This window comes from Crinia signifera, chromosome 5 (assembly GCF_055691185.1).
Source record: "Crinia signifera chromosome 5, ASM5569118v1, whole genome shotgun sequence".
Classification (NCBI taxonomy): Eukaryota; Metazoa; Chordata; class Amphibia; order Anura; family Myobatrachidae; genus Crinia; species Crinia signifera.
In genome coordinates this window covers 320,237,926-320,360,070 of record NC_139221.1, presented here as the reverse complement: position 1 = coordinate 320,360,070, position 122,145 = coordinate 320,237,926, and the positions used below count along the sequence as shown (strand labels likewise).

At 41.6% G+C, this 122,145-nt stretch overlaps 1 protein-coding gene across 4 annotated transcripts; it reads right to left on the bottom strand.

Annotated features, from left to right (window-relative positions):
- Positions 1 to 13,383: 13,383 nt before the first annotated feature.
- Positions 13,384 to 113,916, bottom strand: KHDRBS3 (KH RNA binding domain containing, signal transduction associated 3). 4 transcript variants are annotated; one of them, XR_014444037.1, is made up of 11 exons: positions 113,569 to 113,916; positions 84,863 to 85,036; positions 63,803 to 63,930; positions 60,215 to 60,331; positions 59,316 to 59,462; positions 52,617 to 52,756; positions 49,359 to 49,545; positions 38,297 to 38,379; positions 21,579 to 21,637; positions 14,786 to 14,932; positions 13,384 to 13,450 (listed from the first exon to the last, which is right to left on the bottom strand). XR_014444037.1 is itself a non-coding variant. In XM_083144888.1 (10 exons), exons 1-10 carry the CDS (start codon positions 113,765 to 113,767, stop codon positions 14,841 to 14,843), a joined length of 1,326 nt encoding a protein of 441 aa, XP_083001014.1. In that variant the 5' UTR covers positions 113,768 to 113,916; the 3' UTR covers positions 13,650 to 14,840. The 4 variants fall into 4 exon arrangements, 2 of the variants coding, with proteins under 2 accessions (XP_083001014.1, XP_083001015.1); XR_014444036.1 differs by having other exon boundaries at positions 13,390 to 13,450; positions 13,825 to 14,932; XM_083144888.1 differs by lacking the exon at positions 13,384 to 13,450 and having other exon boundaries at positions 13,650 to 14,932.
- Between the last annotated feature and the right edge of the window lie 8,229 nt (positions 113,917 to 122,145).

Below are 122,145 nucleotides of genomic sequence, written 5' to 3'. Positions count from 1 at the left end.
GTCTCGTACTTGCCGGCTTTTAAATATTCGCATTTGCACACTTACAGTATACAATTTATTGTATTGGGCATTTGGCTCATATCATAAAACACTTGGACTGCCAACATCACTGGGAATAAGGGCAGAATTAGGGAGACTCATATGCTCTCTTAGTGATGGAAGAGCACTCCATGAAATTTGGGAGACTTAAACATTCTCAGAAGAGTATGCAAGAGTGTTCAAGCATGGGGCTATGGGTTCAAATGTGGCCAGGGCATTATCTGTGTGGATTTGAATGTTCTGTGCATGTTTCCATGGGCACTGTGGTTCCCATATCTCTGCAACCAGGACTGATCCAAGAGCCTGGGGCTGGTTTCTTAAATACTGGGGGGACCCCAACAATTTTTTCCCATATTTGGGAAACCGGGACTGGTCCAAAGAGCCTGCTACTGGTTATGCTCTGGGTGGGGTGTGTGTGTGTGGGGGATAGTGAGGACCGCACATCATTTATTTATTTAAGATTTTACCACTCATGTTACTAAACAATTGCTTGTTCTAAAAAAAAAAATTACAATTAGGTGCGATTTTTTTAACGGTTGTAAAAAATCCTACCCTATTACATCTCACCCATCTCAGATCATTTTTTGAAGACTATTTCTGTGAGTGTCACGCGCTTCCCATTCACCTGTTTACCATGAGCAGAACCACTGTGAAAACTAAATGACATGAAAATATCCTGCTTGCTCATCTTTCATAATTGGTAGTGCACAAGACCATATTTATAAGCCGAAATCCATAACTAACTATATTAGGAATTTGGTTGCTCTCAACTTTCCCAAATCAACACAAGATGAAGAAACTATAGAGTACATGATAGCACAAATAAATACCAAGATAAAGACCTTATGAAACTTGTTTGGTGTAGCAATGTCAATCACTTTAATAAGGGACTTACTGTATATGAATTTGGTACTTATATGTTAGTACCAAACAGTTGGGCGCCCACTATAGTTACTACGCTCATACCCCCACTATCCATGTAGGCTTGGAGTTGATTATATATAGTGTGGCGATCGCAGCAAACCACCGAGCCCGAAGCGTGGCGAGCATAGCGAGCCCCGCGAGAGGACATGGAAAACTAAGCAAATAGCTTAGTGGGTGCCCAACTAACATAAGTACCATGAATTTTAAAGATGACAACAAAAATAGGTATATTGTATAGCTGTAGTAGGTACAGGGTATTAGGGCCAACCTACAGATGGAGCCCCTTTCATTCAATGTCGGCACTCGCCAGAATGTCCTTGCTGGGAGGCTGAGAGGGACTCCATTAGACTGGGATGCACGAGCGTCTCACAGGCACGCGGGTCCCAGTCACTCAGCCGCTGGATGGTGGGACCCTACCGGTCTCTGCTTCAGGGAGATGGGCAGGATTAGGGAAGGGTGCGGCGGGGGGTGGACCGACGGGGACCAGCGGCTAGGCGGCAGGGACCAACGGGGAGCTCCGTTGGAACGTGGTTCGCGAGCGTCACACGCGCGCGCTCCCTTCTGGCAGATGGCAGGGCCTGACGGCTGGTGATTCTATCGCAAGTATGAGGCTGGCTCCATCTGTAGACCATGGAAAGCACTTAGACCACGGAAACACTGAAAGGACCACAACCTTTTGGCCAGCAAGCATGGACTGATACGTTTTGGAATAATGTCTGAAAACCAAAACCTAAAGCAGTAAAACATTTTAATTATAAAACATCCGCAAACAAAAAGGCAACAAGGCGATGATGATGAAAGGTCTAACATTCACGCAGATAATTTAGTTGGCATTCTGATAATATATGCACACTTTCCTGGAGTCTCAATGAAGATATATGTCAAGGTTACTTTCATGATACATCAAAAGCAGGAAAGAGCCTAACCCTACCATAGAAAGATCTGCTTTCATGACTTCTCATTAAACCAGATAATAGCGTAGAACACTAAATTAGGCAAGCAAATATGTACATGTCGATTTTAAAGAAAGACGCTAAAAAGCTTTTCCAGTTTTTCAATTTTGGGACTTCTTAATTTTATATATAAGAAATATTATATATAAAGAAAAAAAATCTGAGTAGTAGAAAGTTCCAAAATATATGTACAGTACAAGTGAATCTATCACGAAAACTTAGTGAGAAGAAAATGGATATTTCCTTACACCTTGGGGGGGGTATTCTGATTAAATCGTCCCCCACGCGTTGGCACAGGGGACGATTGTTTGCAACTGTGCATGCACATAGGTTTTTATGTGCATGTGCAGCTGCTGTGTGCGAGCACCCACAGCACGAGCACACAGTAATCCGGGCGGGGGGGTGGAGGGGTGCGGGGTGGCCCGGCCGGGCAATTTGCATATGGAAATGCCAATTGTTTCATGGGTGTTCCCATGAGAATGCTGAGCGTTCCCATGCAAATTGATGCGGATGTGGGGGTGAGCAGCTGACGTCAGTGGATGTCGGCTGCCCACCCCTGTCCTCGCACAGGGCGCCCGCAGGTCTGAGACACCATAGAGGTGTCTCAGATCTGCAATCGCTGAAGAAATCATTCAATCATCCAATGTTTTCTCCCCTGCACCCAAGGCCAATTGTTTCTTAAATTGCATTATTGTTCTTTCATGCCAATTTAAGTGCCAATAACACACACAGCCAATGATTATTGAACAAATGTCATTCATAGGGCCGGATGCAATAACGCCCCAGTTGGCCGGAGATTCAGGTTCCTGGACAAACTTTTTTTGTCTTCTGTTGGAGGGGCCCGAGTCCCGCTGCCTACCCATCGTTGCAGGGAGAGAGAACTAACTGCGGCTGCAGCCTATCTTCTCCTCCCTGCCTGCAGGTCTGACACTCAATAGGTCAACATTGACAAAAGGTCGACTCAAGTAAAAAGGTGTACATTAAAATGGTTGACACATGAAAAGGTCAATACAAGTTTCACAATTTTTTACATTAGGACATTACCATCCGCATGGACTACAACTGGTAACAGTAAAGTCTACCAGGCAAAGCACTGTTGGAGCGAGGCGCCATTCCCGAACCATGGGGAAGCAAGCCATGGATGGATAGGTGTCAACAAAAATTTAAAAACCGCATTTCGACCTTTTCATATGTCAACCTTTTCTATGTTGACCATTTGATCATGTCAACATATTGCAAGTTGACTTTGTCGACCTTTTTTTGTCAACCTACTGACTGTCTACCTAGAAAGAGTCGACCTTTCAATCCACACCCCATATTCAGGCTAGATGTATGAGGACACCAGAAGTGTATGGTTCTAAAGTGCAGTTTTACTTTTGTGTTTGCACTCAAGTTCCATCGCAGGGTCTACACTTGGTGGAGAAGTTCACAGTGTCTTTTCCCCTAAACCCCTAAAAGACAAAGGCCGGCTGATATTACTACTAGCCTTAGTTGCATGCAAGCTAAAGTATGTGTATGACAGCAGTGAGCTCTGTATTGTACATATTAACCATTAAATGGGTGATAGAGAATAATGGTTTAATAGGCCTGTTTTCCATACTTATTAAGTATGAGTTAAGGTCCATACACACTGGACGTTTTTGCCCTGCGTGTATGCAGCTCTCATCGCTGGGCCGTACGTATTTTGAGATGGCAAAATTGAGCTGCTTTTAGTTCAAAATCACCCAGTGTGTATGGGCCTTTATACAAGACATTAGGGTATTAAGCATTGTAAAGGCTCAGAGCAACTGTGAGCAGGGCCGGCAATTGGCACCAGAGTGCCCAAGCACTCACACGCTCCACGCAGGTGATGCAGCCGCCTCCACTGCACTCCACAGGGGGGGGGGGGAGACTTGGTGATGGGAGATGTAGTGGGGGGACGGGGTTTGGTGATGCGGCTCCGGGTGGGCTCCGGGGGTCACTCACCTGCTCCCAGCTCCTTTCTTCCTGCTCTCCTCGGAGGGAGCGCTGCTGCTTCCTGCTGCTCACCACCGCCCACCGGCAAATGCCTAATCCTGCCTAGTGGTGGCGCCGGCCCTGACTGTGAGCCAGTACCATCTATGGTGGGTGACCTCATGCTACGTAGGAGACACTTTCCAGTGAGGGTACACCTATTTGGGTGATTTAAAGTGTATTTTATTCTGTATATATAAAAAAATGAACGCTGTTCAAGTTTACAGACGGTATTGCAATATTTGCGTTTGGTTGAGTTTTTGTACAGAAGAACCCTGTTTAGCTGGAGAACAATTGCCCATGTGAGGGATTACTAAAGGGCTTTATACGCTGTTTTTTCACCTCCACATGAAGGCAATTCAGGTAATCGTCAATACATTTTTGCAGACAGGTCTGCGCTATGGTTTGATGTTTTTAAGCTTTTAGGACGGATTCATCAGTTGTAATCCAGTAGATCTAAAGAAGTTATCATCTTTTATCTGAGGACTCTATTATATTCCCATTGTGGTGTGTGTGTAGTTTGTGTGATATCGCCTTTATGTGACACCTTCTGGTGTTTTGTGCAGCTATTTTTAGAGATCCTGGCCAGCATCCCATACGGCTGCCAAACTCGAGCGCTATGACATCTGACCCCTGTGTTTTTGCTTGATCACAGGTCCATTTTCGCTGCTAAAAATAGTTACTTATCACGATATCCAACCATTTTTATCGTCCAAAACGGCATTTAGCACACTTAGGGGACTGATTCAGACCTGTTTGCTAAGCTGCGTATACTCTTGGCCTAGCAAACAGGTAAACACCGTCCACCGCCCGACCGAATGCTCGCCCCACCCGCCGCACAAATCCCCGCATGCGAGCGGATGTGTAAGCTTACCCACCTCCACGCATTGGACCGCACAGGGAGGAAAGATCACTCGATGGTCGCTCACCATTGAATTAATTTTTTCTTCCATTCATGGATAAAAGCAACTCTATACTTGCTTTTATCCTGGGCAGAGATGGCCGAAAGGGGGGAGGGTGCTGACATCATGTGACATCAGCTGCCCACCCCCAGCAGGCATTGCCACATCCCCCAGAGGGCATCACCACAGCAGGCATCACCACTTCTGCATCTGTAGGGGAATGCCCAGCGTTTTTACGAGGATGCCCTCCCTTCCCTGAGCCAACTGCTCACCAAAGCCATTCGTTCCTGGGGTGTCCGCTTGGGCGTATTTGCGCATGGATATTAGGGATAAATGAATTGTTTGGTCAGTTTGGTCAGTGCCATTCCAAAAAAGTAAAAAAAAAAACTAAAAAAGGGATTTATAAAATAAACAGTGTCTTCACATACAATTGCTTTAAAGAAAGTATTTTACTTTTGTGTTATCCATAAACATAATGATTTATTGTTGGATGTACTGTAGTAAATAATCTATACAGATGTAGCGCTTCTCATCCTTGGCCGGCGCTCGCCAGATCCCTTTCACTGGCGAGTGCCGGCGATAGAGACTGGGACCCACTTCAGGGAGATGCTGCACAGTTTGGGGGAGGGGGGGGGGTTGGGTCGGCGATGGGGGCCGCTAGCGATGGCGGGGGAAGCAGCAGGGACCCTCGCCAAGGTCCGTTGCCACGGGGTGCGCAAGCGTCTCATGCGCGAGCGCCCCTGTCGGTAGCCGGGCGCTGGCGGGGGATGGCGGTAGAATCGACCATCCCCTGCAAAAATGAGCCCGGCTACATCTGTATCACAGATGCAAATTTACTCCTGGTTTCAAAGTAATGCCTAGTCAATCTAACAACCGACTGACTAGGAGAGAATTCAATTACTGTGTCATTAATTTAACAATGACAGCAGTAGAGAGATATTTTGGGAGATGTAAACGAGGAACTTTATATTCCTACAATCTACATAATGGAGCATCGTTACTCAATAAGTAAGCTATACTCTTGTACGTTGGCCCAACACAAGTCTATGGTGCCCATTGTGGAATATAATAAGAACATAAATCAAATGTAATTGTTAAATACTCATGAGACCTACCGGTAAATACAGTATGTTATAAGTTGAATAGCATCTTATAAGAGATTCAATGTAACAGATCATTTGTTCTGTTTTAAAGCTAAAAAATTAGCTTATTAGCTTGTAATAAGAGAGAAGTAGAGTATAGCTTGTATACTATAAACATTTTATTTATAAGGTACCACAAGTGGTTGGCAGCGCCTAACATAGGGCACATATTAGTACAACACAGAACGAAACAAAACAGTAACAGAAGACCTAAAACAGAGCACAGGTAAAAATTAGGCACAATTCTTAGTACACAATACAGCGGAGATGTAGGGAAGCAGAAGAGGTGTCCACTTACTACCAGGGACAGGTTGTTTTCCAAGATGAATGAACACAGGTGAGGAAAAAAGAGGGTATGGATGGTAGGTGAATACGAGAGCTTTCATTGAAATGCACGAAGAGGGTTGCGAGAACAGGAGGGAAAATGGTCCTGCTCCAAGGAGCTTACAGTCTAGAACAGGGGTGGCCAAACCGGTCCTCGAGATCTACCAACGGTCCACGTTTTCCAGGTTACCAACCTTTAAAACATGCTGGATTCATTCCTACTATAGATCCACAGGTTGCCTGGAAAACATGCACCGTTGGTAGATCTTGAGGACAGGTTTGGCCACCCCTGGTCTAGAGGGAGGGGGAGACAGACAGACAGGTGCAGGCAAATATGCCTGAAGGCAAGAAGTGAGCATTTCAGAGATGACCAGGACATAAAGGAGTAGGTAGGGAGAGAGGCACTAGGTTATACAGAAGAATAAGCTTTGATGGACAGATGGGTTTTGGAGCATTTTCAGATCATTCCAGTAAAGGGGCAGCACGGGCAAAATCTTGGAAACATGCATTGGATGCAGTAACCAGGTTAGAGGAGAAGCGATGGTCATTCACTGAATGGTGTACAATATAAGGAAAGAAGGAGGCTGTGTTATAAAGGCTATTTCTACACATTGCAATGCCCCAACACCAATCCACTGATCAGCAAAGTAAACCAGTGGACACCAACAATTGGTGGTCCATTGGGGAACCAGGAAACTTCAGCATGTTAAAAATCCTTGATTTGCCGATTGGGATTATTTTTTGATCGGATTCAGGGAATCATTGGATTCTAACATGTTTGATTTCCCTGATTCCCCAAACCCGGAATTAGCAGAATGGTGAACTGAGGCAAATATATGGGTGCCCAAAGTCACAATTATCACTATAAGAATTGATTTCTAGGTCTATTCCAAGGCTGTTATGAAAACCATTGACGTGGACTGATTCAGCTATATGGAGGTTATTCAGGTTTACATGAAAAGCTGGGAGATTCGCAGCTTTGCGTGTGGTTTAAACGCCGCCTGCATGAAAACCAGCCCCCCCTTTTGCATGCCGAGGCCCAGGTGTCATCCATGGGAATGCCCAGCATTTCATGGGCATCCCCATGAAAATGCTTGGCATTCCCATGGGAATTCGGGTGGGAGGTGTTCAAGGACATGCGAAGGGATGCAGTGGCAGCAGGGGGGGGGGGGGCGATTCGGCAGGGCAAGCTGAATTATGGCAAAGTTGCTTTAAATAAAGGTAGAGGACATTGATTTGGTTCAGATTAGGATCACAGCTACTAACATGCCCAATCCCAACAGCGCCAGGGGCCAAAGAGGGGTCCGGAGACTACAAAAAGGGTCAATGATTAGAAATATGGCAGAGTTGCATAACATAAAGGGGGTAGAGAAAAAAAAAAACTGCTCAGAGCATTATGACGCCAAAGTTTAAATGTTTACCACATTTTCGTCAGGGTAGCGAAAATGTGGTAAACATTGAAACGTTGGCGTCATCTGGTGTTCTGTGCGTTTCTTTTGGTAACTGAGTCCTGTCGAATAGCTGCTATGTTGGTTACACTTGCCCTGACAAGTGTCCCCATGGAAGGCAATGGGACTTTTCTCATTCTGTATGCAGTGAGTGCCGGGATTGTTACACATATATATATATATATATATATATATATATATATATATATATATATATATATATTCAAAAGTATAGAATAATGAATGAATACATTAATAAATAGAGAAGAAAATTAATAAATTTCTAAATGAGATAACTAACAGCTTGGAAAATAGATGCTGGTTTGGGGAAAATAGTTCCTCTTTGTCGGAGTTAAAGCTTTTAAGCGAAGACCCCAAGAACTCTGCTAGGATTATTACTATGATGCTAATGGAAAATATAATAGCAATGTAATAGCCATATTACACAATAATGAACCAGCCAGAGTGCTTCGTGGGAAATTTCTAGACATTGAAGTTTAATTCTTAAGCAGCTATTTTTTTTAGATTACACATGTAATATATGCTTCCAGTGGATCCTGTGAGTTCTCTGCACATGAACAAGTCAAACATCGTATTTTGCATTAACATATGTAGGTAGCTTTTGTTTCACAACATAGGTACCGAATCTACTGCAAAAACTAAGTTCTGTCCAATACAAAATACTGTGCAATATTTGGTACCTCGTGCTAGAGGTGGACATGAGAAATAACTTTGAAATCTCTATTCTAGAAGTTGATGTACACTAGTCAACATTATTGCATTAAATGTTAGAAGCATTTACCGTTCCTAATAGCCTAAGGCAGGGGTGGCCAAACCGGTCCTTGAGATCTAGCAACGGTCCACGTTTTCCAGATCACCTAGCTGGTGCACAGCTATAGTCATTACTAATTGTCACATTTTCAAACCTGACGCATTCATTCCTACTTTAGATCCATAGGTTACCTGGAAAACATGCACCGTTGGTAGATCTTGAGGACAGGTTTGGCCACCCCTGTCCTAAGGCTTCCGAACTATATGCCAAAATAAGAAGCCATCGAAGTCAAAATAACACATGGGATTGGGATTTATTCCAGATGTGTTATTGCACAATCGTGTGTCCTTTTTAGGCTGAGAAAAATAACCCCTAATTGGATACCGTGATAAAGGCCATTGGTCATAAATTGTGATATCAGGCTTAAAATGATTTGCTTCTAATTGGATACCCCCCCACCCCCACCCAATGTATTAAATCAGGCTCTATGTGGGAACCAGAGACAGAAGTGCATGGTTAAGTGATGGGTGGTGGAGAACCTATAACTTTTTTGTTTTACTTCCCCTCTGCTAAACATGGGAACATTAAACTCAGGGTAAAGGATACATGAGGAGAAAAGTATGTGCTCCCTCTCAGCTACAACTGTCTTTATAAAGGGAGGCCGGAATAAATGCTCATACAACTCCAATAACATAAAATCTTTATAGAGAGATCTAATGGTGAGGGGGTGCGTGATGCCACATCATAGGCATGCAAGATTGTCTATTGCCACATCAGGGGCATGCAGTCATGTCTGATACCAGGTCAAGGGAATGTGGGGATATCTGCGGACCATATTGATCAACAATCCTTCTTATTATTCACTAGTTCCTATAACTTCCTTAGAATCTTGGTACATCTTGACACAGTAGAGAGCCAAGAGCTGTGATGATCATTATAGCAACCAATTCTGCAGTATCGTAACTTGCCAAGTTGATGAAAGAACCCTGACAATGTAAGGATTGGCTTTTCTGAATGATACATTTTCAGAAACTGCTTACAGAATGTCCAACCAAGTTTGATAGGATGAGTTCCACATAAGGGGTCAGATATATGAAGAGTCGATATGGGGGAGAAGGGGTATCATTGCACGTTATGTGCACTGATACCGCTTCTCCCCCATGTACGAATGAGCTGGTGAGCGCTAAATTACTATGTGCCCCTGTCCATATCGATACTGCTATCTAAGTGATAGCAGGCCGATATGCAAGGCGAATGTATGAATGATCAGCAGCACTAACCGTTCTGCCTGCTGCTGCTATCAGATTCACCAGCAACAGGCTAGCGAAGTCCCATCTCCACAGCAGGGACAGCGTTGTCCCTGCTGCTGGCTGTGGGCTGCGCTGGAGATCTCGCATGATTAGCGGGGTCCCACATATGCCCAGTCCAGCCGGCCAGGGGGGGAAAGAGGGGGGATTTTTAAAAATGCGCATGAGCAGGCCTGAGGGGACACCGATAAGGAGAGCCATTAACACCGGGCAGAGCGGCTCTCCTAATCGGGACGTGGGGGGTTAATACATTCGGCATCTATGGGTGCCCGCTTCTCCTCGTTATGCAATAACCAATAGTTAACAAACGAAAAGGGCAAGATAATACATCTGTCCCATGATGAGATGCAGAGAATTAGAGGAATATTTAATTAAGGTCAATTTAGATTTTTTAATCAATCTTAAATAACTGATAGTCTACTGTAGTATGGTATTGAGTTTCAAGGGTTATAAGGCACGTGAACTAACCAATGATTTTTCAGTATTTATTTTCAAATGTTAGTATGTGTGTTTTACTGCCATAAGTTAAACATCAGTTTACATAGATTTCTAATCAATGAAAATCAGTTTTTAGTAAACACACCGTTAGCATAAGTGACATTAGTAGGTCACAGCAGAAGTACAATTTTGAAACTAAGGGGCCGATTCAGGATCACTCGTAGCGATCAGAACTCGGCCACAGCCTTGATGGTCGGGGTTTAAACCCCAACAGCAAATGGCTTCTGCGAGGTACACACTCGCCGGGCTGTTAAATGCGGGGGGAGGTCCAGGGGCAAAAATGGGGCTCACCCATGGGGATGCAGGCAGGCCAATGCCTGTGGGGAGCGGGGAGCTAATGTCACAGGATGAGAGGCCCCCGCCCCGTCTTTGTCCTAGCGCTCACAAATAAAAGTCAATTGAAACTGACTAATTTGTGAAGGCAGGAGAAATTATTTGATTGGTTGGCGACCATCAAATGGCCATCAAATGATTTCTCCTGCTAGTGGACGCATGGGAGGGGATGTGTTCTCGTACACATTCCCTCACATGGTACTGAGGGTATTCGGCGCGGGGGGGGGGTTATTAGGCAAGGCGGCAGTTGGCGCCTCAGGCGTACGGTAAACAGTGATGTTCGCTGCTTAATGAGCCAACATGAATTAGGGCTAAGACAGAAGCTGTGCATACACTTTGACTTTTCTTCTGAAGTTCATAAGAATACAATGAAGATCTTTGAAGAAAGGAAATAGAAGAGAAATAATGGCAACTGTAAAGGAGTCTTACAGTACCATTCAGGATGGATGCTGATCATTATTTAAAACATTTTTTCGCAGACCAGAAAGAAAAAGATTGTAATCTACAGAACATTAGAAAGTCTTTGAATAGGAGATTTGTGTCATTTTGTTTAAGAGAAGGATATATTTTGGATATAATTTACAGGTAGAAGTGGCATGATTTGAAGATTGAAAGAAAATAAGCATTATATAAAGTAGTAGGGGGTCTCAATCCTGCAGCTAAAGAGATTCAAAAGCTATTCCACTCCTGTGGACAATTGATAATATAATTTAACTTCGGTGTTGATAAAAAAACGGTAAACAAAAACCTGTATAACTTTCCAAACAATGCGTCCCAATGAATAAAGTTCAGTAAGTATGCATTAGTCTCCAAATGTCTACAATTAAGTGAATGAAGATGTCCATCGCAATTTTCATGAGTTGTCACATGCATGGAAAAAAAGAAAGTTTATCATAGTATATCATTATCAATATTAGAATCACAATCCCCGTGAGTCAGGATATTATGGGTGTGTTTTCTGGGTAATCCATTTTCCCCACATTTGATTTGAGGGCACTACACACATGACAAAAGCGGTAATGTGGTGCTCACACCTATGCTTACATATAAGAAGCAGATATCAAACACGTAAAGGTTTCTTTCATCCACCTTGCCTCCAGAATGATGGTGAATAATCAAAATGTATAACGAAAAACAAATATATAGGCTCCAATGAGTGTAAATATAACTTAATTAAAAAAAGACATAAAAACTATGAGGCTCTGACAAAGTGTGAAGTTGCACCAACGCCAACCATACCAGATGTAACCCAGGTGATAAGTATGGTGTCCAAATGTGCATAATTAAAAATCAACACGTTTCAGCACACTACGATGCCTTTATCAAGATAAGTGTTGAAAAGACCTGTACGGGTACACATTGACACATGGACAAAAACATCTTAATGGACTTCCACACAAGCTCCTGATTAGTATCGTCATAGGTTCAAAGGTAAAGCATTTATGGTCTGCTTCCATTACTTAAAATATAATCTTTAAAAAAAAAAAAATTGCCAATATTGGAATAATGAAAATGTTATAGTATTCCTATAGCAGATTTTTTTTGTAAAAAAAAGCAAGAAACCAGGCAATATACTCTGTACTAGCCTTTACTTTCTCACTGCATTATCCATCACTTAATGTCCAAACTCTTACTGACACAGGACTTGTTATTTTCTACTATTACTTTTCCTTTATCAAGTCCATATTTTCAGCTCTCCTATGACTCAAAATAATTACATCACAATATCATCTCTATATCTACCTCTCACTTATGATCCAACAGCCTTATAAAGCAACACACACCATGAAACACATTGCGGAAAATCCTTTTGAGTCTTTTTTTTTATCTTTTTAATTTTTTGTTTCTAAGGATAATACAAATAAAAAGATAGAAAAGTGGAATAAAAAAAATTTTGAATTCTCAAAAAAAAAAAAAAAATACTGTTGGCAGTTAACGATACAAAGATTAAAATTATGACTTCAATCCAAGTTTGTGAAAAATGGACTTCTCTCAAACCCTTCACAGAATAATCAGAGAGAACTGTAAATTGGTACTATAGGTAACTCAGGAAACTAAGGCCATATTTTATGCCTAGGTATTAATTTTGTAACCTATTATGTATTGTACCCCTTTTACACCGCCGCAAAAACCCGGGTCATCGGCTGGTCAGACCCAGGTCAGCGGCGGTGTAGGGTCATGCCGTGTCCCTTTACAGGGACTTCTACCCAGGTCCTGACGTCATCTCCAAGCGGCGGTGTAAAATGGAGCAAACGCCGGGGCGCACCCGGCTTGAAGCGGGGATGAAAAACCCGGGTGCAACACGGATTTTTTGTTGTAAAAGGGGTATTACATAGTGCAAGCTAAAACAAACAAAAAAAAACCCATAGTGAACATCATTTAAAAAGTGTGAAGACATATAATGGTGGAATATACTGCACCTTTATCTTTTTAGCAAAGCACTGTTGTAGCTTTGAAGTTAGGACCAATTGGAAGGACATCAAAGGACCAATGTGTCTAATATGAGTTCCATTGTTGCTGACAATAGGAAACAACCATAGGCTCATTTAATATAATAGATAAAATAATTTTGATTGAATTTCAGCATGTTATTTATGCAAATAATGATGCAAGAAAGAATGTTCGATGACAGACATCCTAGTAGATAATAATTGGCACCTTTGTCATTCAGAAAACAAGGATATCATAAAATATGCTTAACCCATAAATGTTCTTTACAAGCACATTAACACCACTGGAAGTTACAACCTCTTACCTAACATTAAGAAGGCCAATTGGTTTCAGTCCTGTTCTCCAGTGAGTGTTTTACCTGCTTCCTGGCAAAAAAAGATATTGATTACAAAATTAAAAGAAAGTAAAAAAAAAATTAGACAATGTTTTTAATTTTATTAAAATTCTATGAACAGTTTCCAATTAGAAAAGTTAACTGTTAACTTTAATTCTGTTGATTACTAAAGTTTATGGACAACATAATTGTCAAACAGCTAGTTATGAAATTTTACAGATTGTTTTATAATATAATACTGAGGCTTTTTATGAGATTAAAGAAAAATTAAAAGTTTAAAATGGGAATTTAGGGGCCTTAAAGTCACAAAAAAATGAAACTTTCTAGTTGGTATTCCACCTGCTTTTTTATTAGTTATGTTAAAGAGAAATTAATGAATATTAAAATCTTATTTGATTTATTTACCTTTGCATATGAAGATCGTTTTAAGGGTTACACATCCTCTGCCACGGATGAAAGCGATCTCAATTAGTCATGTCAGAAAGTCTTTAAAAGCTTTGTGCTAATTGCTCCCATCACGGTACGAAGTTCTCATTAAGGAATCAAAATTCTTATAAATTCCAAAGTTGCACTAGTGAAAAAATGCTCAACAAAATGAAAACTAGTCACATTTTTATCTTCAGAAAACTCAATCTAATTTAAAACCAATTTAAATACATTATTTTGTTTGCATAGTTTTATTGTGGTACTTAAGCAGATCAATACCATTTATACAGCATTTATTCTTAGAGTGATAATGTGAATGTGTTTAATTTTATACCAAATTTAAGACAAACTGCACAGTGTTTAATGTCAACCTTTTATAATAATCAGTGTTATAAATATTTTTCCTGTTTACTACTATTTATTTTAGTTTTTTTTAAAGGATACATAAAATTACTGTTTCACACACATTTTTTTTTCAAAAGTTTATTAGTATTAAGCAACAGTAAACTTTGCTCAACACTACAGTACATTTCAAGACTTGTTACAAAAAGATACCACATTATTTGCATTTGTGATTTTTTTTCTTTTCATTTATGCAGTTTTACATGTGAAAAGTAGCAAATTGTTAAAGTAAAGCTGAAAACTAAAGTTTGTCAAAAACCCTTTAAAATAAGAGGTTACGCTTATGTTAAAGAATGGATTAACATATTTAGTCAATCTAACTGGTTTAACACTAGTTAAAAGTTAAATTCATCCTTTTGACCACCTATTTTCAAATACAGACTATCGTATATAACAAGGTTGGTTTACAATGTTTTGTTCATTTGGTTTTTTCAAAGATAAATTTAAAAAAAAAATGTTTAGATTCAGTCCATCCTTTCATTCGGGTTTAGAAGGATTTTAATGGAAAGGGAATGAGCGTTCATAGAAAAAAAATTACTTTGAACAGTAAACAGGACTGGAGGAGAGGGTATAATTCACATCAGACTGTACAATCAGTATCTTGTATATGGTTGATCTCTGTAGGTGCCTTTTGTAGCTCTTGAGGAAGCAGCCTTGTGTCTGGAGTTTGCCCAATCTTCTTGTCCTGATGAATACAATTAATTATTTTACCATGTATTCTTTATTTCAATTAAACATTGTATCTCAAACTTTGGAAGATTGTAACCATAAAAGTGGCAATGGTTATATGTTTGACATTTCATAATATTTTTTGATGCAGAGTTCAAAAAAATTATCAAACTGTGAATTCTGTACCCTAAATTATGTGAAATGTGTCAGTACAAATCAAGAATTAGTTAGTGTTTATTGACACTAATTTTCTGTGGAAAAAAATAGTATTTATTTATATTTTTATTAAAAAACAAAACCTGTTAACTATTGCTCTGGGTACTGATAGTACTCCATTTTGTTTTATGAACCAAACTTCAATGTGCAGGTACTGTACTACTACCAATATGCCAATTCTGACTTTCCAAAACCTCAGAACCCCCATATCAGGTGATATGGGGGTGGCGTCTTATAAGTTCAACACCTCCCATTTACAGTAGGTTAAGCAAAGATGCCTCTCAGAGTAATCTTTAATTTTGTGATAGACTTAGTTATGTAACCCCTGGGCAGCTCCCTAAAGCTGTCACCTGAAAAAGCCGGGCCTGCATATATAGCACTATTATTACTTTAAAAAATCTACAAGTTTAAGGAGAATTCCCTGCTTGATGCTCATACATAAAACTCAGTTTGAATGCCCTATTCAGTTCATATGCAAAGAGAATATATAAAGTATATAAAAATTGGCATTTGTTTATATATTTTTTTCTTAGATCATGAAATAAAAATATATTATTTATTAATTCATCAATGCAATAGTAAACAAATAAAACTCTAACATATAATAATAATACTAATACTAATACTAATACTAATAATAATAATAATAATAATAATAATTTGTAAATTACTTAACCATTTTACTTAGAAATGCATTTGTTTATATTTTATTTTCTTAGATCATGAAATAAAAATGTAATATTTATTGGTTAATTCATCAACGCAATAATAAACAAATAAAAAAACTCTAAAATTTTATCATAATAATAATATTAATAATTTGTAAATCACTTCACCATTTTTCTTAATAATGCCTTAGACAACCAGTTGTCTTAAGTGGTCACAATTGATAAATTGTAGTGCACAAAGTGTTTTAATTTATTTAAAATTAAATGTACCATTTGTAAGAGGTCACACATATGGCTAGTTTATTTCAAAACAAAAACTTTAACATGATAAACAAGAAACATTCAAAGCAAATGTTACATTAAGGTTATAGAGAAGAGCACAAGTAACTGTATAAGAAAATATTAAATCACCTGAAGCACGGTGAAGTCAATTATAATAAAGAATGGTGATGATAATGATGATAAGATTGTCTAGAACAATCCATCTCCCCAAACTAAACATGCATGAATGAAGTACAGTATTCGTGTAAAGGAGGACAACAAAGGGCCGATGGCAAATCTGACAAGTATTCAATTTTATATTTCAAGTGGTAAAAATGGTACTTGTTTCCTAGCAGGGCGCCCAGTACACTGCAAGCGTACAGGGCTATTCTCCGTAGCAAAATCGCATCACATTGCATCTCATGGGCCATTATAGTGCCATGCGATGCGGTGCAATTTTTTTACGTAATTTATTCACTGCTCTGTTGGCCCTAGGGGATTGCATTGCATTGCATTGCACCTCCCGAAAAATTGCATGAGATTTTATAGGGTGCGATGCCATGCCATTAGCTATACAGTTGTATGACATACAATGAGGTTTCACTGACTCCCCCACTATCCACGCCACCCCGAAGAATGGCGAATGGCGGCGGAACGAATTCTCCTGACCTTTTTATACCCCCACTATCCACGTCAAGCCTGAAGCGTGGCGAGCGGACGCGGATTACTTTACATGTATTTCGCGTCCCCTGCTGGCAATGCAATGCAATCCCCTAGGGCCAACAGAGCAGTGAATAAATTACATAAAAAAATCGCATCGCATGGCACTATAATGGCCCATGAGATGCAATGCAATGCGATTTTGCTACGGTAGCGTACGTAAGAAAACTGCTAGGAAACAAGTACTCTAAAAAATGCTCTTTATTGGAACATGGCAAAATAAATAATATACCTTTGAAAGAAATTACATGATATCTCAACTATAATATGTTGGATGACATGTCAGAACCATATAAACCATGTTGAGTAATAATCTATTTGGGGGGGGGGGTATACAATTACCCCAGCAAAAACATCGGGAGCAAAAAAAAAATTCCAATGTTTTTGCAGATTTATTTTTGCATCATGCTATTCTGATAAAAAGACACATTTAGCATAAAGACACAGGAGTTCGCCCAGCCACAGCTTGCTTTCACTGAAAATGGTGCTGCCTTTGGGAATTATGCTTTGTCTGCCTGAGGCCGGTGAAAAAAATCCCATATACTGTAAGCAGCTGCGTCCTGTCCAGTCACTGCCCCACTACTGCTGCAGCAACCAGGATAGACAGGGAGGGTGGCTGGGAGCTAACGCTCAGAACCATGACCCACATACACCCACAGCTATCAATGGGAGCCAGAGATGGTGCCGGCAGTGAAAGCCAGACCGGTGGCCATCAGCAGCATCAAGGGCCATCAGTGGGAGCAATCAGTGGGAGATGGTGCTGGAGCTGAGGCAGCTGACACAATCACCAATAAGCTGCAGCTTGTGCTGGCTTATCGTGGTGAACAGGATAACTCCAGGTGATATCATTACCTGTGATTAGTGATCATGGGTACTAGGATATCACTCTGTATGCACGGTCCTATGTTTTGCACAACTCCAACACATAACTCCACTATGAAGATGGCAAAAAGAGTATAATGTTATTGGGATGATTTTCTGCTTTCGGAATAGGTCAACGTGACAAACTACTGTAGAAAGCACAAAATACAATTCCTTTTGGAAAACGGAGATCTACCAGAAACCTAGGACTTGGGGGGAGTTCTATAACTGTAAGACGACAAAGCCCACATCAATGTATCTTGAGTGGACCATGATCCTATTACAAATCATGCTGTTCAGCCTCCACCCAATCTAATGAACATGGAGAATGGGCAAAAATGCATTGTCTATGGATCCGATTCAGACCTGCTCACTAAGCTGCGTATTTTTGCAACCAAGCAAGCAGGTAAACACCGCCGTGCCACAGTCTTTCCCGCCACCGAAATCCCAGCGCTGCCATGCAAAGGGATGTGGACACTTACACATCTGCTCGCATATGGCTGCACAGAGGAAAAATCATCCGTCGGCTGCTCATCATGTGACATCAGCCATCCAACCCGAGCAGGCATGGGCATACCTGTATTTGCAGGAACATGCCCAGTGTTTCTATGCGCACGCCCACCTTTTTTGGGCATGCCCGTAAAATGCTGGGCGGTCTTGGGGGTTGCACATGTGCATGAGCAACTATGCACTCCACCATCAAGAACGGGCCGGATTTGGATCTTTGCAAACAGGCCTGAATTGGCCCCAATGTGTAAAACTAAACACTGAATAGAACCTAAAGTAAGGTTTAATTACAGCTACTGTACCTGATTAAGGGCCAGATGTATCAAGCTTCAAAAAGTGATACAATTAAGACTGATAAACAACTGGCCAATCAGCTCCTAACTGTCATGTCACCAATGGTGTTTAAAAACTGTCAGTTAGGAGCTGATTGGCTGTATATTTCTCTCCATTTTATCACTTTTTGAAGTTTGATACATCTGTCCCTTAGTATTTTTTCTAATAACAATTCTAACTACTGTATATGTAATCATTTATTGTATACATTTATGTTCATTGATATTTATAGATTGATATTTATATGTTCATTGATATTTAGATAAACATACAGTATCCCAAAAATTAATATTTGAGGACAGCAGAATATCATTACAAGAAAAAGCTTGTAGACAGCCAGAGAAATCACTATTTACTAAGATGGGAGTTCTACTGAAGATGGGGTGTGGAGCAGATGGTGTCACAATTGTTCTGTGTTTTTTGTGTGTGTATTTGTGTAGGAAGGCAGGACAACTTAAAGTGCAACTCAAATGTATTATGATCATGACCTGAACAGTACATTATAGTACATGTTGGGAGTGTACTGTCCTATGTCTGTAAAGGGTGTAATAAATGTATTATGGTCATGGCCAGTGGTCATGTCATCTTGGGGTGTAGTGTCCTACAGTATGTCTGTAGAAGGTGTAATAGATGTATTATGGCCAGTGGTCAGGACATGTTGGGGTGTAGTGTCCTATGTCCGTATAGGGTGTAATAGATGTATTATGGTCAGTGGTCAGTACATGTTGGGGTGTAGTGTCCTGTGTCTGTATAAGGTGTAATAGATGTATTATGGTCAGTGGTGAGGACATGTTGGGGGTGTAGTGTCCTATGTCTGTATAGGGTGTAATAGATGTATTATGGCCAGTGGACAGGACATGTTGGGGGTGTAGTGTCCTATGTCTATATAGGGTGTAATAGATGTATTATGGCCAGTGTTCAGGACATGTTGGGGCGTAGTGTCCTATGTCTGTATAAGGTGTAATAGATGTATTATGGGCAGCGGTCAGGACATGTTGGGGTGCAGTGTCCTATGTCTGTATAGTGTGTAATAGATGTATTATGGCCAGTGGTCAGGACATGTTGGGGTGTAGTGTCCTATGTCTGTATAGGGTGTAATAGATGTATTATGGCCAGTGGTCAGGACATGTTGGGGTGTAGTGTCCTATGTCTGTATAGGGTGTAATATGTATTATGGTCAGCGGTCAGGACATGTTGGGGGTGTAGTGTCCTGTGTCTGTATAGGGTGTAATGGATGTATTATGGCCAGTGGTCAGGACATGTTGGAGGTGTAGTCTCCTGTGTCTGTATAGGATGTAATAGATGTATTATGGCCTGTGGTCAGGACATGTTGGAGTGTAGTGTCCTATATCTGTATAGGGTGTAATAGATGTATTATGGCAGGTGGTCAGGACGTGTTGGGGTGTAGTGTCCTATGTCTGTATAGGGTGTAATAGATGTATTATGGTCAGTAGTCAGGTCATGTTGGGGTGTAGTGTCCTGTGTCTGTATAGGGTGTAATAGATGTATTATGGCCAGCCGTCAGGACATGTTGGGGGTGTAGTGTCCTATGTCTGTATAGGGTGCAATAGATGTATTATGGCTGGCGGTCAGGTCATGTTGGGGTGTAGTGTCCTATGTCTGTATAGGGTGTAATATATGTATTATGGCCAGCGGTCAGGACATGTTGGGGTGAAGTGTCCTGTTTCTGTATAGGGTGTAATAGATGTATTATGGCCAGTGGTCAGGACATGTTGGGGGTGTAGTGTCCTATGTCTGTGTAGGGTGTAATAGATGTATTATGGCCAGCAGTCAGGACATGTTGGGGTGTAGTGTCCTATGTCTGTATAGGGTGTAATAGATGTATTATGGTCAGTGGTCAGGACATGTTGGGGGTGTAGTGTCCTATGTCTGTATAGGGTGTAATAGATGTATTATGGTCAGCGGTCAGGACATGTTGGGGTGTAGTGTCCTATGTCTGTATAGGGTGTAATAGATGTATTATGGCCAGCGGTCAGGACATGTTGGGGTGTAGTGTCCTATGTCTGTATAGGGTGTAATAGATGTATTATGGCCAGCGGTCAGGACATGTTGGGGTGTAGTGTCCTATGTCTGTATAGGGTGTAATAGATGTATTATGGCCAGTGGTCAGGACATGTTGGGGTGTAGTGTCCTATGTCTGTATAGGGTGTAATAGATGTATTATGGTCAGTGGTCAGGACATGTTGGGGGTGTAGTGTCCAATGTCTGTATAGGGTGTAATAGATGTATTATGGTCAGCGGTCAGGACATGTTGGGGTGTAGTGTCCTATGTCTGTATAGGGTGTAATAGATGTATTATGGCCAGCGGTCAGGACATGTTGGGGTGTAGTGTCCTGTGTCTGTATAGGGTGTAATAGATGTATTATGGCCAGTGGTCAGGACATGTTGGGGTGTAGTGTCCTGTGTCTGTATAGGGTGTAATAGATGTATTATGGCCAGTGGTCAGGGCATGTTGGGGTGTAGTGTCCTGTGTCTGTATAGGGTGTTATAGATGTATTATGGCCAGTGGTCAGGACATGTTGGGGTGTAGTGCCCTATGTCTGTATAGGATGTAATAGATGTACTGTATTATGGCCAGTGGTCAGGACATGTTGGGGTGTAGTGTACTATGTCTGTATAGGGTGTAGTGTCCTATGTCTGTATAGGGTGTAGTAGATGTATTATGGTTACGTTTAGTGGTCAGGTCATATTGTGGGTTTAGTGTCATAAGTCTGTATAGGGTGTAATAAATGTATTATGGTCACGCCCAGTGGTCAGTACATGCTTGGTATCTAAATGTAATGGATCTGGGGCTTACCAGCAACATGTTCCAAAATTTGATATAATTTGTTTGGAATTCTTTTAGGTTTCAATAAAAATATAGCATTTGTTTGTTTACAATAAAAACAAAAATACTTTTCAGACTTCACAGAAAACGTTTAAAGCCATGTTATGAAATACACGTGTACTTTATACATCCAAAGCAATCTGGGACATCGGCCAATAGTATAAGTAAACATAGAGAATATCTATATTATTCACACATGAATGCACGTTTGGAACACCGATTGTTTACTAACGAAACTGTGGACTTACCGTATGAATCATATGAATCTTCGCCTAGCCCGTGACCATAATCATAGTAATCCCCTGTGCTGCAAGACAAGAACAGAACAGTCAAACCCGGTCTTTACTCAAGTTTACTCTAAGCCTCCTTCAGAGAATAATCCTAAAGTGTTAGTAATTCTTTTAAAATGAACTTGTAAAATTTACAAGCATCAGCTTAACATATGAAAAATGTATATTTTAGCTTTCATTGGGGAGAGAAATTTGTCTTAAACCCTTCAGATGTCATGCTGGTAAAGCTTTTACACCATCCAGCAGACAAAGAAAGCCTTTCAAAGCCTAGAGTAGTTGGTAGCTTAAAGCATAAAAGATAAAAGGTACAATGCTGGCTGTACGGTTCTAGGTTTGAATAAACTTAACAAAATGGTTTTAACTTAAAGCAACATAGGAACAATCAAATGAAATAAGGGCTCCACAATAGTTGCCATTGTCAATTGGTATACAGATGGAGCAGGGCTTATTATTGCTGGCGGAGCGCCAGGACCGTGTCCCTGGCGATCCGCCAGCAATCTGGCGCTCTGGCTGAATGAGACGCTCGTGCGTCTCCCACGCACGAGCGTCTCAATAGCCGGGCGGCGAGGCGGCGCGGCGGGTGCAGTCCTGCCCGTCTCCAGCTTCAGGGAGACGGGCAGGGCTGCGGGGGGCTGCGGGGGGGCGGTGTGGACCGGCGGGGACCCGGGGAAGCCGGCGGGGACCCGGGCAAAAGCTCCGTCGGAACGGGACGCGCGTGCACCTCGTGCACGCGCGTCCCCTTCCGACATACAGATGGCGCGGGGCGGGGGATGGCGGGTGGCGAGTCCTCCGCCATCCCCAGCAAAGACAAGCCCTGCGCTATCTGTAAATCTCTTTCATCAACTCGCAAAACCCCTTCTCCCTCACACTTAGGGCCTTATTTTGCTCGTCTCGCTCCCCCGCGTGTTCACATGGGGAAGCCATGTTGAGCATCTGCACATGCTTGGTGTGAGTGGGTACGGCAAACTGCTAGTTTGCGGTTCCGTTCGCACCTAGGAGTGCGGATGGGGCTCGTGGGGCATCGTCAATGGGCTGCGCCCATGGGAACGCCAGTGTTTCATGGATGTTCCCATAAAAATGCTGGGCTTTTCCATGGAAATTATGTCGAGAAGCGGCTACTCTGTCATACGCGCCGTCTTCCCTAACAGGAAACACACAAAGCTAAGATACCAGAGAGTGTCTTAGTTTTACGTGCACCTTCCAAATCATTCGATGGCTGGCAACCATCTAATGATTTGGCCCCCGCAACCTAGGCTGCGTATTTTGCAGCATTGTGTATGGACCGGATTAAGGCCCTTATGCGGGCCTCTTTCTTTCTCATTCATCCCTTTCTTCTCTATCAGACTCACTTTGTCCCAATCCTCCCTTTCTGTCATTCCTTTCCCATTCATACCCAATTACCTTACCTTTCATGCCCGTCTTCCAGCCTTCTCTTTTTTATTAAGGGTATGGGTCATTGGTTTGACCCATATTAGGTCAACAGGCATTGGGTCGATCACTGAAGGCCGACATGTGTTAGGTCGACACAAGAAGTAGGTCACCATGACCAGGGCCGCCAAGAGAAATCCTGGGCCCCGGTACAACAACTTTCTGGGGCCCCCACGGACGAAACTCCCAGCGGACCCGTTGTTACACCACTGCTTCCAAGGTGGATACAGGGACAAAAATTTACACCGTAATGCCTATTACACATGTCACACACCCATTACATATGATACCACATGCCATAGTGCTCATTACACTTTATGCCACACACCCTAGTGGGCTGTACACATTATGCCATACACCGTTATACCTGTTACATATTTTACCACATGACATAATGCCCATTACACGTTATTCCACACACCGTAATGCCTATTACACATGTCACACACCCATTAAATATAGTACCACATGCCATAGTGCTCATTACACGTTATGCCACACACCCTAGTGGGCAGTACACATTATGCCATACACCGTTATACCGGTTACATATTTTGCCACATGACATAATGCCCATTACACGTTATTCCACACACCATAATGCTCATTGCATATTAGGGGGTTAGCATTCTCGTTGCCATCGGATTAACCTGCTCTGCCAGGAGTTACATGCACTGCCAGGGGTTACATGCTCTGCCAGGGGTTAACATGCTCGTTGCCATGGATTTACATGCTCTGCCATGGGTTACATGCTTTGCCAGGGGTTAACATGCTCGTTGCCATGGAGTTACAGTACATGCTCTGCCAGGGGTTACATGCTGACTTCCAGAGTCAGATCTCAGCCCCAGCAGCATGCAGGGAGGCAGCAAACACAGAGCAACCAGCCACCCACCTTCCACCTTGGAACACAGTGACCTTGACATGGGTGGGGAACCAGGTCTGGGACTGCTGGGCTGGAGATATGGCACTGGCACCTGCTGCTGCTGGTGACGGCTGGGATGGGAATGTGGGGAGCGGGATGGGCTGGGTTCTGTGGAGTGGGTGGTACTCCCGTGGGAGGTGGCCTCTCTCTGACTCAGTTCCTCCCGGCACCCAGGGACTACCTACCTGTCGCCGAGCCAAGGTAAACTCACAAGTCACGTGGCTGGCTCTCAGCAGGCCCTGGAGTCGGAGAGCGGAATGACGCTCAAAAGGACCTCTGTGATGCTGCTGCCCCCACGTCCGCCCACATCTGTACTCCGAACAGCTGACTCCAGCTCACTCAGATCCACCAAATACAGAAAAAACTGTGTGTCCAGACCAGGGCCCCCCTGACCGCTTTGGGCCCGGGTAAAGTGTACCTGCTCCCCCCCTCTCGGCACCCCTGACCATGGCTAGGGTCAACAGGGTTGGAAGCAAGCATTAGGTTCCTAGAATTAGGTTGACAATGGGAAGGCTTTTCGTAGTCAGCATGGACACTGTCAAAGTGTACTGCTGCGCTCACTATGCTTCAGGCACGATGCCTCGCTGTGCTCGCTTTGCTTCAGGCACGGTGCCTCGCTGTGCTCGCTATGCTTCAGGCACGTTGCCTCGCTGTGCTCGCTATGCTTCAGGCATGGTGCCTCGCTGTGCTCGCTATGATTCAGGCACGGTGCCTCGCTGTGCTCGCTATGCTTCAGGCATGGTAGCTCGCTGTGCTCGCTATGCTTCAGGCATGGTAGCTCGCTGTGCTCGCTATGCTTCAGGCATGGTAGCTCGCTGTGCTCGCTATGCTTCAGGCATGGTAGCTCGCTGTGCTCGCTATGCTTCAGGCACGGTGCCTCGCTGCGCTCGCTATGCTTCAGGCATGGTAGCTCGCTGTGCTCGCTATGCTTCAGGCATGGTAGCTCGCTGTGCTCGCTATGCTTCAGGCTTGGTAGCTCGCTGTGCTCGCTATGCTTCAGGCATGGTAGCTCGCTGTGCTCGCTATGCTTCAGGCACGGTGCCTCGCTGTGCTTGCTATGCTTCAGGCACGGTGCCTCGCTGCGCTCGCTATGCTTAAGGCATGGCAGCTCACCGTGCTTGGCACACTGTTTTATTCTCCCACCACACTATAGTGGATGGTATGAAATTCTGCCTGTCAGCACTTTTTGACTGTTATCTTTCCCATTGTCGACCTAATAGTTGTTTCAACCTTCCAACCTGGTCGACCTTACCCATGTCAACCTATTTCATGTGTAGACTTAAGCCATGTTGACCTTCAGTGGTCGACACAATGCATGTCAACCTAAATAGGTTCGACCTGGTGACCGTATAAGTTCACTAATTACTCCCTATGATTCCCTCTCTGTCTCTTCCATTCATTCCCTTTATTTCTCTAATTTCCTATCATTCTTTCATTCTCCCTCACTCCACTATCTCTTATTCCCTTTTCTTTCTGTCTCAACTACCGTTTCTCATTTTCATTACAGTCCCTCCCACTTGATCTGCTTCATCCCCCATCTCTCTCTCACCCTACAATTGGTGCCCCTGTCAACTTTGCTCCTTAGGTCGTGGCTCACCATGGCTAGCCATGGCTATCCTATTGTTCTCAGCAGCAATACAATACATAGAACAATACAGTAGGGGATTAGCATAGTAATCCTATTACTCACTTAATCCAATTAACAGGCTAATTAGATGAGGGCTCCATCTGTATCTCTCTTTTTCCCTCTCTATAATTCCCCATAACCTTCCCTCCAATCCCTCCTTTCTCCCTTCCTCATTCCTTCGGCTGCATGTATTGTGTGAGTCCGGCAGCCATGTAGGAAGATGGCAGGTTTTCTTAAAGGGGCAGTCATTTACAAGCGATGATTTGCCTTCTCAATGGCTGCCCCTCTGTGTTTGGCTGGCATCCCGGACGGCACCCATCATCCAGCCCATCTTCTATTCTTCCTCCCTCTTACACCCAACTGTGCTCTCTCATCCAAACAATAAGGAATAAAGCAGAACGTGTTTAAGAACTGGCATCAGAGGTACCTATTGTGCATGATTCATGTAGTTACATTTCTGCTGAAAATAATGCTTATGCAACTGGAATCAGAAAATGCAGCCAGCCTATTAAATGGGGACTTGGCAGGGTTGTATTTATATCTAAAATAAATAATAGTCACAATTTAGCTAGTTACATGCAAATTTACAATGGCCCAGATAGGATCGGAGAAAACTTCTTGCTACTCTTATGGTGCATTTATGTTGCTGGTAATTCCTAATGACGGCATAGTTCTTCCATCATATTTTGAAAATGCATTGTAATAATTGTGAAACATGGCATAACAAGATGTCATATGAAATCCTGAGTATTGTTTTTGAACAAGAATGTATTATTCATGTCTCATGGAAAATATACAAGATTACTTCAGGCTTTTTTTAAATTGACAAATCTATTTTACATCTACAGTATTAGCAGAGCTTTAAATTTAGTCACCATTTTAGCTAATTCAGAGTTTCCCAAACTCCACCATTATAATCCAGGTTTTAAGGCTAACCATTCTGGAGTCCAAATGGTTACATCTTCTTCTCAGAAGTAACAAATTAAGTCACCTGTGCTCAAGCATGTATAGCCTTAAAACCTGGACTGTAATTGTGGAGTTTTGGAAACTCTAAGATACAGTAATCGATTGTAGGGGTGTTGTGAAGCTTATGGCTCATAGGGCCTACAGTTATTAAATCAAAAATATTTAGGTCAACTACAAAAAGGTCGTCATGTACAAGGTCAACATTGGAAAACGTTAACACAAGCCAACTGTTGACATGGTAATTACAACTTTTTTCTGTTGTTCGGTGTTATTTTGTAGATTTGAGGATATGGACCACCAACTAGTGTACTGAGAACCGTCGCATGGCTTGCTTCGCTCACCATGCTTTGGGCCAAATGGTTCACTCCACTACTGCTGTACTTGGCTTAAATTACCATGCCCAATTTACATGGTATGAAAAAGTTCAAATATGTAAAAAGAAAAGGTACTTGTTTCCTATCTGGGCGCCCACTAAGTTAATTGCGCACCATGCTATTCTCCGTAGAGAAATCGGATCGCATCGCATCGTACACATACACGATATTGAACGATGCGATGCGATGCGATGCGATCCGATTCGATTTCCCATAGGAAACAATGTGAAATGGCTCAATTTAGCCAAATTATCATAGGAACAATAGTAAATGGGCCAAAAACACCCCTGAACATTGAAATGTCCCCCCAAAAGTAGTTGACGCCACCCCGCCATCAACGTGAACCCGAAGCGTGGCGAGCGCAGCGAGCCCGCGAGGGGCGGCGGTACGCGTCCTCCGACCTTTTCATGCCCTACTATCCACGTCGGCGTGGAGTGAGAATAGAATAGTGTGGCGAGCGCAGCGAGCCACCGAGCCCGAAGCGTGGCGAGCGCAGCGAGCCCCGCGAGGGGACGCGGATACCTTCACAGGTAAACGCGTCCCTTCGCGGGCTTCCCAGGTGTCCGCGTCGCCATGGACACCTGGGAAGCCCGCGAGGGGACGCGTATAACTGTGAAGGTATCCGCGTCCCCTCGCGGGGCTCGCTGCGCTCGCCACGCTTCGGGCTCGGTGGCTCGCTGCGCTCGCCACACTATTCTATTCTCACTCCACGCCGACGTGGATAGTAGGGCATGAAAAGGTCGGAGGACGCGTACCGCCGCCCCTCGCGGGCTCGCTGCGCTCGCCACGCTTCGGGTTCGCGTTGATGGCGGGGTGGCGTAAACTACTTTTGGGGGGACATTTCAATGTTCAGGGGTGTTTTTGGCCCATTTACTATTGTTCCTATGAGAATTTGGCTAAATTGAGCCATTTCACATTGTTTCCTATGGGAAATCGAATCGGATCGCATCGCATCGCATCGCATCGTTCAATATCGTGTGTGTGTACGATGCGATGCGATCCGATTTCATTACGGTGCCGTACGTTGAAAACCTGGGCGCCCAGATAGGAAACAAGTACCAAAGAAAAAGTGAAAAACTAATGTTGGACTTTTTGTGTCTTGACCATTTCCGCTTTGGTCTTTTGCTTGTGTTGACCTACCGTATGGTCTATATCGACCTATTGCATATCAATCAAGAGTGGCCAACCTATTGAATGTTGACCTAATTTTATTATGTTGACCCAAATTCCGATCCCGTTAGTGAATGGCACCAATTCCAAAAATTTGTTTAGAAATTGATTACATCCATCAAAATCCATGCGTCTCATGCAAAAGACTTCATGAATAATTTGATTAGAACATCTTTATATTCAGCCAACCTTTTATCTGATAAGTAGATGTTCAGTCGCTTCTAGTGAAACACTTTATTATGAAATGTTTCCCATTTAAATATTGTAGATAACAAATGATTTTAATGTTTAGATGAGCTCTCAATGAACTATTTGACCAACTTTTTAGTAGAGGACTGTAATATCCTGTGAATGAAGAGCTTCTAAAACGGCTATTTGCTTATTAAACAAATCTATTACACGATGATCTATATTTACCCCTTGCTTTGCGGCAACGGTCGCTAGGTCGATGCTATGAATGTCAAAAAAACATTAGGTGAATGTATAAAGGTCAACAGGGCTTAGATCAACACATGAAATCGGTCTCATGGCTAAGGTTGACAGGGTCAGAAGGTCAACACAAGCTTTAGTTCGACAATGGGACGGGTAGTCATGAGTTTTTCACTTTTTTTCAAAAACAGGCGGTCTTTCATAACCATCCATCCAGTACGGTTGAGGGAGAATATAAAAGTTTGTCGAGTGCTGCGGAGCACCATGCCGGAAGCATGGTGAGCGCAGCAGTACACTGATGAGGTGTCCATGCCGACTTACATCAAAATCAAGACAAAAAGCGTGAATCACTCATGACGACCTTTTGATATCGACCTTCCCATTGTCGACCTAATGCTTGTGTTAACCTTCTGACCCTGTTGACCTTAGCAATGTCGAACTATTGTATGTGTTGACCTAAGCCAGGCATGTCCAAACTATGACCCTCCAGCTGTTGGGAAACTGCAAGTCCCATCATACCTTGCCACGGTTTGCTATTAGGGAATGCTAAAACTATGGCAAGGCATGCTGGGTTATGTAGTTTCACAACAGCTGGAGGGCCACAGCATGGACATGCCTGACATAAGCCCCGTCAACCTTTAGTGGTCAATCTTCATAGTGTTGACCCTATGACCCATACCCCTTTATGTTCACTTGCCAATTAAAGACGTGGAGCTCATTCATGGGTGGATTGGGAAGGAAGAGCGGCACTGCAAACATTTCTAGAAGTCGCTTCTAGCGGACGGTACAAAATCAAATGTAGGCTGAACCAACTCCAAAACAGGCAGAACTAATACATTAATACATAATTAACCCCTTCCCGACATATGACGTACATTTACGTCATATGTCGGTTGCGGGGGAATCAAGCCAGCTCACGGAGTGAGCTGGCTTGAAAGAGAGCAGGTAATGGCTGTATATTACAGCCAGGTACCTGCTCTCACGGCCACGAGCGGCGAGTTCGCCGATCGTGGCCGTTTAACCCTTTAAGCACCGCGGGCAAAGCGCCCGCAGTGCTTAAATAGCTGATCGGAGGGGGGGCGCCCCCCTCCGGCGCCGATCGGGGCCCCCCGCGGCGAGATCGGAGGGTGCCGATCGGTTGCCATGGCAGCCAGGGGTCTAATGTAGACCCCTGTGCTGGCCGTGTCAGCATTCCTATTACATCCTGCCTGAGGCAGGATGTAATAGGAAGTGCTGAAAATCCCTATGTTCAGCCATAGAGCTCTATGGCTGAACCTAGTACAGGCGATCGCGCCCCCTAGTGGTCAAGTACACTAGGGGGCCTTGTAGTAAAAGTAAAAAAAAAAAAAAATAAGTTTAAAAATAAAAAAAAATAAAAAAATATTAAAAGTTCAAATCACCCCCCTTTCCCCATTTCACAAATAAAAATAAATAAAAAATAAAAAAAATAAACATATTTGGTATCGCCGCGTTCCTAAAAGTCTGATCTATTAAAATATAACATTAGTTATCCCGCACGGTTAAAGGCGTAAACGGAAAATAATTCCCAACGCCAAAACTACGTTTTTTGGTCGCATCGCCTACCCCAAAAAAAATAACTAAAAGAGATCAGAAAGTCGCCCATATCCCATAATGGTATTAATTAAAAAGTACACTTCAGCCCGCAAAAAATGAGCCCTCACCCAGGTCCGTAGGTGGAAAAATAAAAAAGTTATAAGCCGCAGAACATGGCGACGTGACGCAAATTAGAAAAACCGTAAAAGTTTCTATTTTTTTTTTTAGTGGTAAAACATAACGAAAACTATATAAGTTTGGTATCACCGGAATCGTAACGACCCATAAAATAAAGATAACCCATCATTTTAAACGAACTATGAACTCCAAAAAAACCGTAACCAGCGCAATATTGTGGAATTGCGTTTTTTTTTTTCTTTTTTACCCTACATTGAATTATTTCCTGATTCCCCAGAATATTATACGGTATAGTAAATGGTACCATTAAAAAGTACAACTTGTCCCGCAAAAAAAAAGCCCTCATGTGTCTATATAGCCAGAAAATTAAAAAAGTTACGCTTATTTGAACGCGAGGAGGAAAAAAAAAAAAATTAACAAAAAAGGCCTCGTCGGGAAGGGGTTAAGAAGCCGCAGGTTTCAATATGCATGGCAGTCTAGTGGCCCCCAGACCTTTAAGCTGCGGTGACAATCCACAAAAATACACGTTTGAGATAATGGGGGAAATTTACTAAAGGAAATTTGGAAAAAAATAGGTGTATTTGTATCCAGAAATACACTTATTTTTGACATTTACTATCCCGAAAATATGGCAATTCGTAGTCGTATTGATGTGCTATCAATACGAATACGAATTGCCGTATTTTCGGGATAGTAAATGTCAAAAATAAGTGTATTTCTGGATACAAATACATCTATTTTTTACAAATTTCCTTTAGTAAATTTCCCCCAATACCTCACCTACCCTCACTGAGACTGAACATTATCCTCAAATCTTCAATCAAGAAGACAAGCAACCCACTACAACAATCTCCCGAATATCAAAAATATCCTCATCCCTCCCAAGTATAGCCTCTCACAAAAACAGAAATTGTTACACGCTTAGATAAGTATATTTATTGTCAGGTAAGTGAACTGGCAAAGGCTGTGTGGGAGACAGGAGGTGATGGGGCCAATACTCTGAGCAGGGCCACATCATAAATAAAAAAGTTACTGGCTGACAGGCAGAATCAAAGGTGTGTCTGCTTTCAGGGAACCTTCCCAGTAAGAGTTATGTCCAATCCGCCCCTGGCCCCATTAACAAAAATAATATTTTTTGTAAGTATCATGCATGCTCTGTGGACGTACAGCGCATGTGCGTGCTTTCATAGTGGGATCACACTCAGAAGACTCAACACAGACCTCAAATCCTCCATCAAAAAGAGACAATCAACTCAAATATTATAGTGGAATTGCAAAAAAAAAAAGGATTGCATTTGAATTGCAATCACATCACTGCCCACCACTCTGGGGGGCCTTGCCCTTTTTTGGGCGGACCCCAGCATGTGAGAGCAGGCAGCTGCAGATTTGTATTTTTTAGCAAAAATGCAACTGATATTAAATAGTGCTCTGTAACAATTGTGTGTGTAAATATATATATATATATATATATATATATATATATATATATATATACATATACATATACACATATACACATATACATATACATACACATACACACACTTTTATTACTGCCGCTATCTGGCGAAAAGGGTCTGGGTGCTGATGTAATTTGACGTCAGCCACAATTGAAAATGTTTAGGTACAAATATACAAAAACTTTCCTAAATCCAGAAATACTTAGCAATGCGGCACAATCTCTCCAAGGATCAGCGAAGCGCGTATACAAAGTATTTAACTGGATCTGCCTCATTCGTGTAATCGCAACCACTTAAGCCGTCAGCCCAATGAAAATCTTTTGGAAGCTATTAGCATTAGATCTATGCAGGATTGACTTGAAGCGACTGTATTATAACATCATACAATGTATCGACCGGTTAAAACCGGTGCAATACCCAAAATGGTTAATGCAATGAGCAATCATATTACGGGGACATTTTATTTTTGTTACAACCTTGCAGCATAACCTACATCCTGATCCTGACAGGACTCTCGACTTGACATGTCAAAGCTGTGGCATCTGTCTGGGCTAAGAATGGGAAATTATAAGTACCTCTATACCATTTTAGGGCTATTAAGCAGATGGCAATGCCAATTCCAAATGATGTACGCAGATCTCTAGTGGGTTTCACATTTGTATAGCAATTTTTCAAAATATCCAAGATTAATCTTGTGGAGGACATAAAACGTTAAGTAGGCAAACATTCTGTTCGGTTACAGGTTTCCATAAGGCCTGGATAACACAGGACGTAAATCAATCAGAAGTGACCATACGGCAGACTCTGTAGTTAATGTCCTGCCTAAAATATAGATGTTAGATTAGATGTTGAACTGTTCATTGCTACTTGGTGCCTGATTCAGACCCACTTGCTAAGCTGTGAGTATACAGCGCCACCTGAGGAGTCAGCGCTGCATGCCACCCCGGCGAATGTCCATTTCCTGTGCCGCCCGTATCCCCTCACTAGCATCCGAGGGGATGTGTACGAGAGCACATCCCGCACATTTGGCCAAAGGGGAGAGAATTAATTTGATGGTAGCCGACAGTCAATCTGAACTGTGACGCCAGCCACCTGCCCCCAGCAGGTATCAACCCGCCTGCGTTCCCAACACCTAACATTTTTAATGTTGGTTACAAAAATGGTCCCTGTCATAAAAATGAGACTTTTAAAACAATGCAACATGACATTGTGGCAGAAACACCCAGCACAGAGTACAGAAGTGACTCAGCTGGGCTTGGGAACTATTAGTTATACAGCTACTAGTTAAAGGCCCGTCAAAATGACAGCTTCTGCTAAAATTTCGAGTGGCCTCCAGTGGTCTGTGGTGGTACTTCACCTCATAGAGGTGAGGAGTAGTTAGTCTTTTATATATATATATATATATATATATATATATATATATATGTAAGTAGGTGTATCGGGTTGGCACTCGTGGCTTCAATAAAAATCCGGTGCCAGGAACATAATAGAGCAATAAGAGACACTTACCCCCTCAGAGAAAGGATGGATCCGGCACACGGTAGTATAGGTGAAGAAAAAGAGGTTTATTAAGAGTGCAACATTGCACTAAGTGACAGCTGCTGACCTGACAGCCGTTTCAACTGATGAAAACTGCACCCAGCAGTTGAAACGGCTGTCAGGTCAGCAGCTGTCACTTAGTGCAATGTTGCACTCTTAATAAACCTCTTTTTCTTCACCTATACTACCGTGTGCCGGATCCATCCTTTCTCTGAGGGGGTAAGTGTCTCTTATATATATATATATAAATGGATGATCCAGGGGCTTATGGTGGGGCTCCTAGAAATAAGGCGGCACTCACGGAATTTAGTAAATCAGATCAATGTATTACTGGTGACACAACCGTGTCATGCGTCTAGTCGACGTTTCAAGGTCTCGCAGGACCTTTTCATCAGGACGTGCAGGGGTGAATAAAGTGCTGTGCATAAGGGGGTGCAAGGCAATCTCTTACCTATTTGTAGCCTTCTAACGTCTGTGTCCTCCTCGCTGCCGCTGCATCACCGTTGCTGACTTCCGGGGGCACTGTCAACGCCCACCTGTGACGTGCGGTGGTTGCCAGGCCAACCCTAGACGCCTTGCCACGGAGCTGCTGCACGGCCTTGAGGGGGGGTTTTCAATCAGACCAACAGACGCGCTGTTGGATAAAGTGAAGAAAACGTGAATAAACCAATAAAAAATGTGTGAAAAAATGTAGAAGGCTATGGATATGGTTACTGGGTGATAAAAGTGACGTGGTACAGAATGTTAAAAATACTTTTAAAAACGGAAAAAACTGCGCAACAATTTGCGGGCTAACTGAACCCGGGGATGTTTATAATATATATATAGGTAATTGGATCGCGGAGCACAACAATTTATACATCTCTAGCATGATAACAAAACATCACATGAAAGTTAGCAGATATGCGCAATGGCTCAGATTCTATTAAAGGAGCAAGATGCTCAAAGAAATGTCTTCCAAAGCAATTGTTCATTCATCCCATTTGGGACCAGGGTGTTTAGTTTAAAAATCCACATCGATTCCTTTTGAGTCAGCAATTTTTGTCTATCACCCCCTCTGCTGAGCGGAGGAACATGGTCAATGATTTTACTTTTGAGGCTGGCTAGAGTGTGTCCACATTCCCTAAAATGCCTTGCAACAGGCTGTTCCACTGCATTGCCTTTGGGTGCATTTGTCAATGAGGATCTATGCAATGCCATTCTTTCCCTAAAGCTCCGAATGGTTTGTCCAACGTATAGTTTACCACAAGGGCAGATGATAATATAAATGATGTACGTGGACTTGCAGTGTAGAACATGTTTTATGGGGAATTTTTTGCCTGTTTGTGGATGGCTAAAATCAGAGCCAGCTACCATGTAGTTACAGGTTGTACACGACGGGCATTTGTAACATCCCGGTTTTTTCGTTTGGATATTAAATAACGTCGGGGGAGGTTTCTTCTCAATATTGGTCTTGATTAGTAAATCGCGAAGATTTTTGCCCCTCTTATAGCTCGACATGACCGTCTTTTGTTTTAAGCCAGGAAGGCTTGTGTCACTAGTGACTATAGGCCACATTGCCCTTAGGGCTCGGGGGAGCACTCTTGTTGCCGGGGTGTAGGTGGTCACAAATGGTACCTTATTAAAAGGTTGAACCTGTTTCTGTTGTAGTAATTGCCTTCTAGGGATCTCCATCACTTGTTGTTTTTGAAGTTTAAGTGTGGACAGGTTGTAACCTCTGGATGCAAATTTTTGGACCATTTTTTCCAAGCTGGGTTCCAATTGTGTGACATCGCTGGTAGTTCTAGCTACCCTAATCATTTGGGACTTGGGTAGCCCTTTCTTCAAAGCGGGTGGGTGATTGCTGCTGTACTGGAGGAACGTATTCCTATCCGTGTCTTTTTGATAGATGCCGGTGTGGATTTTTTTATCTTTAAAGCTAATTTTGACGTCCAGATAATTAACCTCCGTGTTGCTGAGGCTATATGTAAATTTGATTGGGCTGTCCAGATTATTGATGCTGTTGATGAGTTTTTCCAAGGATTCACTGGTGTTAGACCACAGAAGGAGCAGATCGTCTATGTAACGAGTATATAGGATGATGGACTGGCTGATGTTGGTGTCACTAAAGAAGAAATCATTCTCCTGCTCGAACATAAATATGTTCGCTAGTGAGGGGGAAACGTTCGATCCCATGGAGCAGCCGGTGAGCTGTAGGTAGATGGAGCCATTATGCAGAAAATAATTCTTGGTTAGAGTATGTTGTAGCAGTTCTAAATATAATGGAATGTCCAAAGCATCGAAATTCACTCTGTGCAAAAATCTCTGTACAGCTGACAGGGCCTGTCCATGGGGGATGACCGTGTAGAGGTTCTTAACATCAAGGGTGCACATCACAAGGTTGTCAGGTAGTTGTTGCAGTGCGCCAAGTTTTAAAAGCAGTTGTGTAGAGTCCTTAAGGAAAGTCTTTTGCTGCATGATGTAAGGTTGAACCAGATTATCCAAAAACTGGGAGATGGGTTGAAATAAAGACCCCCGGGCAGATATAATGGGTCTACCCGGGGGGTTATGGAGATTTTTATGGATTTTAGGGAGTGTATAAATGACCGGAATAATAGGGTGATCTTGGGTCAGCGTTTTGAGGACTTTTTTGCTGAACAAACCTTGTGTGTTGGCTCCCATCAGTACTGCATCCAGCTCCTTTTTATATGCCATGGTGGGGTCACCACTGAGTTTTTTATAGGTCGTCTGGTCGGCAAGCATTATATCAAGGTTTTGAATGTATACATCTGTGTCCTGAATCACAATACCCCCGCCTTTGTCAGCGGGGCGTATTGTGATATCGGATCTCTGAGCAAGGTTTTTGATGGCATTAGCTTCATCTTTAGTAATATTCGACCATTTCCTTGGTGTGCTTTTATCAAATTTTTGGACAGCTTCATCAATTATCCGTGTGAAAGTTTTAATAGATGCGTTCTGGGATGTCGGGTCAAATGATGAATGAGCATGCTTGGTCAAAAAGCTTTCTTTGAGCATCTTGCTCCTTTAATAGAATCTGAGCCATTGCGCATATCTGCTAACTTTCATGTGATGTTTTGTTATCATGCTAGAGATGTATAAATTGTTGTGCTCCGCGATCCAATTACCTATATATATATTATAAACATCCCCGGGTTCAGTTAGCCCGCAAATTGTTGCGCAGTTTTTTCCGTTTTTAAAAGTATTTTTAACATTCTGTACCACGTCACTTTTATCACCCAGTAACCATATCCATAGCCTTCTACATTTTTTCACACATTTTTTATTGGTTTATTCACGTTTTCTTCACTTTATCCAACAGCGCGTCTGTTGGTCTGATTGAAAACCCCCCCTCAAGGCCGTGCAGCAGCTCCGTGGCAAGGCGTCTAGGGTTGGCCTGGCAACCACCGCACGTCACAGGTGGGCGTTGACAGTGCCCCCGGAAGTCAGCAACGGTGATGCAGCGGCAGCGAGGAGGACACAGACGTTAGAAGGCTACAAATAGGTAAGAGATTGCCTTGCACCCCCTTATGCACAGCACTTTATTCACCCCTGCACGTCCTGATGAAAAGGTCCTGCGAGACCTTGAAACGTCGACTAGACGCATGACACGGTTGTGTCACCAGTAATACATTGATCTGATTTACTAAATTCCGTGAGTGCCGCCTTATTTCTAGGAGCCCCACCATAAGCCCCTGGATCATCCATTTGTACATTGATTGTGGAGGAAGGCACCGCGGTGCAATATACGTTCGTCCGGAGTGCCGAACAAACCCTCGACTATATATATATATATATATATATACAGTATATATATATATATATATATATATATATATATATATATATATATATATATATATATATATATATATATATATATAGATAGATAGATGATAGATAGATAGATTCAAAGATCAAGTCTCAATTATCTAGACTCTCCGTAAAGCATATCAGACTCAGCTGTCACAGATATATTACCTCTTGCATGGAATCCCTGCTTAGGCCAACGAGCCATCCAGAAAGAAATCCATTATTAATATACTTTACATCTATTGAAAAGTTCTTCCTCCCTATAAAAAGCTTGATCTCCCCCCATGGGATCAATTCATCCATGAGCGATGCAAAGTATGGGCAATGTACAGAAGCTTTGCATCCCCTACTTGCCTACTCTCTGGGATCAGCTGGGAGGCTCCCAAAAATTGGGTGGTCCTCTGCAAAAGTAGTCGAGTCTGTCGTGCCCTGCCTAACCTATCCGCCATCCAAACTTTCCCTGTACACCCAGTCCTACCTTCCACGAAAGTAGCCAAGTCTCCCAAGTCTTCACCAACCCCACCCCCCCTCTACATCCAGCCATGAAAGTGGGTAGTCCATCATCATAGACAATGCAAGCAATCTAGGTAATGTAGAGCGACGCATGGCCACGATGAAGATTGAGTGTCTACACCCTTTGCACTGCCCACCGTGGAGGATGCCACCTGCACTGACCTGGCTGTACCTACCGACAGGCCAGCCAGAATATTAGCAAGAATATTGCAAATTGAAATGCACTATATCGGTACAAATAATGGCAAATTTAAAAGGTGATGTGGACTACTGCCATAAATACTGTCACATTGGGGTATATGTTGGGCGGGGCAGTGTTTACCTGCTCACACAGCCTAGCGAGCAGGTCTGAATTGGGATCTTTATTGTTTGTCATTCCGACTTCAATCCAAAATGTATCCAGTCATCGCACCTACGTATTGTTCTGTGAATCCAGCACGAGCGCAGCTAATGAGAATGATATAACAGTGTAGCAGCAGAATATTAAGGTGACAACGTGTTTTCTTGAGGCTCAACAGTTTTTTTTTTTTTTCTTGCTTCAATAAATGTCACAGTTCAATTGCTAAGAAATGTCCCAGGAGCAATGGAGCTATAAGGGGAACTGCTCGGAAAGCAGCTTGGAATATGTTCTCATTATGCTAATGATCCCGTATTCTCGCAAAGAAACAGTTATTGAAAACAAATACATCCATACTTAAAACTGCACCGTCAACAGGAAGCAAATGTGCCAGTCCAGCACGTCTTACCTCTGTACTTGTGAATTATAGTTGTTGTCGTAAGAATCATAACTTTGCTCATCATAGGCTGTTCCGTAACCATCGTCGTAATCCTAAAAAAAAATGGAACAATAGATTTGGTCATTAACCCATTGATCAAAGAGAGTATAAATCACAACTGCTGTCCTCTCCGCTCCCCATGGATGACTTACATAAAACCAGTTACATAAGGCACCGTTTCTATTTCCTCCATCTACACTGAATAATTCCCTGTAGACATAATTAACATTAACCTTTGTATGGTGATCTTACAGTATAAATTCTCTACCGCAGCAGCACACAGCAGGGGTCTGCACCTGCGCATATTTGGGCCTGCACAGGCCACCTTTGCAAACGCTTTCAGGCGGCATCAGTGGAATCCTCCACATTTTATGGGCGCCCCCATAAAAATGCTGGGTGTTCCCCTGGAAACGTAGGCGGGTCAATAGCTGTTGGGGGTGGGCTGTTGATGTCACATGATGTCAGTGCCCGCCCCCTTTTTGGCGATCTGCGGAGGAAATAAAATTCAGTTAAGACTGACTTTTATTTCTGAAGGGGAGAGGAATCATTTGATGGTTGGTGACCATTGAATGAATTCTCTCGACTTTAGTCGTATGCTAGTGAGGGTATGCGGGTGGCACAGGGGGAGGAGAATAGGCGCTCATCGGGGTGGCAGGCCCAGCAGGTCCAAAGGAGCTCTGTAAAGATATCCTGGCCATGCAAAATGTTTCCAGAGGAGCATTGCATGACTAGCGCGTGAGGTCACGACAACACATGGACCAGCCCGCACCCCCAAAGTCCCTTTAATAAGGAAAAAAAAAATAACGACACATAAAATGGTTTCATCCTCTGTATGCGGGCAATCAGTTTACTTTAAATGTGACATCGCGGTACTTGTGGAGTATCACGGCTCCCACGACCTGCATCGTATGTAGATCGTATGCTAAAAATCGCATCGCATCGCATCGCATGTGGCATACGATGGCATACGATGCGATGTTTTACCGATTTTTGACTATTTTAGCTCAAAAATCGTATGCCATCGCATAACATCGTATGCCATATGTAGTGGCATACGATGTCATACGATGCGATACGATGTTTTACCGATTTTTGAGCAAAAATGGTCAAAAATCGGTAAAACATCGGATAACATCGTATGCCATATGTAGTGGCATACGATGTCATACGATGCGATACGATGTTTTACCGATTTTTGAGCAAAAATGGTGAAAAATCGGTATAACATCGTATGCCATATGTAGTGGCATACGATGTCATATGATGCGATACGATGTTTTACCGATTTTTGAGCAAAAATGGTGAAAAATCGGTAAACCATCGCATGGCATCGTATGCCATCGATGCGATACGATGTTTTACTGATTTTTGAGCCATTTTAGCTCAAAAATCGTATGCGATCGCATCGGATGCCATACGATGGCATCCGATGCGATGCGATGGCACCCGATTTTGCACTGAAATGCATCAGAATGCATTGAAATGTGTATTAAAGTAGTGAAATGCCCCCAAATGCCAATTTTCATAGTGCACCACCCCCACTATCAACGTCAACCCGAAGCGTGGCGAGCGCAGCGAGCCCGCGAGGGGCGGCGGTACGCGTCCTACGACCTTTTCATACCCCCACTATCCACGTCGGCGTGGAGTTGAGAATAGAATAGTGTGGCGAGCGCAGCGAGCCACCGAGCCCGAAGCGTGGCGAGCGCAGCGAGCCCCGCGAGGGGACGCGGATACCTTCACAGCTATACGCGTCTCCTCGCGGGCTTTACAGGTATCCGCGTCCCCTCGCGGGGCTCGCTGCGCTCGCCACGCTTCGGGCTCGGTGGCTCGCTGCGCTCGCCACACTATTCTATTCTCAACTCCACGCCGACGTGGATAGTGGGGGTATGAAAAGGTCGTAGGACGCGTACCGCTGCGCTCGCCACGCTTCGGGTTGACGTTGATAGTGGGGGTGGCGCACTATGAAAAATGCCATTTGGGGGCATTTCACTACTTTAATACACATTTCAATGCATTCTGATGCATTTCAGTGCAAAATCGGGTGCCATCGCATCGCATCGAATGCCATCGTATGGCATCCGATGCGATCGCATACGATTTTTGAGCTAAAATGGCTCAAAAATCGGTAAAACATCGTATCGCATCGATGGCATACAATGCCATGCGATGTTTTACCGATTTTTGACCATTTTTGCTCAAAAATCGGTAAAACATCGTATCGCATCGTATGACATCGTATGCCACTACATATGGCATACGATGTTATCCGATGTTTTACCGATTTTTGACCATTTTTGCTCAAAAATCGGTAAAACATCGTATCGCATCGTATGACATCGTATGCCACTACATATGGCATACGATGCCATGCGATGGCATACGATTTTTGAGCAAAAATGCTCAAAAATCGGTAAACCATCGTATCGCATCGTATGACATCGTATGCCACTACATATGGCATACGATGCCATGCGATGGCATACGATTTTTGAGCAAAAATGCTCAAAAATCGGTAAAACATCGCATCGCATCGTATGCCATCGTATGCCACTACATATGGCATACGATGCCATACGATGGGAGCCGTGATACTCCACAAGTACCGACATCGCTATTAAGCTACTTCTGAAAGGCCTAGGGGAAGATGTACTGTATTAAACCTTATGAACTGATCAAATCAAAGGCAGCAGCCAATCAGCTCCTGTCAAGATAAAGCCTAGATTTTAAAAAAGTGACAGTTAGGTGCTCACTGGCTTCTGCAATTCCCGGGATTGAAAAAAATGCACCAGGATTGGCATCCCTACTGTACATGCCAAAATTAACATGTTCATAATCAGAATATTTTTTTTGTTTTTTAACTAGGGGCTTAATTATTCCTCATACATGACATTGTCAGTGGTGCATCTAAACATATATTACTACTTGTGGTCAGGTAGCTAACAGTGGTATACTGTATATCAGTTTGGACCAGTGACGGATCCAGGGGTGGGTCTGTGGTGTAGTTTAAAATTCGAACAGGGGAGCTGCACCAGCTGCCAGTGAGTCCAGGCTGGTGTCTGGCAGTGTTTGGGGCGAGAGTTGATGTGGCTTCTCTTTTTGAATTTCATACTGCGCTACATCCCCACTGCTGGTGGGATGGTAACGGAAAACCAACAGATTGTAGTCTAAAGTTCCTAGGGTCACAACATTTAGTAAACATTCCGCGGGACACAGATATCCTGGAAAAGGAGGCCCAATTTCAATGTCTATTTCTTGTAAATATAAGCCAGTGTTGTAAAGTATTCTCTTAATTTAATCAAAATAATTTTTTTTTTTTTTTATATCAGTCTGCTCATTCTGTGACTGTGCGTGTATTGTTGCTCTGGTTTATTAAACAGTGCGGCTATTTTGTCTGTGAGGCGCGTAATTAGGTCAAACCTCAATAGGCCAACCACTTTTTTTCTAAAGGCACTAGAATGACACATACAAAAAGGTCAACATGTCTAAGTTGACATTGGCAAAAGGCCAAAACAGGTAGAGGTCGGCAGAAGTTTTTCATTTTCTTGGATGTGTATGTCGACATCTACCAACATGTACACTCGCTGCGCTCACTTGGCATGCTTCAGGAACTGTTAGAATCTAACTGTATGGATCGTCAAGTAAGAACAAGTCTATTGTAGAAAAAAATCATGAAAAACTCATGTTGACCTTTTCCTGTGTCGATCATTAACATGCCGACATTTTGACTGAGTCAACCTTTTTCCAATGTCGACCTAGACCTCATTGAGCTTTTTCATGTCTCCACCTACTGGCTGTTGACCAATAGTGGTCAATTTAATGACTGTTTACCTATTTACTGGCAACCCATCACCCAGATACCGGTACCGGTGCAGATCAAGAAGATATATTTTTTTTTAAATTGGGACTGCCGCTCCCACCGAAATCCGATCAGTTGGGCAGAAGGATTATACAAACTATTTATTTATTTTCTGTTATTTATATAGCCTTTAATAAACTTTTTAATAAATATAGCGAAGTGTATTTCTAAATCTAGGAACACTCTATGGTCACATACAGCAGTAGGATATTTGTGTCATCTGTGTCTCATAATTGGGAGGTGCATTCTCTCACAATGATGATACGGATGACAAAGCTGGTATAACCGGCGAAACGCGTTAGTGGTGGTTTACTACCAGTCTCTCCTTTGAAATTGAATATCCATCTACCCCAATGGACCTCATTGCGCACAGTCCAGCTTCATTCTTACCCGGATAAGTCCTCAGGACCCCAAGTCTGCACAGTATTGGCCTGATGACTTCAACATCTACTCCATTGCCAGACGATTACCGGAACTTGTGTGCCCATTCATGTGAACACTGCAGATATCAGCGATGAGGGGAAGGCAGTGTTGTACTCCCTGAGCCCCATCCCCCACCCTCCCCCCGAAGATGATAATATGTGTTTTCTATGTACACTCACCTTATAGAGCAAGAATCCCTATCCTGTATTGCACATTTAAGTTGTTCTGAATATATATTAAACTACAACACGCTATAGCACGGATGCCCTTGTGAACTAGACCTTGCAAAGAGTTGAATGCTGATGTAATAAAGCTTGTGCTACAAGGCTACGGAGTCATTTACAGTGGTTTATATCTGTCTAATCCCTTTCCTGCTGACATTTCCTGCATTAAGCTGGAAGCACCTACTGTACAATCACATTTTGAAACAAAAAAAAGAGAACAAAAATGAGAACAGCTGTTACCTAAAGCACAACTACAGTACTTAGAACCGTGCTTGTGAAATATAGGGGGCGATTCTAGTTGACTTCTATATAGCTGCGAAGCTCACATCTTACCGAGTCCTTGTGACGCAGTCCCCCCCCCTCCAGCCCCCGCCGCCATTTCCCCTCGCAATCATGCAAGGCGATGTGTTAGGAAGACACATGTGTGTTAGGAAGACACATCCCCATACATGTGCCTGTAGCAGGATAAAACAGTGTAGACGAAGACTGGGCAGGCGGCTGATGTCATGTGACGTCAGCCGCCTAACCCCATTAGGCTTTGTCCCGCCCACATTCCCGGACCTAACCAATTTCATGCCCTAGTCAAGAGTACAGAAAAGCGAATGCAGGCATGGCGAAACCTGCATGGGGCGGGTGGCTTATGTCACATGATGTCAGCGTCCACCCTATTTTCGGACATTTCCGAGCCAAAATAGTCAATATAGACTGACTTTTATTTGCAAACGGGGGAAAAAAATCATTTGATGGTCGGCAACCATCAAATGATTTTTTGCACCCGTGCGCTTGCATGCGAATTTGTCAGCATACACATCCATTCTCGTACTTCTGAGGGGATTCACAGGGCGGCGGGGGTGGGCTTTCATTTGCCCGATGGGTAGTGTTGAGCAGTTTGCTAAGCAGCGAACAACCGCTGCTTATTGAGCGGTCCTGAGCGCTGGACCTGAACCCATAGTACATATACAAACACACAACAGAAACACAGACACTTGCGTTTGTAGACTGCGGCTGTAGTATCACAGGAGATCATTAATGGGGGACTGGGGAACATCACTTCTTAGCATAGTATTTATAAATACTTTATACTAAGACGGTTCCTCTCTTCCTTGTGCACTAAACACTCTGTGTGAGTCTGTTAAACTTGGAGAAGCTAAGGGATCATCTGTAAAGAAACCTCTATAGGAGTTACCCTGTCAGTCACATTGTGAGTACAGTACGCACCTACAGTATCGACAGTGTACCATCCAAAGCTACCTTTATATGCACAGTGCTGTACACTCCATTGTGAGTTTGGTATGCTTTTATGGTTTCCAGTGGACTCTTAATTCAGTGCCATTTAAATCATGTGATTTTTTACACATCATTTTGTTCTATTTTATGAACGTCACTACGTATGACTAACATCATCCAATGGTGACCCACTATGAATATTCTTTGACAGAATCCAGTGCCACTGATTTTGTTTATCAAGTTAGACGATTTACTAGTGTGAACTTTCGGTGGTCCTCTATCATCATTGGGGCTGCACATATTCGATATCGAAACTTTGGACTTTCTCATTTGTTTGTTGTCTAGTTTCTGATTGGTTGCCTACAGCAACATCCAGCCTGAAATAGAACTCCCATCTTCGTAAATTCCCCACAATATGTGTGCTGCTGAGCCCACTGAAACAAATGTGTGCTGGACACATGACCAAGTAGAAGAGGTTTCATGTTTCAGCCAGGGGCTGTCTTCAGAACTTCCATCACCTTGCACTATCTGAATAAATTGTTGCTCTCCACGTTCTCAATAATTTACTAAAACTCCACATAAATCTCTCAAATTACTCAACCATGCACATGCTCAATTTAGTATCCTACTCACTTTTTATAATTCTCGCCCGTTCCTTCTCATGGTTGTAGACCCTGTGTAATCCCCAATGGCTGCTCATTCTCCTCTTTCATCAACATCCAGATCCACCTCATACCTCTAATCATTTAACCCTCATCTTATGTCTAGACTTAATTCTTTTCCTGAGAACTTTAGAATTAAATATTTGTACAGTATGTAACAAATTGCTATGACACTACAACTCTTGGTGGTCTCTACCACAGGGGATTCTACTTCTGCTATAATCCTAGACCTAGATATAGGTCCTACAAATGTGAAGTCCCTTGCCTGGAATACTCCTTCTCTTCCTCTGAGGTCAACACAGATGTTCTCTCCTCTCCACCTAACTGTTATTGAAATTTACGGTCACCCAGCTCTAGTTGACCAATTAAATTGTTACCCTTACTTATCTCACTTATTTTCTTTCATTTGAGATACCTACCTTCTCTAATACTATGGAAATCGAACATTACCCTTCACACCATTATACTACCTGCCACCACAAAACCTTTATTGCTTACTTTCTATTTGAGTCTCTCGCAGAGAAGAGACTCAAATAGACCCCAACCCCCTGTGTTGGTCATTACCTTGATTTGTTTTGCCGACACTGGTCAATCTTATATTTCTCCAATTTTACCTTCACACTGTACATCCACATTGATTTTTTTTCTTAAGTGTGACCTTATCTCATGCTTTCCCTTCATATTGAGCCACCCAAAATGTATACTTTCATGTGTTTTTGTGACTGTCCCATGCCCCATGCAGCAGTGTCCCACAATGGGGGCGGGGGGCAGTTAGGAGTCCCCCTTTATTCGCTGTTGTGCTTGGCAGGGGTGTGGTACAGGGGTCTGACAGTCGGGATCCCGACAGTCATTAGCCCGACGTCGGGATCCCGTCTGGCCAGACCCAGACAGCATGGTGAGTGCAACTAACACCCTTGTGGGCTCGCTGTGCTCGCCACGCTGCGGGCACGGTGGCTCGATACACTCGACACCTATTCTATTTTCCCTCTATGGGGGTCGTGGACCCCCAGGAGGGAAATTAGACGACGGCCGTCGGGTACCCGGCTGTCGGTGTTTTGACAGTCGGAATCCCGACGTCGGGACCCCGTCCGGCACCCTAGCAGAGCAGCGGGGAATAGATTAATAATTTTCACTGAAGAGAGGCACAGAGGGTCATGATTACCGGCTCTCACAGCGCTGACTATGCCCCGACAGCGGCCAAATGGGAGCTTGGCCTTGTGAGAGTGCCATTTCCATAGACCACACCCTCTAATTACAGATGCATGCCTACATTGCTCAAATTCATATCAACGGCTCATTCGTAAAAGTTACGAGGTATGCAAAATGACACATATGCTTACAGCCTCCTCTACTCCCACCTTATCGAACACCGCTTCTCTTCTGTATACTACACAGTCATGCCCTTATCTGGCAGGTCCTCTATAGACATGCTGGCTGCAACTTTATACAAAGTAGCTACACTGAGTTTTTGTCAAAAAATGCTTCAACACCGCACAACCAACAGACCTGATGCCTGAAAAACTGTCCTTGCTCTGATGAGAACCACTTATGGAACCGAAAAACTCTCCTACCCCGATTTCCTTCACTAGAGATTTATCATTGTACATCATAACACCCGGCGGTAACTATGATAGTCTGCAAACTGCAGTAATTGGAATTCATTTAATGCGAAACAAATCCTTTTTTTTTTTTCTTCAGGCTATTACATCTACGAATGTCCATTTCAACCTTCAAATTCTCTGCATATATGCTAGCATTATTTTTCCCCAAAAGGTGTCTAAGTCACAACTGTGCTGATATGCAAAACTTGTATATCTGTGTGTGTGACCTCCCACCTGTCCTGTCTTTTTGGGACTGACCCACGTCTGGCAGTGTTCCATGGTTTGGAGACCCCCCTCCTGTCCAGCGCGGCTCTGCGGTGAATAGACGCTGTGCGCATGTGTACAGCATCTATTACCAGAGACCATGCCCCCACAGCGTCAATAATGGGGTGTGGCCTCGCAGGAGCATCAGAAGTATAAGCCAGGCCCCCTGCTGCTAGGCCACATCCCCAAATTTTCCGGCCCATACAGAGTCCCTCTTCCAGGACTTCAGATATTGGGAGGTATGTGTATATATGAATTACAATGGGATGCAAAAGCTGGCGATTCCCTCTGTAGCGGTGGAGGAACTTTACTGCATATGAAAATGTGGCAAAAACCCAGCTAACAGGGTTTTTACAGCATTTTCGGTTTAGAGCATCCCACCCTAAAGCAGTGATCGAGAATTGGAACTAATAATTAGCAAATATCACAAATATTTAAATGAGCCTTTTAATTTAAGCATCCTATGGGGTGCATTAATAAAAGTGTGGTGTTGCCCATAGCAACCAATTAGATTCTGTCTATAATTTTCTATAATTATATAGATAAATGTTAGGCGGATTTCTGATTGGTATCTACTGGCATCATCTTCATTTTTGGAAGTTTTTGTAACTTTACCCCTGCAAATGCAAATAGTGTTACAATTTTGTGAGAGGGTTGATAGGGGTATCTGGCGACCAATAGTGACATATATATCAGTTAAGATCCTTAAAAGAACTCACTTTTACCATAAATGATATAAATACAAATTATATATAATCTCAAGAGTCAGTCTAGACTGAATTATATTCTGGCCGCAGATGGCCGAATTCGTGGTGATTGCAAGTCCCAGGCTATTATCCATTTACTTCCTTGGAATTCCTTGGAAACCCTTAGAGGTATTACAGCACATCAGTCATTGCTCAGTTGAGACAGCAATTTTTTGCATTCGATTATTTCATTATTTTCTTGTAATTTTAAAGGTTGCAGATTTTTGAACTTCTATCATTCATTTGCTACAAATGGTAGACGGTCAAGCAAATTTGGTGGTGGTACCTGGATAGCAGGCCTGTACATACAAAAGCAGATTACCCTTGAACCTTAGGTAAATAGTCAAACAAAGAGAAAATGTGTATGTACTTTAAAATATAACAGTGGACATATTGAGCTTAAAATCGATTAAATGAAATGAGAGATTTATTCCAACAAGATATTAGATACTGTATCAGATAAATATAACACGTATGAGCCGTAGGTGGTGTTTTAGCAAGCTCGTCTGAAATACCATGCTATGGCCCATGTGTGTTCCGGTAGAATCCCCATGTGAATATGTGGTATTGGGAGTCAGGGTGACGGTTTCAACGAGATAGTCAATACTTCTTCAGGATGGTAACATGTGGCTACTCCTCAACTCTCTGGAACAATCTAATATCATGGTCATTTTATGATACTGTACAGTATATACATATTTTTTCTGCTTTTTGCCATTCATATGAGCTAATTTCCTATGTGTTCTATTTTATCTTATTTACATACATACATACATACATACATATACATATATATATATATATATATTAACCTCAATAGTAGCCCCAATAATGCGCTTAGGAGAGCAGCACCTCTATAGTACCCTGCTGTCAGTGAAGGTACGGGGGGGAGAGATATAGAAAAAGGAATAGGGGTGCGCTAGATGTACCACTTAGTGGCTATGCATACAATGAATAAAACCGTAATTTTCATAAAAACAGAAAAACATTTATTGAAGGTTCATCCAGCAGTAAAATAAATTTTCATTTGTTCAGAGTTTTTCAGACGTGTGCCACATATACTGTAAATCCGCGGCCCAACGCGTTTCGTCCCTTAGGACTTCATCAGGGGCAGTGAATCAATCTAATAAGGAGAAATCACCTACACAATTTGTGGGTGGGATTTGTATTTTTTAGAGGCTTCAATTAGAGTTGCCTATTAGAGTAAATAAGTCTCTTTAGGCTGAGAAAGCTCTGTTCCAGTAAAAGAGGTTTTGTACCGCTTCGGAATGAATGTGGTCTTCTTTGACCAAAAGCAGGATTTGCACAGATCAATAGATAAATAACAGTGTGGATTTCTTCAGATTCTAGCGGGTGTATTTATACAACCCTTTAGGGTGGAAAGATGGACTTCAACACCAACAATGGAATCACATATACAAAAAATGGGGTATCCCTCCGTTCACAAATAAATGCAATTTCTAAAAAACGTGTAGACCAAGTATCACAGGGTCTCCAGGAGTCTATGTGCAAATGGCTGGATATGGCACCTAGAAAGCGTATCAACCGAGTATCACGGGGTCTCCAGGAGCCTGTGTGTGTGTGTGTATATATATATATATATATATATATATATATATACACACACACACACACACACACACACACACACACATATACATACACTATTGTGTCTGAAATAATATTTTGCTTCATTTAATCTACATTATGCTCAATGTGTTCACTATTATATTTTGTGGGGTTTTTGCACTGGCAGAAACCATTTGAGTGCTAAGCGAATATGTCAAAATAAGTGTGAAAATTGTCATTTTTATTCATCATCATGATCTGTAATGGTACCTTATATAAAATATAACTTTTATTTACACAACATTTTTTAGTTGAATTTATATAACAAATGTGAAGCACGCTGGCATTTTTAGCTGATCTACTAGTTATTTAAAATGGAAACATATAAAAAAGGAAACATATATATATAAAAAAAAAAAACAGGTCATCCATGAATGGAGTGATTCAATAGAACACTTACATATTCTCCATATGTGTCCTGAGCTGGCGGTGGGGGTCTGTATCCAGTGGGTGGGGGGATTCCTCTTGCTCTTGTGGCGAGATGTCCCCGAGCCCGTGATGATGGTACCCTTGCTGGGGTCCCACCTCTGGGAGCTGGTGCTCCTCTTGGTACCCCTGCAGAAGCAGGTGGAACGCCGCCACGACCCCTACAACAGAGTACAGGTCATATAATACACATGTAGCAATATTGGAGGGATTTCTGTAGAAGATACAAGTTACTAACTTTCAAGTTTAACAAAAATGTAAAAATTAATTAAGTATCAGATAAGGAAAATGTAAACTAAACTAATTCTTCCAACATTGCTAATATTGATGAAATGAATCTGGTAATTTCAAATGAGGCGTGTTTTGAAAACCAGAAGTGCTCTTTGGGGTGTCTCTAGAGGTGCAGATGTTAATATTGGTTGAGAAGTATTTCATTTCCCTGGAGTGGACTTCTCCACCAAAGTGCAATAACACATTAAGATGCAAAACGGATCCCATTACATATGGGACCATCGAGACTCTACTCCCTGCAAAATGACTTGAATTTTGCACAGCTCAGAGAAAATGGTCCTGTGTTCCTACGCACAACTAGATTAGAACTAGTTTATGGGTATAGGTCACTGGGTTGACCACTGAAATACAGTAGGTTGACATGTCTAAGGTCCACAGGGTTGGAGGATCGACACAAGCTTTAGGTCAACAATGGGACGGATGACAATCAAAAGATCACTTTCTGTCCTGAATGTCAACACAGTCGACATGGACACCGTCTAAGTGTATCACATCCCCTCACATGGCTTGCTGTGCTCACCATGCTTCAGGCACACTATTTTATTATCCCACCACCCCGTAGTGGATGGCAGCACATGTGTTCCGAGTGTCGACATAGACAACGTCTTAATGTATTGCTGTGCTTACCAAGCATAGGGCACGGTGCCTGGCTGCGCTTGCCACCCTATTAAATTCTTCCACCATGCCATAGTGGATGGAATGGTATGAAATGCCAACTGTCGGCAAATGTCAGTTAAATTTTTTTTTTTTAAACTCATGTTGACCTTTTGACTGTTGACCTTCATATTGTCAAACTAATGCTTGTGCCTCTCAACCTTAGCCATGTTGACCTATTATAGGTGTCAACCCAAGCCCTGTCAACATTCAGTTTTTGACCTAATGTATGTTGACCTAGAGACCGTACCCATTTTCAGGGCATGAGGAGAGCAATTTTCAACTGGGCACTCAACCCTGGTGGTTGCGGTATAAGGAGTGGACACAGTGTCTTTGTAAGTAGACAGTCAATAGGTTGACACCAAAAGGTGGTCATGAACACGGTCCACATAAACAAAAGGTCAACACATTAAAAAGGTAAACATGGAAATAGCCGACACATAAATATTTGTGTTTTTCATGTGTTTTTTTTGGGTGTCAATTTCAACACATGATTTTGTGTACCATGTCCTCGCTCATCACACTTCACCACTCACTATTAGAGTCCGCTTGGATTGTATAATATGAAAAAGTCCCCCCCCCCCAAAAAAAAAAAAAAATTCCCCCAAAATCCTCATGTCAAACTGTTCACGTCTCGATCATAGTCTTGATGACATCGTCATGTGTCAACTTTCTGCACGCTGACCATGCGCAAGCACACATGGCCAATAAAGTTGATTCTATTCTATACGGTTGACTGTTGACCTAGACACTGTCCACCTATCAAACGGATAATGTAATGGCATAATATAATTTAGCACTATAACATGTACTGCACAATGCTGACTTACAGTCATGCAGGTTCTAATTGGAACGCAGTGTTTGTGTGACACCCAGGGCTCATATCTCAGGTGTTCAAAGCAGTCTAACAAATGCGTTATTGGTTTTTAGCAAATTCTCAAATCTATCACAATATCATCATAATAAAACAGTAACACAAAAAACATCTCTCAATGTGCAGATCGCAAAAAATAGACCTGCACATGCAGAAATCACAAACAAATAACAAATAAAAGAACGTGTTATTAATGGGTGGGGAAGAAATATCCCAGGAGGGACATCTGGAATTGCTCTATATGAAAACAGACTTCCTGTTTTAGCCAACCTGTTTACACAAAGCTAAATCAGGTGGCATAGGTCATAGGACTGAAATATATGCTTGTATGTTGTAATCCATAAGCAAGTCAATCTGTATATCTCCAGCTGGTGAGAACTACAATTCCCTGCATGTACTGAAATTCATTGAACAGACATGCCTCAGTATTTATGTATTTACAAATAAAATGCTTCTGGTTAAAAACATAGAACACGAAAAAAGGGTTATTAATGGTTAAACATTCTAAATCCAAAATTAAAAAAATTGCGACTTCTAACAATGACATTAAAAAAGTACCTTCTATTCTAGAGAGGCGTTGTTTGGTTTTGCTGAAATCAGGAACTACCTGAACTTTGGAGTTTCTAGTTTAACAGAATCCTGGCTCAGGTCACTAACCTAGGCAAAAATTTAGGTGGTGCCCCCTAGCACCTCTGCTAGTTCCGTCTTTGACCCAGCACCACTCTCACAGCACCTGGCATCACGAATCACAGCATAACCAACAAAAGCCATGTTCATAAACTAGACATTTTGGTGTCCCCTATTCATTTTACACCACACAGTAGTACCCATTTACCTTATACATGTTACGCCTGTGCCAGTCCCACCACTACCCTTTGTCAAGGTGATCCAGCCATAGGTTTGGAATGTGCAGCATGTTCCTAAGTACTGTATTCCAAAAGCTCCAAGCATTTGCCTAGTTTGCCTATGCCTAGGGCCAGCTCTGGGGTCACACTGAGGTTCTGAGTAGAACCAAGTTCAGATGGAATCTCAAAAACAGATCTTGCATCTATTAGACTAGGTGTGATTCCTTTCCTCATGATTCCAGGTGCCAATATTGTTAAAAAAAATTCCCGGAAAATGACTGGAAATGAATGATGTTGAGGTTCATAACAATATGAAAACACAAACAGGTCCAAGCTAAATCATTGTAGCTCTTAAATATTAAAGAAAAAAAAATCCAGATCCAAAGCCCAAACATTTGAGTGTGGTTTTGCCAAAACAAAAAAAATGTTGATGATTTAAAAACAAATCCAAAACTCTGGGGTCTCCGCATATCTTTATTTTGTTCATGAACACTTGCTTTATTTCCATAATCATGAGCCTGTCTATAATAAAACCGATGAATTTCGGTAAAATGTAATACTCTATTACCGTGACAATGAAGATACTGGAGCACCACGTGCACGGACTGTCTGCTTTCCTCGAACCACCGGAACTTCTGCATTTTCAGATCCATTATTTAGGTAGGTGAGTTCTTGCAGCTGAGCCTGTCTGATTTCATCATTGTAGTCCTATGTGTACAAGAATAGAATAGACAAGTACAGACTGTAAAATAATGCGGTTCTATTTCCCGTTCTTTACAGAAGAACATCTGTAAATGTCAGCACAGTGTAGGTGAGCATTAGGTATTAATTACATTTAAACTACATTCTATTCCACTTAAACTTATTTTTCCTTATGTTTACATAAGCATGGAAAGAACAAGTTGCATTAAATGATCTTTAAATCTAGTTGTGTCTTGGCTTAACCAGCCATAAATACATGGAGAATATTGAATTGACAAATCCTTTATCTCAAGTGAGGAAGGTAAGTACACGTGCATTAAATATGGGCCCTTATTCAGATCTGATCGCAGTACAAATTTGTTCTCAAAATGGGCAAGGCTCACTAGGTGCACATCATGGTTTCAAATTGGCCCCAGTGTGGAACCAATCTGAACTTGTTTTATCAAAATCTCCAGCGCATAGCATATATTATAAAGAGCTCACTGCAAGACTGGTGATAGAATTTGAACTAATAAGGCTACTTTGTCTAAGAGTCGAAGCCCTCTATACATAATTTTTTAAAACAATGAATTAAAAGCTAAGTTTTATTTACAAACTATCATATCATAAGAGTGCCCCAAAAACAGAGTCCTCTTTCTCTCCCCATCCCTATTTAACTGTTTACTCGGACTCTAGGGAGCACCACCAACCACTTAGTGTCTGCCCAATTGGTACATAGACATAGATCTTAGTTGGTACTAGGCGACTCAAGCCGAACCCCACTGCGAGAGGCAGGGATCTCTCTTGATCCCCCCATCCCGAGTGGGCACAACTTAGTGCGGAATCCAAACAAAACCACATCCCTCATGTAAGTAAGTAAGTAAGTTTAATTTATACAGCGAACTTTCTCCAGCAGGTCTCAAGGCGCTCTGATATTGTACTAGGGGTCTACTCAGGAACAAACTGTTAATATGTTTTGAATCAACTAATTGGTACACAGGCATCCCTTTACATCATTGCATGTAATGCATTCACATTGCGGGCTGAAAGTCGTGACCCAGCATATGGTAGAGGGAGTGTCTGAATGCACGCACCAACTTCCCACGCAGTATACGGCAACGTCTGGGACACAGCTGAGTTTCGGTAGCAGAAAGTGATCTTCCCACTTGAAGAGAAGTTGACAGCGGTTCTCCAGCTTTGCTCCTGCTACCCTTAAATAACTCACTTGGCGGCTGGGAACATGCACGTGCACACTACTGCTCACATGCTGATCTATCCCAGGCCTGTCTCAATTGTCTATTCCTGCCCCTAACCCCCCCCCCCCCCCGCGCGCATTTCTGATGCCAGCCGTACCCGGGCACAAATGATGTGCTAAAGCAGGTAAGGGTCATGTCAATGTCAGGGACTGTGTCACTCAACACAGTCTCCTGGTGCCTTCTAGTCACAGCGGGGCAGATGCATTATACCTGGAGAAGAGATAAAGTGGAGATAAAGTGAAAGGAGATGAAGCACCAGCCAATCAACTCCCAACTGTCATTTTCAAACACAGTCGATTAGCTGGTGCTTTCTCTCCTTTCATTTTATCTCCAGTTTATCTCTTCTCTGGGGTTAATACATCTGCCCCATTGCGTTGTGACTAAGCTGCATTTTCAGCAAAAAAACCCCCACCAGATGTTAGCAAAGATACAGAGGATCTGGTGGGTTACTCACGCCAGACATCTCCCGCTAAATGGCATTTTGAGGTTAGATGCACGAGGACACATCTATATGGAGATTTTCTAAAACATTTTATATACAGTACAGTAAGAACCAACACATACTTTAAATTCATAACAATTCTCAATTATCATGTCTAGCTTTCAAAATATAGAGCAAAACATGACATCCAACGAGTCAGAACAGATAGTTGAATCCGTAAGCATTGCGAGACAGTATTTGATACGTTCTATCACCGGAGTGATGTCCTGGCTTTGGCCCTTATTCTGATCGATGCGGATATTCCCGCTTGCGTACGGGCCGCCGATGTTTATCTTCTGCGCATGTGCAGAGGTCACTCTGCGCATGTGCAGGCGATTTCGCCGCAAGGATTCTCTATACGCCGCACAGGGGGCGTAGAGGGGCGTGAGGGGCTACTTATCCTCATTACCCTATGCATACGCCCTGCGTTTCATGGGCGTTCCCATGCAAACGCGGGGCGTATGCATGGTAATGAGGCCGTGACGCGTGGGTACGGGGCGGGCATCTGACATCGCCGGATGTCAGCTGCCCGCCCCCATACAAGATTTCACACGGACAAGTGTCCGTGTGGTCTTGTGTTGCGGGACCTGGTGGAGCGTGCGGCCCTGCATTCGATGTTCGGCGACCATCGAATGCAGGGGCTGCTCCCACCATGGAGGAGGCGTATCCCCGTCCAATTTCATGCGGATGGCCACATATCCGTGTACGGACGGCAGGTGGCGATCCGTATGGAAGGCGGGGATTCGCCTGCACGGTCGTGGCCGCATATTCTGATCGGGCCGCACCGATCAGAATAAGGGCCTTTATGTCCTGATCTCCGTCAGCTTTAGGTGTGGAAATGAGCAGGTGCTCTGGAGAAAATCTAATTAAGAGATTTCCCAATTTCCACTCCTACGGGATAATGACCGCAGGCAAGGATACATCTTAGCTTGGCCTCATTAGGAAGGCTCCGTAGCCTGAATAGGTTAACATGCTAATTACATTTAGAACATGATCGGTATCATTATAAAGAGAAGGAGATTGGGATTGCCATTGAGACTACACATTTTCAGAAGCACAAAAAGCTTATCCGTACGTCCGGAAACACAGAAGGGGCTTTGTAAGTTGATCCGATATTTCAAGGACATTGAAGCATTAAATAAAAGGCATTTTCATATTTCGAATGGTAGATAGAATGTACGGTTCTTGGCTCATTCATCCTATCTCCCTTAAACAGAATTGTGAAGACAGGGGAATACCGCACAGCACATTTTATTAATAAAAAGTAGTCCGCTGAATACAGGAGTACTGATTAGGCTGAAGATTTAGAGTGGTTGGGAAAAAGTCAAACTTTATTAAGTATTTATGAATATATTGGCAATAATGATTATGCGTTGATTGTCATGATGCAATAGCCTCGCCCAATGTCAATAAGTGCAGTCTTGACTACTGTTTGAGTGATGTCATAATATCCTAATGCAGTGGGTTCTTAGCATTTATATGCTCATACCCCATGAGCTATCATACTTCTCTATTGTATGCCTTGTCAGTTATAATTATTATTATTAGGTATAATATCTTTGTAGTAGAAAAGGTAACTCGGTCATGCTGTAGGCTGTACACCTCATGGGAGGCTTTCATGTCCTAAGGGGGTACAGGTCACCCTTGGTACTCCTGTTTAAAGCTGGGTGCATACTTGAGTGACAGGGATTCATTCCGACATTGGAACATATCCTCGCCAGCCCAGCTTTCCCTTCTACCCTCTGGAGCAATATTAGTGAAGGGGGATGCAGTCAAAATCCCGACAGGGTCAACATCCCGACAAGGACAAAATCCCGACAAGGACAAAATCCCGACAAGGTCAAAATACCGACAAGGTCAAAATACCGACATATAGAATGTACAGGTGAAACAGTCAACATGAATTTCGGTCGACAGGTCGCGAGGTCGACATGGGTTTTTTCACTGCTTTTTGACCAGACATATGCGACAGGTGGTATTTCATGCCCTACCATCCACTAGGGTGTGGTGGGAGAATAAAATAGTGCCCCGTGCCCAAAGCATTGCGAGCGAAGTCGGGAATTTGACCCTGTCGGGATTTTGACCATCGGGATTTCATACCGAATCCAGTGAAGGATATAACGATCATTGTTCCTGCCTTCATTAGCATCCATGGTGTCACTAGTGATATCACTAGGGTTGATGTACAGCCAATTAAACCTAACGTTGTTCCCTGCAACCATGGGAGCACGCATATCAACGGTACACACTGAGCTACTATATATATAGGTGAAATGCCGGTCCAATCTGCCCAACAGTACTCATATCGCTCAATGGGCCTGATTCAGCTTGGATAGCAGAAGATAATCTTTCTTTCATGGATAAAACCATACTGCACTGCAGGTGGGGTAGATGTAACATGTGCAGAGAGAGTTAGACTTGGGTGGGGCGCGTTCAAACTGAAATCTAAATTGCAGTGTAATTATAAAGCAGCCAGTATTTACCCTGCACAGAAACAAAATAACTCTCCCCAAACTCTCTCTGCACCTGTTTCATCTGCCCCACCTGCAGTGTACATGGTTTTGACCGTTAGAGAAAGATTTTGGTTTCGTCATCCATGCTCACACACCGATATACTGTACAAGTTTCATAAAGTAATTCATCGCCATATATAGGAGGACACACCTGTACGTATATAAAATATTTGTAAAGACTACTTATTAAAAGATACTGGAGTTTTATATGAAACCTGCACAGCAAACCCGTTCTGTATAGGGATGGCCATTGCTGCAGTCACCGTCAATGGTTGCCATCAATGGCGATACTGCAACCAGCCATTGATAGTAACAAACTATGGGGCAGATGTATTAAGCCTGGAGAAGAGATAAACTGGAGATAAAGTGGAGATAACATGGAAGAGATAACGCACCAGCCAATCAGCTGTGTTTGAAATATGACAGTTGGGATCTGATTGGCTGGTGCGTTATCTCCTTCCACTTTATCTCCAGTTTATCTCTCCACCAGGCTTAATACATCTGCCCCTATGATACTTACCTATCGATGGTCATCCATTTTCTTTGACTAACTGGTCCATGGGCCAATCAGAATGTGAAGACAGGGCTTCAGGGATGTCAGGGGCAGAGCTATGCTCTGTATCAACACCTTGGGAAAAAAAATCTAAACTTGGGTTTTGCTGCGCCATCGAAGGATGGTAACCATCTGGTTCTCCCACATCCCAACTCCAGCTCCTGAAGAAGGCGTGTGAACACGCCGAAACGCGTTGAGCAATTTACAAGATCCCAGCTAACCTACATTTGAAAAGTATTCGACATCGGCCATAAACCATCAATGATTTCAAATCATCAGTGCTCGATGACCATCCCTTCTTCTGTGCTTCCATTACAAAAAACAAAATTCTATGTTGTTCAGAAGTCTGTTTTATCACATAAATGTATACAGTATTTTGGTAGATCTGCTCTATAATTATGGTGGTGAATAACCCTAATATACTGTATAATTAATACCCAAGTTCATAAAAAGGTGAAATAATACAATACTTGCTGAAGGTACACAAGGTCCGGATATAGGAAACTCTTGTGCAGCTTCTTGGCCAAATAAGCCCAACATGATTTCTATTCATACAGAATAGATTTCATTATAGACCCAACAAACCTTTGAGAAATGTGCCTACCATTAAAAAAAAAAAGTTCCCAGATTGTGGAGCTCGTCAAACAGTCTATTTGGACTTTCCTGACCTCATTTGGTCATTAAACTGAAAGCATTCTTCAGTACCCTGGTAGAGAGCAGCCTTAATCCAGACAGTGACATTTGATGGAGTGAATGGCTACATAACTTTGTACTTTAAAACCTTTTCATTACATGCTAATCAAATCCTAGTCTTCAAAGACCGATTCACTGCAGGGGCTTCTCCCAGATCCACCTGAGCAGTAACCAGGAAAACAGACCGCTCGAAAAATAAAATGCTCCTTTTATAGAAAATAAAAAATAGTGGATAATAATATAAGCTTGAGCTTTACTATTCCCTAGACAGATCAACGAAAAGATCGTCCATACACAACAGAACTCATTAACAAAGCAATATTAATAATGTGTTTTACGAGGAGTCAGTAATGTTTATTTCTAAAATGTACCAAAAAAAATTGTGGGGTTATCCTATAATTTGTAAACAAGCACCACAATATATTTAGCATTTACAGTATCATTATTTCTGGAGGAGCCAGCGCCGCAGGGTCTGCACGGGGGGGGGGGTAATGAGAACAAAAGCGGCACTGCTCTGCTGCAACAGTCAGTCAGGGACGTGGAGGAAGTGCCTGCATCTCTGACTCCTCCCCCTGCACGCAGTGACTGATTCTCCACGGCCCCGCTCCATCCCTCCCTGACCGCTGAGGACGGAGGGACCGGCACCCACAAAACGCATGGCTGCCTGACTCCCAGCCTCTCTCTACCTGCGTGCCTTCCCCCTGCTTGCGTGGGGGAAAAGAAGGAGCAGCAGCGGTGGGTAACGCTGCACAGTGCAACCCCCGCCCAGTGTGCGGCCTATCTGACCCCCGTCCTTCACGAGACCTCCATCATCTAGGCAGCCTAAATCCCGGCCCCAGCTGTTGCACCACTGTGCAAATGGCAAGTGTGGAACTTATTAGATGCCACCTCCATAAGCTCATCTAAGGTCCTGGTGGTGGGACTTTGGCCTAGGGTGCTGAAAAACTTTGCAGAAGCAAGGGGCAAGTGTATAGGTAGTAGTTTACTGTTCCGTCTATACAGATTGGTTTGTTAAAAGAACAGTAGCATGGCAAGGCAATGTAAGTCTTCACTTTAGATCTTTAAAATAAAATATTAAAAAGATACTAACTGGAATAAGAAACTTTTTGATTTCTTCTAGAGCATGTCCCATTCTGGCATAGGCTTCTGCTGGTGGAGCAAACACCTCAATGAGGACATGGAGGTCATCATTTAAATGGAAGTATTTGGCTTCTCCACTCTTTCTGAGCTCTTCTTCCTGGAGCAAAAACAAGACATTTTCTTTCATTAAGGACCATACGTACAGTATACATAAATTACATTGTGTTGGATAAGGCTAAAGGTGCATACACACTGTACAATTTTTTTGACCAATTTTTTGGACCAATTTCATTTATTTCGGCCATTCTGAACAAAGTTGGTCAAAATATCTTTTAGTGTAACTGCGACGAATGACGAATGACGAATGATGATGCGCATACCCACCAGTTGTTCATCAAGATTGTTCGTCAACTGTGCAATGCAGTTCAATTTGGATATCTTTCAAAAAGAGCCTATAAACTGTAGCTATATCTTTCGTCTGTCGTCAATATCTTTCGTCATCATCTTTCATCCAGGACACTGGGTTCAAGGGAAAAGTCTTTCAACAAAATTGGTCAAAAAAATTGTACAGTGTGTATGCACCTTTAGAACCATAGAATCTGACGGCTGATAAGAACAACTAGGCCCATCTACACACACAACCTTACACATTGGGATTCATTTTTTGTTGGGAGCCAATTAACCTCCCAGACTATTTTTGGAGTACGGGAAGAAACCAAAGTACCCAGAGGAAACCCAAGCAAGCATTGGGAGAATATACAGACTCACACAGATACGGCCATGGTGAGATTTGAACTCATGACCTACGTGTGGTGAGCCAGTAATGCTAACTATGACATCATCAGTACTATCCCGTTCAGATCAGTCTAATACAGTTTAGTATACTAACAGGAGTATTCTTAAGCTTACCTTTGCTTTATCCCGCATAGATCCCTTTCCAAGTATGGACATTTTAGTTAGTGTGTCTTCTTGTAATCGTTTGAGGGAATTTCCTCGTGGACCCAGGAGCTTGCCAACAAAGTTAAACTGCAAAGATGGGAAAATATAATATTAGAAGAACATTTAATCATAAATATTGGGCCTGAGATGGACACAATAGCAGAGAAGCTGTGTCTTTGTATGCCTCCTCTGGGCAAATGGCACAGGAGTCTTGTATAGATAGACGCCATCTGTAGGCTTTTGTGATCTGCTGTGTCTGAACCATCTGTGTTAACATCAGACATCTGAGTAACCATTAAGTTACTCAGTATGGCATTGCATATCACAGTGCTGCAGCCAGAGATGCCACCGGCTTCAGCATGCCCAGAAAACCTTGCAGACATGTCCCTCAGACATGTACCGCGGGCTGTTTCTGCCCTATTGCCGCTTCCAGGTGGCCGCATTCTGCAGCACTGAGAGCAACATGGCAGCCCTCGGAATTGTATATGCACAGAACGGCTTCTCAGATCGTAAAACACTGGAGATGTGCAGTATGTAAACTATCAGGTTTGCATAGGAACATTATCTGAATTAGGCCAATAATTTGATTGTATTGCATTGTAACTAGAGGTGGAACTACAATTGGTGCAGCAGGTGCAGTGCAACGGGGCCCCTGAGGGCCAAGTAATGCCCCTGACACCCTCATCCTGTCACCCATTGTTTTTTCCTGTCCTGCTTTGCCTCCCCATGCCTCTCCTTATCACCCTCTACCTCTCCCTGTCACCCTCTGCAGTGTTGCATATTGTGCGGTGCATATTGTGCGGTGGAGGAGGGTGGCCCAAATAACCCACAAATTCCACCATATACTGTAATAATGTTGCACCTTTTGCAACCAATTATTTCACTACTGACAATTTAAAACAGGAACTGTATCTTTACACTTGTAAATTGTCTTTTCATTTTTTATTTCTGAAACACAGTTAGATTGTTTATACTTTTACACTGATGAAAGCAGAGATTTGGCTTCATTTTTAAATACCATAGTCCAATAATTACATGATATGGATTCAAGTATTACTGTACATACAGTAACTTGAAGTACAGTAACTATGGGGCAGATGTATTAAGCCTTAACAAGAGATAAATTCAAGTGTGATAAGGAGAGATAAACGTCCAGCCAATCAGCTCCTTACTGACTTTTTTCAAACACAGCCTGTAACATGGCAGTTAGGATGTGATTGGCTGGACGTTTATCTCTCCTTATCACACTTGAATTTATCTCTTGTTAAGGCTTAATACATCTGCCCCATGAAACTCACTGCACCTTTTTCAGTTGGTAGACAACCAGTAAACCCATTGATTAGCACAATAGACAAACACTAGTTACGCCTACTAGTGTTATAATTTAGCATTATTTCCAACTGAAATAAGATCTGTAGACCAGGGCCTGATTAAAGGTTCCAGGCACCCTAGGCAAATACACTTGTATTGCTGCTAAACACACGTGTATAGGCAGGGCTATTTTTCAGCAGGCTCCAGCAGGAACTGAGGCCCTTATTCTAGTTCACTCTTTCTGACAAAACCCTTCTTAGATGGACAAAACCATGTGCACTGCAGGGGGCCAGTTTTAAAATGTGCAGAGAGAATTAGATTTGGGTGAGTCATTTTGTTTCTGTGCAGGGTGAATACTGGCTGCTTTATTTTTACACTGCAATATAGATCTCACTTTGAAGTAAAACCCCACCCAAATCAAATTATCTCTGCACAAGTAACATCTGCCCCACCCGCAGTGCACATGGTTTTGTCCATCTAAGAAGTATTTTGTCAGAAAGAGTCAACTAGAATAAGGGCCTCAGTTCCTGCTGGAGCCTGCTGAGAAATAGCCCTGTGTATAGGCACTCGTCAGTCTCACTGCCCATGTGAACGTAACAAAGGTTATACAGCTGGCATGTAGGATCTAATGCTTGTAGCGTGTGAAGGAGACTTTGGCTTTAGGCTGCCCAGCTGGCGCTGTAGCACAATGTGCGTAAAGTAATGGTTCCATCAGTAAGTTACATTGGCACAGCCATCTGGCAGTCACCTAAGAACCTCACAGTACATTGGGACGGGTGATAGCTGACATACATGGAATAAAGTAGGCGATATCCATGGAATAAAGTAGGCTTTAATTTTGTTCCTTAGCTGTCACCTGCAAGGTGCAAACATCGTCCTGGCACGCTAGGCGGAGCCTAATCAGCCTATTGGATAATCAGGCACGGCTACAGAGACTTAATTAACCTAGGCAACAGTGGCTTAAGTTTGTTACAGTTGCCCCCCCCCCCCCCCACATACACACACACACACACACTTCTGTTAAGAAATATAGATAGATAGATAGATAGATAACACATATCTTTAAGAACTCAGCTGCAGAAGCAATATCCTAGGCTTTTAAATAACGGATTTAAACTTGCAGGGGGAGTAGAGGTGCCCCCTTGGGAGCATGAGCCCGGTGGAAGATGACTCCATTGCCTCCCAGAGTTCTGCCTCTGCTAGGCAAATATTATACAATATGCTCCTTGAGCATATATCGTTTCAAGCAATATACCTTGAAACGATCTGATGCACACACACACTGAAAAATATCATTCAGTGACATCATCTTGACATGACTCCGGACATGTTGTCATTGCTGATAGTCAGGACTTGACATCATGTACGGGTAACACACTGCAGGTGTGTGCATTGTTATTGACATAGAAGGTACTTCAGACCTCATCGGCCAATTATTGATACACTGAATATTTGTGCGGACCGTAGCATGCGTGTGCAAGGCCGTACTGCAATGAAATCCTGCTACTTTTTTCTATTCGCTTGCCATTCGCAAGGTGGTTGATAGGAACTGGGTGCCAGAGGCTGGTAACTGGCCGTTTAGTGGGAGTGCTAAGAGATCTGCAGGTGTGCCTAAAAAAGCTGGGATTGTCTGGATAAATGCTAGGCATGTTAGGCGATGGTGTGTGATGTCAGAGGAGGGTGTGTGATGTCAGAGGAAAGTGTGCGATGTCGGAGGAGGGTGTGTGATGTCAGAGGAGGGTGTGTGATGTCAGAGGAGGGCGTGTGATATCGGAGGAGGCTGTGTGATGTCACAGCAGGCTGTGTGATGTCACAGGAGGCTGTGTGATGTCAGAGGAAGGTGTGTGATGTCAGAGGAGGGTGTGTGATGTCAGAGGAGGCTGTGTGATGTCAGAGGAGGGTGTGTGATGCCATTTTTTTTTCAACTTTTTCCATTGAAGTGCACCTTATTCACACATTGGGTGCACAAGCAGCTTCTGCTGATTAAATTGATATGCAGCAAAATTCTTATGCGGGCACGCACTGAAGCGGTTTGCTTCATTTTGCAATTAAGATGCATTTAAAAAAAAAAAAAAGAGGCACACAAAAGGCACTACAGTTCGGCACCATACACGGCGCTCAAGTGTTGCACAACGCCCCTTGTATCACACGGAGAGATGTATGTGGACACATCTGTAAGTGTCCAGCCTTCATGCAGTGATCCACAGAAGAGGAAATCATACTTAGTAGATGTGGAAGGTGACCTACCTTAGGAAACTGTTTGATTGGGATTAAGACTTTTTGTGCCAGCTTCATGTTCTTGTTTATCACAACATCAATATATTGGTCTTCAGTGTCGTCTTCATTCTCTTCTCCCTTCTGAAGTTTTTCAATCTCTAAAAAGCAAAAGAGAAAAAAAAAACATAAAACACTGTATCTAGTATCTAATCTACAGTATTAATAATACGTGAAATTATTGTTGGAAGAGCTGTGAATGTAAATCATATGTTCCATTAAAAGCACTCTCCCTTTTATTTTAATGGGAGCTAGTTTATGTCAATGCTCTTTCTAAATACCACCCAGACTGCAAAAACCTCCATATTTATACTCACTTCCCCACACATTACCGTGGATCATTACTTATATAAATACTGTACACAAACCACAGAAACATATTAGCAATTAGCTTTCATAATCTTATTGCAAGATTGACAAGGAAAGCAAGTGATTCATTGGTTGTTATGGACAGGGCTTTATTTAGACAATTTGGCTCTCAGTACGAATGCGAAAAAAATTGCCCCCTCCTTCCCCTGCTACCTGCAAAGGGATATGGCCATCCAGGGAACGACTTCCTTACACCAACACAATAGTACACCACATTATGAACCACACAGTAATGCCCCTTACAGCATATTATGCCCCACACATTAATGACCCTTGCAACATATTATGCCCTGCAAAGTAATGCCTCTTGCACCATATTACAACCCACACAATAATGCCCCCTGATCCATATTACACCCCACACAGTAATGCCCCTTGCACCATATTATGCCACACACAGCAACGCCCCTTGCATCATATTATGCCACACACAGTAATGGCCCTTGTATCATGTTATGCCCCCCAGTAATACCCCTGCACCCCATTGTGTCCAGCACAGTAATGCTCCTTGCATGATATTATGCCTTATAAAGTAATGCCCCATTTACCATTTTATGCCCCAGACAGTGATGCCTCTTGCACCATATATTGCCTCTTGCACCATATATTGCCCCAGAGAGTGATGCCCCTCTCACCATATTATGCCCCACATAATTATGCAACTGACACAAGATTATGCCTCGCATCAGAACACATAACAAATACTGTATATGATTGCTACACTACCTGCTTGTTTTTAGGGGTTGTTTCATGCTGCTACCCTGCCACAATCCCAGCACTGCTGTTCGAGACTGAGTCCTCTGGCTCTGTCAAGTAAATGTCTAACCAAACATGGCCGCCACCTCCTCTAGTATCCTTCAGAAGATTCTCTCCTGAAATGGCGGCCACTGTGTGTGGGACATTTTTTAACAGTATTCCATGCAGACAGCCAGACTGCATAGAATAATGTCTTAAAAAGAGAGTGGCCATGGTTCCCCAGTGGATTGCCCAGCCCTACAAACAACCCTGGTTATGGTGCCATATACTTTACCAAAATGTAATGCTACCACCACCGTAAAATACATCCCTGATCTTGCACAACCACATGAAAGGACAGAAAACCGCCTCCAAGTTCAGCACCTACCTCTCCTAAAATGATCTGTGCAGCTATCAACATTCTGAAGAGTTGATTGGCTAGAGTTATTCTCACTTCAGGATTTCAATACACAAGCAGAACATGGAGACTAATAACACAATGTGTACCCCTTTACAAAATGCAGGTGACGGATATCCTCCCGACAAGATTCCAATGGTCACTATATCGACATTGGAATCCTGACTGTTAAATGTCCGACAGTTGGGATCCTGACATACAGGGAATATTTTCCCTTGTGGGGGACAACAACCCCCCATAGAGGGAGGAAAGAACCCATGGCGAGAGCACGGAGCGCACAACCGTGCGATCAGGCCTGAATTACCCCCTAGGAGCTGACAATGGTTGACATTTAAACTGGGCAGGCGCACCCTAAAAGTTGTGATATCAGTCAGGAGGTGCGTATGGTAACACGCTGTCCGATCCGAAGATAGATTTATCTGTACATTCATTGATCTGCAGATATATCTTCCAGTGTGTAAGAGGTTACTCCGGATAGAGGTAGTAAAAATGTTTTCTAGACGGTTTTATAGCTTTAAGCATATACGAAAAATAAGGAACTTTATCTCCCTGACACTTGGGCATGAAAAATTGAATAGCGTGCGGTGCTGTTGACACAAGATTCAAACAAAATTGCCAAAAACATAAAGAAATTGCAATACAGAGTTCAATTCTGGGGACAAAAATGATGACACAGCTCCCAGGGCGACGGAAAGATAATTCATCTTTGTTACAAACGGTGACTTTGTAACCAGAAAACAGTAAAACCTTTACAAATTACAACCCTGCAAGCCTCACGTACACACAAACGTACATTTGTTCTACTTGCAGTCACAAATGTATTGTATCTATAAATCTATGGATGTAAATAGTCTCCCCAATGTTATAAAAAAAAAATCTACAATACGTTTTGCAAAAATCAAACATATGAAGCGACAGCATAATTACTTTTTGAACAATCGGCGCTTCTACCTATAATCATATATTTCAAGGTTGAGGCTGGCGGGATTTGTTTTACTAATCCACAGATTAGATTCTGTACCATCAGGTTGTGTCGGAACGCAGGACAGCTTTGCTATAAGTGAAATGTATGATTAAGGTTTCAAATGGAGCGAAAAGATTATAAAAAATAAATAAAAAAAACTTAAAGATACAGATGTTACATCTGAAAAATCATTTACGACAATCTGCGGTTGGGTATTACACTTAAATACCCTCTGTACCTTTACAGATGTTCGGGGGCGTATTAAAAACAGAATATATAAATAATATGAAATGCAATTTGTGCTGCACAAGAAACGGACTAAAGGTTTATGTAGAGATCTAGGGAATTAATTGAAGTCACAAAGAGCGTCAGCTTTAGGATATAAAGATACAGTATAACAGGATAGAGATAACGCCAGTAGTGCTCCAATCCCGATTGTGATTTATCAGTTTAGAGCTTTCAGCGGTGATTATAACAGACAATGATCTGCGGTACAAATATTTACTTCTATTTGTGTATGCCTCTTATACCACTGGGTATCTTATTGCTACAAAATATCTCCAGAGGCGAATTGGATAATCGTGGTTTGGAGATAACAGTGACTAATGGGACCCAGTTTGTAGACAGTTTAATATAACTTAATTTTCATTAAACAGAAGACAAACAAAGCGATTCGTCCTGAGATGACGGCGGAATAATGACTTTACATTCAGCATTTAAATATAGAATAGCAACGTGTTACCCGGTTTTATTTAAAGCGGCTCAAACAAAAACCTTAATATAGTACACACGGGCCCTAATTCAGTCCTGCTTCGCTAGGTTTCGTATATTCGCTGACTAACGAGCAGGTAAATGCTGCCCCACCGCACATACGACCACCCGCCACCCGAATCCACGTGCTAAGCTGCGAGCGAATGTGTAGGCTTACACATCCGCACACATGTGCCCGCTACTCGCCATCCAATTTTTATTCTGTTTGCAGATAACATTAAGTACTTTTATACGGCACCATGATGGCCGAAGTTGGGGTGGGCCTTGAATACATCCGCCGACCCACGAGCAGGCACGGGTATGTCTTAGTTATCATAGGTATGCCCAGCGTTTCTATGGCCGCGCCAACCGTTTTCGTGGCCACGCCTATGAAATGATGGGCGGACCCCAGCAACTTACCTCTGGGTGCCAATCGTTTTGCGAATGCCTTGGCAAGTGAAAAACTCCCTTAAGGCATTGGCTGCCGGGGTTTGCACATACGCATGTGCGACTATGAGCACACACCCACCATCGGAGACGATGGTGCGAACAGGTCTGAACAGGCTACTGATGAGAATGAACACTACTGTACTCTAGGGTGGCTACAGCTAGACAGTATGCACACAGTTAAGTAGAAAACATAACACTTATATTAAAAAAGTACAAAAAGAACTGCACAGATCCATCCAGATACATCTAGCCTCAATGCGCCATGCAGAGGGAGTGTCTTTTCTTGATGAAAACACATCTTAGTCGCATCACAATGGAAATCGAACACATGATGAGACTGAGCTGATAACTTTAGGATACTTTGATAAATTGAGTACTTCGTATACAGTTTCAGAGGGATGCTTTCAGTAGACAAGTGCCGGAACCCCCACACCGCTTACAATGCCGCATCGAGATTCCTGACTGCCCGCAATAGCAATGTACTGTAAGTATGCCGGGGCTGGTGAGGGTAAGGCCCTGGAGGGGTAAGTTTTAGGCAGTATTGGGAAGGCTGATAGGCTGTGGGGTATTGAAGATTAGGCTGAAATAAGGGATTCAGGACATATTTGCCTACTCTCCCAGAATGGCAGGAAGGCTTTCTAAATTTGGGTGGCCCTTCCTGCCCTCCCCCATAAAATTAGGCAAGAGTCTGGCTTCCTACTAAACCCCCTCCCCCGCCTATCTGCACCCCTCCTATTCATTGCTCCCCCGTTACCATCTGAGAAGTCAAGAGAAGGAGGCAATGATGAAACATGCGCTAAATTGCATCATCGGAGCCCCATCGCCTGCTTTGTAATACCGATAATGTGGCCCTTGTGAAGCTGGGGCGGGGCTACAATGAGGCAAACGGAGACCACCTCCTCCCCCTGGCTGCACTCTCTCCCCCAAGGCAGCCTTCATGTAGATAAATTGTGTAAGGGTTTTGGTGGCAGTAAGGGGCAGAAACTCAGTCGCACACAGATATATAAAACCGTATGCGTCATAGTCAGAGTGCGTTAGGACGAAGATGCATTTTTTGGCAAACATAAGCGAACAAAATTTGACCTGGCATGCCAAAGGGGGCTGTTTGGGCCACTGCATTAATGATAGACGCGTTTATATCTTAACAAAGGAAATTAAGAAGTCATGAAAAAAGAAGACTAAGTGGGTGACGATCAAACAGTCTCACTGAAATCAAACCATCAGTCTCAATGAAACAGTGCCCTCTGAGCAGACAGAGTGGATCTTTAACATTGACCATGACCTGGAGAGATCTTATATGCAATGTTACCATGCAAAATGATCCACAGCTGCTGCAAATTGAACCATTTTACTTTGCCGTCTTTAACAAGCATGTGATTAAGCAACAATCTTCAAATCAACAGCTTCTATTCAGCAGAGAATAGTTCTTGGAAATGCCTCTTACAGAGTGTTTCCTTGGAGCCAGTTCTTCTGGAAAGGGCTGGCTTAGGTTATTGTTCCTAAGGAGCATTAAAATTGTTCCCCTAAGCCATTTCATTATTTCTGCAAAGTTGTCTCCACAGACCTTCACACTCGAAGCCTAAAATGTAATCCTGCACTGATCTCCAATAAGTGTGCAGGCAATGTATTAGAGGTCAGGTGACCCTTGTAATATTTTGAAAACACACAATGCACCAACTCTAAGGACATTCAGGCAATTCCCTAGAAATATGTTCCTCATAAAAAACAATCCCTAAGGAAGAAGTTAGGAGTGAATTTGCCACATGGAAAAACAAAATATTAGTTCTAAAACCGGCAAGAAATGCCAAAATCTATATTATCTAGATACAGTATATGTATTGCACTTATAGCTAGAGTTTAGACTGGAATTGAGAATGGAGTATAATGTAAATCACGACCCCCAGCCTATTTCCTGGCTGGCTTGTCTAGCATCAGGAGCATTAGCAGTGGAACGCACTCCCTCGCTCCATTAGAGTCTCCCCGACCTTGCAAAGCTTCAAACGGGCACTGAAAACTCACCTATTCATCAAAGCGTACCCTTCCACTGCATAAACTAGCTGGTTCTCCGACCCATTGCCTGTTTACATCCTGCTATCTAACCACCATCCACTCGCTTGCACCTCTTGTAATCTGTCTGTCTCCCCTTCCTACTAGATTGTAAACTCCTCCAAGTAGGGCCCTATTCCCTCCTGTTGTCAAAGCCCACTTCTCTTCACATTTCACTCACAGCTCTCCTATACTCCAACACTCAGTGACCATCTTCGTCTGCATACTCATCTCCATCATTGGCCTCAAGCCTCTAGTTGTATGTTGATTGAGTTCTCACTACTTATATTTAAGCTGTAATGTGTATTGAACTGTGGCGCTCTTTATTTGTACTCTATTTTTGTTATTTATTCAATGAAATACTGTTTTGTCTCTCTGTACTGTTCCTTTGTACGGCGCTGCGAAACACTTGTGGCTCCTTATAAATAAAATTATAATTATAATAATTGGAAAACGGTGTTGGGGTTCCGGCACTTGTCTACTGAAAGCATCCCTTTGAATCTGTATACAAAGTACTCAATTTATTAAAGTTTCTTAAAGTTATCAGCTCAGTCTCAACATGTGTTCAATTCCCATTGTGATGCGACTAAGATGTGTTTTCATCAAGAAAAGACACTCACTCTGCATGGGGCATTGAGGCTAGATGTATCTGGATGGATCTGTGCAGTTCTTTTTGTACTTTTTAATATAAGTGTTATGTTTTCTACTTAACTGTGTGCATACAGTATAGCTGTAGCCACCATAGAGTACAGCAGTGTTCAATCTCATCAGTAGCCTGTATATAATACACAGAATTGAGGGGCCAATGTTGATTGAGTCCTACTACTTACTTTTAAGCTGTAATGTGTATTGATCTGTGGCGCTCTTTATTTGAACTGTATTTTTGTTATTTATTCAATGTTTGTCTTCCTGTATTGTTCCTTTGTACGCTGCGAAACACTTGTGGCGCCTTATAAATAAAATAATAATAATAATAATAATAATAATAATTATCCCTGTGTAGAGGCAGCATTCTTCAAATGCAGCAAACAGGTGCAACTAATCAACTTGGCTGCAGTTAATTTCTTAATTCAACCAAAACCTGGACTGGATTCATGTTCAACTGCTGTTATATGCTTAAACAGGGAAATCCTGCTATTCCTGCCACAAATTCCTATACCTTTGTTCAAAATAGGTAGTGTAGCTTCCGGCACCATTATAAATGTTCAAAAGGAATAGTCACTGAGGAGGCCACAATTGTGATCTAGACGGGATTCATATTTAAACAATAAATCTATGTCCTATTTCTATTTAAACCATATGGATAACACCGTTCTGAAAACTTTCTAACAAACCCAGATTAATGTATACTTTTCATCCCCAAGTACCCATAATATGTACCTGCTTACTCCTATACTTTCTTTGAACCAGTTGTAATATTGGAAATGTATGCAACCGTATGATGTTATCTATTCTACAGAAGCTATTTATGTTTGATTACTTATGCCAATTCGGTATGCCAATAATTAGATTATCAAATTTGTTAGACCAGACTTGTGTAACAGAAGCTTTGTTTACTTAACCACAGGGTATCTACTGCCCCCACCTTCATTCAAAATCTGGCCAGACAGGATAAAAAACTGAGTGATTGAGGGGCAGATTTATTAAGCTTGGAGAAGAGATAAACTGGAGATAAAGCGGAGAAAAGGTAAAAGGAGATAAAGCACCAGCCAATCAGCTGTGTTTGAAAAAGACAGTTGGGAGTTGATTGGTTGGAGCTTTATCTCCTTTTACCTTTTCTCCGCTTTATCTCCAGTTTATCTCTTCTCCAAGCTTAATAAATCTGCCCCTTAGTCACCTTTGAATTTGTCAATTGAATTTGTCAACACTATTTATTTGAATTTATATAACAAATGTGAGCAACGGAGGCATTTTTTAGGCAATTATTTTGCACATCTCTCTGAGATGCTGTCACTCAACGGGTTAATTAGGAAATGTTTATTGGATTCCAATACCTTATTATCCTAAGACAAGGAGAGCGCAAAAAATTGAGCATCACTATTATGGTATTAATTTATTCAAATAATAATGCTGAAAACGGAGACCCTTATTTAGAATTACTCGGATGGAACAACTTTGGCCCTCTTCCAATGTTTGGGCGTCGGCGCATGCACAATTTGCGCATGTTCAGACCCCGGCAAGGAACAGAGGTGACATTGCTGAAACAGGGGAACACCTATCGTTTTATGGCCGTCCCCATGAAAATGCAGGCCGTTCCCATGGTTACGTGTAAATACTGGCTGCTTTATTTTTACACTGCAATATAGATACCCTTTGAAGTACAAACCCCACCCAAATCCAACTCTCTCTGCACATGTTACATCTGCCCCACCTGCAGATCACATGGATTTGTCCATTAGAGAGAGAATTTGCAAGTGAACCAGAATCAGGCCCCTCATCCATGATCATAAGCTTGTACATGGACATTTTATACATTGGGTACTAAATATACAAGTTCAAGGTGGAAATTTATACAAGGTGGAATTTTAGAGTAATGTATGGATGACCAGCGAACAGGATGCTAACAGAATCTGCCTGATGTCTACTCAAACACAGTGCAAATTATCTCCTTTGACCATTTGGCCATTAGTGTTCAGGTGAAACCTGACCTGAACAGACTCACTATAGTGACCTGCAGCTTTTCTGAACAGTAAAAAAAATAAAAACAGACATTGAACAACATCATCAAACAGGTAATTTCAACTTTAGATTTCGATTTTGTACTGTATGAACATGGCTAGGAATAACAGATGCACAGGCAAAATGTTTAAAACTATGTGTGCAAATGCTAGAAGCCTAGGAGACAAAATTCCTGATCTAATAGCAATAATGACAAGGGATGACCTAGACATTGTGGCTATCACAGAGACATGGTGGAATGAGAACCATGGCTGGGACGTAGCTATACCAGGATACAATTAATTTAGGAAGGAAAGAATGGGAAGAATCGGAGGAGGGGTAGCAATGTATGTAAAGAAAAACATAAATGCTACTTTAATACAAAATATTGAAGAAAAAACTGAGGCCCTTTGGGTGACCATAGAAATGGGGGAGAAGGACATTATTCGTACTGGGGTCATCTATAGGCCACCAGGCCAGGGGCAGGATTTGGACAGGAGCCTATTGCTTGATGTCACTAAAATGGCTTTAAAGGGAGAAGTCATAATCATGGGAGACTTTAATCTACCTGATGTGAATTGGGAGGAGTCTTTTGCAAGATCATCTACAAGTGGCAAATTTCTAAATTCCCTACAGGGAGCCTCTCTCAAGCAATTGGTGAGGGAGCCTACTCGCAAAGACTCAATATTAGATTTAATACTCACAAATGGTGACAGGATATCAGACATATATGTGGGTGAGAACCTGGGATCCAGTGATCATCAAGCAGTATGGTTTAGTATCAAGTCAGGGTCCAACTCCAGTCACACAAAAACTAAGGTGTTGTATTTTAGGAAGGCTGACTTTGCAAAAATGGGGAGATGTTTAAGCGACTCATTAGCGGATTGGACGAACTTGAAAGGAGTGCAGGAGAGGTGGAGAAAATTAAAAAGTGCAATACTAAAGGCAACGGACCTTTGTATCAAAAGGGTTAAGAAAAGTACCAGGAAAAGGAAGCCAGTGTGGTTTACAAAAGAGGTATCAACTAGTGTAAAAGCAAAAAAGATGGCCTTTAGGACATACAAGCAGACTCAAAATAATAATGACAAAGAAGTGTATCTTGCCAGACGCAAAGAGGCTAAGAAAGTGATCAGGCGTGCCAAGGCACAAGCTGAGGAGAAAATGGCTCAGTCGGTAGATAAAGGAAACAAAACTTTTTTTAAGTATATAAATGAAAGGAGAAAATCAAATGGAGGAATAATAAGACTGCGGACAGACACTGAGAATTTGGTGGAGGGAGACAAGGCAATTGCAGATCAGCTAAATAATTACTTTTGCTCTGTATTCACTATAGAAGGAGAAGGGAAGGGACCACAGTTAAGTTGCAAGGACATTTATAAAAATAAGGTAGATGGAGGTACATTTACTAGGGAGAAAGTCCTAACAGAACTTTCAAGACTGAAAGTGGATAAATCAATGGGGCCAGACGGAGTGCATCCAAGGATACTAAAAGAACTAAAAGATGTGTTGGTAGCGCCATTAACAGATTTATTCAACCAGTCACTAGATACAGGTGCAGTTCCAGAGGACTGGAGAAAAGCAAATGTAGTTCCACTGCACAAAAGCGGAAGCAAAGAAGAAGCAAGTAACTACAGACCAGTGAGCCTTACATCAGTAGTAGGGAAAATAATGGAAACACTATTAAAAGAAAGAATAGTGAAATATCTTAAATTAAACAACTTACAGGATCCAAAACAGCATGGTTTTACTGCAGGGAGATCATGCCAAACAAGTCTCATTGACTTTTTTGACTCCGTGACCAAAATACTAGATGAAGGGGGGGCTGTAGATGTGGCATATCTAGACTTTAGTAAGGCATTTGACACTGTCCCACATCGCAGGCTTCTAAATAAACTTGAAAGTGTGGGATTGGATTATAAAACAATTAAATGGATAAGAACCTGGTTGCAGGATAGGAAACAGACAGTTGTCGTAAATGGAGTGCATTCTATGGAGGGACATGTTACCAGTGGAGTACCCCAGGGATCTGTACTTGGACCAGTGCTCTTTAATATCTTTGTCAGTGACATTGCAAATGGTATTGAAGGGAAAGTATGCCTTTTTGCAGATGATACAAAGATATGCAACAGAGTAGACACACCAGGAGGGGTAAATCAAATGACTGATGATCTAAGTAAACTTGAGAATTGGTCAAGAGAATGGCAACTACAGTTTAATGCTAAAAAATGCAAAATTATGCACTTGGGACTCAAAAACCCGAAGGCTCAATATAGTATCAAGGGTACTATAATGGAAACTACTGAGGAGGAAAGAGATCTAGGAGTCACTATTTCAAGTGACTTAAAGGCAGGGAGGCAATGTAACAAAGCAATGAGGAAGGCTAGTCAGATGCTTGGTTGCATAGGGAGAGGAATCAGTAGCAGAAAAAAAGACGTAATAATGCCACTTTATAGGTCATTGGTACGACCTCATCTGGAATACTGTGTCCAGTTCTGGAGGCCATATCTTCAGAAGGATATAAATACATTGGAGAGTGTACAAAGAAGGGCAACTAAAATGGTTCATGGCCTACATCACAAAACTTACCTGGATAGACTAAAAGATCTTAACATGTATAGTTTGGAGCAGAGAAGGGAAAGGGGGGACATGATAGAAATCTTCAAATATATCAAGGGTTTTAACATAGTACAGGTGGGAAATTTTCTTCAAAGGAAAACAAGTAATAAAACACGAGGACATGCACTGAAACTGGAGGGAGGTAGGTTCAGGGGAAATGTTAGAAAGAATTACTTCACAGAAAGGGTAGTGGATAAGTGGAATAGCCTCCCATCAGAGGTGGTAGAGGCTAAGACAGTAGAACAATTTAAACATGCTTGGGATAGGCATATGAATATCCTTACAAAGAAATAAGGATTAAAAAGGGTTGAGTTTACCTGAAGGGTAAAAAAGGGGCAGACTAGATGGGCCAAATGGTTTGTATCTGCCGTCAAATTCTATGTTTCTATGTTTCTATGTTTCTAGAATACCAACACATCCCGATAGAACCCTGACAGGGGTCCGGTAAGTATATACATCTTCCTCCTACCCCCCTCCAACGATAAACTTAACCCTCCCTCCCTCCCTGCAGCCTAATTGTAACCTCATGTAACCTGCCCAGCATAATTGGGATTTCATTGCCAAACTCCTTATTGATGTAGGGACTTTGGTCTTGTGGTTGCATATTGGGATGCCATGTGTTGGTAATCTGACGGCATCCCATCCACTGTAAAGCGATTATCACACTTCATAACTGTCATATAGTCACTCGGTAGGGCCACCCAAAATAAGGCAATGAAGACACTCCTGTGTTCTTGCCAGGGCTCCTTGTAACAAGTTCCAAATGGTATAAGGGAACCTGTTGGTACCCCCATTCCCGAGAGAGCTCCCAACAGATACAGCCAAGGTCTCCCCAAATAGATTTCCAAGCTGAACATTGCCATTGACATTATGAACCTCCCCCTTCACAGAGTTCCCCCATGTGAAAGGTGGAATTCATCTCCCGCAAAGACTTGGAGTGCTCTCACCCCAACCAACCCCGGATGGGGCACCACTCCAGAAACATTTCCACTCACGTTAATTTTTATTGTATATAATAAAGTGTTTATATCACTTACACATTTTGCTCAGATTGTTATTTCAGACATCCAGGTGTTTCCCCTGTCAACCCACCCCTTCCCCCCTCCCCACCCATCTCCAGTCCCCTGTTCCCTTACCCCCCCTCCTCCCCTTCCCCCCTCCACCTGACGCATTACACCAGTACTGCAAATCAACATAGAGTGCGCTATCCATATCTCTGTATAAAAGTTCCAAATGGTCCATGACAAATCAAAACATCTGTGTATAATTATTTCTGCTACCGCCATCGCAAGGCCATACTGGCACATTTTGCAATGCAGTTTAGACGTAAGTGTAGTTGGCCGATATTCTCTCAACCATATAAAAAGCAGGTTTTCATACAGTACAGTATCATTCCGCAGACCTGCAAAGAAATATGGAACGCAGAGCCTCTGCATTGCCTCTGCATTATTCTGCTCTACACAACACCGCTCCTCTCCGCTTTGAATGTTCGGAGAAAGGAGGTTTATGACTTGGTATTAAAGATGGATCAGATGACCTCTGCACCATTAATGGTTGATGGGGATTCTTTCAGAACAGATACAGGTGGTGTGAAAGAATACACTATATTCAAGCACGATACATATCTATTTCTTTGTTATACATCTACAAGATATAAAGCAGAGAACCTTCAAAAGGAAAACAGAACAAAGACAGAACACATAAAACAACTCTTGCCACAGCACTGTGAAAACAACGCTGGAATTCTTGATGAGTGAATAATGAGAACACCGATGAAGGTTTTGGACAGATCAGCCCTAAGGGTTAAGGTACATTTCTCCCTTAATTGCAAAGGTCATTAAGCATACAGCAAAAGGACTAGTTATTGTAAGCAATTACCAAACTCCAGAGAACCAACAACTAGAATTCAGCCTTGATTTGAATAATAAAAAAAACACACACACACACACTGATGAGCCGAGGTAATGATCTTAGGGATATTCGTTATCTTCAGATGAGTTTATTTAAAAATATACATACTATGATTCTTGAGTCACAATTTATTCAACGGTTTAAAAAACAGGCTAGTGATAAGCACCGTCATTGTGGCTGTTGTCATTAAATTAAATGAATAAAAATGTAAAGCGATCCAATAAGAATTATTACCCTAGAAGGGAATTATAGGGATGCAGTCCTAACGATACGAATGTGTTGTCAGTCTCGGAATGTCCATGGATGTAATGTAATATCAACTTCTGAGTTTAGGGGCCATATGGGATGCTGACCAAACTGGGATATTCTTTTTTTTTTTTTTAAAGGGGCAATAGATTACAAATAGGTTTGCCAATTCAGGGGCATTTTTTTTAAATCCCAGGATACTAGCAATATCTAGGACTGCAGTGTTACTTACAAGGGGCTGGGCGGTGATGGAAGGCAGCAGCAGAATCTGGCAGATGAAAGGTGATCAGTGCAATGGCTGCGAGAGGTAGGTGGGCAGGCTATGTAGTGTAACTTCTGACCAAAGCTGCACAGCCAGGGCAGGAGTGGCATCTGAATGGGTACTCAGATGCTGTGCAGCATTACATTGCACAGGCTAATCCTAGTGATTTTATGGCCAAATCCCGGGATCCCACCGATCCTGAACCATGTAATTGGCCACCCTAAGGAATGGATTTTGCCTTGTAAATGATTGCCCCTTCAAAAACAAGTATTTGCGCAGTGGCCATGCGAGATGCTGGCCAAGCTATTCCATCCTGCCCCATATGTTCACAATGTTGATATCTTAAATGCTGACATCCCAACGTTCTCAGAAGCTCAGCAGTAGGGTTAGGCTATGATATAAGAAGGATAGGGTGAGGCACCAGTGGGAGGTTAGGGTATAGGAGAATTAGGGTTGGGTAGTAAAGTGACATTATCGTTATGGATGGGGGAAGAATATTTATGTGTCCTGCAGCTCAATTAGATGTCTGCTTCAGAAGTTCTCCACCACTGGGACCCAAAATAACCCATTGGAAATGTCACCGAGAGCAGGTAAGTCACCTCTAGGCCACCAGAGATGGTTTGCCAATATTCTGTCATGGCGCCATGTCAACAGTGTCCACATGATGAATGTCAACATGTTCAAAGTCATCAAGACGTGCATGTCAACACATTAACCATGTCAACATTCTCATGTTGATAATATAACTGTTGACATGATAAATGTTGACCTCATAATCCACACGAGTACGTTTGTGAACATATTGTAACCAATGAAACCACCCCATTCACAATAGTCACCAGATCGGCAAAATGTATGAGAAGTTCTGTACCAGGGTTCATTAGATTATTGAAAACAATACTCAATGTGCTTCACTAGACAAACAGTTCATAGTAAAAAAAAAAAAACACAACAACGAAACAGAAATCTTAAAGCACATAATACAATACTGAATAATTATACTAACAGATACTCTAGAACAGGACAGGCCAACCTGTGGCTCTCCTGATGTTGTGAAATTCCAAATCCCAGCATGACTTACCACAGTTTTAACACTCCCTTATAGATAAACTGTGGCAAGGCATGATGGGATTTCTAGTTTGACAAAATCTGGAGAGCCACAGGTTGGCCAGGCCTGATCTAGAAACTAAAAAGTTATACCACAAACACACTATACTGTACATCATACAATCTAATCTCAACTGTAAAAACAACGATTTTTAATTAACATTTTCAAACATAGGAATAATTACAAATACATTCCTTTACTCTGCAGAAAAAAAACACACTTAATAAAGGACCTGGGTCAATTCTTAATAATATATATATATATATATATATATATATATATATATATATATATATATATACATGGAATATTTGAACCGTCTCGGAATGGGTGTGGTCTTTTAAGGCAAAAAGCTGGGTTTGCATAAAATCAAATGAAGTATTCTTCAGATTCAGTGACTTTGTACAGCCCTTGGGGTGGGAAGTAGATCTCCAACACCAATGGTGAATTCACAGAAAACATGAAGTATCTCTCAGTACAATTAAAACAGTTGTTGTAGTCCGTTCACAACAAATAGAGTTTCTCCTGGAGACCCCGTGATACTGGGCTTACATGCTATTGAGAAACTCTATTTGTTGTGAATGGACTACAACAACTGTTTTAATTGTACTGAGAGATACTTCATGTTTTCTGTGAATTCACCATTGGTGTTGGAGATCTACTTCCCACCCCAAGGGCTGTACAAAGTCACTGAATCTGAAGAATACTTCATTTGATTTTATGCAAACCCATCTTTTTGCCTTAAAAGACCACACCCATTCCGAGACGGTTCAAATATTTCATGATGGACAGTACTACTCTAATCTGAGAAACTTTTTTACCATTACTGGCAACTTCAATTAGAATTTCCATTAAACTATACAGCCCCACCTACAAACTGTATAGGAGATCTCTCTAGTCCATCTCGTTGTCTTAAAAGACCGCACCCATTCTGAGGCAGTTCAAGCCTTTTCACGGCGGACTATACTACTCTTACCTGAGAGAGTTTCTTACCACTATTGGCAACCTCTATTAAAGTCTATTAAACTATACAGTCCCACCATCAAAAGGTGTAGGAGATTTCTCCTCATTTGGATTGATACATTTGCCCCTGATGAAGTCCTAAGGGACGAAACGCATTGGGCCGCGGATCTACAATTTATGTGGCATATTTCTGAAAAAAACCTGAACACATGAAATCTTTTTACTGCTGGATGAACCACCAATAAACGTTTATCTGTTTTTATGACAACTATTGTTTATTCATTGTATGTTTAGCCACAAAGTGGTATATGTAGCGCACCCCTATTCTCATATATATATATATAGGGTCAATAAATTTGCGTTACAGGTGGATTTGAACCTTTATATTAGGAAATTAACCCTTAAACGCCACTTTTTGAAAAATAATAGAAATGATGAAGCAAACATTTTGGAGGAAAATATTAATTCCTCTGGGTTAAAGAAGCCGAGCACTTTTTATCCATTGGAATCACGTGGCCCTAACTTAGAGCTATTTGCCCAGCTAGTCAAAAAAGATTTTGAGGGATATTCAGAAAATATTGAAATTAAGGAAAAAAATCTAACCTATAAGGAAACCCGTGCCATAAAAGAACTCATTGACAATGAGAGCCTGGTATTTAAGCAGGCAGACAAAGGGGGCGGTTTAGTTATCTTGTCAAGAGACTATTATGTGAAAGAGATGGAAAGATTACTATTTGACCCTATTTCATATAAGATATTGTCTGGAGATCCAACAAAAGAATTTGTAGAGGAACTTAAAATCATCTTGGACGATGGGAGGCAATGTGGAGCATTGTGCAGGGAAGAATATGAATACCTGTACAATGATCAACCAAGGGTGGCCACAATCTACCATCTGCCAAAACTACATAAGAATCAGTCGGCCCCACCAGGTCGGCCGATTGTATCCGGCATCGAGTCTGTAACATCAAGACTGTCGGCTTATGTAGATAAGTATTTACAGAAATATGTTCCGAAATTAAAATCGTATATTAAAGATTCCATCTCTGTACTTCAGACAGTAGAGACATTAGAATGGCAAAGTGACTATAACTGGGCAACTATCGATGTGAACTCTCTATACACTTCGATATCCCATGAAAAGGGATTAAAGTGTATAGAGGGGGTTCTGACAAGAGACATCGATATCTCTGAGGCTATAAGTACATTTATTCTAAAATGTTTGAATTTCGTGTTAAAATCGAATTATTTCACTTTTTTGGGGCGCTACTTCATCCAGCTGTGTGGCACGGCTATGGGGACGATTTGTGCCCCAGGGTTCGCCAATTTGTATTTGGGTGAATGGGAGGAGGAATGTATTTTTTAAAATAACCCGTTTGCAGATAATATCGTCCTATTTAGGCGATATATCGACGATCTACTATTGATATGGAGGGGGTCACAAGAAGAGTTCCTTAAATGTATTGAGTATATTCACATCAATCAATATAATTTGGGATTTACATATAATTTCAATAGTAGGAGTTTGGAGTTTCTCGACCTCACCCTCACTGTAAAAGATGAACAGCCTGTGAATATTGAGACTAGCACCTTTTTTAAAAAGGTTGATAGCAATAACTACTTGCAGTATAATAGCTGCCATCATAAAAAATGGAAAAGCAATCTCCCTTATTCTCAGCTGTTGAGATTGCGACGAAATTGTAGTAACATCGATACATTTGAACAACAAGCCTTAGTTTATGTGGCCAGATTCCAGGAAAAAGGGTACCCCCAAACCCTCATAGACAACGCTTTGGTGAGGTCAAGAAATCTGAACAGAAATGAATTGTTAAAATACAAAGAAAAAGAGAAAAATCGATTCAACTTCTGCCCATTTGTGACCCAATATAACACGCATAATGATCAAATACGCAAAACTTTGAACAAGCATTGGTCGGTCCTTAAACTGGATCCCCTTTTTAAAGACTATTTGGGCTCTGGCCCTGATATAGTTTTTAAAAGAGCGAGTACCCTAAAAACCAGACTTGCTCCCAGTCTACTTCCCATTAAAGTGACAGATAACCCAGGTCTTATGCCCTATGGAATGTCCCCAGCAACAGGTTTTTATTGCTGTGGAAAATGCAAGATGTGCCCGCATAGCCTAAAGGGCACAAAAGAAATTGTTGGGAAGGATGGCAAGAAATGGAAGCTGAAGGGTGCAATTAATTGCAATTCCACCCATGTGATATATCTTCTTGTCTGCCCTTGTGGCATGAGATATGTGGGGCAAACAAAACGGGCCTTAAAAATAAGAATCCTGGAACATTATGGGAACATTAAGAACCATGTGACCAATCATAGTGTTCCTAGACATTTTGCCCACTGTCAGAAAGGTGATCCACAGGGTATGAAATTTGTAGGAATTGAAATTGTCGCCACTGACATTAGGGGGGGGGGGGGAATAGAGAAAAAATGCTGCTTAGAAGGGAATCCTTCTGGATGTACCATTTAGGAACATTAAGTCCAGAAGGATTAATCGATGGATTAGAAATTACAGCCTTTATTGGTTAGAATTTGTATATACATACCAAAAGCGGTAATAGTTGAAGCTTGCTCCTTCCGCTTTGTACTGTATAGTTATATGCAATTTTCTCCGCATATCACTTTCCATGCCTTAATTGTTTTAAAAGTACCTGTATAAGGTAAATCTATTATGTATCCATTATTGGCTATTATAAATATTGATTGTCTCTTTTTCTCTTCTGACTAAGAAGATAAAGAAGATATACTTCTATTTGATGCACATGAAGATTACTTATATGTCTGTTTACCTGCGTCTTGAATTCTGGGCTAAATAAGTCTTTCTTTTTATTATATAGTGGTATATGAAATAATACTGTATAATAGATGTTTTCTATATTATATGACCATATAATAGGACACTGTATAATAATAATAATTTGATGTGGTTCTATATAATTATGTCTGATTAGGGAGAAAGAAGTGTATGTTTCTCTTCCTATTCAATGTATTATCGTGTGCCATTATTATCGTGTGCCATTCCTGTATTTTATTGTCAAAATGTTTTGTATTTTTTATATAATTGTTTGCATTTTTTATATAAAAGTGTTGCCATGTTATGTACAGCAATCGTGGTAGCCGTATACACAGATATTTTTTATATATTTTTTTATATATATAGAATCTTTTATAGAAAGAGCTGTTTTTTAAACAAATAGAAAAGTTTTTTATATTTATTTCATCAGGCGATATAGGTTTAGATGGCAGTTATGCTGCAAGTCGGCATAAAACTTGTCTGGCAAAGTGAAGGTTAATCAGCCAGCTGTTACCACGATTGTTAATTGCATTTACCTGTTAAAAAGAGGTCAGAGATGGACGCTAAGCCAGCCCTCTGACGAAGTTGATGACGAAACGCGTTGGGGCGTGGCTTAGCGTCATCTCTGACCGAATCCCATTCTGAGCACAGACCACTACCGCTGTCTGCATCGGATCACCGCCCGCCACGTGCTGTTTGCCGTTGGGGGAGAAAAACATCTGAGTGTAACCACTCCAACACTTTGCTGCGGTGTCAGCACTTTATGGCATTCATACTGCAGTGTTTATACCGCTGTATTTGGTACGTGATCCCTGCTGTCTATCACTTGTTTTTACCGTGTACCAATAAAAATCTTTTAAATTGATTCACGCACTATGGAGCGCTTGCTCTCATCATTTTTTTCCAGATAAATCTACCTGTGGATTCAGGATTACCTCGTTGGAGGTGGAGAGTTTAAGCTGCCGGGGATACAGTCACCTGAGTGCATTTTCAAAGACATTTATTACAGAGTAAACTCTCTGATGGTATTATTGTCTGAATAGGACATTGGCTTTCTTCACTAATTTGCACACTGTTTTTTTCTTCATATATATATATATATATATATATATATATATATATATATATATATATATATATATATATATATATATATATATATATATACACATATATATATATATACATACACAGTATAGGAGTTTGGTGTGACTCACCCTCCATTTGGAACAAAAAAGTGAAAACAAATATGGTGTGTGTGTGTGTGTAGCACTCTCATTCACAGGGACCAAAGCCCACAGTAAATATACAGGACCCCAGCTATGCTGTTTGACCATGGCCTGTGGGACAGTGTCCAACCCATGAGATTCAGCCATCTGCAGCATGAAGTATCATGTGCCCCATTTCACAGTATAGCAGCAGAAGCAGGTGCACAGTCCCTTGCTGACAGGCAGGAACCGTCCTGTCCACTAATTCATGTGTTAGCAGATCTCTTAGGATAGAGTGAATTAACTAGCGGAAGTAGCGTTGCACTGCAGAACTCCATTGGAAGAGCAGCGGTCACACTTGATTACCACTGCAAACCAAACAGGTGCTGCTGAACATGCAGGTGCCCATTCGGGGCTTGGGGCCCTGAAGCAGGTGATGCCATTGTTTCTGGGAGTTACACCAATGGATACAGGTCATACCACTTTAATATTCTCTAATTTCTGATGAACAGGGACTGTTGGTAAAATACAGTATGTCTTTAGCTAGGAGTGACCCAGCTTTCATTCTAATTGTAGCTCTGTAAAATAGATTTTCAATAGAATCTATGTTGAGTGTCAGGGTTATTGGCATTGAGGTCATGGTCGCAAATCCAAACAGGGAACTATCTGTGTAGAATTTGTATGTTTCCCCACATTTGCTTGGGACTCTGAGATGGTCAAGTTGCTCTTATGTTCCCATCAAACAGTTAAAGGTTAAAGGTTAACTGCACTGGACATATTTTGTGTAGGGGGCGGGGTGGAGCTGGTGCTGCAGGGGTGCGGGGTCTCTGCAGGTTCCATATGGTGTCACCGTCACATGGAATCTGTTGAAAATGACCCTCCAAAAATGGCTGCCGCCTCGCAGGACCTCTAGTGTCTTTTAAGGGAGCACAGTGCACTACCTAGAAGTGCCATATTTTGGGAGTGCTAGGGCACCTGTGGGCATAAGTCCAAACACAATGAGCATGCAACCCCCTGGAAACAAGCATGAATCTCCCTGGCAACAAGCATGTAGGTAAAACAATTATAGTTAATGTATGAGAGGGGTTAAGGGGGCAGCAGAATTTCAATTACACTGTAGGAGATGATGGTGTTCCTATAAATCCTTCATACTACTGTATATACTGTAAAAGGTGAAGTTTATACTGTATACTATTCTGTATCAGCTGAGGCATACGGGGATCCAGAAGAACACACTGAGCACATTCTATCTGCTCCCAAATGCTACCATCACATACCTTCAATATAGCATTCTGCAAAAATACATTTGAAGGAAACAATTATGGTATAAAAGTGTAAGAGGGGTTAAATGCAAAAATAGAATGAAACAAGTGGGATTTGGAAGATTTGTCTCTTAAATTAACATTTCAAAAGGAAACTAATGTATATTTCCTGACAAGGTAATAAAGCCCCCAGTGGCTGTAACATATACACAGAACAGTGTTAATAACGTGTGTGGTGTGTGAACAGGTCACCTGTGATGGAATCCAGCAGTGTAAGTATCATTTTCGCTGCATGCTTGACTAAGGGAGGATGCTGGCTCTCAGATGTATCTCGTATTCTGCAGAGTGTGCCTGATTTGAACCCTTCCTCGGGATGTGAGTCATTCTTGCTTGGAGGTGCAGGAACATATGTAGTTTTCAGGTGATCTGTGATATAATAAAGGCCATTTTTCAGTAAGTCATACAGTGTCACCCTTCCAACAGGCCTCAAAATAAAAATCGACAATCCTGCCTTGTGAATAGGCTAAATGGCTACATGAAGACACCTTCGCTATGAATGTACACAGGAGTCAGGTGAAGAGTGATCTTTGGGGATCTGCGGTGTTACACAAAATATGACGGATGAAAAATGGTCGCTTTAGTGTTTCGTGATTTATCTATTTAATATTTTTAACAGCCTGTCTTTGGTATTATTGCTCTTACCGTAAACATGTATTTTTGTATACACTTTTTGTTGTAATAAATTAGATCATTCCAGAAAAGCAGATTCATAATGAACTGTAATAAAAACTTACTGTACACAATCTAGATAGACAGCCAATAAGTCAGGACCATATGGTTTACATGGATTCAGTTGCCAGATACAGAAAGTCAACAGTTGACAATGTTGACAATAGGTATGGCCAACAGATATAAAAAATTGACAGGTCAACGGTCGATTTTTTTTGTCCACATCTTATACATTTCATGTTCTCTGACCAAGATAGGTAGAAGATATATAGACCCTCAGGCAAGGTGCCTTGCCACATTCGCCGCATATAACTATTCTCATTTGTAGCCCACATAAATAATATATGCCATGCCAATCTCCACGTTTGACTTTAGTGATGATTGGCACGATCCCATCTCTATTTTGCTCCCACAGCTTATAGAAAAGCATTGACCAGCAATTTTGCAATGGGGCATTTTGCGCAACTTTTTTTGTGTGCCAAACAAGCATGAATGGACAAATTGCCGCAACAATGAGAACGTCTACATCTGTATTTCAAGCAAATGTTCAGAATACATGTGAAAAAAAAAATGTGTACGCCAATTGTGTGTCAACCAGGTCCTGTTGACTCTTTGAAACTGCCGACCTTAAGACAACTCCATTATCAAAGAGGTGTAAGTTAAAAAGGTCTTCTGTATACCTTCTGTATATTTATATATTTTTTTTCTTTAAATTTGAATATTTACTTCTCTTGCAGAGTCATTACCTGAAATAATGTATGACTACAAATACCATTTCCCAATCCCATGTCACCCCAATGGAATATTAAAATACTGGCATGATCAAGGTTGCACATATATAATCTAGGATTACAGTTCTTCTGGACAAGCAAGGAGCAAGTTCGTAAAAATGGACAGCAAAAGCTATTGAGACTTACTAACATAATGCAATATTTTATAAGAGATAAACAAAACTAATACAATTATATAAAACAAAACTGATTATTGCAGATTAAGAATCTGAATTAAGAAGGGGATTCCTTATCATTAGAGCAGAAAAATTGTGGAACTCATTGCCGGTGGGGGTGGTTACAGCAACTACTGTTAATGAATTTAAAAACTGGATGCATTTTTGGCCACAAAGGGAATCACATAGGCCCTTATTCTGGTTGGTGCGGTCAGAGCCGCACACGGGGCTCCGACCGCACAAACCAAGGGCCGCCCACCCGACGGATCGCCACGGCCGTCCGTACACGGACGGCTGGCGATCCGCACAAAAATGGTGGAGGCTACGCCTCCACCATGGTGGGAGCTGCCCCCTGCCTTCGATGGTCGACGACCATCGAAGGCAGGCCCGCACGCCGCGGCAGCTCCCGCAAGCTCAGACCACACGGACAATCGTCCGTGTGGGAGCTTGAAAGGGGGCTGAAAGCTGACATCCGGCGACGTCAGCTTTCCGCCCCCATGTCATGGTAATGAGGGCGTCATGCCCTCATTACCATGCATACGCCCCGCGTTTGCATGGGAACGCCCATGAAACGCGGGGCGTACACATAGGGTAATGAGGGGCTGAAGCCCCTCACGCCCCTATACGCCCCCTTTGCGGCGGACGAAATCCGTCTGCGGCGAAGGGGGCTGCACATGCGCAGAATGACCTCTGCGCATGTGCAGAACAAAAACATCGGCGGTACGGCCGCACGCGGGCCGTACCGAGCCGAGTAGAATAAGGGCCTATGGGACTTACTCAAGTCAGTAGTTACCAGTCAAATAGGTTGAGCTCGATAGACTAACATCATTTTTCAAAAAAAGAACAGAACAAAAAGATTGTTATAAAAATAAAATTTAAAAATAAGGCAATAGTCGAGATTTGGCAACAGAGGTAGCGCTATTGAAACTACAGTTTACAAAGTAATTCCAAAACAGTATATGTGGTGGTGGCAGCATACTCAAGGTGGCAACCAGGGCCAGATTAAGCCTTTGCAGGGCCCAGGGTTACCTTAGACAGGGGGGCCCCCTCCCATTTATCATTATTGGTCGCAAACTGCACGGGAGAATATTACACGGTCAAAACACAGAGTAAAGGCAGTATAAAATTGGTCAGTGGGTAAATGCAGGGGGGGGGGGGGTTAAAATAAAACACACACACACACAAACACACACACATATATATATATATATATATATATATATATATATATAAAATACCACATGAAAATCGTGTTTGTCCCTCTGTACTTTACTCTGTAGGAGCCCTGACATGCTCAGCGCTGCTTCTAATTAAAAACCCTCCCATAACGAGGCTGCTGCTGTCCTCCATGTGCCTGAAAAGTATATGATGAGCTCCAACAAGCAGAGCTCAGCATAAGCCTCTCAGCCTCTGAGCTCTTGTGCAAAGTGTCATGGTACTCCCAGTAGTGCACTGCACACTTGCAGTCGGTGTGACTTGGCTCCTGATGCTCAGCACCATTAATCATTGTCACAATGGCAGATAGGTGAAGCTGTAGCACTACCCCACTCCCATGCACAAAACCTTTAGCTAAAAACAAAATAATAATAAAAAAATACATGCCAACCAAAGGAGCCCCTATCAAAGTGTGCCCCCACACTATATCAATACACCTTTTAAAGAAGCTGATTGGTCCAGTTTGCAATCTATTTCTTATCTATTGATGGGCTAGTACTGTTGGCAGGAATATCTTATGGATAAATGGAAACTTTAATAAGGTTTCACTCCTAAGTATTGGGCTTGCACTTGAGTATTACATTACCTAATATTTTTTAGATTTTCGTGGCTCATTTCTTGGGAGGGCTGGTAATTATGCCACACAAGCAGGACCCTCTTCCCTCATGTGCTTTTCCTTCTCTTATTAAACCATCTTTAATGGCACCAAATCCTGCAGTTTTCTACCACGCTGGTCATCTACTGGTGCAGCTATGGTCATGTACACTGTACTTGTCCTGAATTGTAATTGGGTGCTGCAGATCCCTTGTGGAGCCATATAAATAAATAATAATAATAATAATAATAATAATAATAATAATAATAATATATATATTTTTTTTTATTGTTTGGAAAATAAAAAATCAATAAAAAGAAAACTCTTGAAAGGATTCAGGAATGGTATTTGTGATATTTTGTATTGAATTGTCTAAAACCTTATTTAAAAACTTTTGAATAAAAAAGTTAATTTTACGCCAACACAGCACAAAAACTCACATGAAGACTTTATTATTTTAACATCTAAAACTTACAATAGCATTACCATTAGCTATGAAATTGCATACTGTACTATTATTTACTTTAAAGTTATGCATTATAAAATAACTTTGATCTTTACTACATAATCATCCCAACAAAGTATATTCCTCGGTGAGTACATAACAGCCTACATTTTTTTTTCTTTTCGTTATAACGGAATTCTTTTCTCCAAACATTTCTTGCAGGTTACACAATAATTGCAGTTATCAGCATAGATGTAAAGGTGGATGAAACATTGTAACATTTCTAAATATTTCCTTAGATTACATAAAATTTTTGTTATAATAAAACCCTACAGTCAACTCGGTAATTTAAACACCCAAGGGGTACATTTGCAGAAGAGGTTCTTTGAAAATAACAAACTCATCTAAAGACTACTGTGACCAAACACTATCCCAATACATTAAGAAAGTAGTTAGTATTCCTAAGGCCATATTATCAAGTGTTCTCAAAAAATCTTACGGACGGGCTAGAACATAAACTCAGTGGTATCCCAAGATATTAAAGCCTTTTGAATTCCTACCAGTCTATTGTACAAAAAGTTGCATTATCGATCATGGAAAGCATAATCTAATTGCCCCCTTATCTAATCACAATCTATTTTTAGCTATCAATTATTATCTCCTGTTTGATTGTCTAGTTTGAGAGGGTATGTAACAATTCACCAGAATTAAGAAATGAGTAGATTAATTAAGGAGGTGAGCATCCTGATGTTTTTACATCTCAAAATGTAAAGTGGGTTGGTGATAATCAGAAAGCCCCAGCATTCGGTAGTTGAAGATGTGGTGAGACGTAGTGTACAGTATTGCTTGTCAAATGAATATTAAGTGGGGTATTGAATCCCAGATTCCGACTGTCAGAACATCCCAACAGTCAGGATCCGGGCCATTTTTTGTTCCTTCCCAAAGGAACCCAACAGTCACTATTCAATTTACCGATTGTCAAGTGTCGGAAAGTCTGCAAATCTGTGAAAACGGCCACGAATTGTCAAAAACCGAAATCTGCTGCCCTTTTCTGACAAAACAGATCCAATTTGTTTTAAAAGTCGGATCTGTTTTTTTTTAATCTGCCTTCAATGTGGTCGATAATGGCAGCATTGAATAGGCAACGGCTGCTATTTCCCCCGGCGGAAATAGCATCCGGAATTGAATGCTGCCCTAAAAGTTTATGGTTTCAAACACATTATATAAAATGATGTTTATAACTAAATCCAACGTGTATATAGAGTACTTTTGTAGATTAGTTGCTCAACAATGACTCTTTAAATAAATGTTCTTTCATCCAAAACCTCTGATAGCAAAAACACAGTACTCATGAATACACCAATGACTAAGTCATAATTTGGGAACATCTACAGTATACAGTAAAATAAATATATATATTTTTTTAAATGAAAGAGGAGCTGTACAAGGAAATTTTACAGTCCTATGCAAAACTCATTAGATCTCCTTCCACCACACATGCTTAGTTTTGTAAGCTCAATTTCCCTAGGGAATTAAGATGAATCCTGAATAGACAATTTCTGTGTATTATAGAAGAGGGATACGGTCACTAGATCTACAAGTATTAGGTCGACAAGCATTAGGTCAACAGTCAAAAGGTCGACATGGGGATCTTCACTTTTTTTTTAAGCCAACATTTGCCGACAGGTGATATTCATCCACTAGTTAGTGTTGGCAGAATAAAATAGTGTGCCGAGCGTAATAAGGCACCATGCCTGAAGCATGGCCAGCGCAGCATGCCATTTGAGGGGACGCGGTGCTACATTTCAGTGTCTATGTTGACTGTGTCGTCATTCAGGACAATAAAACCCAATGTCAACCTTTTGACTGTCGACCTAACAACCCTGTTGACCTTCAGTCATGTTCACCATCCTGCATGTTGACCTTCAGTCATGTCGACCTTAATGCATGTTGACCTAGTGGTGTCGACCTAATGCTTATCAACCTAGTTGTTGTCTATCCAATGATCCATACCCCCCTACACTGTGGAATTTCTGTTATAACATCACAAACAGTCAAGCGCTGGGCATTTCCCTGATTCCGCCTCCTGCCTGCCCACCTCCACTATCCATGCAAACACCTAGGCGAGTGTTATGCTCACCAAAGGCATTTGTACAGGGGTTCTGCACATGTGCAAATATAAATCAGAACTGGGCTGAAATCTGCCCCTTCTGAGCAAACCTGAGTCAAGCTGTGAGGCAACTAGTGAGTAATGATGCTTAAAAGCAACTGTATTTTTTTTTTAAGTGTGTGGCTTTATTTACTCAGCAAAGATCTGCTGTATGCTGAGCATCATCAATACAGATTGTTTCAAAGGAGCTGTAGCACCACCAAGTACCTGTATAAGGACTCCTTCCATGTGTATATACAGTCATGTCCAGTATGGACATTTCACTAGAACGGTGCTCGGCACATTTTATCATTACCAAGCACAAGTCCACGTGGAAGGTAAAGCATGAAAATGTTAAAGTTAATGAAACACCCCCCCCCCCCCCAAAAAAAAAAAACCTATTGTAAACATTTTTATGTTACGACCATATTCATGTCCACAGTTTGCTTATTTTGGGCCTTTTGACCATGTTATGGCTGCCATGGATGGAAGGGGAAAGTAACTTATTACAGGTTAATGTAAGATTAGAGTACGGTAGTAGCACAATTTCAGACAATGTCATGGCTGCCAATTGTACATAAATTGGAGCTCAGAAATATAACTTCATTTGGACATCAAATCACATGCAATGACTTGAATTGCAACTAAAGCCAATGCCTCATCTTCCCTTATGTGTTTAATCCTACTACAAAACATTCCTGCTCACTTGTATTTATTAATTAACAGCTATTTATATAGCGCAGAAATATTGCGCAGTGGTTTAAAGACAATACTGTATTTTTGAACAGTCACATCGGTCCCTGCCTCCAATGGAGCTTGCAATCTATATTCCCTACCACATGTACACATACACATTCATCTAGGATTAATTTTGTTAAAAACCAATTAACCTACAAGTATATATTTGGAATGTGGGAGGAAACCGGAGTACCCGGAAGAAACCAACGCAAGCACGGGTAGAATATAGAAACTCTGCACAGTTAGGGCCATGGCAGGAATTGAACCCATGACCTCAGTGCTGTGAGGCAGTAATGCTAACCATTACACCATCCGTACTGCCCCGTATATATAACACATGGTGGGAATAGAACCCATGACCTCAGTGCTGTGAGGCGGTAATGCTAACCATTACACCATCCGTACTGCCCTAACATTGACACAAATATATCAGATGTAGAGTAGCAATGCCTTTGACTATTCTCAATTTGATATTAAATTGTGCCAGAAATGTTCTTCTCCTATGTGATCTTCTCATTTCCTAATGACTAAGCTTGAAAACCTTGAACAACTTCATGGGAAATACATATTATCCAAGCCAAGGCCAAATTAGAATCATTTGTAAGCTACTGTTACTGTACTTACGAGTCAACCAAGTTTGTAAACAGTTATCATGTCAACATTAGCATAATTTATAATTTTAAAATGAGAACACATAATTTTGCATTGGAAAAGGAGGGTGAACATATAAATCAAACAAAATCCATTTATCGTGATGATAAAAAAAAACATTGATCATGATGATGATGATGGAGTTGGTCATTGTCAGAGTAATGTTAAGAATTAAAAATAAATGATCCAGCAGATATAGAAAATTAGATTCTAGTGGTACAATTGTAAGGATATGGCAGCCATGAAATGCAGTATGAAGAAAAAAAATTCTAGTGTACAGTACATTCAATTACAACTCACACGAAAATAAGTGCAAGGAAACAGATTTCATGAGTAATAAATTCTTGTGTAGGAACTCATATCTATTCCTCTGTACTCCCCAAAATTACCTACAATTCCACATCCTTTAGTCCATCATGAAAGAACAGGCGTGTTCAGCATGATCTGTCCCTCGCTGTTCAGCAAGGGACAGGGAGGGACATTTTTTTTATTTTTCAGTTAACCTATTTTGGTATTGTGTGAGTAGGTATCTACCCAGCAGATTTATATATTTTTTTCATTATATCGAAAAGAAAATTCCACTAGATTTTTCCTTAACAAAATTAGCCAATCAAGAAATCTAGAAAATAATTCAACCAGTTCAGGTACTTGGCCAAAACAAATTCATAACACAATACTAGAAAAAACTATAACATTAGGAAAACATACATTTGTAAGAAAACAAATAGGATGCAGGAATATGATTTTTCATTCCAACTGAGTAGACCATGAAATATGTACATTAGGATACAAAAATCATAAAATTTACAGAAACTTCCATTAGCAAAGTTTATAAAAAAATTTATTTTAAAAACTGTCCGACACTAAAGTTTTTTTTCAAACTACTGTACCAGTCATCACCACCTTCATGTTTTGGCTGGTTTTACTCCAGTTTGCACTAGATCATTAATGATGCTCGCTCCTGTGGGTCTTTTGTATTGTCTTATGCCATCTGCCAACTGTACATGCAGCTCAATCTGAAGATATTGTCAATGATAGCTATACACCTTGATGTGGCCACTGAGGATATCTTATGTGAAATTGCTCAGTATGTATGCACTATGTCAAGGGAAATCATGAAGGACACTGATATTGTTTGCAGTGTCAACTAATGTGTGTCCAGCTTATATATATATATATACACATATACATACACATACAGATGGGGCAGGGCTCTTCCTTGCTGGCGAATCGCCAGAACGTCACCGCTGGCGATCCGCCAGCAGCCCGGCTCGCCATCTGACTGAGACGCACGTGCGTCTCACGCGCGTCTCAATCTCCGTCGGCGGGGCGACGGGAACCCTGTCCGTCTCCGCTTCAGGGAGACGGACAGGGTTAGGGGGGGGTGCGGGCAGGCGGCGGTGACCCGGGGGAAGCGGGATGCGCACGCCTCTCGTGCACGCGCGTCCCCTTCTCGCTATACAGATGGCGGCTGGCGGGCGATGGCGGCTGGCGTTGCCATCCCCTGCAAAGATGAGCTATGCCCCATCTGTGTATATATATATATATATATATATATATATATATATATATATATAGATAGATAGATAGTATGTGTTGCTGGATAAAGAGGCTTTAAGCCTCAAACCGTTGCACAATAAATTTTGAACAAGTTTGATAAAATACTGGAGTGCCATGACGTTGTCTTGCTCGCCTGCGGGACCCACCAGTATATATATATATATATATATATATATATATATATATATATATATATATATATATATATATATATATATATATATATATATATATATATTCATACATACATACACACATATATATATATATATATATATATATATATATATATATATATATATATATATATATATATATATATATATATATACACATACATACACACACACACACACACACACTCTGAAAAATTAATTGCAACTCCTAAGGAAAATTGTCAAAAGTTGAAATATTTTTGTTCCTTAAAAGATAGCAATGTATTACATGAAAAGATTGCAATTAGATTACCAAAGTCATCTCGAGAATAAACATACAAGGAAAAATATGAAAACCGATTAAGCACTTGATAATTCATTTCAATAGTGCCAACTTTAATAAAAAAAATATCTCCGCTTGTCATAGTGCATGTAATAACATTGTGCATTGTATCTACAGTAGCTGTTGTCGGCATCTGGGGCAAACTCCACATATTTTGGTTTTAAAATACCATTAGGAGAGTTCACAAAAAAAAAAAATTAAACACTTGCTGACATGAAAGTTTTGTTAAACTGCCAGTCACAATCACTTCCAGACTTTGCCTGGTGTTCCCAAATTTCCTGAATTGCATTCTTAAAAGTCTGCATGACAACTTGCATCAAATCAATAAAAAAAAAAAAAAACACCAGCCTTGAAAAATAGTCAGAATAGTGCAAAAAGCCTAAAAAAACTCCACCCTGAATTAATCAACTAATGTTTTATGATGATTTCTAAATTCCCACAAAAAAGCTAATTGAAAATACAAGCTACAAAAAAAGAAATCTGAAATATTTAATGGTTTAAAATGTAAGAAACATACTGTATTATCATTTTTATATCTCTAAAAAATGATATAACACACTAACTCATTATCATTATTTTGGTGGGTGTTTTACAAAATTGTACAGAATTAGATTATGAGTTAGTGTGTTATATAACCCTGTATATAAAGGTGCTGCCCTGATCCTCATGTTTATTTGCTTAGCGTATCAGTTCCATAAATGCAAGAAATACAGTAGTATCAGTGTATCAAGTTTGTCAATAAATGACCCAGGTGGTAGAAGAGAGTTTGATCAGAAATATATGGCAGCCTGAAAATAAGGTAGCATGAAAAAATGGTAGCATGAAAATAAGGTGCCAGATGGCATTCAATAAATGCTCAGCTGATCAGCGGCCTGATGATAAATTTGCACCTATCCCTCTGAAAATCTAAAACATGCCACATCAGTCATTTAGTAATCTACCGTGACCACAGCCATTCCTGCAGTGATATTACTATCTTCCATTGACATTAAACTGGTAGTCCAACACAGTCATACCTGCAGATCAAATACGGGGAAAGGCACATCTGTCAAAATAGATTCTTTAAATGTGCAAAAAAGCGATGCCCATGAATTCTGCCAAAAGTCTTTGGATTATATTGAAGGAAAAAAGCCCTTTTATCAGAGGTGCCAATAAGCAATAGAAAATAGGTGATCCTACTCTGACAGTTAATTCACCCCACAGTTGTAGCCTGCTGTCTGTTTGTTGAGGTATTGGTGCTGTCAGCAGAAGCTGCTGCTTGGTCTAGTTGTATGGCCTACATTCAAGTCTTCATATAATAATATCTGTACAACTACCAAATCTCCTATTTAGACTGTGGTCACAAAGGGATCTTGGTGTTGGCCCATACAGTACAGTATAAGTCAGGCATTCCCAACCACGGTCCTCAAGGTACACCACCAGTGCAGGTTTCAGTGATATATTGTATGGCCTACATTCAAGTCATCATAAAAGGGTCTTCTGGAACATTTGATTGAAAGGCCAAAGTGACTCATCTTAGTTTTAGCTTCCATCTTTCTTTTTGGAAGAAAAGAAGAAAAAAAGTGAAATGTACTGAAACAAAAATATGGAAAGCAAATCAAAAAGATGCAAAAAAAATACATCAAAATATGCTATATTAAAAAAAACCCTAACAAAACACGATATTCCATTGTTTAATCACAACTCCATTCTTCGATCTCTGATGTTGTGTTTGGTCCAACAGGAATATGAAATGTCCGGAAGCAGAGGGAATATTGGAGCTTCGATCCAGCAATTTAAGGAAGTTGTTACATGCAGGCTGACTGAAAACAAATTTTACGGAAATTGTTTTATTTTGTCCAACTTCTCGTGCACAGAATTTTGGTGGCTTCATACAACACTTATCATCTTAATGCAATGATTTACTAAATTCTGTTAAAATCTTGAGCATCTTGTTAATGAAACATCTTAAGATTTGCAGTGACATTCATTTTATGTAAAGTGTTCTCGCTTCCTGCCAAGACAATTATAAAGGAATGATTGCAATGTCAGATCTCTTGAAAACGAGAAGCAGCTTTTGACTTCTCTAGTGCTTCTTATACTTGATCATGCATACCGCTGTGCACACTAGCCGCATAGGAACATACAGCAAAATTCTCTGCAATAACCAATATACAGTAATGCTACTTGTCTAAACCACAAATGCACATAAGGGAGATTAGCATTAACACCTAATGGGGCATGTACATCATGAGATATGTAGGATAGATAGCAGGGTCAAGTTTACAAAGAAAAAAAAAACAAATAAAGAAAGAAAGGATTACCAATTGCCCTTCATTAACATATCACAAGTATCTGAAGTGACACTAAAGTTAATTAGCAGCCTGGATAAAAAAATGAAGTCATGCAAACTCAACCACTTGCTGGTCTTATTTGAATATTTTATATTTATAAAGTAAAGGTTAACAATAAATGAAGAGCCACATTGAAAGTACTAAAAAATATATAATTTCATTAATTACTACATTAATTATTACCATTTATGATGTAAAAGAACAGCCATACTAGTGTTTATTCGAGCACCTGCTACCTTTGAAAACCCATGCAGTTTCTGTTCCCTGCCTGGGGTGTCACTGTCTGCTGTGGTGTTTCAACACAGGTCTGGTTTGCATATCAGTGCTGATATACAGACTACACTGTGCTAGAAGCACCCCAGCAGACAGTGACACCCCAGGCAGGGAAGAGGAACTGCATGGGATTTCAAAGATAGCAGGTACTAGAATGAACACTACATACCATTTATAATTTATTCTTTCCAGATTAATTTATAATAATAACTGTACAACTACCAAATCTGCTATTTAGACTGTGGCCAAATAAAGAAATTGGTGTTGACACATACAGTACAGTATAAGTTACTGTCTTCAGTGAGCACTTAAGGCCCCCATACACTAGGGCGACTTTTCCTTAGGACAAGTCGCCCCCGACTTCCCCCTGAGCTTCCCCGGCTGCTCCCCGGGGGAGCTTGATTAGATTGGCACTTGATGTGCCATTTTTTACATGTGATAAATCGTCTAGATTCATCACATGTAAAAAACCTGGGGAGGGGGGGGGGGGGGCTACAGAGCAGGGCTGCTGGTGGGAGCAGGGGGGGCTGGGGACGCTGCGGCTCCCGGCTCCCCCTGCCCGGCACTATGCCGCCTGTGTCCCCCGCAGCGTCCCCAGCCCCCCCTGCTCCCTCCACCGCCACACCGCCCCACTAGGTCCCAAGTCGGGTGGTCGGACGTGCAGCAGGTCCGACCACCCGACGCAGATCCGATGCGCACGGGACCGCGCATCGGATCTGAGGGGACATCAAAACTAGCCGATTTTGGTCAAAACAAGGAAAAACATAAATTCATTTTTAAAAAGTTGCGTTACTTTACTTATTCCACCACATCTATCGTGCCGACACATAAGGCTGTGGCAACTTGGTTTATTCCATGCGCAGTTCCTACAAAAGTACATGGAAGTGAAAAAGGACACAGATGGGGCCACTCGCGCCATTGATGCAATATGGCTGCTAATGCTCGTTTGTCACTTCACCATGGGGTTTATTCTAGTTCATTCTTTCTGACAAAATCCTTCTTAGATGGACAAACCATGTGCACTGCAGGGGGGCAGATGTAACATGTGCAGATAGAATTAGATTTGGGTGAGTTATTTTGTTTCTGTGCAGGGAAAATACTGACTGCTTTATTTTTACACTGCAATATAGATCTCACTTTGAAGAAAAACCCCACCCAAATCTAATTCTCTCTGCACAAGTTACATCTGCCCCACCCGCAGTGCACATGGTTTTGTCCATCTAAGAAGGATTTTGTCAGAAAGAATGAACTAGAATAACCCCCCATGTTATTGCCAATCAATACTTTCCTATGGGCTGTGTGTGTAAATCTGACACATGAGCGTGGCGACGGGAATTGTTACAGCTGTCGTACACAGCAATTGGTGCAGCAATGATGGGTGCAGCTACTGTACATCTGTAATAAGGGAGGTCCTCACTTTAACAGCTGAAGTCAATGCAGTGTCAATGTTCTTTACACCACACCACTTTTCATTATAAAAAATGGAAACATTTAGGAACAATCAAAGCAAAACACCACATTAGGGTGTGATTCTAGTTTGATCGGGCTGTTGCGAATTTGCAACTGGGACCGATGGTGACGGCCTGTGCATGCGCATAATCGCTTATGCGCATGTGTAGGTCTTCACTGCGGGCCCCCTCGGAGACTTGCATAGTCTCAGAGGCCCTCACAGTGGTGACCATTAAATTATTTTCGGCACCCACGCAAGGTTGCGAATGGAGGTTTATGCAAAACATCCATTCCCAAGTGCTGCAGGGAAAATCAGTGAGTAGCGTGCGCAGGCATTTCCGGCCACATGGAGGGAGGTGCTGTGGGGCTCGCAAAGCAGCGAACTAATGCTGCTTTGCGAGAAAACCAGAATGAGGGCCTACATCACAGATAGGGGTCAATTACTGCTAAGGCGCAAGGAGAATAAAGGTCAAGATTCAATAGCAGAAGAGTTCAGAAATTCCACTGGAATTAGTATAAACACAAAACTGTGTGGCAGGAGCTTAATGTTATGGGTTTCTATGGCCCAGCAGCTGCATGCAAGCCTCACATAACCAAGTCCAGTCAATCATCGAATGGAGTGGTGTAAAGGACTTCAACACTGGACTGTAGTGGTGGAAATCTGTTCTGTGGCATGATGGATCACATTTATCTGTTTGGCAGACAGATGGGCGAGTCTGGGTTTGGTGGATCCAAGGAGAACGTTAATTTTGCCAACTGGGATATTTGATGGAGGTGGTATAATGGTATTTTCCTGTTTTTTTAGGGTTTGAGCAAGGCCCCTTATCTCGATTGAAGGACAATCTTAATGTTAAAGAATACCACAACATTTTGAACAATGCTACAGTATGCTTCCACTTTTGTGGCAACAGTTTGGGGAAGGCCCTTTTCTATTCCAACATGACAATGTCCCAATGCACAAAGGACTCTAAAGATATGGTTTGAGTCCTGACCTCAACCCCATCCAGCACCTTTGGGATCAACTGGAATCGAGATTGTGAGCCAGGCCTTCTCATCAACACCAGTGCCTGACCTTACAAATGCCCTACAGAATGAATGGGCCCACATTCCCACAAAAATATCCACAAAGTCTTGTGGCAAGCCTTCTAAGAAGAGCAAAAACTTCTATAGTTGCAAAACAAGGACCAACCCCATATTAAAGTATAGTTAATCGAACACAATGCCATTATCTGGTCAGGTGTCTGAAATGTTTTGTTCGTATAGTGTGTGTGTGTGTGTGTGTTATATACATATTTTACATATACATATAATGACTCCCCATTTGCTTGGTTATATCGTAGTCATCACAATCAGAATGCACTTTTACCATTCCAGTACTAATACTAAGTGCAATGATATACATATTTTATAAAATAATGCATGTTTGCAACCTGTAAGAAGAATCTATACTGTACATGTTCATTTGTAATTATTAAATATATGTCCTGTGTTTTAAAGTACAAGTAATAGAGAAATAAAACATAGTCAGGTTTACTGAACAAGTGTGAGGTGCACTAAGATTTCCATAGACAATACCATGAATGGTTTGATTTCCTAATAGTTTACCTATAAATTATTTAACAATCTTGGCTGGTGTGTTCATAAACTTCCATTAATGTCTAATGTGGTGATACTGTAAAATGAAAATAATTCAAAATACAGAATATTGCAAAGAATTTATGACAAGTTGTAACATGAAAAGTATCTACAGCCAACAGGTAATTCAGTCACCAGGAAAAACATATTAGCTTTAAATGAGATCCGGACTTTGGATCAACATTCGTTTAGTAGGTCAATTCTTTTTTTTTTACTTTCTAAAGGTATTTCATTATTTTTGTTATAGAACTTACACTATAATATTAGAAATACATTTTTTTAGATAATAAAAACAGCTCTCTAATTAAAAACAACAAAATGAGTACCTGTGTTCATAATAAATATGGGCTTTTTTATTATTGTAATTTATTTTTATAGTGCCACAAGAGATCCTCAGCGCCCAGTTACAGAGATCAAAAACAAGTAAGTAAAACAAGAAATTGGTGACTTACAATTCAAGACAGTATAGGACAAGTACAGAAACCAATCTGCATCAGCAGACGATACTGAAATAGGTATGAGAGGTGTAAAAACGCAGTACTCCATTGCTATCAAGTGGAGTATAGAGATTGTCTGCCCATCCCCTTTTCATTCTAAAGGGGTGAAGCAGACAGAAGGGTGACACAGAATAGGTAGAAGTTAGCATTTATCAGTGGGTTAGGATAAGAGTTGGCTGGGTTTGGTGAAGAAGTGGGTCATGAGAGCCTGTTTAAAGTGTTGTAGAGAGGTGGAGGGAGCAGAACATGAAAAATCTTGGAGGGAGGAGTAGGAAGTAGTAACTAGTTGGCATGATTGGCAGTGTGTATTAGCAGAGAAAAGAAAGCATGTAGATGTACAAAATGAATATAAGGGCTGTATAAGTGAGTGTGAGAAGCTTGAATGATTCTAAAAGGGAAGGGGAGCCAGTGAAGGGCATATAGGAGATGGTAGGTAGACGTAGTACATTTGGGGAGGAAGATGAGCCAGGTTGCAGCATTGAGGATAGGTTGGAATGGAGAGAGGTATTTGTCAGGGATATTACATAGGAGAAGATTACAGTAGTCTAGTCTGGAGATGACCAGTGAGTGGATTAGGGTCTTCGTAGAATCTTGGGTAAGAAAGGGTCAGATCCTGTAAATATTTGTAAGATGAAAATGGCAGATGTGAAAGGTGCTGAATGTGTGATTTGAATTAGAGGGTATAGTCAAGGATTACTCTAAGACAACACACTTGGGGGCTGCGGGAAATAGTAGTGCCATCAATAGATAATGAGATTCTGTGAGGTGAGGTGGTATTGGAGGCTTGGAAGTTGATCAACTCAGTCTTAGACAATTGAGTTTAAGAAAGAGCTGGGACAACTAGGAATATATAAACAGTCAGAGATATGAGTAAGGAGAGCAGTTGAGAGGTCACATGAGGAAAGGTATATATTGAGATTCATTAGCATAGAGATATTACCCTCAAAACAAAGAACATGAGCTACTGTATGTATATGTAAATGGAGGGGGGAGGTTTGAGGGGTGTTTGGGGACTGGATATAAAAATAAAGTTATGTGACCCATTGGGATTTTATCGGGTTGCTGGTTTCGGTATTCTGAATGCCAGCTTCCCCACTTCGAATAACCCATATACTGTATATCACCTTAAGGTAACCAATTACGATCTGAATAGCTATAAAATTTCTCTTTCATACAACAAATCTCATTTAGCCAACGCAAGAAGTTGAGACTGTATTGGATAAAGGCTATGCACATTCTACTATATGCTTGTATTCTCCAACCATTCATAACATTTTAGTTGTTTTTTATGAAGTCTGCATTTACAGAATGGGGCATTTTATATAAGCACGAGGCTGCACGGTACACAGATGCACAAATGTTTGGTTAGTAGGAGGAAAACCTCTATTTTCAGCCAGGAAACCCAGTTTGTTCCATGTCAATGAAAACTCACTACTTGAATCTCCCTCCTTAGTACTCTCCAACAGAACACCAAGGATAAAAGCTAATTGGATGTCTGGATGGAGAATTATCACTTTGGAGAAAATGCATATTGACCTATGAGTAAAAAAGTGTTGTACAAGGTTGTAAAATTAATTATTGGACTTGTGCACTACAATTCTAGTTACAATTGTTAACATGATTGGTGAAGTGTTTTTAGTTTTCCTGAATCTGGTCTACAACATTCCCAACCAATCCTATGTTTGTCTTTTACATCAACAGCAAAACTAATACCAGTTAAATAGCCTATATATGGATTAGAGAAACATATGGTTACCAAACAGACAGACTCTAAATGCTTCAAGAGTCTATTTAGCCGTTTAAGACCTGTTCTTTTATTCTGCTTCCAAGCTTAAGAAGCAAACAAAAATGAGCAGAGCTACATACTGTAAAACCAATAGAAATGTTTTTTTTTTATATGACACTATAACTCAAGTGAACATAACATTTATATAACTGTATATACAATAGAAACATGTTTTAACCATGGCAGCATTTTTAGAAACGTTTTGTAAGCCTTTTTTATCAGCTGCTAGTGGAAAATAAGCAAACTGTACTTTAATGGATTAACAGTGTCTCATCTGTAATACAGACTGAAGCAGCTTGTGTACTGGTTGAAAGGCTGCACCGTGTATCAGAAGAGAAAAGGTGGATAAAGGCTAGAGACCAAGTTACTCTGCTCCAATTATATTACAATGGAGCTGCCATGGTAAACCTCATCCTGTAAAACAGCCCATTCAATAAAAGTACAGACATAATACATAATGTATGTAGGTACAACCAAAAGAGAAGAGGGTGGACAATTACAGATTATAGGCCCAAGTAAGGGATATACGAGTACATAAAACATTGCCACCCCCAATATTTTTTTAATGGATGGGTAGTTCGAGGTATTTACAGAGGATCTTTGGTCAGATGTGTGTACATGAGCTATTGTTTCCATGGAAACTGCTGGCTGTCAGAATCTAGGGGGGACTCTAGTTCCTTCCATGTAGTTTCAACATGGGTTTGAGAGCAGTCCGGTTGATATCAAAGAAAGTGTTTAATGTTAATGATAAGCTTTCTTAATAAAAGTTGTTTTTTTTTTAACCACGGCTATGACAAAAATTGAATTGCATTTAACAAATAAAAATCAAAGTTAGCTGAACAATATTCAGCGTTACTGGCCATGAAAACTGGATTCAGCAAGAATGGACTTCCCACTTTGCCGAAATAGTTTCCATAGTTGCGTAAATTCATCAGTTTGGTTGGGAATTGCAGGTCAACTGAAATCAGAAAATCATCAGTTTAAAAAGACTTTCTTTTGTTTAAATATTATTATTAAAAAATATTTGACAGATATTTTGGTCTACGGTATTTACCATCTGAAGATGACAATAGTAGAAAAATAATTGCAAAATACATTTTGCTTGTTTTGCAGCAATATTAGCAGATGCCATGGCAATTTTGGAAACACTAAACCCTTTGACGAACTGGGCAAACAAAAAATGATCCTAGTCACTTATGAAAAATCACATGAATGCCTACAATACGACCCCCATAAATGAGGTACCATATACAGTAATTCTGATGACTAATATAATTTTAAAAAGAGTTTACTTGGCAAAGTGAAGTTATTGATGTTTTTGTTGACATTATGGGACTTAGAGATGAAACATTAAAAAAAAATGATATTCAAAACAGACAATTAAGTCAACAAAGTTTTCCTTATCATAGTTATAAGAAAAGATAATGGGGTATTTTCTGTGCTGGGTTAGATGTAAATGAGTGTTAAGAAGTGTGATATGATATCAGCTGTAGGTATGCCAAAGAGATAAAGTCGATGTTAAAGTGTTAAGATATAAAAGGTTCCTTTACTCTTTAAAAAAATATTCCAGTGGTTTCACTATTATTCCAATAAAACATATGTAGAAGAAAATATAATGACAATGAGCACCAAAAATAACTGTGTAATGCTGTGTATCGGGCAAAAAGCAACTGGTAAGGCATACCTTTATGTGGGGTAACAGTCTGCAGGGAGGAGCGTATTACAAGGGTTGGTCTCCTATTACCGCTTTTACCTTATCATACAGTATGTCTATTTATCCTGGGAATGTGAGTGATAAATCATAAGAACCCTAACGATCAAGGTTGTTGCTCATTGTATCCAAAGAAGGAATATTTATTATTGGGGTTGGTCAAGGATTTTACAGTCTGGCTAAATCATCCCCAGAATCATCTTTTACAAACATACACAACAATTATCTGACACTGCCTGTTGTATACAGTATATCAACTCAGTTACAGAAAGGGAACTCTTGACTTTGTCATCCAAACACATTACCGGCAACCATGCCTGGTTACATCCTATTCCACATAACGTTTATACATGTTCACTTTCTCTTACTCAAACATCCCTTTTATCCTAGAATAATATTGCTGTTGCAGGAGAATATAGCCCATCAATAACTATTTGTGCAATGTAGGGTACACACCAGGACGACCCGCTCAAGATGCACATTGTGAGCGGGTCATCAGTGTCTCGTCCGACCCGCTCACGGTGACGCAGATCGCATGACCTGCTCCCGATGTGCACTGTGACCAGTACCGATCTGATGGCGGCCCGCACCCGGGTGTATGATCGTTTCCAGATCCTACCTGCTGCAGGTAGGATCTGAATAACGACCGACCGACCCGCGGGGCCGCGCATCCGATTGAATCAGAACAGGACAGAAAAGGGCCCAATCACCACACAGTATACATCCAATCGGTTGGAATTGTATCTAGATTGATGGGATCGGGCCCTAGTCGTCCTGGTGTGTACCCAGCATAACAGTCTGGCTGAACCAATGTGTACTATGTGGAATGGTATGTAGTGGTTATAAGGACTCTTGAATTGTTGACATTCAGAATGTAAACTGGTCATAATGTCAAATTGCTGAAAGGGTCAACAGTGAAAATGTCAACATGGTCATAACATTGACATGGTCATTCTGTTGGCATTGTAAATGCTGACAGTCACAATGTCAAACGTACATGGCAGTGTCAAGGACTGGTTTTGGGTTAATGAGTTAAATTGCTGTTAGGTTTCAAGAAGTTTTAGAGTTAGCCATAAAAAATACTGCCATCAGTACATCAGAACATGCTATCAACATTTATTTATGTATTTATTAACAGTATCTTACATAGCCCATACATATTCCACATCGCTTTACAGAGAATATTTGAACAGTCACATCAGTCCCTGCCCCAGTGGAGCTTACAATCTATATTCCCTACCACATGTACGCACACACACAGACATTATAGGGTTCATTTGTTGGGAGCCAATTAGCCTACCAGTATATTTTTGAATTATGGGAGGAAACCGGAGTACCCGGAGGAAACCCACGCAAGTACAGGGATAATATACAAACTCTGCACAGTTAGAGCTATGGTGGGAATCGAACCCATGACCCCAGTGCTGTGAGGCAGTAATGCTAACCATACACCATCCATAGTGCCCCGTATATATAACACATGGTGGGGATAGAACCCATGACCTCAGTGCTGTGAGGCAGTAATGCTAACCATTACACCATCCGTACTGCCCCGTATATCCGTACTGCCCCGTATATATAACACATGGTGGGGATAGAACCCATGACCTCAGTGCTGTGAGGCAGTAATGCTAACCATTACACCGTCCGTACTACCCCGTATATATAACACATGGTGGGAATAGAACCCATGACCTCAGCGCTGTGAGGCAGTAATGCTAACCATTACACCGTCCGTACTGCCCCGTATATATGACACATGGTGGGAATAGAACCCATGACCTCAGTGCTGTGAGGCAGTAATGCTAACCATTACACCATCCGTACTGCCCCGTATATATAACACATGGTGGGGATAGAACCCATGACCTCAGTGCTGTGAGGCAGTAATGCTAACCATTACACCATCCGTACTGCCCCGTATATATAACACATGGTGGGGATAGAACCCATGACCTCAGTGCTGTGAGGCAGTAATGCTAACCATTACACCATCCGTACTGCCCCGTATATATAACACATGGTGGGGATAGAACCCATGACCTCAGTGCTGTGAGGCAGTAATGCTAACCATTACACCGTCCGTACTGCCCCGTATATATAACACATGGTGGGGATAGAACCCATGACCTCAGTGCTGTGATGCAGTAATGCTAACCATTACACCGTCCGTACTGCCCCGTATATATAACACATGGTGGGGATAGAACCCATGACCTCAGTGCTGTGAGGCAGTAATGCTAACCATTACACCGTCCGTACTGCCCCGTATATATAACACATGGTGGGGATAGAACCCATGACCTCAGTGCTGTGAGGCAGTAATGCTAACCATTACACCATCTGTACTGCCCTGACATGCACAACATGTTAAATGCCCTCATTATGATTATCTCAACATGTCACATGTTGATATAACTTGCCTTTCAAATGTTGACAATGAGACCATGTCAACATTCTGAATTTTAACTTTTTGTACCATACCCATGTGAAACATAACCTCATGCACTAAACTCAGATTGCCCTGTACAGACGGACCCTCTAAATTGTATCTGCTAATATGCAAAATAATATAATTACTGTTTTTGAGACAAAAAATTAGAGATATATAACAGCGCTGGACTAGTAGTTTAAAATATGCTTGGAACTTTAAGACGGTTTCATGTAATAATCCCCCCAAAAATTATATCTCTAATTACATGAAACCATCTTAAAGTTCCAAGTATATTTTAGACGTTTACTCCAGCGCTGTGATATATCTCTAATATTTTTAACTCAAAAATGTGTTCTATTAAGTTGAACTATCATTTTGGAGGTTCAGCAGCACTAGCACTTTTTTGAAAGCTTGCGATTGAGGGGGAAGATGTGTATTCTACTTCAAATGTGATCTTGCTATGGGAAACCAATCAGATCCTGTCTACTATCTCCTAGAGGGTGCTAAATAAGAAGTAGCTCATAGCAACATCACATGTGAAGTAGAATACACATTTTAGTAAAATTTCCCCCTGATGGTCTTAAAAACTTATTAATATGATTACCATGTTTTTTTTTACCCTAGAAGTGTATCCAGGAATAACATATGCTGGTGCTCTATAAAAAATTATGTGAATAAATTAATTCTAGACTAATGAATATAATGTATAAAATATAATGAATACTATTTACACATTGAGTACTGTGCTCTAGTTCTATAGTATAATGAATACTATTTACACATTCTAATACAGGGGGAACATTGGCTCTAAATTGCACACCCTCAGTAATGAAAGGTGCCATCTGCTGAGAATAAAATGGTTTTCACAGAGAGAGAGGGTGCAAATGCACTATGCTATATTACATTATATAATAAGAGGTTGTTGGTATATCATTGGCCAGTGATATTGGCCTGCCCACCAACCGTCCAGGTCACCTCTTGTTGAGCAGGTCCCTAACACTATGGGGTCACCACCTGGGGCGCAGGGAACCCCGAATTATGATCCAGCTAAGGACCCCCCCCCCCAGGGCATCACAATAGAGAATAGGGATAGTAAAGTGGTAAAATTATAAGTATGGAGGTCCCTACTATATGTTTGGAGGTAGAGAGTATGTGAAATAAAGAGTGCATACATAAATAATAAACAAACATGATGTAAAGAGTGACTGTGTATTTAAGTTGTGATGCCCTGAGACAGTCCAGCCAGAGCAGCCCGGGTGCCCCCACGTTCAGATGCCAACCCCAAATTTCCTGACACTATGTACAAATAAATAGGACTTACTTGGAATTATGCCTCTGTCTCAGTGCAGTCCATGCTGGTTCCCTGCTTAAAAACATAGAGGGTGGTGGGGGGAGGGGTGCTAATCTAGATGAGGCATTCTCAAACCTCAGGTGTGTATTGCTACACAGATACATAGTAGGGAACAGTGGCTCTAAATTGCACACCCTCAGTAATGAAAGGTGCCATCTGCTGAGAATAAAATGGTTTACACAGAGGGAGAGGGTGCAAATGCACTATGCAATCATTACATTACATAATAAGAGGTTGTTGGTATACCATTGGCCAGTGATATTGGCCTGCCCACCAACTGTCCAGGTAATTTGCACCCTCTCTCTCTGTGTAAAACATTCTAATACAGAAAAGGTTTTGAGAGTTGGAATGAAACAGAAAATGCATTATAAATGAGTCACAGAACATGGATTATATGTCAAAATATTTTGTGACTAAAATGTTGGGAATATTATCAGTTCAAAAAGTCATATGATTTTGGATGAACATACAGTATATACAGTTCATGTAGTAAGAAAGTGAAATGAGTGTTTAAGTCTATTTGTTTAAAGTGGAAATACAGACTCATTGGGCCATTGTACCAAAATTCCACAACTGGTACTAAAATAGGATTCACACTATTGTTGGAAATGATGCCTGTGAAGGGTTTATTGTGCAGAGTCCTATAGGCACACCAAAGTGGATGACTCACACTATGAACAGCCCAGTTACTTAACCAGTGATGTTGGTTTATTGATGGATTCACAGGTACAGCTGTTCTCACTGTTACATGCACACTGGTGATTGAACATAGATTTATCAGACTGTTGGTTTATAAATCTCACCAGTTGGTGAGTGTAACTTGCAAATGGGTAGCTGTGCAGAGATTCAGGAACACCTTGGGGGTTGCAGATAATCGTAGGTCTCTTGGAGCTAACTAGGAGACTTCTGTCTTCCATAGAGTCCTCACAGAGGCTGGAAGAAGATGGCCTCTGCACATGCTTATAAGATATATTCAGCCATCTTGGGGTAAGACATGAAGTATCCCTGCAGAATAGGTAATCTGGAGACTACAGTAACACACCATTCTTTAACAATTGCATCTAACAATGGATGGGTTTTAAAAACTGACAGGAGGATTGTACCGTTATTTGGTACATTTTACATTCAGATTTTTTTTTTTTTTTAATAAAAATACCGGAGTATTTCAATACAAATACACCCAACTAATAACAATTCTCATCATTACTAGATAAGACTAACACAATCTTGTATCATTTGCTGGTCAAGGTACTAGTAACAACGGCATTAAGTACTGTATCATGAAGACTACAGACACCAATGTTTCATTTACAGGAATCACAGCAAATGATAACTCCCACTGTCTCTCGGAAACTTTTTTTTACTACATTTTTATAGAGAAATAATGTCTGCTCTAAGTAAGCAGTCGGTAAAAGGTTTTCCATGGAATTAAAGAGACCTAAACATTGAACCTAAAATCTGTCAGGCTGGAAACTAATATCTCTAGCCAGCAATTGATCTGATGTTTGGAGAGAAGTAGGTATATTTTATTGCTAATTACTGGTAGCATTGTAATAAAGGGGGTTATTTTGGTTCACTCTTTCTGACCAATTCCTTCTTAGATAGACAAAACCAGGTGCGCAGTGGGGCAGATGTAACATGTGCAGAGAGAGTTAGATTTGGGTGGGGTTTTACTTCAAAGTGAGATCTATATTGCAGTGTAAAAATAAAGCAGTCCATATTTTCCCTGCACAGAAACAAAATAACTCACCCAAATCTAATTATCTCTGCACATGTTATATCTGCCCCCCTGCATTGCACATGGTTTTGTCCATTTAAGAAGGAATTTGTCAGAAAGAGTGAACCAAAATAACCACCAATGTGTGATATATTCGACATACTGTAGTATTCCATTATTTAAAATGTTACTACCATTCTTCAGCCAAGAAATGCTTCTACTTCTCCTTAATGGTTACAAAACAAAAATAAACTACAAACATACATAGATTTACTGAATTTTAAAAAAAACTTCTTTACGGAATTCAGAAGCAAAAGATAATTATTATTGTATTAGAATGCATTGTATGGGCCTAACTGTATGGATGATGGAAATACAGAATGCAAATGCAGCTTCAACTGCAACAAGCATTGTCCAAAAAAAGCAAAAATTTACATATGGCAAAAAAAACTAAAAACAGCTTGAACATCCATCTTGTCTTAAGTATTGTTCATAGATATGGTTTTAATATTTCAAGTACAATTGTGTTGTATTATTGCATAGAAAATCTCCAGGGACTGAGTATTTGGGCTGTGCAGCAGAGTGGGGAAGACTGACTGCTAAGGGTTAGCACTGTGACCATGTTCTCTGTGTATTTGTTATTCTCTCTGAAATAAGTTCTGCCAAAGTCAAGATCTGAGATTAGAACAGAGGGATAAAGAGTAAACAGCAAAGATTACAAAATGCATGAAAGGATTCACAAAATGCATGTGGAAAGAAAAAGAAGCGCCAGTTATTTAAATTCAAGGGTGTTTGTATAGCAATGCTGTAAAATCTATGGTTCTAGATGATGGATGAAAAAGTAACAAAAGTACAAAATATTAGAAATGATAGATAGAGATATTATGATCCAGCGCACACACATGTATGTTATCTGTACTTTTCATCTACTAATGACTAACTAAATACCCTTCCCCTTTGCATCAATGTATTTATTTTCAAGTGTGTTTAGTACAGCAAGTTCTTGTGTTATAGAATAATATCAGAAGGCTGCAAACCCCAATTCCCTGTGCAGGGGAGAGAGCGAGGCTGTGTGAATTATGCAACAAATTCCAATTTAGCCTTTCCAAACTTGTGATAAACTGGTCTTGATGAGGATGTCAAGGGAGATCCGAGGCAGACAGAAAGAAAATACAACATGGCACATTTGGAAGCTAGGACTAAGCATCTCATATAGAGGATGTGAATTGCCAAGAACACTGCCCAAAATGCAGCCGGAAAAACAATATATAGAGTTATTTCTTTCAACTGACAAGTGGCAAACCATTTCATTAGCTATAATTGCTCCATCGGTGTGGTTATAATCAATCTACAAATACTAGTAGCATCAGATATACATTTGTTGGAAAAATGTTATCGCCATAGTAGAGACTGTAGAATAAAAAGATGAATATAGCAATGAAATACTGAAATTGTGACAGTCAATATTAACTGTTGACATGCAGTCAACAGTCACGGTGGAAGCACAGCATTACGAATGATAAGAGAAAGAGGGCTAAATATATCAGGGAAGTGGGAAGCTCATTTTTGCAGGTCTGGGGGGGCATGCAGTGAATTTTAAAGACCAAAGTTTCTCAGAATGTGTATTGAAACCTGTTAATGACTATTAGTGATGTCTCCAGTAAATATAATAAGGTTATTAAGTAAACAAAATTAAGAACAAAAAAAATAAATAAGTAGGGCATATAAGTTTAGTAGGCAGCAAAAAGATCAATTAAAGTTTAGAGTATACTTTGAGAACTAAATCACCTTATTGCTTGAACCATTTATAGATACACCCAGAGAATTATTCTGAACTCATTAAAATGTGTGAAGAAGCCATCCAGGTTAAATCACACCAGCTCATATCAAATATTCTTAAACTATATGCATATCATTAGGAACTGAAAGGCACTCATCCATGCTGGCTTCCAAGGGCAATTTTACAGCACCATATCAGTGTGCTGCTGTTTACTTACAAGTAATATAAAGGATTGATCAGTTAATTAAGCCATCAAAATCAGACCATATTAATAAGATTGAGCTTACAAAATGACAAGGTGATAATCTGCTGAAAGGCTGCTCAACACCAAACTGGTAACTGCGTTCATCCATCATGTTTCCAATCAAGGCAGGCCTAAATAAAATGATCATTTGCATGTGTATATTTTCTTTTAAATGACATCACACTGAGCATGCAGTATGCATTTTATAGAGGCATATTTACATAGGCTTTGGGAGCCTTCATCTCAGACGGTATGAGCAAAAAAAGACAAAGATCTGGACAGTACAGAAAAAATAAACAAAAAATAAAAAAATAACACCTTCAATGGAAATAAAAATGAAATCACTAATTCACATGTACAGGTATGTATATGTCAATCTTTGAAAGCATTTGATGATTGTATCAGCAGCTTGGTCCTTGTAAATGCACTCCAAAACACTTGGTTTAATTTATCAGCGCTAACTCACACCATTTCCCTATTAAAACCATGAAACCTGATGTTCACTGATTACTCTTCCACCTCGAGATACACTAATGAGAAATTAAATATTCCCCATCGAACAGGGGAGTACACGCTGAAGACTGAACAGATCAGTTACAGCCATCTACAGGACTTCTACGCACAGCAAATGACACAGAAACATGATGTAATGATCTGACATCGACATTCAAGCCCTCTGGATCACAACTGTTTTGTTTTGGTTTGTTTAGAACAAATCTTCATCACGTTATGTGCATCAATGTCACACAATAAGGTTGTGAACAGAATATCACACCCCCAGATTTCAGATTAGAAATATTGTCAAGGGAAATATAACATGCCTTTTAACTAATTATGACATTCATATAATATTCACCTGGCCTCTTCCACAAAAGACACAAAAGGCTTCTGCACTCATATCAAATAAAATAAATATACACACACACACACACACATCATATACAGTATATTATATATATATATATATATATATATATATATATATATATATATATATATATATATATATATATATATATATATATATATATACACACACACACACACACATACACACGGAGAGTACTGTACCTAAAAATGTACAATTCTTTTTTTTTTTTTTTTTAAGTATAATAAACATTCCATATTGACAGCTTAATGTCTACTGTACACATGTATACAGGAGGTAACAAATGTAATTATGAAAACAACACAAAGTTGCTTAGCTTCTGTTACAGGTCAAGATTATAGGACCTACTACAAGAACCAGCATGCACAGGTATTTGCTTTAATAGGGAGCCACCATATCCCAAACCCAGTAACCTTGGGAATACAGGATGTACTGTGCTCTCTTGCAGGGGATGGGAAATTATGCTTCCTAAACTGTGATTTTAGGGACACATGCTTGTAAAAAACTGGTACTAGGTACAGTACCAGTAGCATATAGGATATTTCCTGCAGAAGTCCTGGCCCATGTACTAATACCCCTTCAAACTAAGAACCTCAGGGATATGGGGTATTGGTTTTAGGAGTCAGATGATGATGGTATGCAGATGCCTGATGAAGTGGGCTCCATGTCTTTATTTTGTGGTTGCCCTTCTTCCATGTTTGAGACCATATGTGTATATGTTGCCCCTGTTGGTGACCCCACGATAATATGCTGCAGTGGCCCTTGGGCCATGCAGATGTTGGAGACCCCCGTGTCTATACAGTAAGTCCTGATGGCCTCTGGTCTATGCAATTGTTAGAGACCCCAGATATATACAGGAATACATATTAAAAGGGTACTTGGTCTCTGTAGCTGTTGGAGTCCCCATGTGTATACTGTATGTTGTAGTGGCCCCTGGTGTCTGGAGATGTTGGAGACACCATGTGTATACTGTATGTTGCAGTGGCACCTGGTCTCTGGAGATGTTGGAGATGCCATGTGTATACTGTATGTTGCAGTGGAGTTGTTGGAGATCCCATTTGTATACATACTGGAGTGGCCCTTGGTATCTGGAGGAGATGTTGGAGAACTCCATGCATTTATGTTGCAGGTGCCCCTGGTCCATGCATACACACACACACACACACACACACACACACACACACACACACACAGTATATTTCAGTGTCTCTGTATTAATCACATGTTAGAGTCCCCCAGTATGGAGGGATGCACCCCAGACCCCATCCTTGGTGCTCTAACAGGGGATGTGTCCCCCCCTGTGCGCTGCAGCAGACACCCCTGCGTCCCTCACCTTCAGTCACCATCCTGAGAGCGTGAGTAAATGAGGGATCCAGCGCGTCCTTCTCCGCCAGCAGCTGCGGGAGATACTTCTCCATCCCGTGCGAGCAGAGCAGGTGATACAGTCCAGGAACGGTGCAAGGGGTAAGGGGAGAAGCCGGGGAAGTGACAGCGATCCTTGTCTGTGCGCTGCCCGGGAGCCGGACACTCATATATGGGGACTACTGTACGGAGACACAGAGCCAGATGCACAGCCACAGAGTAACCACACGAAGCCGAATCCACTACTGCTGCTGCTGCTGCCGCGGACTGAAGTCAACACAACCGCCGCCGCCGCTCTATAACCGCACTGTGCCGGACTCCTCCCCCAGGGCTGAGATCCATCCGCGCTGGCACACGCCCCCCGTGCTGGAGAGAGCAGGACAGTCTTTGGTCATTGGGCGGAGCAGCCGTCACTCAAACGGTGGGTGTGTTCCTCCGCCGACCGCTGACCATGGTACTGACGAGATGCGACCGCTGTCCGTGATGCTGACTGTCCATAGTTCTGAGTATAGGCAGCCGCTGTCCATGGTGCTGACTGACCACGGTGCTGAAAAGGCGGCCGCTGTCCATGGTGCTGACTGACCACCGTGCTGAAAAGGCGGCCGCTGTCCATGGTGCTGACTATCCATAGTTCTGAATGTAGGCAGCCACTGTCCATGGTGCTGATTGTCCATAGTGCTGCGTATTAGCAGTCGCTGTCCATCGTGCTATCCATGGTGCTGGCTAGACGCCACCGCTGTCCATGGTGCTGACTGTGATCTGCCTATGGGAGAGATATACAAAGCTTCAAAAAGTGACAAAGTGGAGAGAGGTAAAGTAGGTATAGATAAAGTAGCATCCAATTAGCTCCTGACTGCCAAACTACAGGCTGTGTCTGAAATATAACCGTGGCATGGTACTTTATCTCTTTCCACTGTCTCACTTTGTAAAGCTTAGTGCATCTTGATCTGTTGAGCTTACAAGTGTGTGGCCGTTGTTTGTTCCAGAACCGGGCAACTCCTGCACTCTGGTCATACTACTGTATTAACTAGACACCATTCATGTCCTGAATCTGCCTTCCTTTCATAGTGTGCCTCACCACCATGCACCTCCTGGTCTATAGAGTCTAGTATATTTCTTCTGCAATGCTGTGCACATTGTCCTCCACTGGCATGAGGTGCAACAAAACCACGAACCTTCTGAGGCTTCCCTGCTTTGTTGTGCCCTAATACAATGCACATTATGACTGCATGCTCCCCTGGCTTCACTAAAGTAATGTGTTAAACATGACTGCACTGTGTCATTTTGTTTTATTGTACCGTGATATTATGTGCCACCTACACCACTTGTTGAGTGTATGCCACCTACAGTATACCTATATTACATTTTGGCTAGACATTATGCCCCTCTGGCTCCTGCCATTCATTCACACTGTGCTCCAGCACCATGCAACGCCTCTTCTTGTCTCTCTTTCATACTGTGCCCAAAACTATGCACCTTCGTCCCCACTGTCACAACTTCTCCTAACACTATGTGCCACTTCACTGGTGTTGCATTGCACCTCCTGCCCCTCTGTCATGTTTTACCCCAACACCGTCCATATCTTCCCTCTTTGTCAAACTGTGTTCAAAACAATCTCCCACCTATCATGTCATAATGTGCAATCATGTTATGCTCCTCCTGCCACTCTGACTGACTGATACCGAACGTTTGGGACCTTCTGACTCTCTGTCACGCTTTGGCTCAATAAACAATGTATATACAACTGCCTGAGAAATACAGGATACAGTATATAGAGGTGTATGACTGCAACATCAAGGGTGCCAAAAATGCATCACAGCAATATGCCTTGCCTACAGCCAGACTTCAACAACAATGTGCACAACCTGCTGCTCCTCCTCCTTTATTATACTGTGCCACCCACACCTTTGCTATATTGTGCTCTAACACTGTTCACCTTGTGTCCCACTATTACTATGTGTCTCAAACTCTACACATCCTTTTCCTACAGTAAGTCAAATGTTGCCAGCACCTTGTTCATTGTGGCACTGTGTTATACTGCTAGACCTTCTGCTCCACAGGAGTTTCTATCCTCCATGAGCTTACCTTGGGACACCTGCATTACGGTTTGACAGAGTACCAACCCAGTGAAATGTACCACTGGCCCTTTAATACTGTGCCACAACCAGTGGCGTAACTATGCCTCCGCAGCCCCCGCCGTGGCGGGGAGGCGCAGAGTAACTATGGGCGCCGGGGGGGCTGCGGTGCTAAAGTTACCCGCTGCGCTGCTGCCCAGCCACATCTGCGGTCACTGTCCCGTCACTCGCTCCCTGCGCCGGTTCCTGCTGATAATGAAAACTGACACTTAGAAAATGGCTGCCCCCGTATTGCAGAAAGTTTTGGCAGCCATTTTCTAAGAGTCACTTTTCATTATCAGCAGGAGCTGGCGCCGGGAGACTGGACCGCAGATGCGGCTCTGTCAGGTATGGGCATGGGGAGGGGCGCCGAGGGGAGGGAGAGAGAGAGGGGGGCGCCGAAAAAGTTTGGCGGGGGGGCGCAAAATATATAGTTATGCCACTGTCCACAACATAGTGTGCCACATACTGTACACCGGGGTAATTAGTGCCCCAACAGCATGTGCTACCTGCAACCATGATAAAATGTAGGCGAACACAATGCATTTCTGTTCTTGCCACTGTCACACTGGGCCCAACATCCTGTACTGTAACTCCTATTTATGTGTAAATTTACAAAGATGTGAGTTATTTTGAAGAACAGATTCTACAGTTTCTATTATCTTCTAGAAGGTGCTTAATAAATAAGAAGTAGAATCGGTTGCATTGGGCAACAACCCATCTTCAATAGAACTTCAATTTGAATAAAGTTATCCCTTATTTACAGCCCAGTGAGCAGGTATGAATTGTCCCTGTGTCTCCTGCTCCACCCCCATGTGTCAGACTGTGCCCCAGCAGCATGCATCTTTTGTACCTCTGTGACATTGTGCCCCAACCCATTGTCCCTCCTTATCCTTCAACTCTGTAACATTGGGAATTCATAGATGATTATGGGGAAAGGACATGGCTTTTTTAAAGAAATTATTTTTATGTATGGAAAAGGGTTAGTGATGGTCAAAAATGTTTGGCATTAGGAACCTGGCTATAATACCAGCATAAGACTGTTAACATTGGTGAAGATGCTGTTGGTGGAATCCTGACAGCCAGGGATGACACTAATAGTGAATAGCTGAAGGGGGAGGATTAGGTTTAAGGTGCAGGTAGGGATCATTAAAGTTAGGGGTAGGGAAGAAGGAAAGCATACTTATCCAGTCTTTGTTGGGATGCCACTGACCAATGTTCACCCAACAGTACTGCAGAACATATTGATACCTCTGTAACAGAAATGCCTACAAAGGTCTACTCTAGAAGTTGTAAGGATTAATCCTTGCAGGTTCTTTACTCATAAGTAAATGCGAATAATAGAAATTCCGGTACTTGTGTATTATCACGGCACCCACAATATTAAGTCGTACGATATATAACCGCATCGCATGCCATTCCATGCCATACACCCGATGCACAGCGATGCAATTTTAAATTGTATAAGCCCCCTATACGATTTTTAATTGTAAAAGCACCCTAATGGGGGCTTACAATGTTAAATGCACCCCCACGCCACCCCCACTATGAATGCCAACCTGAAGCGTGGCGAGCGTAGCGATCCCGCGAGGGGCGGTGGTTCGCGTCCTCTGACCTTTTCATACCCCCACTATCCACGTTGGCGCGGAGTTGAATGTATATAGTGTGGCGAGCGCAGCGAGCCACCGAGCCCGATGCGTGGCGAGCGGACGCGTATTACTCGCCACACATATTATTCGCCGCGCTTCGGGCACGGTGGCTCGCTGCGCTCGCCACACTATATAAAATCAACTCCACGCTGACGTGGATAGTGGGCTTATGAAAAGGTCGGAAGATGCGTACTGCCACCCATCGCAGGCTCGCTGCGCTCACCACGCTTCGGGTTGGCATTGATAGTGGGGGTTGAGTGGGGGGTGCTTTTACCATAATAAGCACCCATCATGTTTAATTATGTTATAGGGGGCAATTTTAACATTGAAAAACCCATTAGGGTGCTTATACAATTTTAAATCGCATACCATTGTATATGCAATACAATGGCATACAATGCCATACAATGAGATGGTATACAATTTAAAATTGTATAACATCGCTTGCCATTGCGTAACATCACATACCATGCATGCCTTATGGTCTGCGATGCGATGGGCGCCGTGCTAGTACACAAGTACCGAAATTCTAGATTATGTATAACTGTGAGAAGCAATAATACAAAAAATAATCAAACAGAGGGAATCAAGGCAAGCGACAACTGCTGCAGACAAGGGATACACAAAATCAATATTCAGAAACAGAATAATGTTTGATGCAGGTATTATGAAGACTAACCCACAGGTAGACATAGTGGAATCTGATTCCAGAGAATAACTCATAACAGGTGTGAAGGTTTCTCAATACCATAGCACAATCACCAGAAACAAATCACAATCACCAGTAAAAAACATAAAGAATACAACAAACTATATAACAAACTGAATGGATCAGATTGTCAGCAGATTCCCCCGATCACTCATGCTGCAGATGCAAGTGTAAGCAATGCTCTGAGCAGTTTCTGAAAAGATGTCAAGACAAATAAATATTGAGTTTTTCAAATTGTCGTGGCACGTCTGCAAAATTACAAACTTTTTGCTAAGAGTGTAAATGCTCTTGTCAGGAAACTTACAGCCAGGAGTGGTGCAAGGCGCCATTGTAACTAGAGCAATCACATACAACACTCCTCCAAAATAGAGGGCATATTTTACATTGACTGCAAGTGACATTTTAAATTTACACCTCCAACCCACTTCTATCTCCAACTGCCACTTTGTAAAGAAAGCCAAGAATGTGGGCACTCACCAGTGCCTGTAGACTCCAGGTTGGACACAAGTGCCAATGCACTAAAATCATCAGTGATAAACTATTAGTCACTGAATGTAATACAGGTGACAGTATAATTTTACATACTAATAATACTGTGTATAAAAAGATGCTTCTTCCAAAGAATTAGTTTGTGGAAAAACAAACAAACCAAACACTTCAGCCACAAAAGTTACAAATACAGTTGATGAAGTGCTTAGTTTGGTAAACTATGCAACATACAGTAAAAATGGGTGGACGTTCCCAATGACATTTACGTATTGCATCACTTTTCTTTTCATTATGGCTGTATTTTTAGGGGTAACGGTGTTGGGGGTTTTAACAAAACTGAGAAAAAACTGGAATATAGCAGCGCTCTGAACTCGATAAGAATATTTATAAAAAATACAGTGATATAAATAAAGGATTGGACTGATTGTACAATTTAAAACAATGCAATTTATTAATAAAGTGACCAATGGTACTGGTATGGTAAAAAATGAGGGGGAAGGGGAAATGATAAAATCACAATGTAGGACTGTCCATTCCTATTATGCCAGAGACTGTATATTGTGCAAATGCAAAAAACAATTGGATGGGGGTTACCGTCCACCTGTAGACACACCGGGGTGTAGCTTGTGCTCCCTGGGACTCAAGGCCCGAGTTGGTATTAGGGCCGAGTCACCGTCCAGAGTAGGGGGAGACTCCCGGAATTGGCACTCCCAGAGATGGTATTGGGGTCCTTGGTGATGTAAAGTGTCCACGGTTAGGTAAGTCCAACAGGGTCCAAAGGCTGGTCTGGAACAGTCCAAAGATAAAGGATAAAAGTGGGGTAACACCTGACGCGTTTCGCCGGCTCAGCGGCTTTATCAAAGGTGATGGGGTGATGTGACTGAGGGGTTTTTATACCAGATTCAAACAGGAAGTAGATTTGGTCACATGGTACACAGTAAAAACACATAATCGGTCCAATCCATAAAAAACATAATAAAGGATGTGTAGAGGAGGCAGAAAAAAACACATATATACTTGATGATAGTAATTGATTGATTTGTTGCAGTGTGTTGCTATATTACACGATTCTATATTAAAGAAAAAATAAACACAGTAAAACATTTGGTTGGTGAATAGTGGTCATGTGCCACTGTAAAGGGATGGGTCCTGATTGGTGGGATAAATAGCCTGAATTATTATAGTGGCCCCGTATTGGTCTGGGCGTATGTATCAGGAAAAAAGGGCGGAAGTGAAAGCATAGTGAGGGCGGAAGTAAAACGTCTTTTTACATAACTAATAGAATGTAAAAAGTATACAAAGTTAACTGTATTTAGTCACATAGCTGCGTTAAAGCGCAGTACATTGGTGGACATGGTTTAAAACGTCCGCAATAGTCATTTCTGTATGTGAAGTGCTTTGAAAACACAGATATGTGCGCACCTGGTCATGTGACCTCCGGAGACGCTGAGGCAATGACGTCACGCGTCAGTATGTACATGGTTGGCGGCTCCCCAGTGCGTGGCCGGCTGGTTGGCAGATTGCTAAAGATCTTGTCACAGATATGTGACAAAACTGTTGTTACATAGACCCAATTTCCTTAAATTATTGCTTTCTCACTTTAATAAATTGTAAGATTAATATTAGTGTTGCGATAGGGTGATCTAGTTATGACTGGAAATTTTACTGGGGTTAATAATATTGTCCAAACAGAAACGTGCCCAAATTATTGCACATGATTTTAGCTGAATTTAGTATTTTAAAAGAAAAGAATACAGAACAAATACCAACACCAAAAATGCAAAGGTGGTTTACCAAAACTGGAAAACTGAACCGAAACATAGAAGGGCAGTTTTGGCTAAACCGAAACACAGGCTTATGTGCACATCTCGATTTGTTACACAAAAAGCTGGTTATAAGCATTTAGGCACATGCACATATGAATGCTTTTTATTATGCAAGTGTGTTTTCTTACTTCCAGTTATTGTGCTACTCTAAGGGCCTTATTCTGATCGGTGCGGATATTCCCGCATGCGGACGGACCGCCGATGTTGATCGTCTGCGCATGTGCAGAGGTCACTCTGCGCATGTGCAGGCGATTTCGCCGCACGGATTCTTTATACGCCGCACAGGGGGCGTAGAGGGGCGTGAGGGGCTACTTAGCCTCATTACCCTATGCATACGCCCCGCGTTTCATGGGTGTTCCCATGCAAACGCGGGGCGTATGCATGGTAATGAGGCCGTGACGCGTGGGTACGGGGCGGGCATCTGACATCGCCGGATGTCAGCTGCCCGCCCCCATACATGATTTCACACGGACAAGTGTCCGTGTGGTCTTGTGTTGCGGGACCTGGTGGAGCGTGCGGCCCTGCATTCGATGTTCGGCGACCATCGAATGCAGGGGCTGCTCCCAAGACGGAGGAGGCGTATCCCCGTCCAATTTCATGCGGATCGCCACATATCCGCGTACGGACGGCAGGTGGCGATCCGTATGGAAGGCGGGGTTTCGCCTGCACGGTTGCGGCCGCATATTCTGATCGGGCCGCACCGATCAGAATAAGGCCCTTAATGAGTCCCTAAAGGATATATACTGTATAACAGTTTTAGTTATCGCTGTTACAATGCCTAAGAGTGTGCTGTGCTGTCTTGTCCACCTTTGCTCATGACATCAAGCGAACATGTATAGGGACGGGACCACCAGCAGTTCCTGGAGAGTCTTAAAGACTCTCTGTCATGGCCAGAGTATTAAGACAGGTATATTTACCTTCCAAGTGTTTAGCAAAACTGTCACTGCATTCCAGAACATGCTTCCATCAGCGCTGTGTGCACTCTGCCCACAGTGCAGGGATCCAGCACTCACAGGGGGCATCTGTATAAGTGATCCAGCAGTCTCCCAGTGTGGCAGCTGCTGCACATAAACATCAATACATGCCTGTCTCTAAGCTCCTGTCTGCTGCGGCTTCCATGCCGTTGCTATGCTCCATGTGCTGTACAAACAACATTTCCTGCCTTTCCTAAACATGGGAGCAGCCATGTTCTTCCTGGTCACATGGTATTTCTCAGCCTATCCTTTGAAGCTTTCATTAGTGGTAATTGCCCAGCCAATCACGACTCCCATGCTGCTATATGGGTGCTGGGTAAGTAAGGCCAGTTGCCAGTGCTACTAATCTAACTGTGCTACCTGTATGGTGCTCTCTCTCTCTGTCTCCTTAGCTGCTTCCATGTGCCATTCTCCAGAGCTTTCCATCCTGCTCCAGAACCTGAGTACTCCATCGGTAGTCACCATCGGTGACTTCCAAGCACCATCAGTGATTTCCAAGCACCATTGTTAATTCCAAAGCTCCATCGATGTTCCAACATTGGTACTCACCATTGTTGACTTCCAAGCACCATCAGTGATTCTGTGTTATTCTTCATTGATATCTACCATTGTTGATTCTCCTGCAACATCAGTGATCATCAGTACTATCGATGATCCACCATCGGTAGGGTTCATCCAAGATTCTTCAAGTATTATTATCTGGACCCAATTTCCATGGCATTCCTCCAAGTTTTCAAGGGTCAGTACCACTCTGCTGTTTTTTCATATTGCATTTCCTGAGACTGTG

Bases quoted from the DNA above. Each gene is read 5' to 3' on its own strand.
- KHDRBS3 (XM_083144888.1), bottom strand. From the start codon at position 113,767: ATGAGTGTCCGGCTCCCGGGCAGCGCACAGACAAGGATCGCTGTCACT. The intron at 60,332-63,802 runs GTAGGTCACCTT...CCATCTTTGCAG, and splicing joins CAATCAAACAGTTTCCTAAG to TTTAACTTTGTTGGCAAGCT. The intron at 14,933-21,578 runs GTAAGTCCACAG...TGTATTCATCAG, and splicing joins AGATTCATATGATTCATACG to GACAAGAAGATTGGGCAAAC.